This window comes from Meriones unguiculatus (genome assembly GCF_030254825.1).
Source record: "Meriones unguiculatus strain TT.TT164.6M chromosome Y unlocalized genomic scaffold, Bangor_MerUng_6.1 ChrY_unordered_Scaffold_25, whole genome shotgun sequence".
In the NCBI taxonomy this organism is placed as follows: domain Eukaryota; kingdom Metazoa; phylum Chordata; class Mammalia; order Rodentia; family Muridae; genus Meriones; species Meriones unguiculatus.
The window spans coordinates 25,993,628-26,137,806 of record NW_026843710.1 but is presented as its reverse complement, the minus strand read 5'-3'; positions in this window follow the sequence as shown (position 1 = coordinate 26,137,806).

Sequence of the window (144,179 nt, the reverse complement as noted above, 5' to 3'; positions counted from 1 at the left end):
TGTATTGGAGTCTGTGATCTTACTTGTGTTTCATTGCTTTTTTTCTTTCCATTTTTTGTTGGGATATTATCTGTATGCCATGTTTTCCTGGGTGAAGTTGTTTTCATTGGACTGGAGTTTTCCTTCTAGTATCTTCTGTAGGGCTGGTTTGCTGTTTAGATGTTGCATAAATTTAGTTTTGTCATGGAATATTTTGTTTTCTCCATCTATGATGATTGAAAGCTTTGCAAGGTTTAGTAGGGTTGACATTTGTGATCTCTTAGAGTCTCCATGATAGTTGCCCAGGCCCTTCTAGCTTTCATAGTTTCTGATGAAAATTCCAGTTTGATTCTGATAGGTCTACCTTCATATGTTACTTGGCCTTTTTCCCTTGCAGCTTTTAATATCTTTTCTTTGTTCTGTAAATTTAGTGTTTTGACTATGATGTGATGTGATATGTTTTTTTTTTTTTTTTTTCTAGTCTAGTCTATTTGGTGTTCTGTAGTCCTCTTATATATTTATGGACATCTCTATCTTTAATTGGAAAAATTTTCTTTTAAGATTTTCTTGAAAATGTTTTCTGGATCTTGGATCCTGGAGTCTTGTTTTTCATCAATTCCTATTATTCTTAGATTTTGTCTTTTCATGGCATCCTTGATTTCTTGGATATTTTGTGTTTGGGACTTTTCTGATTTTACTTTCGCTTTGAGAGAAGTATCAGTTTCTGTGAGTATATCTTTAGCTCCAGAGGTTCTCTCTTCCATCTCTTGTATTATATTGGTGATGCTTATCTTTGTGGTTCCTGATCTTTCCTCCAAGTTCTCCAGCTCAAGGGTTTTCTCAGTTTGTGTTTTCTTTATTGAGTCTAATTCTGTTTTCATGCCTTGCACCATTTCCTTCATGTGTTTGAATGTGGATTCCTGTCACTCTATGGTGGTCTCTATTTTTTTTTGTTCATTTCCTTTCTATATGCCACTAATTTTATCTCTACATGTGCCTCTATTTGTTTTGCTATGTTTGCCTGGGTTCCTTTAAGAATTTTGTCTATTTCTTTTTTCTTTATCTCCAATTAACTGGCCAAGTCTTTGAAAGATTTGTTCATTTCCTCTTTAACTGACTGAATTTGCATGGTTATTGTTCTGAGAGAGCTGTTTGTTTTCTCTTCATGAGCCTGGAATAGTTGGGTAACATAGTTTTAAAGTCATTTTCCTGTGCTTCTGTTGAATTGGAGTATCCGTCAATTTTGGGGGTTGCTGGTGAAGTCATGATGTCCTGATTTATGTTGGAAGTGTTCTTTCACCTACCGCTGGCCATTGGCTTATCTGAAACCTTCCCTGTTTGTTTTTGAGTTCTGCAGTTCAGGCTGGTATTGTCTCTCTCTGTCTGGAGAGTTCTTCAGGAAGCTGAGAGATGTCCTGTGTCCCCAACCTGTGCTGAGGACTAGATGTACCTGTGGGAGAAAAGTACGCAGGAGCAAACGGGGCAAATGTAGTTGTGTGTGCTTGCAGGCACATGCATGCACCATAAAGGTGTCTAGCAGACTCGGGCCCTGGGAGGATGGTGAAGCCGCCACGTGGATCTGGGACTCCAAGATGGGTACTGCTGGCATTTGCCGCTAAAGGGCTTGGAGCTCTGCCTCAATGGTTGTAGACCCCAGGCAGTTAGGTCTGTGCTGAGAATCTCAATGAGTCCACTGTGTCGAGGAGGAGGAAGGTCTGGGGGAGGGGACTGCTGGGAAATCAAAGGGTCATTTCTCTCCTTCTCCAAACAAGTCCCCTGGTGACCTGAGACCAAAGTTTTCACCTCCTGCGATGTTCCCTGTTGTTTAAAAAGACTCACAGTTGTTTTCCTGGATTCAGAGGTTCTTCCACTCACCAACTTAGACATTTAGCTCTTCCACAGCTCAGAAACTGTGTGTGCTAGTTGCCATCTTGGCTCCGTCCCTGTCCATTTATTTTTTATTAATTATTAGTATTTACTACAGTTTAGTCACTTTGTATCCCGGCTGTGGCCTCCCTTCCTTCTCTTTAGTTCTTTATAAATACTGGATATTAGCCCTCTCTCAGATGTAGGGTTAGTGAAGATCCTTTCCCTGTCTGTAGGCTGTCCTTTTCATTTGATGACAGTGTCTTTTCCTTTACAGAAGCTTTTCATTTACATGAGGTCACATTTATTTATTGTTGGTCTTAGAGCCTGTGCTGTTGGTTTTCTGTTCAGGAAGTACTCTCCTGTGCAAATGAATTTTATGGTCTTCCTTACTTTTTCTTCTAACAGATTTACTGTGTCTGGTGTTATGTTGAGGTCTTTGATCTGCTTGGATTTTAGTTTTGTACAGGGTGATAAATATCGAACTATTTCCATTTTTCTTCATATAGACATCCAGTTGGACCAGCACCATTTGTAGAAGATACTGTCTTTTTTTTTTCCATTGAATGGTTTTTGCTTACCTTGTCAAAAATCAAGTATTCATAGATGTGTGGGTTTTTTCTAGGACTTCTATTCGGTTCCATTGATCCTCGTTTCTGTTTCTATGCCAATATCATGTAGTTTTTATTACTATTGCTCTGTAGTACAGCTTAAGATCAGGGATGGAGATAACTCTAGATGATCTGTTGTTTTTCAGGATTGTTTTGGAAATTCCTCTGTTTGTTTTGTTTTGTTTTGTTTTTTTCTCCATATGAAGCTGAGGATTTTTCTTTCAAGGTATATAAAGAATTGCATTGGTATTTTGATGGGAATTACATTGAATCTGTAGATTTCTTTTGGCAGAATGGCCATTTACACAATGTTAATCCTACCAAACCATGAGCACAGGAGATCTTTCCAACTTCTGATATCCTCTTCAACTTCTTTCTTCAGAGATGAAGTTTTTCTCAAACAGTTCTTTCACTTGCTTGGTTAGAGTCACCCCAAGGTACTTTGTGTTATTAGTGGCTTTTGTGAAGAGTGTTGTTTCCCTAATTTCTTTCTCGGCCCATGTGTTGTTGGTATACAGGAGGGCTTCTGATTTTCTTAGTTAATTTTGTATCCAGCCATTCTGCTGGAAGTGTTCATCAATTGAAGGAGTTCTCTGGTTGAATTTTTGATGTTGCTCATGTATATTATCATATCATCTGCAAACAGTGATATTTTGACTTCTTCCTTTCTGATATGTATCCCCTTGATCTCCTTTAGTTGTTTTATTGCTCTAGCTCGGACTCCAAGTACTATGTTGAAAAGATATGGAAACAATGGGCAACTTTGCTTTGTCCCTCATTTCAGTGGGATTGATTTCAGTTTCTCTACATTGAGTTTGATGTTGGGTATGGGCTTGCAGTATATTGCCTTTACTATGTTTAGGTATGTGCCTTGTATCCCTCATCTCTGCAAGACTTTAAACATGAATGGGTGTTGGACTTTATCAAATGTTTTTTGGACATCTAAGAAGATGATCATGTGTTTTTTCTCCTTCAGTTTGTTTATATGGTGGATGACATTGATGGATTTCCATATGCTAAACCACCCTTGCTTATCTGAAATGAAAACTACTTGGTCATGGGGATGATACCTTTTATGTGTTCTTAGATTTGTTTTGCAAGTATTTTACTGAGTATTTTTGTGTCAATGTTCGTAAGAGAGAAATGTCTGAAGTTCTCTTTTTTTGTTGTGTTTTTGTGTGGTTTAGGTTTCAAGGTTGCTTCATAGAATGAGTTCAGTAATGTTCCTTCTGTTTCTATTTTGTGAAATAGTTTGAAGAGAATTGGAGTTAGCCCTTCTCTCAAAGTCTGGTAGACTTCTGCGCTGAAACCATCTGATGCTGGGTGTTTTCTGTAAGGGAGATTTTGATGACTGCTTCTATTTCTTTGGGGGATATGGGACTATTCAATATTTCTCCCTGATCTTGACTTACTTTAGGTAGATGGAATCTATCAAGAAAATTGTTCATTTTGTTCAGATTTTCAAAAGTTGTGGCATATAGTTTTTTCTGGTTAGACCTAATAATTGTTTGAATTTTCTCAGTGTCTGTAATTATGTCCCCCTTTTCATTTCTAACTTTGCCAATTTAGATAGTTTCTCTCTACGTTTTTATTAGTTTGCCTCTCTTATTGATTTTGGCAAAGAACCAGCTCTTGGTTTTATTGATTCTTTGAATAATTTTATTTGTTTCTAATTGATTGATTATTTCCAGCCATCTGCTCCTCCTGGCTGCATCTACTTCTCCCCCCCCCCCCAGGACTTTCAGTTGGTCCATTAAGTTGCTTGTATGAGATGTTTCAAATTTCTTCTTGAAGGCAATTAGTGCTACGAGCTTTTCTCATAGCATTGCCTTCTTTGTGTCCCATAAGTGTGGGTATGTTGTGCTTTCATTTTCATTCAATTCTAGGAAGTGTTTATTTCTTTATTTCTTCCCTAAACAAACTGTCATTGAGTCATGAATTGTTCAGTTTCCATGTATGTGCAAGCTTTTTGCTGTTTCTGTTGTTGTTGATGTCAACATAAGACCACGATGGTCAGGTAGGATACAAGGGATTATTTCAATCTTCTAGTATATGTTGAGGTTTTCTTTGTGACCAAATCTATGGTTTATATTGGAGAAGGTTCCATTCTGTGCTGAAAAGAAGGTATATTCTTTTGATTTTGGGTGTAAAGTTGTGTAGACATCTATTAGGTCCATTTGATCTGGTGCTTCTGTAATTGTTCTTTTTTCCCTGTTTTGCTTGTGACTGGATGACCTGTATTTTGGTGAGAGTGGAATGTTAAAGTGTTCCACTATTAAGGTGTTACAATGAATTTGTAATTAAAACTTTATTAATGTTTCATTTAAAAACAGGTGATCTTCTATTTGAGGCATAGATGTTCAAAATTGTGATGTCCTCCTGTTGGAATTTTCTTTTGATGATAAGGAAGTGCCCTTCATCTCTTTCAATTAATTTTGGTTGAAAGTCTATTTTATTAGATATTAGGATCACTACCCCCTCTTGTTTTCAGGGTCCATTTGCTTGAAAACATTTTTCTAGCCCTTTACTCTGAGGTAGTGTTTATTTTTTTGCATAGGTATGTTTCTGGATGCAGCAGAATGATGGATCCTGTTTCTGAAACCATTCTCTTAGTCTGTGTCTTTTTATTGGAGAGATGAGTCCATTTATGCTAATAGATAAAAGTGACCAGTGACAGTTCCTTTTATTGTCGAGTTGGTGGTCTTACTATGATTCATTGCTTATTTTTCTTTTATATTTGTTGGAAAATTAGCTGTATCCTATATTTTCTTCGGTGTAGTTGTTTTCATTGGATTGGAGTTTTCCTTCTAGTATCTTCTGTAGAGCTGGGTTGCTGTGTAGGTATTGCTTAAATTTAATTTTATCATGGAATATTTTGTTTTCTCTATCTATGTTCATTGAAAGCTTTGCTGGGTATACTAGTCAGGGTTGGTATCTGCATTCCCTTAAAGACTACATGACCTCTGCCCAGGCCCTTCTGACTTTCATGGTTTCTGATGAGAAGTCTGGTGTAATCCTATTTGGTCTACCTTCATATGTTACTTGAACTTTTTCCCTTGCTTCCTTTAATATTTTTTCTTTGTTCTGTAAGTTTTTGTATTCTTACTATGATGTGATGTGAAGTATTTCTTTTCTGGTCTAGTCTATTTGGTCTTCTGTAGGCTTCTTGTATGTTTACGGACATATATTTCTTTAATTTGGGAATTTTTCTTCTATGATTTTCTTAAAAATATTTTCTGGTCTTTCAAGCTTGGAGACTTCTTTTTCATCTTTTGCTATTATTCTTAAATTTTGTTTTTGCATGGTATCCTTGATTTCTTGTAAGTTTTGTGTTTGGAACTTTTCTGATTTTACTTTTTCTTTGAGAGAAATATCAATTTCAGCAAGTTTATCTTCAGCACCCAAGATTCTCTCTCCCATCTCTTGTATTCTATTGGTGATGCTTATCTTTGTGGTTCCTGATCTTTTCTCTAAGTTTTCCAGTTCCAGGGATTTCTCTGTTTATGCTTTCTTTATAGATTGTAATTTTATTTTAATGCTTTGCACCATTTCCTTCATCTGAGTAAATGTGGCTCTTATTTTTTTGTTTGTTTCTTCTCTATATGTCTGTAATTGTTCCTGTACATGGGTAGTTATAATCTTCTGTATTTCTTTGAGAGCTCTGTTCATTTCCTCATTTTGTTCCTCTAATAAATAACTGCATAAGCATAGCTTTAAAGTCATTTCTGTGTGTTTCTCCTGAATTATAATATCCATTGATCTTGTGGTTTGCTGGTGGTTCCATGGTGTCCTGATTTTTGTTGGGTGAGTTCTTAAGCCTACCTTTGGCCATTTGTTTATATGTGATCTTCATTGTTTTTTCCTTGAGTCTGAATTTTTCTGGTCTCTGGAATTTTCTTCAGGAAGATCAGGGAGGTCCAGGGGTTTGAGTGTGTTGCTGCCGAAGTTGTACCTGATGGAGGAAAAGACACTGGTGCAGATTGGTTATTTCTGAGTAAGCTTGTGCGTGTGTGTGTGTGTGTGTGTGTGTGTGCACATGCATGCATGCATCTGGAATGGGAGTGCTAGAGAGTGTAGGTGCTTGGGATATGGGGATTGGGAGAAAGCTCAGGAGGAGATATGGATGCTGGCATGGATAGGAAGCACAGATTGTAGGCACAAAGTGCCTGCACATGTTTCCAGAATACCCAGTGGTCTCTAATCTGTGGAGCGCGCTGCAGGCTGGATTCTGAGGTCTGTGCATGATGCTACAGGTGAGACAAGGACTCTGTTGTGGTCTCTGTGTGCCTATCCCTGTGCTTTGTTTTTGAAGCTGTGAGCACAGCAGGCTTTGCTCTGCTTTCTGATTTGGGAAGCCTTATATGCTTCTTCTGTTGCTTCTCCCTCAGGCAAGGCTGGGGATCTGAGGTTGTGTGGGATATGCCAGGGGTTTGAGTATTCTGAGCCTCAAATATCAAGGAGGGATATTTGTGCTTGGACCAGGCAGCACTGTGTGCAGGCAAGCTGTGTTAACTGCCAGGTGTCTCTTCTGCTTCAGATGCTAGTTGCAGTAACTCTGGTAACTTCGCTGCTGCCTCCCTGTTGGCTGCAGTACCTCTGCCTCCTCTGCTGCCTGGTTGGCTACCTACTGTTTCCACCCATTATCGGGAAGTGCCTGGGAATGGATTCCCCAGGAAAAGTCCACAGAAATGTCCACAGTTGACCTGCATCCAATTCAGAGATTCAACTCCTCTGAATAATGTGTGAGCTGTTCTCCGCCATCTTGTATTCCCCCTACTATGTTCTCTTAGTCTAGAAGTCTCTCCATCTTCTTCTACTTTCTGGTGATTTGAATTGCAGTGTCCCCTTGAAGCTCATGTATTTACATGATTAGTCGCCAGGGAGGAAATTAATGGGAAGGGTTGGAAGATATGGCCTTGTTAGATAACGTAATTCCTATTGGAGTTACATTATAGTAGGTTGTTCTTTGAGGTTGATATGCCAATGATAGTGACCAGACCAAATAAAGTCTCTGAGTCCAGGTGTATGTCACATTCTATTTTTGATTCTCTTGGTCTCAGTCTCTCTATTTCTCAATTTGTCTCTCAAGCTCTTTCTCTCTTTGACTTCCTCTCTCTGTCTGCCCCTTGTGTTTCAGTAATAAAAAGCTCTCAGTACTGCTAAAGGACTATAATAAGATGATTGCTTGATGATGTGATATTATGCATGGTCTATGTAAAAATATAGGTAAGATGACAATAAAAAAACTTTTTGTTCAAAGAGTTGCCATGGTCAGGGAGCATTTTCCCAGGTTGTAATTAAATATCTGAGGATATATCTGTGCATTTAACAAATAAACATGGAATCTCTTTTAACATGTCCATGTCAAGGACACGTTACTATTAATGACCACTTGAAAGAAATATGTGACACTTTTCTGAACTAAGAATCATGAACACAGGAACTGAAATCTCTGGATTTTGTGCTTTCAGCTGCCAACATTGTGGCATGTATGGATGCACAGATAGAGCTGCTTTCTCTCAAGCAGGCTGTGCACTTGGCCCTTTTAATAACTGGCTCCTCAAACTCTTACTAGCTTTCACCTGGTTCATGTCATTATTCTCACTCTCAGCCAAACAGCACCTGAAAGAATTTTGATGTTTCCATGGAGATGATTAAGCTAACTTTCATCAGTGTCCAGTATCTCTGATCCTATGAACATGTGACCTTTTCTTGTGAAACCCAACAAGCTTTTATCTCACCCCTTTATCCAGAACCCACACACTTATTCCTGTTTACCTCTGTGACAATGTCAGGAATGAAACTTTTGTCTTTATTGAATTGAACAGTTTCCTAAGTAGGGAATCTTCGAGGTGATGTGGGATCAAGGGGGATGTAACAAAAGACAACATGGTCTCCTACTCTGGTCTTGGATCTGAAACTTCCTAAGTTGTGACTGTGAATTGTGCAGTGTTCCTATAATCACTAAATGTACATTCACATTCTTATTAACATAATAGGTTGCAGGGTCTAGGGTTCTCTGGGATATTGAGACTTTAAGAGCAGGTAAAAGAGATCGAAAACAGACAATTCCTTGGACTGGATTTTGTGAAACAGAGAACTAAGGGGCAAGATACAATTTGACAGCTAGTGCTATTTCACACTAGGGTTGTCAATCCTCTATAAGCAGGATAGCCTTGGCTGACTTGGCTGGATTAGCAGCTATGTCCTACAGAGTGTTCAGTGAGCAGTATTCCTAGGTCTGGAATTTACAGTTAAAACCAGGCCTTCAGGACAGAGAAATAGGACAATGTTATGTGCCTAGGACACTAGAGAATCAGTGTTTCCTGCTATGGTCCACCAGATAAAACCTTAAAAGTAGTGTTAGTGCCAGGACTGCTTCCTCAGAGGTACTATCTGAGCCCATTGGGTCTGACAAAGCTTGGTAACCACTAGTTCATGGCTAGGATTCTCTGCTACATAATGAGTTCCCAGAAAGCATGCCTTATAAAGTCAAACTCTGCCCTCCTTTAATAGAATCTTTTCTCCATGTTAAAAGTCATTGTAAAAGTGGTCAGCATATTATTTTTATTGATTATGTGAGAATTTCATATAATACACATTACTCTCCTTTTCCATTGTTCCCAGGTTCAAATTCCTTCCCATGTGTCACACTAATTTATTTATTATTTTGTCTCAAAAATACAATTGAAGTATGTATAGTTTGTATAATCATTGGTACATGATCTGAGTCTCAGTACCAAGTCCCTTAAGGAAAACTGAGTTCATCCTGGACACACCCTGGCACCACCCTCAAGTAGAAGTCATCAATCCTGAAGAGCTCTATACTTCATCACCTTGATCAGGGGAGGTCCTCCTCACCCATCTGACCCTAGCCTATCAGGTGTCCTATCAGGTGGTGTCTCTCTGCCTTTTAGTTAGCTTGGCTAAAGGTTTGTCGATCTTGTTGATTTTCTCAAAGAACCAGCTCTTGATTTTCTTGATTCTTTGAATTGTTTTATTCGTTTCTACTTGATTGATTTCAGCCTTGAATTTGATTATTTCTAGCTGTCTACTCCTTTTTGGTGTGTTTGCTTTTTCTTTTTCTAGGGTTTTTAAGTGGGCCATTAAGTTGCTTGAATGAGCTGTCTCAAATTTCTTCTTGAAGGTACTTAGTGCTATGAGCTTTCCTCTTAGTACTGCTTTCATTGTGTCCTACAAGTTTGGGTATGTTGTGTCTTCAGTTTCATTGAGTTCTAGGAAGACTTTAATTTCTTTATTTCTTCCCTGACCCAGCTGCCATTTAGTAACAAGTTGTTCAATTTCCATGTGTATGTAGGCTTTTAGCTATTTCTGTTGTTGTTGAGGTCCAGCTTATTCTATGTGATCAGACAGGATAAAAGGGATTATTTCAGTTCTTGTATCTGTTGTAGATTGCTTTGTGACCAACTATATGGTCTATTTTAGAGAAGGTTCCATGAGGTGCTGAGAAGAAGGTATTTTTGGTGTGTGTGTGTTTGGGTGTAAGGTTCTGTAAATGTCTGTTAGGTCCATTTGATTCATGACCTCTGTTAAACACATTGTTTCTTTGTTTAATTTTTGTTTTGTTGACCTGTCCTTTGTTTAGAGTAGGCTGTTGAAGTCTCTCATTATTAATATGTGGGGATCTATATGTTGTTTAAGTTTTATCAATGTTTCTTTTACAAATGTGGGTGCTCTTGTATTTAGGGCATAGATGTTCAGGATTGTGATATCTTTGTGGTGGAATTTTCCCTTGATGAAGTGTCCTTGCCCATCTCTTTTTATTAATTTTGGTTGAAAGTCTATTTTATCAGATATGAGAATGGCTACTTCTGCTTGTTTCTTGGGTCCATTTGCTTGGAAAGTCGTGTTCCAACCCTTTATCCTCAGGTAATGTCTATCTTTGTGCCTTAGGTGTGTTTCTTGTATGCAACAGATTGCTGGGTTTTGTTTACGTATCCATTCTGTTAGTCTGTGTCTTTTCATTGTAGAGTTGAGTCCATTGATGTTGAGAGAGATTAATGGCTATTAAATCTAACAGTGGCTCTTAGATCCTTTGAGTTTGATGTTGGCTGTGGTCATGTTTTGTGTTTGGTTGCTTTTTGTTTTACTGTGGTAAGGTTAATTATTTCTTGTGTTTTCTTGAAAGTAGCTAATTTTCTTGGGTTGTATTTTCCCTTCCAGTGTCTTCTGTAATGCTGGATTTGTGTGTAGGTATTTTTGAAATTTGTCATTGAATTGAATTTTTTTTTTGTCATTGAATATCTATGAGGACTGAGAGTTTTATGGGGTATAGTAGCCTGGGCTGACAGCTCTGTTCTCTTAAGGTCTGCATGATATCTGTCCAGGCCCTTCTGGCTTTCATAGTCTCTGTTGAAAAGTCAGGTGTGATTCTTATAGGTTTGCCAGTATAAGTTACTTGGCCTTTTTCCCTTGCAGCTTTTAGTACTTTTTCTTTGTTCTGTGTACTTACTGTTCTGATTATTATATGGAGGGAGGATTTTCTTTTCTGGTCAAATTTCTTAGGTATTCTGTACGCCTCTTCTATTCTTATTGGCCTCTCTTTTATCTTGGGGAAATTTTCGTCAATGATTTTGTTGAAAATATTTTCTGGGCCTTAGAGAAGGGAATCTTCTTTTCCCTGTATTCCTATTATTCTTAGGTTTTGCTTTTCATATTGTCTTGGATTTCTTGGATGTTATGCATCAGGAATTTTTTGGGTTTAACATTTTCTTTGACAGATACATCAATTTCTTCCATTTTATCTTCTACACCTGAGATTATTTCTTCCATCTCTTGTAGTCTGTTGGTTATGCTTACCTCTGTTCCTGTTTTCTTCCCTAAATTCTTCCTCTCCATTATTTCCTCCATTTGTGTTTTCTTTAATTTTTCTAGTTCTATCTTCAGATTTTGAGTTGTTTTCTTTACTTTCTTCACCTGTCTGATTGTATTTTCCTCTTTTTCTTTTAGTTCCTTCAGCTCTGTTTCTTTTATTTCTTTTAGTGATTTAATTATTTCTTCTCTGAATGCTTCAAACTGTTTGGCTGCATCTTCCCGTATTTCTTCATGGATGGCCATAATCTGCTTGCCTTTAACTTCCTCTATTTCTTTATGGATAGCCATGATCTGTTTGGTTTTGTCTTCCTCTAATTCTTTATGTATTTCATCTGTTCCCTCTATTATCCTCTTCATCAGCATAGATGTAAGGTCATGTTATTAATTTTCTATTATGCTGTGTTGTCCAGGGCTGCTCGCCCCTTGATGGCTGGGTTCTGGAGATGCCATATTGCTGTCTTTTGTTGCTTGGGATTTTACGCTGACCTCTACACATTGGGCTGTTTTAGGTGTGGGCTGTTAGTTTCTGTGCTTCCTGGAGTCCTGAGGTAGGGAGAATCCCCTTAGACAGAAGATGATTTTTCCTGAAGGAGACCTCCTCTGCTTTTTGGGTATGGTCACTGTATGGCCAGTGTTTCTCAGGAATTGCCACTGCTCACCTCAGGTGTGTAGACCTGAGTAGTTGCTGTGTTAGTTAGGGGGGTTATCGTCTCACCCACAGAAGTGCTCAAGACAGTTGCCCTGATGCTGGGTTTCTTGTCCTGAATTTAGTGAGCTGTTGTTGTTGTTGCTCAGCCTTTTCTGGCCTTTGGGTGTCTGGGCGTCTGTCTAAACTGGGTAATTTTCCTGAGAGTTTTTCAGGGTGTGGATGTTGGCTGAATGCTCTGAGATCAGACCAGCCAATTCCCTCCTTGTGGGTTTGCCCCCAACAGTGAAACTCAGTGTCTGGTGCCCTGGGACCCACAGTTCTGTCTGAGGAAGGGTATCAGGCACACAGGCAGGGTTCTGTGCCAGAGCCTGGGTCCCCAGTTCTTGCTCTGGGCTGGCTCCTGGGATGCTGGCAGAACCCGAGTCTTTTCCAGGGGATGTCTGGGTGACCTAAGGTCGGTTCCAATCATTTCCTGCACTGTGGGGTTATCTCTCGACTGGAGATTCCAGTCTCTGATGTTGTGGTGAGCACAGTTTTAGTCTGGAACCATGACCAGAGCACACTGGCATGTGGCTCTGGGCTGGCAACCAAAGCACACTGGTGTGTGGCTCTGGGCTCGCGACCAAGCATCTGGCAGAACTGGGATCTCTTTCTCGGTTTAGCAGGGTGAATTAAAAGCTGATTGAATCCCCCACCGTGGGGTATCCTCTCACCTGGGAAACACAATCACTTGTGTTTTATGGCCTCGAATTCTGATTACTGGTCACTGTGCCAATCCTGCTGTGCTGCTGCTTAGAATGAGAGTCCTCCTTAAACCGCCATCTTGCCCTGCCAGTTTCTGTCATTTTATATCTTTTTCAATAAGTCTCAGTCTCTCTATTTCTAAATCTGTCTCTTTAGCTACTTCTCTGTCTGTCTCTCCTTGTCTCCATCTTTCTCCCTCCTTCTTATAGTTTAGTGTGAAAAGTCTTAGTTCTGCTGAAGGACTAGAACAAGATGACTCCTTGCTAAGCTGACATCTTGGATGGTCTCTTTAAAAATATAAGCAAATTCCCAGTTAAGCAATTTTGTTCAAATATTTGCCTTCGCCAAAGAACTTTTTCTAGTAAGTAATTCACTGACTGAGAACATATCTATGGATTTAACAAACAATAATGGAATCGGTAAAATGTAAAAGTCATATGTCAAGAAAACATGACTTTATTAATGACCACTTGAAAGAAGTATGTGACACTTAACCTGAACTAAGAGTCTTGTACATAGGCAATATCATCTTCCTGTTGTGTACTTTCAGCTATGCAGAATGAGGCATGTAGGGCTGCTCAGCCTTTCTCTCAGGCAGGCTGTCCACTTAGCCCTTTTAAGAACTGGCTCCTCTAACTTTAACTGACTTTCAACTGTTTCATGGCATCATTTTCTCTCTCAGCCAATCAGCAACTGAGAGATTCTTGAGGTTTCCATGGAGATGATTAAACAAACTTCCCTCAGTGTCCAGTATCTTTGATCCTGTACACACATGACTTTTTTCTTGTGAAACCCAACAAGATTTTATCTCATTCCTTTTACCTAGTTACTCCTGATTACCTCTGTGACAATATCACATAGGAAATAAAACTTTACTGTTTATTGAATTGGACAGCTTCCAAAGTATGGACAGCTTCTAAATGATGTGGGATTTAGGAGAATGTACCAAATAACAAGGTAGTCTGCTATTGGGATCTTTGGATCTGAAATTTACTAAGTTGTGACTTTGAACTAAGGTTTTAGTCATGTACTCATGTATGTACCTTTACATTCTTATTGATATAATAGGCTGACAGGGTTCCTGAAGGTATTGAGTCTTTAAGAGCAGGAATAAAGAAGGAAATTAGACAGCTCTTGTGATTGGTTTGGCTGAAACAGAGAAAGCTCAGTGTATGTATAATTACAAATGAGGGGCAATATACTCTTTGACAGCTGGTGCTATTCAAAACTATTGTTGCCAACCCTTTATGAGCAGTGATGCCTTGGCTGACCTGGGTGGAAACACAGCTGTGTCCTCCTCCAAGGTCAGTGAGAATTCCTCCTGATTCTAGAGTTTACAGTTAAAACTGGGTCTTCAGGACAGAGAAATGGGTCCCTGTTATATATCAAGGATACAAGAAAAGCTGTGTTTCCTGCTGAGGTCCTACAGATAAACCCTCAAAAAGTAGTATTAGTGCCAAGACTGCTTATTCAGAGATGTCACTGAGCTCATGGGGTCTGATGTGGCTAGGTAACCACTAGTTCATGCCTAAGATTCTCTGCTACATAATGTGTTCCTGGAAAGCATGCCACATAAAGTCAAACTCTCCCCTTATTTATCTGAATCTTTTCTCCATCTTAAAAGCCATTGTAAAAGTTGTCAACATATTATATCTAATGATTATGTGGCAATATAATATAACATACATTACACTCCTTTTCAATTGTCCCCAGGTTTAAATTTCTACCCATGTGTCACTCTATTTTTTTTTTCAATGCAGTTTATTCAGAAACCTTGAACAATCATCTGACCCTGGAGAAAGCCAGCCCACAGCTTAAATAGCCTCTGGGTAGCCAACGCCAGCGTGCCACATGGGCAATACAGAAAGGTCCACATACATGGAAGCAAGCCAGATCCTCAGCCTAGCAGAGTAGGTTCAGGAGACCATTGCCCCCAGGGGTGAGAAGTGCTCCATGCAACTTGACTAACTCCATGTTTTCCTCCAGTTTTAAGTCATTTAAGGTTCTTTAATTATTTTTTTCACTTTTTTTAAAATTTTTCATCAATTACACTTTATTCATTTTGTATCCCCCCGTAAGCCCCTTTTTTCTCCCCTTCCAATCCCACCCTCCCTCCTCCCTCTGCTTGCATGCCACTCCCCAAGTCCACTAATAGGGGAGGTTCTCCTCTCCTTTCTGATCTTAGTCTGTCAGTTCACCTCAAAAGTGGCTGCATTGTCCTCTACTATGGCCTGGTAAGGCTGCTCCCCCCCAGAGGGAGGTGATCAAAGAGCAGGCCAATCAGATTATGTCAGAGGCAGTCCCTCTTCACATTACTATGTAACCCAATTGGACTCTGAACTGCCCTGGGCTACATCTGTGCAGGTGTTCTGGGTTCTCTCCATGAATAGTCCTTGGTTGGAGTATGAGTCTCTGGGAAGTTCCCTGTGTTCAAATTTTCTTGTTCACTCTATTTTTTTTTATCTAAAAAACTTCATTTGAAGTATGTGTGGTTCATAGAATCATTGGAATGTGATCAGATTCTCAGTACCAAGGCCCTTAAAGAAAACTGAGTTCATCCTGACCACACCCTGGCAACACCCCTAAAATGTAGACATCAGTCCTGAAGAATTCTATACTTCAGCCCCTTAATCACAGTTTTTCTTATATATTTATTAAGTATGATTTGTTCACTTTGTATCCCTTCTGCAGCCCCCTCCCTCTTCTTTTTCCAGTCCCACCCACCCTCCTTCTTCTACCCATATGCCCTCTCTTTGGATTGCTGATAGGGGAGGCCCTCCTCATTCTTCTTTCTAACCCTAGATTATCAGGTCCCATCAAGGCTGGTGGCCTCAGCTTTCTCTTTGGTCTGATTCTTAGGGCATTGTTCTCCTTGTGTTCTCAATTCTCTCTACTTATGACACTCTTCCTGCCTCCTCTCCTGTAGGGTTCGCAGAGCTCTAAGGGGAGGGAGAATTTCATAGGGAAATCCCATTTAGAGTGGGTGTTTTAAGGTCTCTGTCTGAATAATATCAGACTGTGGGTCTCTGTATGCAACCTGATTTGATGCAGAAGAAAGCATCTCTGTGAATCCAAGAACCTTGCAGTGATCTATCAAGTGAGGGCAGAGAGCAATATATTTTAATAACAATAGCATGGGTGCTTGAAAATTTCTGTAGGATGCCTTGGGTCAAAAAAGTCAATTAATTGCCACCCAATACCCCTAGTAGAAGACTGGTTTGGTCACAGTAGTTGGCATATTGGAACTTTATCCCCCACTGTAAGGAGACCTCCTAATAAGTGATTACATAGCATATTTTAGTTGCTTCAAAAAGTATGATTTTTTTCTTGTTTCAACCATTTGCCTGAAAATACTATAATGCCATTTTCTTAGATGAAGAATGCTCTTTTATGGAATTATTTTACATTTTCTACAAAGGAGATGGTCAGTCCTATTCTTTAGTTCTTGGAAGTTGCTAGGACGTTAATCATTGCATTGAATGACAAACTTTCAGAATAACTATGTTCTTTTAGCCTAAAAGTACCTTCATTGTCTTTTACTTTGTGATTTGAAATATAAAGTCTCCTTGAAGCTCATCTATTTACAAGTGAGTCTCCAGTGAGACACACTTTTTCCATTGAAACCAGGTTCAAATTTCTACCCATGTGTCACACTAAATGTTTTTCTTTAAAACATATCAATTGAAGTAAGTGTTGTTCATATACTCATTGGAACATGATCAAAATCTCAGTGCCAAGGCTCTTAAAGAAAACAGTTCATAAATTGCTGCACACTAGCACCATCCCCAGGACGAAGCAATCAGTCCTGAAAACTTCTATGCTTCATCACCTTGATCACTGTTTTTCTTATGTATATATTTATTACGAATTTGTCACTTTGTATCCCTCTGCAGACCAGCCCCTCTTCTTTTTCTAGTCCCACCCACCCTTCTTCCTTTATCCCTATGCCCTTTTTTTTAGTTTCCTGATAAGGGAGATCCTCCTCACCCTTCTATCTGACCCTGTCTTCTCAGGACTCAGCAAGGCTGACTGCATCATCTTCTTCTGCAGCATGATTCTCTGGACATTAATCTCCTTGTGTCCTCAATTCCTTCTACTTGTGACACTCTTACTTCCTCTTCTCCTGGGGGCTTTTCAGAGCTCTAGGGGACAGAAAATTTCATAAAGAAATTGCATTTAGAGTTGGGTTTTTTAATGTCTCTCTCTACATATCGAACTGTGAGTCTCTGTATGCAATTACATTTGATGCAGAAGAATGCATCTGTTGGATACAATAATATGACACTTATCTATCAGTTAAGAGCAGAGAGCAGCATATTTTAGTAACAACAGCCTGGGTTGCTTGAAAATTTCCATAGGATGCCCTGGCCCAACAACTCAATTAACTGCCACCTGGTCTTCCTAGTGAAAGACTGGTGTAGTCACAAAAGATGGCCAAAAGAAAATTATTCCCCACTATTAGGAGACCTCCTAATAAGTGAATACATACCATATTTCTTTCTGCAATTTAGTTACTTCTCTCAAAACGTTTTTTCCTGGTTCCATCCATTTGACTGAAAATATCATGATGTCATTTCCTTAGCTGAATAATACTCCATTATGGAAATATTCCACATTTTCCCCAAAGAAGTTTGTCAGTCCTGTTTTTTAGAACTTGGAAGTCATTGGGCTTTTAAACATTGTATTGAATTACAAATATCAGGATAACTATGTTCTTTTAGCTTAGAAGTCCCTTCATCTTCTACTTCCTGGTGATTTGAATTGCAATGTCCCCTGGAAGCTCATCTATTTATGTGTTTAGTCCCAAGTAAAGAAATGTCTGGGAAGAGTTGTAGGTATGACAGTCTTAGATAATATCATGCCTTTAGGAGTGATAATACAGGAGAGTGTGCCTTAAGGTTGATATGCCAATGAAAGTGACCAGAGAGAATGGAGTTTCTGTCTCTTCCTCTCTGTCAATTTATATCTTTGTTTCTGTTGGTCTTGGTCTCTCTATTTCTGATTCTGTCTCTCTCTCAGTCTTCCTCTCTCTGCCTGTCGCTTGTGGATCAGTAAGAAAGCTCTCAGTTCTGCTGAAGGACACCAACAAGATGAATGCTTGCTGACATGACATCCTGCATGGTCTCTGTAAAAATATAAGCAAGGTCCCAATTAAAACATTTTTTGTTCAAAGAGTTGCCTTGGTCAGGTAACATTTTCCTAGTAAATATTTCCATGACAGAGGACATATCTGTGTATTTAACAAAATTATATTGGAATCTGTGATAATATGAAAGTCACATGTCATAATCACATGAGATTATTAAAGACCACTTGAAAAAAATTATGGGACACTATTACTGAACTAAGAGTCAGGGACACAGGAACTGTCATCTCTGTGTTGGGTGCTTTCAGGTGCCCAGATTGCAGCATATAAGGTTGCTCAGCCTTTCTCTCAAGCAGGCTGTCCATTTGGCCCATTTGATAACTGGTTCATAAATCTCTTACTGGCTTTCACCTGTTGAATGATATCATTTTCCCTCTCAGCCAGTCAACACCTAAGAGAATCTTGAGATTTCCAAGGAGATGAGTAAACAAGCTTTCCTCAGTGTCAAGTATCTTTGATCCTGTGCATATTTGACTTTTCTTGTAAAACCTAACAAGCTTTTATCACATCTCTTTATCCAGATCCCACATCTTTATTCCTTTTTAAGTCTATGACAATGTCAGGGAGGAAATGAAACTTTCTTGTTTATTAGACCGCTTCCTAAGTAGGGAAACTTCAAAGTAATGTGAGATTAATGGGAAAGTACCAAATGACAAAGTGTTCTCACACTGTGGTCTTGCATCTGAAATTTCCTAAGTTGCGACTTTGAACTGAGCAGTTGCTCGCATACTCAAAAATGGAACTTCACATTCTTACTCATATAATAAGCTGACAGGGACCCTGGTTTATTGATTCTTTAAGAACAGGGAGAAGAGAAGGAAAAAAAAAATACTGGTTCAGTTTTTGCTGAAACAGAGCAAGATTGGTATGTGTGAAAGGGGATTTGAGGGGCAGTAAACTCTTTGACAGCAGGTGCTATTCCACAGTAGTGTTGGCAACCCTCTATGAGCAGGGTTGCCTTGGCTGACCTTGCTGGATTGACAGCTGTGTCCTACTCAGTAGTCAGTGAGGAACCCGCCTACTCCTGGAGTTTACAGTTAAAACTGAGTATTCAGGACAGACATGGGTCCCTGTTATATGCCTAGGATATAAGAGGAACTGTGGTCCTTCTAAAAAAACACTCTGAACATAGTGTTAGTGCCAGGACTGTTTGTTCAGGGGTGCCACCTGAGTTCATGGGGTCTGACATAGCCTGGTAACCACCAATTTATGACTAAGATTCTCTGCTCATAATGTGTTCCTGGAAAGCATGTCTTACAAAGTCAAGAACTGCCCTCCTTTAGCAGTATCTTTTCTCCATGTCAAAAGTCATTGTAAAAGATGTCAATACAGTATTTTATTGATTATGTAGGAATTTCATATAATATACATCACACCTCTTTCTGATTGCTCCCTGGTTCAAATTCCTACCCATGTGCCACTCTAATTTTTTTCTTTAAAATATATCAACTGAAAGATGTGTTGTTCATATACTTATTGGAACATGGTCAGAGTCAAGTGCCAAATTTCTTAAAGAAAACTGAGTTCATCCTTGTTGCACTTAGGCACCACCCTCAAGAAAAAGACATCAGTCCTGAAGATCTTTATACTTCATCATCTTGATCACAGCCTTTCTTATTTATTTATTTATTTATTTATTTATTTACTTATTTATTTATTGTTCATGTTTGATCCCCACTGCTGCCCCTTACCCCTTCTCCTTCCAGTCTCACCCACCCTCTTTCTTCAATTCCTATGACCTTCTCTAGTTCCCTGATAGTTGTCCTCACACCTCTATCTGAACCTACCTTATCAGTATTCAGTAAGGCTGGCTGCATCATCTTCCTCTGAGGACTGATTCTCAGGGCAAAATAACCCTTGTGTTCTCAATTGCTGTACTGTGTCACTCTCCCTGCCTCCTCTCCTGTAGGCTCTCGAGAGCTCTGAGGGGAGGGAGAATTTCATAGGGAAATCTAATTTAGAGCTGGGTGTTTTGAGTTCTTACTCTTCAGAGTTTGGTACTTTGGGTCTCTTATTGCAATCATATTTGATGTAGAAGGAAGCATCCTTGTGGATCCAAGAACATGGTACTCATCTATCATTTGAGGGCATAGAGCAATATATTTTAATAACAACAGCCTGGGTTACTTGATAATTTCCAAAGGTGCCCTGGCCCAACAAGTCAATTAACTGCCACCAATCCCTTAGTGGAAGACTGGTTTGGTCACCAGAGATGGGCTGTTGAAATTTTATCCCCCACTATTAGGAGAACTCCTAATAAGTGAATCATACCATATTTGTCTTTCTGCATTACAGATACTTTACCCAGGATGATTTTTTTCTGGTTCCATCCATTTGCCTGAAAATATCATGAGGTCACTCTTTTAACAGAATAATACTCTGTTATGAATTAATCCACATTTTTCCCTAAAGGAGATGGTCAGTCCTGTTCTTTAGTCCTTGGAAATTGCTGGGACTTTAATCATTGTATTAAATGACAAAGTATTAGAATACCTATGTTGTTTTAGCCTAGAAGTACCTCCATCTTCCTCCACTTCCTGCTGATTTGAATTGAAATGTCCACTTGAAGCTCATGTATTTACATATTTAGTCTCCAATGTGGAAATGTCCGGGAAGGCCTAGGAAGTATGGTTTTGTTATATAATTATATTACAGAAGGGTGTGCTATGAGGTTGATATGCCAATTAAAGTAACCAGAAAAAATGGAGGTTTTGTCTCTAGGGCTCTTTCACATTTCATCATTGTTTTTGTCAGTCTTGGTCTCTCTATTTCTGAATCTGTGTCTGTAGCTCTTTCTTTCTGTCTCTGTTTCCATCTCTCTACCTGCCACTTGTGTTTCAGTATGCAAAGCTCTCAGTTTAGCTGAAGGAGTACAAGATGACTGCTTCATGACATGACATGATGGGTGGTCTCCGTAAAAACATAAGTAAGGTCCAAAACATGTTTTTTGTTCAAAGAATTGTCTTGGTCAGGGAGTGGTTAAACAATAAGTAATTCACTGACTGAGGATATATCTGTGCATTTAACAAATAATAATGGAATCTGTGATAATGTGAATATCACATGTCAAGGATACATGACTTTATTAATGACCAGTTGAAAGAAATATGTTACAATTTTCCTGAGGTAAGAATCTTGGACCCGATACTGATGTCTCTGGTTTGCCTGTTTTCAGCTGCCTAGATTGAGGTGTATAGGGATGATCATCTTTTCTCTCAAGCACACTGCCCAGTTGGCTCTTTTAATAACTAGCTCCTGAAACTCATAATGGCTCTCACCTGTTGAACAACATCATTCTCCCTCTCAGCTAATCAGCACCAGTGAGAATCTTAATGTTTCCATGCAGATGAGTAAACAAACTTTCCTCATTTTCTAGTGTCTCTGATCCTGTACACATGTGACTTTTTCTTGTGACACACATGTCTTTATCTAGATCCCACACATTTATTCCTGTTTATCTCTGTTACAATGTTAGGTAGAAAATGAAACTTTCATGTTTATTGGACAGCTTCCTAAATAGGGAAGCTTCAAAGTAATGTAGAATTAAGGGGAATGTACTGGATGACAAGGTAGTCTCCTTGGGCAGTCTTAGATCTGAAATTTCCTAAGTTGTGACTTTCAACTGTGCAGTTTCTTGCAAACTCACTAAGTGTACCTTCACATTCTTATTGATATAATAGGTTCTCATGGCCCAGGGTTACCTGGGGTATTGAGTCTTTAAAACAGGGAAAAGAGAAAGAAACCAGACAATTCCTGGGACTGGTTGCTTGAAAGATAGAAAGATCTGTTAGTGTAAAATGAGAACAGAGGGTCAGTTAACTCTTTGACAGCTGGTGCTATCCACATTAGTGTCATCAAACCTCTATGAGGCCTTGGCTGACCTGCCTTGATTGGCATCTGTGACATTCACAGTGGTGAATGAGCAATCCTCCTGAACCTGGGTATTACAGTTAGGACAGAGACATCAGTCCATGTTATTTGCCTAGGACACAAGAGCAGCTGTGTTTCCTACTGTGGTTCTTCAGAAAAGCCCTCGGCAAGTTGTGTTAGTTCCAAGCCTGATACTTTAGAGGTGCCACCTGAGCTCTTATGGTCTGAGGTAGCAGAGTAACCACTAGTTCATTGGTAGGATACTCTGCTATATAATGAGTTCATGGAAAGCATGCCTTACAAGTCAAACTCGGCCCTCCTTTTTTCTTCATGTTAAAAGTCATTGTAAAAGTTGTCAACTTATTATGTCAGGTAGGAAATGAAATTTTACTGTTTATTGAATTGGATTGCTTCCTAAGTAAAGAAGCTTCAAAGTGATTTTGGATTAAAAGGAATGTACCCAATGACAATGTGGTTACTTCTGTGATATTGGATCTGAAATATCCTTGGTTGTGACTTTGAACTGAGCAGTCCTCATTAAATGTACCTTCACATTCTTATTGATATAATAGGCTGGAAGTGTCTAGGGTTTCCTGGGGTATTGTGTCTTTAAAGCAGGGAAAAGGGAATTAAACCAGACAATTCCTGGGACTGGTTTGGCTGAAACAGAGAAAGATCAGTGAGTGTGAAAGGAGAACTGAATGGCAGTGAACTCTATGAAACCTTTGCTGCCCTGGCTTCATTTTCACTTCTGTCATACTCAAAAGCCAATAAGCAATACTGCTGATTCACGGAATTAAAGTTAAAATTGGGCCTTCAAGACAGAGAAATGTGTTCCTTTTATAATCCCAGGACACAAGAGCAGCTGTGTTTCCTGCTGTGGTCCTTCAGACAAACCCTCTAAACGTAGTAGTAGAGCCAGGACTGTTTGATCTGAGGTGCCACCTGAGCTGATAAGGTTTGAGGTAGCTGAGTAACCACTTGTTTATGGCTATGATTCTCTGCTACATAATGAGTTCCTGGAAAGCATGCCTTAGAAAGTCAAACTCTGCCCTCCATTTTAAAAGTCATTATAAAAGTTGCAATCCTTTTTTATTGCTGATGTGGAAATTTCATATAATATACTATTCTTTCATTTCTTCCAGGTTTAAATTCCTTTCCATGCATTAGAGTAAATAATTTTTTTTTTATAAATACATCAATTCAAGTATGTGTTTTTCATCTACTCATTGGAACACAACCAGATTCTCAGGGCAAAGTCCCTTAAAGAAAACTGAGTTCATCTTTGCCACAACATGGGACCACCCAAAAGAAGAAGCCATTAGTCCTTAGGAGCTATATACTTCATTCCCTTGATTACAGATTTTCTTATGTATTTATTTATTATGAATTGTTCACTTAATATTCCTACTGATGCCTCCTCCCTCTTCTCTTTCTAGTCTTACCAATCCTCCTTCCCTTATCCCTATGACCTTTTTCTAGTTCCCTGATAGGGGAGTGCCTATTCTGCCTTTTATCTTATCCTAGCTTATCAGGTCTCATCAAGGCGGGCTACATCATCTTCCTCTATAGCCTGATTCTCGGGGCATTGTTCTCATTGTGTCCTCAGTTCCCTCTATTTATGATATGCTTCCTGCCTCCTCAAATGCAGTCTTAGTAGAGAACTCAGAGAAAGTAGAATTTCACAAGGAAATCCCATTTAGAGCTCAGTGTTTTAAGGTCTCTCTGCACATAATATCGGACCATGGCTCTATTTATGCAATCTTATTTGATACAGAAGGAAGCATCTCTGTGGCTTCAAGATTATTAGACTGATCTATCATTATAGGGCATAAAGCATCATATTTGATAACAGCAGCCTGGGTTGCTTGAAAATTACTGTATGATGCCATGTCTCTAGTAAAACACTGGTTTAGATACAATTGATGGCCTATTGGAACTTTATCCACCACTATTAGTTTTAGTTACTTCATCCAGGATGACTTTTTCTGGTTTCAACCACTTGCCTGAAAATATCATGACGTCATTTTCTTAGCTAAATAATACTCTGTTATGGAAATATTCCAACTTTTTTTTCCCCAAAAGAGATTTTCAGTCCTGTTCACTGGGACTTGGAAGGTGCTTGAACTTCAATCATTGTATTGAATGACAAACTTTCAGGATAACTATGTTCTTATAGATTAGAAGTTCAAATTTCTACCCATGTGTCACACTAAAAATATTTTTTTCTTTTCTTTAAAATATATCAATTGAAGTATATGTTGGTGATATTCTTATTGGAATATGATGAGAATCTCAGTGCTGAGTCCCTTAAAGAAAACTGAGTTCATCCTTGCTGTACCCTTGCACTACCCCCAAGGAGAAGCCATCAGTTCTGCAGAGTTCTATAATTTATCACTTGATCACAGTTTTTCTTATGTATTTTTATTATGCTATGTTCATTTTTTCATGCACTCTCCTATCCCCTCCCTCTTTTCCATCCAGTCCCACCTACCCTATGCCTTTTCTACCCCTATGCCTTTTCTCTACTTCACTGAGAGGGGAGGGCCTATTCCCCATTCTATCTGACTCTAGCTTATCAGTTTTTATCAAGGCTGGCTGCATCATCTTTCTCTGCAGCCTGATTCTCAGGACACTGTTCTCCTTGTGCCCTCAGTTTGCTCTACTTATCACACTCTTAATGCCTCCTCTCCAGCAGGCTTCCCAGAGATCTGAGGGGACAAAGAATTTCATAGGGAAATCCTGTTCAGAGCAGGGTGTTTTAAGGTCTCTCTGCATAATATTGGTTCCTAAGTTTGCAGGGAGCTTGCCATCTACTTCTCAGGCTCAGAACATCAAGCTTTCAGATACCTCCAAGGACAGTCTCTGAGACATGATACTTATATAAGACCCACATTTTCCATGGCCAGGAGGAAGAATTCCAAGTACCAGACTCCTTCAGTTCTCCCTTTATTGTTTTATGGAGAGCCTGTCTTAGGTTGGTGAAATGTGCTTTTTTTTCTTACTATTCAGCAATGTCTAGAATGTGATTTTTATGAGCCTCTGTCTGAAGCTGGAAAAAAAACACATTGTACTACTACAAATCATTGACTTACTTCTATATCAAATGATTTGATGGATATCTTTAATTTAAATTCATGCAACTACACTTGCATGTGTTGAAGTTTTTATAGAAGAAACTAAAACACAAAGGGAAAACAGACATTGGCTAACAAACCCATACCTGCCATGCCAGCAAGTGTCATTCCCCACTTAAACTCAGAGTCAAAGGATGGAAAGTGCCTCCCGAGACTAGTAAATATATCCAAGGCTATATTGACCAATTCTAACCTGTTTCTTGGCAGATTCTATGTCATGGATCTTATTTCTCATCTTTAACATGTCCAATGAGAAGTTTTTGCTAGAACAAATACCAGCAAGGTGATTCTGAACTTGATTCCAATTAAATTCTGTTTTATCATATCAAGAATCACATACCCTAACAGGAATCATAACAAAAACATGTAGCTTAACAACTAATACTGAAAGAACATTATTATCAGCATTAGCACAATTAGTGAGGCTGTAATATTCACATTCAATTTAAAAGGTATCATTGTTCTTAAAATGTCTTAGTACAATGTTTCTGATCATCAGTAAATAAGGAGCATTAACACATGCCAAAACAAAAGTATACTTACTTAATTTAGCAATGCTACTTGCATTCCCAGAAAATAGGCCTATATATACACCAGCCCAGTCACCAATTTCTATACATAGGTTTGCCAAGTTTTATTTTAAATACTCCAAACTACAGCACAAACAGCTTTATCTAAAACAAGTGAATTTTTATTGCCTTTACCAGAAGCCAAGTCCTTAATACCCTTAACTATAGAACAGTCCATTCCACAAATATAAATGCACTGTCATTGTCCCAGGTGTTTATCTGATGCATCTTGTCCAAGGAACCATCATTTGAGTACAAGTGTGTTGATCCCCTTTATCACAGTGTGAGTAACTAATTTGGAGATTTAACACTATCATTTTTTAATTTAATTTAATTTAATTTTATTATTACTTGCATTTTATTAACTTTGTATCACAGCTGTATCCTATTTCCTCATTCCCTCCCAAACTTACCCTCCATCCCTCATCTCGTCCCAGCCCCTTTTCAATTCCACTAATTGGTGTGGACCTCCTCCCCTTTCATCTGTCCCTGTTTTATCATGTACGTTCAGGACTGCCTACAAGACTGTCATTCTTAACTCCCATAGGAAGAAACAAAAATATCCCTCCAATGTTTTACTTTGCCTGCTTGCAAAGGGAGGCGTAACCTGCCATGCCAACCTTATAGTAGTAGGCATTCATAACTATGACCTGGGTAGGGGAGTCTGCTAATAGTCCTGATGAATACTTTCTCTGGTAAAGCAAAGAGAATGATCTCTTCCTAGTCCTGAAAATTTAAGAGTCTGTTTTACTGGCTTTCCTTAAAAAGCAGAAAAACCCAAGCGTTTGTTGACATAAACAAGGACTTCTGGATCATCCCAGGAAACTGTATATAGTAGAGGTGGCTTATGAACATAAGCCCATTAAACAGTCATCTTGACCAGAGGTGTCTTCATTGACATCATTATCATTGTCAAGAGAACACTCCCCATCCACTAGTCACATCAGACGTTGTAATAGCCATTGAGCTACATCATTTTTTTCAGTGAAAAAAAACACAAACAGATCCTCATCCCCAAATGAGTACAGGGTCAGGTCCATGCCATTGGTTTGTTAAAGGATCCCTCCATTTTATTTTAGCAAAAAATTTCTTGGTTTCTGTATGCCAAAATCTGTCTGCTGCAGATTTACCATGCTTATCCAAATTTAAAAATTCAGAATTAAAAGAATGTGAGTAAGATGATTCTTAGGTGTCACCCTTTGTTTTTTATAAAATAAATCTTAATTGTTTAGTGGGCATGCTCTATCATGCCTTGTCCCCAAGAATTGTAAGGTATTTCAGTCATATGAGGAACTTGAAACAATTGACAACATCTTTTAAAACATTTGTTGGTATAATTGTTCCATTGTCAGTTTTAAATTGCTCAGAAACTCCTAAAACATGAAAAGCCTGTAGACAAAGAGCAATAAAATTCTTTGCAGTTTTTCCTGGTTGAGGAGTAGCAAAAATAAATCCAGAATAGGTATCTATGCAAACATTTACATATTTGAGTTGCTTAAATTCAGGAATATGAGTAATATCCATTTGCCAAATCTGATTTGGAGCCAATCTTTTAGGATTGACTCCATTTGATGAACAGGCTGAAACTGAGGACAAGTACTGCAAGCCTTGACTATACTAGGGGGCCTGTTTCTTAGTCAATCCACATTTAAGTCGAAATGCTTGACTAGTAAGATGAGGCATGTTAAGGGCATCCTGGGCTCTTTTTAACTGTGAACAATAAACTTTGGTGACTATATCTGCCAATGCATTTCCTTTAGACAGCGGTCCTGGCAAATTAGAATTAGCTCTCAAATGTCTTATAAAAAAGGGAAAGTTTTTTTGTATCAAATTTTGAATTTCTTAAAATAAAATTACAGCAGGAGAAAATGTCTAAATTTGACCTGCAGTCTCTAACCTAGGCAAAGACCGAGCTATGTATGCACTATCTGTAAAAATTTTCAAAGACTGCTTATTATAACTTTGAAACACAGCCAATATTGCAGATAACTCTGCTATATGCACAGATGTGTTAGATACTTGAAAAGATATTGTTTTTCTTTTATAAGCATAGGCAGTAACACCAGATAATGAACCATCAGTGAATACCATTAAAGTATCAAAATTTGGGCTAAGTTTTGTTTTTAATGGAAAAAATATAGCTTTCACCTATAAAAACTGTTTTAATTTGAATTTCTGTGCCTCAACAGGTTGGACTATGTCATAAGAAGCTTACATGTGTTAAAATGTAATATTTATCAGATCTCTGACAAGTGTGAGGGCCAGGATATTTGAATTAGTCTTCATCATCTGCTCTAACTTCATGCTAAAAAAAAAAAAAAAAAGAATGTTATAATGTCAATTTTAGCATATTTTCAAATGTATGTTTTACAATCAAATTTTAGGTAGATCTGCAAAGACAAATTTTATGGTAACTATTTTTAGATTTAACTAAACAAACAAACAAAACCAAGCTAATCAAAGAGACTAGATAAATTTCAATCTTATACTCAACTATAATCTTTAGCATGACCCTAAATCTGCTCTTTTTAAGGTGAAATCAATGCAAAACTTTTAATCAAACATAATTTATAAAGGGGCTAGCAAATCTCATCTTTCCTATCATATTGTATTAAAAATTAAGAGCAAAAAAAATTAAAGGACAAATGTTTATTTAACATTAAACAGAGAACTAAATTTAGATTTTAGCCCTCAGCAAAAATGGAATATTCTGGCCATATCAAATTTATAAGGTAGAAAGAAACAGCATTAAATCATTTATTTAGGTACTGGCAGCCAGGCATATATTTTCTATAATGGTTAACAATGATCTGAATATAACCGTTCATAAACCTGGGCTAACATGGAACTGTTGTCCTCTATTTTTTTTTCTGTAAAAGAGCATAAGGAAACATTTTGCATTGAAGAATCTCCAGCTTTTTAAATAAAGAACAAAATATTTTATAGGGTTTTTTTTATATGATATATTGTAATAACTGCAGTTTTTTTTTAAATGGCTTAAACAGCATGGCTTGGTTTTACTTTGTAAACTTAATAAAATAAATGTAAACATTTTTACTTTCCCCAAAGGGTTGAGAAACTGTTTTAAGTTTTTTGTTAGACTGTCTAAGGGTTACTATTTTAAAATACCTAATAATTTTTAAAATGTTTTATAGAACATAACTCCAATGGTCCAGGACCAAACTCAAAGGGGTTGATTAAGATTGTCTCATGTCTAAAATTATCTAATTCTACAGATAAACATACACCCATACAGAGATACATAAGGAACATAGAAATGTGACATTATCTCCTTGAATTAACCAGAATACCCAAATGCCAGGACTTGACCATCCCCTACCAGACACAAGTACCACGGATTCCAGAAGGATTGCACCCCCTCATGGATCTTCTCCACACACATAGATTCCAGAAGGGACAGAGCTCCACAGCACTTCCAGACTGAGAGCTGGCTCCAACAGCCTCTTATCACACAGAATAGGGTCCCAGCAACCCTCTCTCCTTGTCCCAAAAGGATTAGAACTTTTAGGAGACTCTTTCCTGGGAAAGATTCCCTTGACCATAATGGAAACTCTCGAGGTTTCCCAGACCTCCTGAGCAAACCAAACCTAGAAACCAAAACAGAAGCCAGCAGACAAACACAAAAACAGAGACAAAGTTAAAAAACAACCATGGTACCTGCTTTTTAAACATTTAAATATTTTTTTAAAACCTGTTTTTCTAATATTAAAACAAAGCATCCTCTTTAGGAGTGTAATCATGAAGTGCATTCATAATTTTAAAAGTCAAAACCAGACTTTAAAATTTACCAGTGCAAACAATCCAAATAAAATCCAAATTTTATTGTTATAATTTATCATTACTATTATAATTATTATTATTATTATTATTTTGTAATTTTAATTTATATAAATCTCTTAATAACGGAACTTGTTTTCTTTCTAATTGGACTTTCTCTTGGCGAACAGTAATATCCTCCTGCAATGGTCTCATATGTCCTGCAAGTGTGTCAGGAAAAGCCCCTAGGGCAGAGGCCACAGAAGGCCAGTCTGTATTATGAGACTTGGAGTTCCTTCAAGATAGTGAGTCCATTTCATCCTCACTATCTAGCTCTTAAATTATATTCTGCTCTCAAATTACACACATCTGTTTGAGCTCCTTTATGAACATTTGAAATAACTTTAGAAGTACATTTTTTCTGCCTGTTTGACTACTTAGATAACTCTTTAGCCTGTGAGATTCCTTTCCCAAGTTTTCAGATTGATGGTACCTTCAACTGGGAACCAGGGACAAACTTCATTTACAAACTAAAGGGGATAAGGACATTTCTCCCAATTTCCTGATTTTATTAGCATTGACTTTAAAGTCCTCATTAACATCTCCCTGCTATATTTCTGCCATATAATTTCCCTGCCTGTCTAGCTTGTCTTCCTCCTTGTGATGGGCTGTCATCAAGAAGCACATTTTTTTTAGGCATCTGGCACTCCAAAAAACAGCCCTTCTCATATTGCCCCTAATTCTCAAGGTCACTTGTTCAGGCACCATCTGACCTGTCCTGCAGGTTAGTTGAACAGCATCCAACAGAAATAGGAAGTGGAAATGGGGGGGGGGGCAGAGGCGAAAAGAATGGAAACAAGATAGATTCCTATTCAAGTCTCAGTTTACTGACCATACAAACAACACTTATAAAGCAAAGAGTACAAGCAAAATTTTTTTTCACAATAGTAACACATCTGTGCCCCCTGGCAAGGCATCCAGGAATTCATTCAAGGTTACACAAAGGTTGTGGTCTGGTTGCAGGGAGTTTGCTATCTACTCCTCAGGCTCAAAACAGCCAGCATGCAGAGACTGCCAAGGACAGTAGCTGAGCAATGAAACTTAGATAAGACACACATCTGCCATGGCCAGGAAGCAGAATTCCAATTACCAGACTCCTTCAGAAACCAGACAATTCCTGGGACTTGTTTGGCTGAAACAGAAAATCTGTGAGTGTAACAGGAGAAATGAGGGAAAATAAACTATTTGACAACTGTTTCTGTTCCACTCTACTGTTGCCAAACTCTGAGCAGGGTTGCTTTGGCTGTCCTGGCTGGATGTTCTGACTCAGGGTCAGTGAGGAACCTTTTTGGTCCTGGCGTTTACATTTAAAATTGTGCCTTCAGGACAGTGAAATGGGTTCTTGTTATACAGCTAGGACACAACAGCATCTTTGTTTCCACCTTTGGTTCTCCAGAAAAACCCTCTGAACATAGTGTTAGTGCAAAGACTGCTTGCTCAGAGGTGCCACCTGAGCTCATAGGGTCTGACGTAGTTGGGTAACTACTAGTTCATGGCTAGGATTCTCTGCTACATATTGAGTTCCTGGAAAGCATTCCTTACAAAGAAAAACTCTGCCCTCCTTTAGCAGAATCTTTTCTCCATGTTAAAAGTTTTTGTAAAAGTTGTCCCATTGGAATGCTTTATATTCAAGAGTTGCCTTGGTCAGGGAGCATTTTCCTAGTAAATATTTCCATAACAGAGGACATATCTGTGCATTTAACAAAATATAATGCATACTGTGATAATATGAAACACACATGTCAAGGACACTTGATTTTATTAATGACCACTTAAAAGAAATACATGACCGTTTTCCTGAACTAAGAGGCTTGGACTCAGGAATTGTCATCTCTAGGTTGTGTGCATTCAGCTGCCTAAGTTGAGGCATAGAGGGCTGCTGATCATTTCTCTCAAACACGCTGTTCACTTGGCCCTTTTAATAACTGGTTCCTGAAACTCTGACTGGATATATACTGTTTCATGACATCATTCTCCCTCTCAGCCAATCAGCCCCTCCGAGAATCTTGAGATTTTGATGGAGATGAATAAACAAACTTTCCTCAGTGTACTGTATCTCTGATCCTGTGCACAGGTGACTTTTTCATGTGAAGCACAACAAGCCTTTATCTTATGCCTTCTTCCATATCCCACACCTTTACTCCTGCTTACCTCTGTGACAATATCAGGAAGGAAATGAAAATTTAATATTATTTAACTGGACAATTTACTAAGTAGGGAAGCCTCAAAGTGATGTGGGATTAAGGGGAATGTACCAAACAATAATGAGGTCACCTACTGTAGTGTTGGATCTAACATTTCCTAGGTTGTGACTTTGAACTGAGAAGTTATTTATTGCCACGGACCAGCCCAGCTAGACTCCCTGCGTCCGTGGGAGAATCAGGGTTTGGATATCACAGTTTCAGGTGAGTTGACAGACAAAGACCACACCAAGATCACTTTGACTCTGCTGTAGTTTTACTGAAGTCAAGCTAACAATTTTATAGTGATTTCATAAGGAATCACCTTAAAGTTGGCATGCTTTCCAGAACATTCAAACTTTTACCAAGGATACAAAGTTTATGTTTTAACTCGAAAGTGTAGCCAAGCATAAAGCAGTGCCTAAAAGAAATTTCAGCCTAGAAACTTTCTGATCAAAGCAAACAAGAAACAAAACCTCAAACTGTGGTTTCATTATCACTGACTAGTGAAGGGGAAAGTCAGGAGCTGTAATAATACCACAAGCCATGTGAAATACCTGCCAAAGTATTTTTCTACATTAAAGTCTAAATACACCTTGGTCAACCAATCTCCCATATGTCTTGCTAAAGATTTGTAACCTTCCATAGTAACAAGATGCTAAAGGGAGGCATGCTCAAGACTGCTGTACTTGCTTATGCTATTTCTTCCTAAGAAGGAACCCATTATTTCTTTTTCTATTCTTATAATGCTTTCTAATACTAAATTTGATTCATTACTTATTTTTCTTTTTTCTTGCTAAAGCTTTTAATAATCTATCAAAAATATATTTTCTTGAATAGTTACTTGTGCTGGACCAGGAATCATAGAGAAAAATCAAAAGGCTCATTCAATCCTTCATCTGAAAAAGCAAGATTTTTTAGAGTACATCTTTTTGGCGTAGATGGCCAGGGGGAACATCCAGGGACTTCCAGGGAGCGGATCCCTGTAGGAAACGTGTCTGCTCGTCTTAGCAGCATAATTTTATGCTTATATAGCACATTTTTATGCTCACATAGACTCTGGAGTTAGTGTGGCAATTTATGTATTCACTAAATGGACCATTTACATTCTTATTGATATAATAGGCTGGCAGGGCCTAGGGTTTCCTGGGATATTGAATCTTTAAGAGTAGGGAAAAGAGAAGGAAGCCAGACAATTCCCAGGAGTGGTTTGGCTGAAAGAGAGAAAAAACAGAGAGGCAATAAACTATTTTACAGCTGATTCTCTTCCACACTAGTGTTGCTAACCCTAAATGAACAGGGTTGCCATGGCTGACTTGGCTGGATTGGCAGATGTGTCCTACTCAGAGGTCCATGAAGAACCCTCCTGGTCCTGGAGTTTTTAATTAAAACTGGGCCTTTAGGACAGAGTGATGGGTCCGTATTTTAGGCCTAGGACACAAGAGCAGCTGTGTTTCTTGCATTGGTCCTCCAGACAAACCTTGTAAATGTAGTGTTAGGGCCATGATTGCTAGTCCATAGGTGCAACCTGAGCTCCCTGGGTCTGTGGTAGCTGGGTAAACACTAGTTCATGGCTAGGATTCTGCTACATATTGAATACCTGGAAAACATACCTTACAAATAAAAACTCTACCCTCCTTTAGTGGAATCTTTTTTCCATGACAAAGTCATTGTAAAAGTTGTTAACATATTATTTTTATTGATTATGTGGGAATTTCATGTAATGTACATAGAATCCTTTTCCATTGCTCCCAGGTTTAAATTTATACCTATGTGTCACACTAATTTTTTTGTCTTTAAAATACATCAATTGAAGTATGCTTTGTTCATATAATCATTGAAACATGATCAGATTATCAGTGCCAACTCCCTTAAACAAAACTGAGTTCATCTTTGTTGCACACTGGTACCATCCAGAAGAAGAACCCATCAATCCTGAAGAGCTCTATAATTCATCACCTTGATCACAGTTTTTCTTATTCATTAATATTTGTTCATGTTGTATCCTCTCTGCTGCTCCCTCCCCTCTCCTCCAGTGCCAGCCAGCCTCCTTCTTTTACCCCTATGTCCTTTCTCTACTTCCCTGATAGAAGAGACCCTCCTTGTCCTTCTATCTGAAACTACCTTATCATGTCTTATCAAGGCTGGTGGCATCAGCTTCCTATGTAGTCTGATTCTCAGGGCAGTGTTCTCCTTGCACCCTCAATTCCTTCTACTTATGACACTCTTTCTGCCTCCTCTCCTGCAAGCTTCCCAGAGCTCTGAGAGAAGGGAAAATTTCATAGGGAAATTCCATTTCTAGCAGGGTATTTTAAGGTCCCCTCTCTCTCTCTCTCTCTCTTTCTCTCTCTCTCTCTCTCTCTGCATAATATCTGACAGTGGGTCTCTATATGCAATCAGATTTGATGCAGAAGGAAGCATCTCTGTGGATCCAAGAACATGGCAATGATCAATCTGTTGAGGGCAGAGAGCAGCATATTTTAATAACAACAGTCTGGTTTGCTTGAAAGTTATCACAGGATTACCTGCCCCATCAACTCAATTCAATGCACCCCAATCTCACTACTGGAATACCAGGCCCAGCCGCTCAATTTATTGTCACCCAATCCCCCTAGTGGAAGACTGGCCTATTGGAGCTTTATCCCCCACTATTAGGAGACCTCCTAATAAGAGAACACACATATCATATTTGTTCTTCTGCATATTAGTTACTTCACCCAGGATGATTTTTCTTGGTTCCATCAATTTACCTGAAAATATCATGATGTCATTTTCTTAGCTGAGTAATACTCCATTATGGATATATTCCACATTTTCCCCAAAGGAGATTGCCAGTCCTGTACTTTAGAACTTGGAAGTTGCTTGGACTTTAATCATTGTATTGAATAGGAAAGTATCAGGATAACTGTATTCTTTTTGCCTAGAAATCCCTCCATTTTCTTCCACTTCCTGGTGAATTGAATTGCAATGTCCCTTTAAAGCTCATCTATTTACATGTTTAGTCTCCAGTGAGGAAAAGTCTGGGAAGTGTTAGGTGATATGACCTTGTTAGATAATATAATCCCTATTAGAGTTATATATGGAAGTTGTGCTTTGAGGTTGATATGCCAATGAAAGTGACCAGACAGAATGGAGTCTCTGTCTAATGGTCTCTGTCATTTTATATCTCTATTTCTGTCTTTCTTGAACTCTCTCTTTCTGAATCTGTCTCTGTAGCTCTTTCTCTCTGTCTCTATCTCTCTGCCTCCCATTTGTTGTTCAGTATGAAATTCCATAAGCAAAGTCTCAAACACTTGTTGTTCAAAGAGTTGCCTTGGTCTGGGAGTATTTTCAGTTAGTAATTCACTGACTGAAGATATATCTGTGCATTTAACAATGAATAATGGAAACTGTGATAATGTGCAAGTCAGATGTCAAAGGCACATGACTTTATTAATGACTACTTGAAAGAAATATTAGTTATTATTAACTAATATTAATATTAATATTAAATCTTAGTTCCTGAACTAAGATTCTTGGAAACAGGAACAAATATCTTTGGGTTATGTGCTTTTAGCTGCCCAGATTAAGACATGTAGGGCTGCTCAGCCTTTCTCTCAAACAAGCTGTCCACTTGGCCCTTTTAATAACTGGCTCCTCAAACTCTTACTGGCTTTCACCTGTTTCATGCCATCATTCTGCCTCTCAGCCAATCAGTGCCTGAGAGAATCTTGAGGTTTCCATGGAGATGAGTAAACAAACTTTCCTCAGTGTCCAGTATCTCTGATCCTGAATACAAATGAATTTTTCTTGTGAAACCCAACAAGATTTTATCTCATCCCAATACCCATATCCCATACCTTTACTACTGTTTACGTCTTTGACAATGTCAGGTAGGAAATGATACTTTACTGTTTATTGAATTAGACAACTTCCTAGTAGGGAAGCTTCAAAGTCATGTGAGATTATGGGAATGTAACAAATGACAAGATGGTCTCATACTGTGGTCTTGGATATGAAATTTCCTAGATTGTGATTTTGAGCTCAGCAGGTACTCCTGTCCTCACTACCTGTACATTCACATTCTTATTGATATAATAGGCTGGCAGGGTCTTGGTTTCCATGGGGTATTGAGTCTTTAAATGCAGGAAAAAGAGAAGGAAACCAGGTAATTCCTGGGACTGGTTTGGAGTAAACTGAGAAAGAACAGTGAGTATAAAAGGAGAACTGAGGAGCAATAAACTATTTGACAGCTGGTGATGTTCCACATGAGTGTTGCCAACCAACTATGAGCGTGGTTGTCTTGGCTGACCAGGTTAGATTTGCAGCTGTGTCCTCCTCCGTGGTCAGTGATGATCCCCCTTGGTCCTGAAGTATACAGTTAATACTGGGCCTTTAAGAAAGAATAATGGGTTCATTTTATATGCCTAGGACACAAGAGCAGTTGTGTCCTTCAGCAAACCCTCTAAACATAGTGTTAATGCCAAGACTGCTTATTCAGGAGTACCAACTGAGCTCATGTGGTGTGAAGCAGCTGGGTAAACACTCCTTCATGGCTAGGATTCTCTGCTGCAAAATGAGTTTCTGGAAAGCATGCCTTACAAAGAAAAACTCTGAGCTCCTTTAGCACAAAGTTTTCTCAATGTTAAAACTCATTGTAAAAGTTTTCAGCATATTATTTTTATTGATGATGTGGGAATTTTATATAACATACATCACACTACTTTTCCATTGCCAAAATCCTATCCATGTGTCACACTAATTTTTTAAATGCATCAATTAATGTATTTGTTGTTCATTTACTCATTGGAATATGATCAGAGTCTCAGTGCAAATCCCTTAAAGAAAACTGAGTTCATCTTTGTTGCAACCTGGCTCCCCCACACGAATAAGCCACCAGTCCTGAAGAGCTCTATACTTCATCACCTTGATCACAGTTTTTTATGTATTTATTTATTATGGTTTCTTCACATTTTATCCCCTCTGCTGTAGCCTTTCATTCTCCCTCCAGTCCCATCAACCCTCCTTCTTATACCCCTATGCTTTTTCTCTAGTTCTCTGATAGGGCAGGTCCTCCTCTGTCTTCCATCATACCCTATTTTATAAGGTCTCATCAAGGCTTGCAGCATCATTTTTCTCTACAGGCTAATTCACAGGGAATTGTTGTCCTTGTGTCCTCAATTGATTCCACTTATGACACTCTTCCAGCCTCCTTTTCTACAGGCTTTACAGAGCTCTGAGGGGAGGGAAATCCCATTTAGACCTTGTCTTCACCTTGAGATGAAAAAAAGAAGAAGTTTTACCAAGTTTTTTAATAAATTTCTAAGTCCATTTTTTTTTTTTTTTGTGACCTTGGACCACCATATCTGTTACAGAGAAGTAATTTTAGAAAAAGATTTGGCAGTTTCAGAACTTCTTTTTGTATTAATGTAACCTATTTTTTTGTTACTTTTCTTTCTTTCTTTTTTTTTTTTTGGCTGATAAAAAGCAGATTATGGACACTGGGCTCCAGCAGGATCATGTCAGGATGAAAAGGATTTTGATGAGAGTTTTTAATGTTTTCTTAAAAGCAAGAGAGAGAGCAAGAGATATTAAAAGAAAGAGTAGCTTGTTTAAAGTAAGAATGTCTGGTTAAGCCAGAAGAATGAAGCTAGGAACCTGAAGATATATAGAATGTTGCAAAAGGTTAGTGTATGTATGTATAAAAGCCTGAGAGTTAATACAATTTGAGAAAGAACTGTATTTAAAATATGTTGTACTTCATTTAAAAAGCTGGTGATTCTTTATTGCAAAATGTTTTTTTATGCTTTTTAATGGTGAAAAACTGTGGCTGATAGTTTTGGTATGGCCAGAATAGAACCTTCTTCCCTTGCTAGTGGGGATATAAACATGTGCAATTACTCTGAAATCAATCTTGCACTTTATCGGACAACTAGGAATAGTGCTTACTCAAGATACAGCCATATCACTCCTAGGCATATATCCAAAATAGGTTCAAATACACAATAAGGACCGTTTCTCAACCATGTAGCAGCTTTATATGTAAGAGCCAGAACCTGGAAACCACCCAGATGCCCCGCAACTGAAGAATGGACACAGAAATTGTGGTACATCTACATAATGGAATATTACTCAGCAATGAAAAGCAAGGAAATAATGAAATTTGCATGTAAATGGAGGGAACTGGAAGTGCGCTATCCTAGAAGCAAAAAGACATACATGGTATGTGTATATATATATATATATTATAGGATAATAGAGTATACGATGTAGACATATAATATAGGATAAACCTGCTAAAATCTGTACACCTAAAGAAACTAATCAAGAGGGAGGACTCAGGTTAAAATGCTCAATCCCCATCCCCAAAGACAAAGAGGATGGACACCGGAAGAAAGACAAAACAGGGGAAAAGTAGGAGCCAGCAACAGAGGGCCTCTGAAAGGCTCTGCTCTGCAGACTATTAAATCAGATGCTGAGAATTATGGCTAACTGTTGAGCAGAGTGCATGGAATCTAAAAAAAAAAAGGGAAACTACTCTATAGAAGACAGGAGCTCCACAAGGAGAGCAACAGAACCAAAAAATCTGAGCACAAGTGTCTTTACAGAGACTCTTACTCCAACCAAGTACCATGCATGGGGATAACTTAGAACCCCTTCACAGATGTAGCCTGTTGCAGTTTAGTATCCAGTGGGGTTCCATAGTAATGGAAAGAGGGACTGCCTCTGACATGAACCGATTGGCCTATTCTTTGACCACCTTACTCTAATGGGGGAGCAGCCTTACCAGGCCACAGAGGTAGACAATGGAGCCACTCCTGATGAGATCTGATAGACTAGGATTAGAGCGGAGTCCTATCAGTGGACTTAGGGAGGGACATGAGTGGACAAGTGGGAGTGATGGTGGAATTATGAGGGGAGGAGGGAAGAATTTATAGGGTCAAACAAGGTGAGTAAAGTGTAATTAATGAAAATAAAATAAAAATATTAAAAATATATATTTCCTTTTGGTGTTATATTATACGAGGATGTGTTTGGAGGTTGAGATGGCAATAAAAGTGACCAGACAGAATGGAGTATCTATCTGTCAATTTATATCTTTGTTTTTGTCAGTCTCAGTCTGTCTATTTCTGAATGTTTCTCTCTCTTGCTCTCTCCGTCAGCCTCTCTCTGGCTGTCACTTGTGGTTGAGTACGAAAAGCTCTCAGTTCTGCTGAATGACTACCACAAGGTGACTCCTTGTTGATATGACATCTGAGATGGTCTTTGTGAAAATAGAAGCAAGTTCCCAATTAAACACTTTTTTGTTCAAAGATATGATGTTTTGGTCAGGGAGTATTTTAACAGTAAGTAATTCAATGACTGAGGACATATCTGTGCATTTGAAAAATAATAATTAAATCTGCGATAATGTGAAACTCACATGTCAAGGACAGGTGACTTTATTAATGTCTACTTGAAAAAAAAATATATGAAAGCTTCCCTGAACTAAGAGTCTTGAACAAAGGAACTGTCATCTCTGGATTGTATGATTTCAGCTGCCCAAATTAAGGCTTGTAGGGCTTCTCAGCCTTTCTCTCAAGCAGGCTTTACACTTGGCCCTTTTAATAACTCTTACTGGCTTTCACCTGTTTCATGATATTATTCTCCCTCTCAGCCAATCAGCACCTGAGAGAATCTTGAGATTTTCATCTAGATCAGAAAACAAACTTTCCTCAATATCCAATATTTCTGTTCCTGTGCATGCGTGACATTTTCTTATGAAACCCAACGAGCGTTTATCTCATCTCTTTATCCAGATCACACATCTTTAATACTGATTACCCCTGTCAAAATATCAGGTAGGAAATGAAACTTTAATGTTTATTTAACTGGGCAGCTTCCTAAGTAGGGAAGCCTCAAAGTGATGTGAGGTAAGGGGAACACACTGAATGACAAGGCGATCTTGAACTGTGGTCTTAGATCTGAAATTTCCTAGATTGTGACTTTGAACTGAGCAGTTACTCCTGTACTCAATAAATATACCTTCACATTTTTATTGATATAATAGGCAGGGTCTAGGGTTCCCCAGTATATTGAGTCTTTAAGAACAGGGAGAAGAGAAGAAAACCACACAATTCCTGAGACTGGTTTGGGTGAAACAGAGAAAGATGGGTGAGTGTAAAAAGAGAACTAAGGGGACAGTAAACAGTTTGACAGCTGGTGATTTTCCACAATAGTTTTGCCAACCTGCTATGAGCAGGGCTGCCTTGGGTGACTTGCCTGGATTGGCAGCTGTGTCTAGGGGTCAGTGAGAAACTATCCTGGTCTTTGGGTTTAGAGTTCAAACTGGTCCTTCAGAATACAGAAATGGTTCCCTGTTATACGTGATCAGAGCAGCTCTGTTTCTTGCTGTGTTCCTCAAGACAAAGCTTCTAAACATAATGTTAGTGCCAGGACTCCTTGTTCAGAAGTACCACCTGAGCTCATGGGGTCTAAAGTAGCTGTGTAAACACTAGTTCATGGCTATGATTCCCTGATACATAATGAGATCCTGGAAAGCATGGCTTACAATGTTAAATTCTGCACTCCATTAGCAGAATCTTTTCTCCATGTTAAAAGTCATTGTAAAAGTTGTCAACATATTATTTTTTTGATTATGTAGGAATTTCATATAATATACATTAAACTCCTTTTCCATTGCTCCCAGGTTCAAATTCCTACCAATATGTCACATTATTTTTCTTTAAAATACTCCAATTAAAGTATATGTTAATCCCACTGAAATCAGGGACAAGACAAGGCTGCCCCCTCTCTCCATATCTCTTCAACATAGTTCTGGAAGTCCTGGCTAGAGCAATAAGAACGTTGAAGGAGATCAAGGGAATAAAAATTGGAAAGGAAGAAGTCAAATTATCACTATTTGCAGATGATATGATAGCATACATGAGTGATCCCCAAAACTCTACCAGGAAACTCCTACAGCTGATAAACACCTTCAGCAAATTGGCCAGATAAAAAATTAACTCAAAAAATCAGTAGCCCTCCTGTACACAAAAGACAAAAGGGCTGAGAAAAAAAAAGTAGGGAAAGAACACCCTTCACAATAGCCACAAATGACATAAGGTACTTCAGAGTAACCCTAACCAAGGAAGTCAAAACCTTGTATGAAAAAAAAGTTCAAGTCTCTGAAGAAAGAATTAGAAGAAGATATGAAAAGATGTAAAGATCTCCCATGCTCATGGCTTGGCAGGATTAAAATAGTAAAAATGGCCATCTTACCAAAAGCAATCTACAGATTCAATGCAATTCCCATCATATTACCAACACAATTCTTTACACACCTGGAAAGAAAAATTCTCAACTTCATATGGAATAACAAGAAACTCAGAATTGCTAAAATAATCTTCTACAATAAAAGATATCTTCTGGAGGTATCTCCATCCCTGATCTTAAGTTGTACTATAGAGCAACAGTTCTAAAAACTGCAAGGTACTGGCATAGAAACAGAATGGTAGATCAATGGAACCAAACAGAGGACCCAGAAAAAACCCACACAATTATGGACACCTGATATTTGACAAAGATGCCAAAACCATACAATAGAAAAAAGATGGCAACTTCAACAAATGGTGCTGGTCCAACTGAATGTCTACAAGTAGAAAAATGAAAATAGATCCATACTTGTCACCCTGCACAAAACTGAAGTCCAAGTGGATCAAAGACCTCAACATAAAACCAGACACATGAAATCAGCTAGAAAAAAAAGTGGGGAATACCCTAGAACTCATTGGTACAAGACAGAACGTCCTGAACAGAACACCAATAGCACAGGCTTTAAGAGCAACAATCATTACAAATGGGACCTCATGAAACTGAAAAGCTTCTGTAAAGCAAAGGACACCGTCATCAAAACAAAGCAACTGCCTACAGATTGGGAAAGAATCTTCAGCAACCCTTTATCTGACAGAGGACTCCTATCCAGTATATATAAAGAACTAAAGAAGCTGAAAAGCAGCAAACCAAGTAATCCACTAAAAAATGGGAAACAGAGCTAAACAGAGAATTCTCTGTAGAGGAAAATCGAATGGCAGAGAAGCACTTAAAGAAATGCTCAACCTCATTACCATTAGGGAAATGCAAATCAAAACAACCCTGAGATTTCACCTTACACCTTACAGTTTTTCTTACGTATTTATTTATTACAATTTGTTCATTTTGTATCCCCTCTCCCGCCCACTCCCCTTCTCCTTTTGCCCCCCCCCAACCTCCTTCATCTGCCCCTATTTCTTTCTCTAGTTCCCTGTAGGAAAGGCCATCATTACCCTTCTATCTAAACCTAGCTTATCAGGTCTGATCAAGGCTAGCTTGATCTATGGCCTGAATCTCACAGCATTTTTCTCTATGTGTCCTCAATTCCCTTTACCTATGACACTCTTCCTGCCTCCTCTCCTGCAGGCTGCACAGAGCTTGAGGGGAGTAAGAATTTCATTTGGAAATCCCAGTTAGAGCTTTGTGTTTCAAGGTCTCCCTTTGCATTATATTGTACTCTAGGTGTCTGTTTGTAATCCCATTTGATGTAAAAAGTAGCATCTCTGTGGATACAAGAAAATGGCAATTATCTATCAGTTGACTGCAAAGAGCAGCATATTTTAATAAAAACAACCTGAGCTGCATGAAAATTTCAGTAGGATACCCTGGCCCATCAGCACAATTCACTGCCACCCAATATCTCTAGAATAAGACTGGTTTGGTCACAATTATATGGCATATTGGAATTTACCCCCCTGACACACACACTATTAGGAGACCTTCAAATCAGTGAATACATACCATTTTTGTCTTTCTGCATTTTAGTTATTTCTCCCAGGATGAGTTTTCCTGGTTCCACATATTTGCCTGAAAGTATCATGTTGTCATTTTCTTACCTGAATAATACTCCATTATGGAAATAATCCACATTTTCCCCAAAGGAGATTCTCAGTTCTATTCTTTAGTCCTTGGAAGTTTCTGGGACTTTAATCATTGTATTGAATGACAACCTATCAGCATAACTATTTTCTTTTAGCCTAGAAGTCCTTCCAGCTTTTTTTTTAACATTTATTATTATTAATTACACTTTATTCATTTTGTATCCCCCCAAAAGCCCCTTCCTCCTCCCCTTTCTGCATGCATGCTCCTCTCCACTTCCACTGATAGGGGAGGTCCTCCTCTCCTTCCTTCTGATCTTAGTCTATCAGATCACATCAGGAATGGCTGCATTATCTTCTTCTGAGGCCTGGCAAGGCTGCTCCCCCCCTCAGGGGGAGGTGATCAAAGAACAGGCCAATCAGTTTATGTCAGAGGCAGTCCCTCTTCCCATCACAATGTAAGCCACTTGGACACTAAACCGCCATGGGCTACATCTGTGCAGGGGTTCTAGGCTATCTCCATGAATAGTCCTTGGCTGGAGTATGAGTCTTCCCTGTGTTCAAATTTTCTTGTTGTGTTGCTCTCCTTGTGGAGTTCCTGTCCTCTCCAGCTCTTGTTATTTCCCAACTTTCTGCATAAAATTCCATTCACTTTGCCCGACAGTTGGCCCTCAGGCTCAGCATCTGTTTTGATAGTCTGCAGGGCAGAGGCTTTTAGATGCCCTCTGTGGCAGGTTCCTAGGTTATTTCCTATTTTCTTCTTCTGGCTTTCAGAAGCCCTCTGTAGAAGATTCCTAGGTTGTTTCCTGTTTTCTTTTTCTTCTGATGTCCATCCTCTTTGCCTTTCAGAATGGGGATTGAGCATTTTAGTTAGGGTCCTCTCTTTTGCTTAGTTTATTTAGATGTACCAATTTTAGTGGGTTTATCTTATATTGTATGTTTCTATGAGTGAGTATATACAGTGTTTTTCTTTTTGCTTCTGGGACAACTCACTCAGGATGATTCATTCCAGGTAACACCATTTACCTGAAAATTTCATGATTTCCTTATTTTTCATTGCTGAGTAATACTCCATTGTATACGTGTACCACAATTTATGCATCAATTCTTCAGTTGAGGGGCATCTGGGTTGATTCCAGCTTCTGGCTATTACAAATAAAGCAGCTACAAAAATGGTGGAGCAAATGCCCTTTTTGTGTACTTGAGCCTCTTTTGGATATATGCCTAGGAGTGGTATGGCTGGATCTTGAGGAAGCGCTATTCCTAGTTGTCTGAGAAAGCAACAGATTGATTTCCAGAGTGGTTGTATAAGTTTACATTCCCACCAGCAGTGGAGGAGGGTTCGCCTTTCTCCACAACCTCTCCAGCATGTGTTGTCAATTGAGTTTTTCATCTTGGCCATTCTGACGGGTGTAAGGTGAAATCTCAGGGTTGTTTTGATTTGCATTTCCCTAATGGCTAATGAGGTTGAGCATTTCTTTAAATGCTTTTCTGCCATTTGATATTCCTCTACAGAGAGTTCTCTGTTTAGCTCTGTTCCCATTTTTTAAGTGGATTACTTGGTTTGCTGCTTTTCAGCTTCTTTAGTTCTTTATATATACTGGATAGGAGTCCTCTGTCAGATAAAGGGTTGCTGAAGATTCTTTCCCAATCTGTAGGCAGTCGCTTTGTTTTGATGACAGTACCCTTTGCTTTAAGGAAGCTTTTCAGTTTCATGAGGTCCCATTTATAATGATTGCTGCTCTTAAAGCCTATGCTATTGGTGTTCTGTTCAGGACGTTCTCTCCTGTACCAATGAGTTCTAGGGTATTCCCCACTTTTTTTTTTTCTAGCCGATTTAATGTGTCTGGTTTTATGTTGAGGTCTTTGATCCACTTGGACTTCAGTTTTGTGCAGAGTGATAAGTATGGATCTATTTTCATTTTTCTACATGTAGACATCCAATTAGACCAGCACCATTTGTTGAAGATACTGTCTTTTTTCCATTGTATGGTTTTGGCACCTTTGTCAAAAATCAGGTGTCCATAAGTGTGTGGGTTTATTTCTGGGCCTTCTGTTAGGTTCCATTGATCTATCATTCTGTTTCTATGCCAGTACCATGCAGTTTTTATAACTGTTGCTCTAGAGTACAGCTTGAGATCACAATTTCTTCTTGAAGGCACTTCGTCCTATGAACTTTCTTCTTAGCACTGCTTTCATTGTGTCCCACAAGTTTGGGTATGTTGTGTCTTCATTTTCAATGAGTTCTACAAAGACTTTAATTTCTTTCTTTATTTCTTTCCTGACCCAGCTATTATTTAGTAACAAGTTGTTCAGTTTCCATGTGTGTGTAGGCTTTTTGCTATTTCTGTTATTGTTGAGGTCCAGCTTTATTCGATGGTGATCAGACAAGATACAGGGGATTATTTCAATCTTCTTGTATCTGTTGAGGCTTGCTTTGTGACCAACTATATGGTCTATTTTGGAGAAGGTTCCATGAGGTGCTGAGAAGAAGGTAAATTCTTTTGTGTTTGGGTGTAAAGTTCTGTATTAGGTCCATTTGATTCTTGACCTCTGTTAAACACATTGTTTCTTTGTTTAATTTCTGTCTTGTTGACCTGTCTTTTGTTGAGAGTGGGATGTTGAAGTCTCCTACTATTAATGTTTGGGCATCTATGTGTGGTTTAAATTGTATCAATGTTTCTTTTACAAATGTGGGTATCCTTGTATTTGGGGCATAGATGTTCATAATTGTGATGTCTTCTTGGTGGAATTTTCCCTTGATGAGTAGTATGAAGTGTCCTTCCCTATCTCTTTTTTATTAATTTTTGTTGAAAGTATATTTTATTATATATTAGAATGGCTACTCCTGCTTGCTTCTTGTGTCCATTTGCTTGGAAAGCCATCTTCCAACCCTTTACCCCCAGGTAATGTCTATCTTTGTGTCTTAGGTGTGTTTCTTGTATGCAACACATTGCTGGGTTTTGTTTACACATCCATTCTGTTAGTCTTTTCTTTTTACTGGAGAGTTGAGTCCATTGAGTTTGAGAGAGATTAATGAGCAGTGTTTGTTAGATCCTTTGATTTTGATGTTAGCTGCAGTCATAAGGTAGTGTGCTTGGTTGCTTTTTATTTCTTCATCCCAGATCAGTGATGGAAGCTTGTACCCGCTGGTCTGTGAGACCTTCCCCAGACAAAGCCTGGGTGTCTCAAGTCAGCACTGTTTCCTTCCTTTCCTGTTGAGCCCTCTCTGGCAGAGACTCCCAGATTCTGTTGCACTGGGGCGCACAGTTCTGTCTGTGTCTCTCCGAGAGCCGGGCTAGCAGTCACTCTCCATGCTGGTGGCGGGAGCTCATACCATTGTTCAGTCTTAATAACATTGTAATGTCATAACTCATTGTGATGTCATAAAACAATCATGTTCTAATAGCATTGTGAAGTCATCATAATATTGTGATGTCATTATAGTATTTTTTTTTCCAATGCAGTTTATTCAGGAACCTTGAACAATCCTCGGACCCTGGGGAAAGCCAGCCCACAGCTTAAATAGCCTCTGGGTAGCCAACCCAGGCGTGCCACTTGTGCAATGCAGATAGGTCCACATACATGGAAGCAAGCCAGATCCTCAGCCTTAGCCAAATGTGGAGTTGTTCGTGACAGAGAGCACTCACCATCGGGAAGGTGGAAGGCGGAAACCAGCTCGATCTTTAAGGCATAGCATTCCGCAGCTCTCTACAGTTTCCCCCTTTTTTTTAGACGCATCAGGCAAGAGTAGAGGTCTGATCTCTGATATTAGAAATAAATAGGGACTTTGTACTGATGTTCATTTAGGTGTCATCCACCCAAAGAGCATCAGACCCGTCCGATACCTTTTTCTCAGAGGCGGGACCTGGGGCTGATATCAACCCGCATGCAATCAGGCATGCTCTTCTCTGGGTCCAAAGTGGCTGACCCTGAGTGCAGTGCTTAGCCTCGCATCCTGAGCATATCATTTTAGCTTTTTATGGTATCCAACCATGCTTGGGGAGACTGTCCTGCTTCAATGGCTGTAAAGGCCTGAATGATCATGGCTGCATCACACTGTTATGAGACTCTAATCTTGCATATATACCACAGGCAAACCAAGGAGACCAACACCAGAAGGCCTGCTAACGCTCCCATGCCCGCCCATTCCTTCAGATGATTCATGGCTGCAGCAATCCATGTTGATAATCCTGTGGCTAGTCCTGCGTCCACTCTGGTAGAATTTACTGTGACAATGGCCACTCTCAGCTGCTCCATCGTAGTATCAAATTCTCCAGTCCAATTACCTAAAATATAGCTCGACAATTGTTTAGACAAATTTGCAGCACGGGGAAAATTCTCATGTTGTATGCTAGTGACACAAAGTCCAGCATACTTTCATTGACAGCCAGGTTGAGCGTTTTGCCAGAGGGTATCAATTTGCTCCTGCAAGAGGTCAATCCTCTGATTGACCACAATCAAGCTTCCTTTTAGTTGAGCATTAATTCCTTTATGTACAACTAAGGCATGAGCTACATTGGCTAAATGATTATTCAGGGTCTGAGCAGTCTGCTCAGTATGACTAATGGCTAATGCCCTGGTGGTAGCTCCAACAGCCGCCAATGAGATGGTAGTAACAATGGTGGCTGTAGTTCCAAGATCCCTTTTCTGTCTGAAGAGAGTCATAGCATGAGGGGCATCAACGGGCACAGGCACCCAGTGAGGCATGCGAGTAACCAGGGTATACCTAAATTTACTAGCATTCCAGCATTGGACATAAAAGCAAGTATCATTACCACAATTACTTGGCTCTATCTGGCTAATAATGAATAAAAATGGGGGATATAAACAAACAGGTGTGGGCTTATAGTAAATATTATGAGAAGCCTTAACCCCTCGTTGGAACATCCTGCGTCAGTTCTAGAACTAGCAGTGGTGGTGTCCGAGGTCTGAGTAGGTTCAGGAGACCATTGCCCCCAGGGGCGAGACGTGCTCCATGCCCATTGACTAACTCCATGTTTTCCTCCAATTTTGAAAGTCATTTCAGGTTCTTAAATTATTTTTTCCCTTTTTTTTTTTAATTTTTCATCAATTACACTTTATTCATTCTGCATCCCCCCATAAGTCCCTCCCTCCTCCCCTCCAAATTCCACCCTCCCTCCTCCCTCTGCTTGCATGCCACTCCCCAAGTCCACTAATAGGGGAGGTTCTCCTCCCCTTTCTGATCTTAGTCTCTCAGTTCACCTCAAAAGTGGCTGCATTGTCCTCTACTATGGCCTGGTAAGGCTGCTCCCCGCCAGAGGGAGGTGATCAAAGAGCAGGCCAATCAGATTATGTCTGAGGCAGTCCCTCTTCCCATTACTATGTAACCCAATTGGACTCTGAACTGCCCTGGGCTACATTTGTGCAGGGGTTCTGGGTTATCTCCATGAATAGTCCTTGGTTGGAGTATGAGTCTCTGGGAAGTTCCCTGTGTTCAAATTTTCTTGTTCTGCTGCTCTCCTTATGGAGACCCTGTCCTCTCCAGCTCTTACTATTTCCCAGTTCTTACCTAAAATTCCATTCACCTGCCCAACAGTTGCCCATCAGGCTCAGCATCTGCTTTGATAGCCTGAAGGGCAGAGGCTTTCAGAGGCCCTCTGTGGTAGGTTCCTAGGTTGTTTCCTGTTTTCTTCTTCTTCTGATGTGAAAGTACCTTTGTGATACCATAATAGCATTGTGATTCCATAACACATTTTTTGGTTATAACACCCTTGCGTAGTTATCTTAGCATTATGAACTCCTAGCAGCATTGTGATATCTTCATAGCATTTTGATATCATAATAGCATGGCGATATTATAACAGCATTGTGATTTCATCATAGCATTGTGATGTCATTATAGCATTGTGATGTCGTAATACCATTCTGATTTCATGACACCATTGAGATGTCATACCTTTGTGATGGCATAATTGAATTATTGTGTCATAATAGCATTGTGACTTCATAGTTCCATTGTTATGTCATGAAACTCTTATTATAATAGTATTGTGATGTTGTTATCACTTTGTGATGTCAAAATTGCATTTTGATGTCATACCACAATCATGTCATAATAGCATGACATTGTGGTGTCATACAATTGTGATGTTATAATATCATTATAATATGGTAACATTGGGTTGTCATCATAGCATTAAATGTCATACCTTTGCCAGACTATGCAAGGCTTGATAAGCAAATCCTAAATATTTTCTCTTTCACAGGTATGTCTGTCAAATATTCTCAGCCTAATGGCTAAAGATGTTGCTCCAACATTATAAAGGGTTATGGGTGACTGTTCAGGCAGCAAAGTGTCTCTGTCAATTTTTAATTTTGGAAGCTGCTAACATGCACTTCCTATTTACTAAAATAGCTAATTTTATTTCCTTCTCAAGTATTTAATAGGGTTGAAGACCAAGTAGTTATAGTGCCACAAATAAGCTTTAGTTGTTTAGAAGTTAAGGAATCCTTTCATTTAGGTAATACCAATAAGGATAAAAGTTAACTTAGATATAGAACTCTAAACATGTCAAAATAGATATAATAATTGGATACTTTCTCCTAAGTTGCTAAATACACCAGGATTGGACATTGCACATGTACATTTTACCAAATAGTTTTCATAATTATTATTGTATTGAAAGAAAAGGAGCCTTTTATTAGACCTAAAGCGGGAAATGTTGGTAAAATGTTCTTTTGAAACATATACTCCTTACCCTTGTTCATTCAAATGCTGATTTCTAATCCCCACTCCCTATTTTCAATCTGGATATTTCATTGTGATACTTATTCTATGCATCCTGTCTCAACTTGGTATAAACAGGCCAAATTAAAGTAACTAGCCAAAAAGTTGAGCAAGGACAGGAGAGGAGACAGAGGACAGGAAATGAGTAGTAGGAAAAAAGGGTAAGAGACCCCTCTGAACAAACAGTCCTGGCACTAACACTACTTTTAGAGAGTTAGTCTGGAGGACCACAGCAGTAAACAATGCTGCTCTTATTTCCTAGGCATATGACACCAAACCATTACTCTACCATTATTCTACCCTGAGGGCAGAATTTTAACTATAAACACCAGAACTAGGAGTATTGCTCATTGACCACTGAGTAGGACACAGCTGCCAATCCACCAAGATCAGCCAAGACAACCCTGCTCACAGATTTTTGGTAACACTACTGTGGAACAGCACCAGATCTGAAATAATATCTTGCTCTTAAGTTCTCTTACACTAATGGATCTTTCACTGTTTGAGGCAAATCTGTCCCAGGAAGTAGTTTCCTTTACTTTTACCTGATTAAATACTCAATAATTCAGGGAAACTTAGACCCTGACAGCCTATTATATCAATAGGAATGTGAAGGTATATTGAGTGAATACAGGAGTAATTGCTCAGTTTAGAGTCACAACCTAGGAAATTTCAGATCCTACACCACAGTATGAGTTCACTTTGTCATTCAGTATATTCTCCTTAATCCCACATCACTTTGAAGCTTCCCTACTTACAAAGATGTCCTATTCAGTAAATATTAAAGTTTCATTTCCTACCTGACATTGTCACAGAGATAAACAGGAATGAAGGTGTGGGATCTGGATAAAAGGACAAGGATAAAAGCTTGCTGGTTTTCATAAGAAAAAGTCACATGTGCATGGGATCAGAGATACTGGACACTGAGGAAAGTTTGTTTACCCATCTCCATCTTGGAAATCTCAAGATTCTCTCAGGCACTGATTGGCTGAGAGGCAGAAGGATGTCATGAAACAGTTGAAAGCCAGTAAGAGTTTCAGGAGCCAGTTATTAAAGGGGCCAACTGGACAGACTACTTGAGAGAAAGGCTGAGCAGCCCCACATACCTCAGTCTGAGAAAGTGATAGAATATAACCCAGAGAAGACAGTTCCTGTGTCCAAGACTCTTAGTTCAGGAAACGTGTCACATATTTCTTTCAAGTAGTCACTGATAAAGTCACTTGTCCTTGACATGAGTTCCCATGATCACAAATTGCATTAGTATTTGTTAAATACACAGATATGTCCTCAGTCAGTGAATTACTTACTGTGTAAATCTTTCCTGACCAAGGCAACTCTTTGAAAACAAAAAGCATTTAATTGGGACCTTGCTTATATTTTTAAAGAGACCATCCATGATGTCACGTCATCAAGCAATTTCCTTGCTGTAGTCCTTCAGCAGAACTGAGAGCTTTTCATACTTATTCACAAGCAGCAGTCAGAGAGAAGGAGACTGAGTGAGACAGAGAGAAAGTGCTAGGGTGACTGATTCAGAAATAGAGCACTTCAATGGGTCATTGCAATTCAAATCACCAGGAAGTGGAAGAAGATGGAGGGACTTCTAGACTAAAAAAGCATAGTTATCCAGAGGGTTTGTCATTCAATACAATGATTAAAGTCCCAGAAACTTCCAAATTCTAAAGAACAGGACTGACAATATCCTTTGAAAAAATGTGTAATATTTCCAGAACAGAGTAATTTTCAGCTAAGAAAATGACATCATGATACATATAAGCAAATGGATGGAACAAAGAAATCATCCTGGGTGAAGTAAATAAATATAGAAACACAGATATGGTATGTATTCATTTATTAGCATGTCTCCTTATAGTGGGATATAAAGTTCCAATAGGACATGTATTTTGATCAAACCATTCTGCCACTGTTGGGATTGATGGCAGTTAATTAAGTTGTTGGCATAGGCATCCTATGGAAATTTTCAAACAAAATATGCTGCTGTTAAAAAAATATGTTGCACACTGCCTTCTGTGTGCACACTGATAGTTCATTCACATGTTCTTTTTTTCTTTATTATTATTATTATTATTATTATTATTATTAATTACACTTTATTCATTTTGTATCCCCCCATAAGCCCCTCCATCCTCCCCTCCTGATCCCACCCTACCTCCCCTTTTTGCATGCATGCTCCTCCCCTCATCCACTGATAGGGGAGTTCCTCCTCTCCTTCCTTCTGATCTTAGTCTATCAGATCACATCAGGAATGGCTGCATTGTCGTCTTCTGTGACCTGGTAAGGCTGCTCCCACATCAGGGGAGGTGATCAAAGAGCAGAGCAATCAGTTTTTGTCAGCTCTTCCCATCACTATGTAACCCACTTGGACACTAAACTGCCATGGGCTACATCTGTGGAGGGGTTCTAGGTTATCTCCATGAGTAGTCCTTGGTTGGCGTATGAGTCTTTGGGAAGTTTCCTGTGTTCAAATTTTCTTGTTCTGTTGCTCTCCTTGTGGAGTTCCTTTACTCTCCAGCACATGTTCGTGAATCCACAGAGATGTTTCCTTCATCAATGGAATTATATACAGAAACACACAGTCTGATATTATGCAGAGAGAGATTTAAAACACCCAGCTCTAAATTGGATTATCCTATGAAATTCTCTCTCCCCTCAGAGCTCTTGGAAGCCTGCAGGAGAGGAGGCAGTAAGAGTGTCATAAATACAGGGAATTGAGGACACAAGAACGATGCCCTGAGAATCACCCGCAGAGGGACATGACACTGGCAGCCTTGATAAGACCTGATAAGCTAGGGTTAGATAGAATGAAGAGGAAGAACTCCTCTACCATGGAACTTGAGAAAAGGCTTAGGAGAAGAAAAAAACAGGCTGAGTTGGACTGGAAGGAGAATAGAGAGGGGACAGCAGAGGGGATACAAAGTGAACAAATCCTAAAAATAAATACATAAGAAAAAAGGAGATCAATGTGATGAAGTATAGAGCTCTTCAGGACTGAAAGCTTCTTCTTGGTGATGGTATCAGGCTGCAGCAAGTATGAACTCAATTTTATTTAAGGGACTGGGCACTGAGACTCTGATCTTTTTTCAATTATTATATGAACAACACATATTTTAATTGATGTATTTTAAAGAAAACAAATTAGTTTGACACATAGGTAGGAATTTAAACCTTGGAGCAATGGAAAAGTAGTGTAATATATTTTATATTAAATTTCCAAATAATCAGTAACACTGGTTTGTTGACAATAGGTGGCATATTGGAACTTTATCCCCATCATTAGGAGACCACCTAATAAGTGAACACATACCAAATTTGTCTTTCTGCAGTTTAGTTACTTCACCCAGGATGATATTTCCTGGTTCCATTCATTTGCCTGAAAAAATCAGGATGTCATTTTCTGGCTGAGTAATACTTTGTTATTACGTGAAATAGTCCACATTTTCCACAGAGGAGATTGTCAGTCCTCTTCTTTAACCCTTGCAAGTTGGGACTTTAATCATTGTATTGAATGACAAACTATCAGGATAACTATGTTCTTTTAGCCTAAAAGTCCCTCCATTTTTTTTCTAGTTCCTGTTGATTTGAATTGTAATGTCCCCTTGAAGCTCATCTATTTACAAGATTAGTCCACAATGAGGAAATATCTGGGAAAGTTTAGATGGCATGGCCTCGTCAAATAATGTAATTCCTATTGGAGTTATAATATAGGATGCTGTGCTTTGAGGTTGATAGGCCAATGAAAGTGACCAGACACAATGGAGTCTTCTGTCTCTTGGTCTCTTTCACTTTATGTCTTTGCTTCTGTCTGTCTCAGTCTCTCAATTTCTGAATATATCTGTCTATCTCTTTCTTAGTCTCCCTTTCTCTGCCTGCCACTTATAGTTCATTATGAAAAGCTATCAGTTTTGATGACTGCTTGCTGATGTGACATCCTGAATGGTTTCTGTAAAAATGTTAGCAAGGTCACAATTTAACGCATTTTGTTCAAAGAGTTGCCTTAGTCAGGGATAATTTTCACAGTAAGTAATTCACTGACTAAGGATCTGCATTTAAGAAATAATAATGTAATCTGTTGTAGGTTGGCAAAATATGCATTTTTCCTTCCTTGTCATCAAGGTCTTGGATGTGATATATACAAGCCTATGTCTTTGGTTTGATAAACCACAATTTTACTCTTACACATCATTGACTTACCTTCATATCAAATGGGGATGTTAGAGATAATTTAACTTAAATTTATGCAACTGCACTTGCATGTGTTGAAGTTGTTGAAGAAGGAACTGAAATACACTAGGAAGGCAGACACAGACCAACAAACCCATACCTGCCAGGCCCACAAGTGTCACTCCCCACTTAGGCACAGAGTAAAGGATGGAAAGTGCCTCCTGAGGCTAGTAAATTTATCCCAGGCTGTTCTAACCTAGAATTGGCCAATTCTAACCTAGGTTTCTTGGCAGGTTCTATGCCATGGATCTTATTTCTCATTGTTAACATGTCCAATGAGAAGTTTGTGCTAGAGCAAATATGAGGAAGTTGATTCTGAACCTGAGTCCAATTAAATGTTGTTACATCAAACCAAGAATCAGAAACCCTAACAGAAATCATAACAAAAGCAGGTTGCGTAACAACTAATACTGAAAGCTCATTATCTTAAGCACTAACACAATTAGTAAGATTGTAATATACACATTCAATTGAATAGGTAACATTGTTCTTAAAATGACTTACTACAATATTTCCAATTAGCAGTAAATAAGGAGGCTTAATTAACACATGTCAAAACAGAAGTATACTTGATTTAGCAAAGCTACTTGCATTCCCAGAGAGAATGCCTGTATATATCAACACAGCCCCCTATTTCCATACATAGGTTTGCCAATTATTTTAAGTCCTCCAAATTCCAGCCCTTAAAGCTTTTTTCTAAAACAAAGGAATTTTGAGTGCCTTAAGGGTCCTTAATACCCTTAATGATAGACAGTCCAGTCCATGACTGTAAATGCAGTATCATTGTCTCAGTAGTAAATGGAGGGCCTTTCTCCGATGCGTCTTGTCCAAAAAACCATCAGTCCAGGACAAATGCGTTGATACCCTTTCTCACAGGCTGGAAACACATAATAGCATAATAGCTTTGTGAAGTCATCATAGTATTGAGATTTCCTAATATAATTGTAAAGTCATACCATTGTGACTTCATAATAACATTGTAATGCTATAATTCCATTGTGATGTCATAACATAATCATTAATTATTGTAATAAATTATTGTGATGTCATCATAATATTGTGATGTCATAATAGCTTTGTGATGTCATAATAGATTTTGATGTCTTAATACCATTGTCATGTCATAATAGATTTGTGAGGTCAAAACAGCATTTTGATACCATAATAGCATTTTTATATCATCATAGCAATGTGATATCATCCTTGCATTATATAGTCATACAGTTGTGAGGTCATAATAGCATTGTTATGTCAAAATTACCATTGTGATGTCATATAATTATGATGTCATAAGAGACTATAGATGTCATGCCATTGTGATATCAAAATACTTTTTGAATTCATAATAAAATTGCAATGTCATAATATTTTTGAGATGTCATAATATAATTTTGAGGTCATGATTGCAGTGTGATGTCATAATAGCATTGTGATATCATAATAGCATTGTGATATCATAACATTTTGATGTCATAAAACAATTTTAAGTTCATAATTGCATTGTGATGTCATTATAAAATTGTTATGTCATACTACCATTGGGATGTCACCATAATATTATGAACTCATAACACCATTGTGATGTCAAATCATTGTGATGTCATAATATCATTTAGATGTCATACCATTATCCTGTAATGATAGGTTTGTGATGTCAAAATACAATTTGATGTCATAATACTAATGTGAGCTCATACTACCATTGTGATGTCATATCATTTTTATGCCATAATAGCATTCAGATGTCATACCATTGTGATGTCACAATAAGTTTTTGAAGTCATAATAGCCTTATGATACCATAATAACATTGTAATGTCATAAAACCATTTTGAGGTCATAAAAGCATTGTTATGTCATAATAGCATTGTGAATTAATAATACTATTGTGATGTCATAACAGCATTCTGGTATCATAATACCATTTTTGTGGTCATAATAGCATGATGATGTCATAATACCATTTTGATGTCATCACACTATCATGTCGTAATAGCCTTGTGATGTCATCATAATGTTATATAATAGCATTGTAATCTCATAATATTATTGAGATGTTAAAATTTCATTGTGATGTCATGCTACATTCAGGTTGTAATAGCATTGTGATGCCATAATATCAATGGGATGCCATGATAAATTTTAATGTCATGATGCCATTGTGATATCATAATATCACTGTGATGTCACCATAGGATTGTGATGTCCTAATATCATTGAGAAGTCTTACCATTATGAAGTCAGAGGAGTATTTTAATGTCAAAATTCCATTGTGATATTATACCACAATCATATCCTAATGCCATTAGGATGTAAAAGCATGGTGATATCAGAATACCATTGTGATGTCATAAATGCATTGTGATGTCAAATACCATTTTGCGATCATAATCCCATTGTGATATCCTAATATCATTGTGATTTCAAAATTCAATTGTGATGTCATGCCACAGTCATGTTGTAATATCATTGTGATATAATAACACTGTGATGTCATAATGCCATTATGAATTTATAATGCCATTGAGATGTTATAATAGAATTGTAATGTCATAATAGCATTGTGAAGTATTAACACCAATGAGATATCGTAATCACATTATGAAGTCATAATAGCATTGTGATGTCATATCATTGTGATGTCATAATTGCCTTAAGATGTCATATGATTGTGATTTCTCAATACCTTTTTAAATTCACATTACCATTTTGATGTCATAATAATATTTTGATGTCATGACATTATGATGTCATAATAGCCTTGTGAAGTCATAACACCATTGTATTTAAATGATATTGTGATGTAAAAATTCTATAGTAATATATCACAATCATTTCATAATACCATTGTGATGTCATAGTATCATGGTGATGTCATAATAGCTTTGTGATGTCATAATGGCAATGTGTAATCATAGTAACATTTTGATAGCATATTATTATGATGTCCTAATACCACTGTGAATCCATCCCATTATGAAGTCGTAATAGCAATGTGACATCTTAATATCATTCTGATGTCAAAATACCATTGTGATGTCATAAGACAATGTCAAAATTCCATTGTGATGTCATGCTGCAATCATGTTGTAATAGGGTTGTGATATAATACTACTGTGATGTCATAATACCATTATTTATTTATTTTTTCTTATCAATTACATTTTATTAACTGTATCCCAGTCGTCTCCCGATCCCTCATTCCCTCCCCGTCCCTCCCTCCCTCCCTCATCTCCACCTTGCCCCTTTCCAGGTCCACTGATAGGGGGGACCTTTTCCCCATTCATCTGATCCTGTTTTATCAGGTATCTTCAGGACTGGCTGCAAAGCCCTCCTTTGTGGCCTAAAAGGACTGCTCCTCCCTTCAGGGGTGGGGAGGCCAAAGAGCCAGTCATTGAGTTCCTGTTAGAAATAGTCCTTGTTCCCCTCACTTTGGGAAACCAATTGCTTACTGAGCTAACACAGGCTACATATGAGTGGAGATACTAGGTTATGTCCATACATGGTCCTTGGTTGAATGTCAGTCTCAGAAAAGACCCTGTGCCCAGATATATTTGGTCCTTGTGGAGCTCCTATCCTTTCACCATCAGACTAACTCACCTTCTTTCTTATGATTCCCTGTACTCTGTCAAAGCTTTGGTCATGAGTGTTTGCTTTGAAAACACTGCTAGTTAGTCTTTGAGATGCACTCAGTAGACTCCTGTCATATGTTCAATGCACATCACATCTGTCTTTCCAGACGAGGATTGATCATCTTACCCCATGTCTGCTCAATTGATTATCTTTTTTAGGTGTATAGATTTCATTATGTTTATCATATCTTATAGGTCTATATAAGTGAGTATATACTATGTTTGTCTTTCTCCTTCTGGGATATTACACTCAGAATGATCTTTTCTAGATCCCACCATTTGCCTGCAAATTTCATGATTTCCTCCTTTTTGATTGCTGAGTAGTATTCCATTGTGTAATAATACCACAATTTCTGTACCCATTCCTCCATTGATGGACATCTGGGTTGTTTCCAGGTTCTGGCTATTACAAATAAAGCTGCTATAAACATGGTTGAGCAAGTATCCCTTTTGTGTACTTGAGCGAACTTTGGGTATATACCTATCAGTGGAAAAGCTGGGTCTTGAGGAAGCACTATTCCTAATTGTCTTAGAAAGCACCGGATAGCTTTTCAGAGTGGTTGCACCAGTTTACATTCCAGCAGCAGTGGAGGAGGGTTCCCCTTTCTCCACAAGCTCTCCAACATGTGTTGTCAATTGAGTTTTTCATCTTGGCCATTCTCATGGGTGTAACGTGATACCTCAGGGTCATTTTGATTTGCATTTCCCTGATGGCTAATGAGGATGAGCATTTCTTTAAGTGTTTTTCTGCCATTCGATATTCCTCTGTGGAGAATTCTCTGTTTAGCTCTGTTCCCCATTTTTTAATTGGATTACTTCGATTGCTGCTTTTCAGCTTCTTTAGTTCTTTGTATATACTGGATATTAGTCCTCTGTCAGATAAAGGGTTAGTGAAGATTCTTTCCCAATCTGTAGGCAGTCGTTTTATTTTGATGATGGTGTCCTTTGCTTTACAGAAACTTTTCAGTTTCATGAGGTCCCATTTATTGATTGTTGCTCTTAGAGCCTGTGCTGTTGGTGTTCTGTTCAGGAAGTTGTCTATTGTGCCAATGAGTTCTAGGCTGTTCCCCACTTTTTTTTTTCCAATTGATTTAGAGTATCTGGTTTTATGTTGAGGTCCTTGATCCACTTTGACATTAGTTTTGTGCAGGGTGATAAATATGGATCTATTTTCATTTTTCTGCATGTAGACATCCAGTTGGTCCAGCACCATTTGTTGAAGATGCTGTCTTTTTTCCATTGAATGGATTTGGCTTCTTTGTCAAATATCGAGTATTCATAGGTGTGTGGGTTTATTTCTGGGTCTTATATGCGGTTCCATTGATTCTCCTTTCTGTTTCTATGCCAATACCATGTCGTTTTTATTACTGTTGCCCTGTAGTACAGCTTGAGATCAGGGATGGAGATACCTCCAGATGATTTGTTATTGTACAGGATCGTTTTGGAGATTCTGGGTTTTTTGTTTCTCCATATGAAGCTGAGAATCTTTTTCTCAAGGTCTGTAAAGAATTGACTTGGTATTTTGATGGGAATTGCATTAAATCTGTAGATTGCTGTTGGCAGTATGACCATTTTCACAATGTTAATCCTACCAATCCATGAGGACGGGAGATCTTTCCATTTTCTGAGATCTTCTTCAATTTCTTTCTTCAGAGACTTGAAGATTTTCTCAAACAGGTCTTTCACTTACTTGGTTAGATTCACACCAAGGTACTTTATGTTATTAGTGGCTATTGTGAAAGGTGTTGTTTCCCTATTTTCTTTCTCAGCCTTTTTGTCTTTGGTATATAGGAGGGCTTCTGATTTTTTTGAGTTGATTTTGTATCCTGCCACTTTGCTGAAGGTGTTTATCAGCTGAAGGAGTTCTCTGGTTGAATTTTTGGGGTCGCTCCTGTATACTATCATATCATCTGCAAATAGTGACACTTTGACCTCTTCCTTTCTGATTTGTATCACCTTGATCTCCTTTAGTTGTCTTATTGCTCTGGCTAGGACTTCAAGTACTATGTTGAAGAGATATGGGGACAATGGGCAGCCTTGTCTTGTCCCTGATTTCAGTGGGATTGATTTAAGTTTCTCTCGATTGAGTTTGATGTTAGCTATAGGCTTGCTGCATATTGCCTTTACTATGTTTAGGTATGTGCCTTGTATCCCTGATCTCTCCAAGGCTTTAAACATGAATGGGTGTTGGACTTTGTCAAATGCTTTTTTGGCATCTAAGGAGATGATCATGTGTTTTTTCTCCTTCAGTTTGTTTATGTAGTGGATTACATTGATGGATTTCCGTATGTTGAACCACCTTGCATGCCTGGGATGAAGCCTACTTGGTCATGGTGGATGATATCTTTGATATGTTCTTGGATTCGGTTTGCAAGTATTTTATTGAGTATTGTGTCAATGTTCATAAGAGAGATAGGCCTAAAGTTCTCTTTTTTTTGTTGGGTCTTTGTGTGGTTTAGGTATCAAGGTGACCGTGGCTTCATAGAATGAGATTGGTAGTGTTCCTTCTGTTTCTATTTTGTGGAATAGTTTGCAAAGATTTGGAGTTAGCTCTTCTTTGAAGGTGTGGTAGAATTCTGCGCTGAAGCCATCTGGTCCAGGGCTTTTTTTGGAGGGGAGACTGTTAATGACTGCTTCAATTTTGGGGGGATATATAGGGCTATTCAGTCTTTCTACCTGATCTTGACATAGTTTTGGTAGATGGAATCTTTCAAGAAAATTATCCATTTCATTTAGATTTTCAAATTTTGTGGCATATAGGCTTTTGTAGTATGACCAAATAATTGTTTGGATTTCCTCAGTGTCTGTGGTTATGTCCCCATTTTCATTTCTCATTTTGCTGATCTGGATGGTTTCTCTCTGTTTTTTGGTTAGTTTGGCTAAGGGTTTGTCTATCTTGTTGATTTTCTCAAAGAACCAGCTTTTTGTTTCATTGATTCTTTGGATAGTTTTACTTGTTTCTAATTGATTGATTTCAGCCCTTAGTTTGATTATTTCCAGCCGTCTGCTCCTCTTGGGTGTATCTGCTTCTTCTTTTTTTTTTTTTTTTTTTTTTTTTCTAGGTTTTTCAGTTGGGCCATTAAGTTGTTTTTAAGTGATGTTACGAATTTCTTCTTGCAGTCACTTAGTGTTTTAAATTTTCCTCTGAGCACATCTTTCAATGTGTCCCATAAATTTGGGTATGTTGTGTCTTCCTTTTCATTGAATTCTAGGAAGTCTTTAATTTCTTTCTTTATTTCTTCCTTAACCCAGCTGTCATTGAGTAGTAAGTTGTTCAGTTTCCATGTGCGTGTCGGCTTTTTGTTGTTCTGTTGTTGTTGATGTCTAGCTTTAGTCCATGGTGGTCAGATAGTATACAAGGGATTATTTCAACCCTTTTGTATCTGTTGAGGCTCGCTTTGTGACCCACTATATGGTCTATTTTGGAGAAGGTTCCATGCGGTGCTGAAAAGAAGGTGTACTCTTTTGAGTTTGGGTGAAATGGTCTGTCGACATTTATTAGGTCCATTTGATTTAGGGATTCTATGAGTGCTTTTATTTCCCTATTTGGTGTCTGTCTAGTTGATCTGTCCCTTGGTGAGAGTGGAGTGTTGAAGTCTCCCACTATTAAGGTATTAGGATCAATGTATGATTTAAGCTTTAGTAATGTTTCATTTACGAATGTCGGTGCTCTTGTATTTGGGGCATAGATATTCAAGATTGTAAAGTCCTCTTGGGGGATTTTTTCTTTGATAAGAATATAGTGGCCCTCCTTATCTTTTTTTATTAATTTTGGTTGAAAGTCTATTTTATTAGATATTAGGATGGCTACTCCAGCTTGTTTTCTGGAACCATATGCTTGAAAAACAGTTTTCCAGTCCTTTACTCTGAGGTAGTGTTTATCTTTGTTGCATAGGTGTGTTTCTTGGATGCAACAGAATGTTGGATCCTGTTTCCTTAACCATTCTGTTAGCCTGTGTCTTTTTATTGGTGAGTTGAGTCCATTGATATTAATAGATAATAGTGACCAATGCATGTTAGTTCCTTTTGTAATGGAGTCGGTGATCTAACCCTGTTTCATTGCTTGTTTTCTTTTCATTTTTTTGTTGGGATATTATCTGTATGCCATGTTTTCTTGGGTGAATTTGTTTTCATTGGATTGGAGTTTTCTTTCTAGTATCTTCTGTAGGGTTGGTTTGCTGTGTAGATATTGTGTAAATTTAGTTTTGTCATGGAATATTTTGTTTTCTCCATCTATGTTGATTGAAAGCTTTGCAGGGTATAGTAGCCTGGGTTGACATTTGTGTTCTCTTAGAGTCTCCATGATACTTGCCCAGGCCCTTCTGGCTTTCATAGTTTCTGATGAGAAGTCTGGTGTGATTCTGATAGGTCTACCTCCATATGTTACTTGGCCTTTTTCCCTTGCTGCTTTTAATATCTTTTCTTTGTTCTGTAGATTTAGTGTTTTGACTATGATGTGACATGATGTGTTTCTTTTCTGGTCTAGTCTATTTGGAGTTCTGTAGGCCTCTTGTATATTTATGGACATCTCTTTCTTTAAGTTGGGAAAGTTTACTTCTATGATTTTCTTGAAAATATTTTCTGGACCTTGGAGCCTGGAGTCTTCTTTTTCATGGATTCCTATTATTCTTAGATTTTGTCTTTTCATAGCATTCTTGATTTCTTGGATATTTTGTGTTTGGAACTTTTTTGATTTTACTTTTTCTTTGAGAGAAGTATCAATTTCTGCAAGTGTGTCTTCAGCTCCAGAGATTCTCTCTTCCATCTCTTGTATTCTGTTGGTGATGCTTACTTTTGTGGTTCCTGATCTTTTCTCCAAGTTCTCCAGCTCAAGGGTTTTCTCATTTTGTGTTTTCTTTATTGATTCTAATTCTGTTTTCATGCCTTGCACCATTTCTTTCATGTGTTTGAATTTGGATTCCTGTCTCTCTATGATGGCCTCTATTTCTCTTTTCATTTCCTTTTTATATGCCACTAATTTTTTCTCTACTTGTGTATCTATTTGTTTATGTTTGTCTGTGTTTCTTTAAGGATATTGTCTATTTCTTCTTTCTTTGTCTCCAATTGACTGGCCAGCTCTTTGAAAGACTTGTTCATTTCCTCCTTATAAGCCTCAAATAATTCGGCAAGCATGGCTTTAAAATCATTTTCCTGTGCTTCTGCTGAATTGGAGTATCCATCAATTTTGGGGTTTGCTGGTGAAGTCATGATGTCCTGATTTATGTTGGAAGTGTTCTTTCGCCTATCCCTGGCCTTTGGCTTATCTGAAACCTTCCCTGTTTGTTTTTGGATTCTGCAGATCAGACTGGTCCTGTCTCTTTCTTGCTTCTGGAGAGTTCTTCAGGAAGCTGAGAATTCTCAGCGTGTGCTGAGGATTACCTGTACCTGTGGGAGGAAAGTATGCAGGAGCAAATGGGGCAAATGCAAGTGTGTGCACATGTGTGTGTGTGTGTGTGTGTGTGTGTGTGTGTGTGTAAGTGTGCGTGGTTGTGTGTCTTGAGGGACAGAGTGATGGCTAATGTTGAATCCTTGAGTGTGTGGAAGGGGCTCTGCCCTATATATGTCGCAGGCACTAGTGATGATCGCAGCACAATTTCTGGCATTAACTGCCTTAACTCCTCAGTTAGACCCACAGAGCAGGAACTTCAATGTCCCTAGTGCCCCTCTGTTTCCCAAAGTGGGTATGTGGGTGGGAGGGGGTTCGATGCCTGGCTTCTGTTGTAGAAGACCCAGAATCTGGGGAACTGCAGATTCTCAAGGGTGCACTCACTTACAGGCAGGTCTCTTGGCAGAGATCTTGGTATCCGGGGCTCTCTGCTCTCTGGTTTGGCCCTGCTTCTTTGATGTGCTTCACCAGTTCTGTGCTGCTGTCACTGCCAGGTTCTGAAGTCTTGCTGCAGCTGGAGATTTCCGGGTGGTCACATCAGCAGGGATGGGGTAACCAGGCTCTCTGTTCTCTGGTTTGGCCCTGGTTAGTCTTAAACTGGAGGGCTCTTGTGCCCCGCCAGCTCAGTGCTGCTCCGCTGCCAAGTCCCGCTGTAACTTGAGACTGGGTCGCTAGTCCAGATGCTTTCTGGGAAGTCCTGGGGTCTCTTCACTGTGCTCTCCAAGCTTGAGAGGCCCAGCGCCTGGTGTGTCCAGGTTGTATGACGTTTCTGCGTGGTTTTGGTGAGTATATAGCGTATTCTCTGTGGGATTGGGTGGGCCGTATCATCAGTGATGGAGATCCTGTGGAGCTAGTATGGCGTCTAGCAGATTTGCGCCCTGGGAGGATGGTGCAGCCGCTGCACGAAGCTGGGCCTCCAGGACACGTACTGCTGGCTTTTGTCTGCCGCTGAAGGGCTTGGGGCTCCGCCTCAGTGGCTGTATACCCCAGGCAGTTAGGTCTGCGCTGAGAAAGATGAGTCCGCTGTGCCACTGTGCCAAGGAGGAAGGAGGTCGTTGTTTTCCTGGGTTAGAGGTCCTTCCATTCACCCACACAGAAGTTCAGGTATTCCACCGCTCAGAAACTGTGTGTGCTAGTCGCCATCTTGGCTCTGCCCCCCTCATAATACCATTCTGAAGTAGAAAACCATTGTGAAATCATAATTTGTTTGGGATATCATACAATTGTGATGTCATAAAAGCACTGTGATATAATTATAGCACTGTGATATCATAATACCATTGTGATATAATAATACTAATGTGATGTCAGGACAGCATTGCTATGTCATAATTGCATTGTTATGCTGTATTATTATTGTGATGTTATCATTTCATTTATGATATCATACTGTATAATGTCATAATAGCAGATGACCTAATGGCATTGTGATGTCATAATATCACTGAGATATCATGACACCATGGGAATGTCATAAAAAATTGTGATGTCATAATACAATAATAATATCATAATATAATTGAGATGTCATGAAAGTTTTGTGATGGCATATCATTGTGTTGTCATGATACCGTTGATATGTTGTACACTTTTCCTCCTCTTTGCCTCTGTGACAATGTCAGGTAGGAAATACAACTTTCATGTTTATTTAATTAAACAGCTTCCTAAGTAGGGAAGCTTCAATGTGATGTGGGATTAAGAATGCACTGAATGACAACTTTGTCTCATACTGTGGTCTTGGATCTGAATTATCCTTGGTTGTGACTTTTAACTAAGCATTTACTGGCAAACTCACTAAATGTACCTTCATATTCTTATTGACATAATAGGCTGTAAGGGTCTAGGCCTGGTGTATTGAGTCTTTAAGAGCAGGGAAAAGAGAAGGAAACCAGAGATTTTCTGGGAATTGTTAACTGAAACAGAGAAAGAGCAGTGTATACAAAAGGAGAAATTAGGGGCAATAAACTCTTTGACAGCTGGTGCTGTTCTACAGTAGTTTTGTCAACCCTCTACAAGCAGGGTTGCTTTGGCTTACCTGGCTGGTTCGGCAGCAGCTGTGTCATACTCGGTGATCAGTGAGGAACCCTTCTGGTCCTGGGGTTTACAGGAAAAACCTGGGCCTTCATGATGGCGAAATGGGTCTATGTTATATGCTTAGGACACAAGAGCAGCTGTGCTTCCTGCTGTGGTCCTCCAGACAAACTCTCTTAAACAGTGTTATTGCCAGGACTATAGCTAAGAGGTGCCATCTGATCTCATGGGGTCTGAGGTAGCTGGCTATTCATTAGTCCATGAGTGGGATTCTCTACTACATAATGAGTTCCTGGAAAGCATGAGTTACAAAGTCAAAATCTGCCTTCCTTAGCAGAATCTTTTCTCTATTTTCAAAGTATTGTAATAGTGGTCAACATATTTTTATTGCTTATGTGGGAATTTCATATAATATATATTATACTCTTTTTCCATTACTCCCAGGTTAAAATTCCTACCCATGTGCCACACTAAAATTTTTTTCTGCTTTAAAATACAACAATTCAAGTATGTGTAGTTCCTATACTCACTGGAACATGACCAGATTCTCAGTGCCAAGTTCTGTAATAAGAACTGAATTTATCTTTGCCAAACCCTAACACCAACCCTAGGAAAAAGCCATCAATCCTGATGAACTCTGTATTTCATCACCTTGATCACAGTTTTCCTTATGTATTAATTTATATTGATTTGTTTATTTCATATTCCCACGGCCACCTCCTCACTCATCTTTTTCCAGTCCCACCAAGCCTCCTTCTCCTATAGCTTTCCAATTTCTATACTTCCCCTGATAATAGAGGTCCTCCCTCTCCTTCTATATGACCCTAGCTTATCAGGTCTCATCAATTCTGACTGCATCATCTTCCTCTGTGGCCTAATTATCAGGGCATTGTTCTCCTTGTGTCCTAATTGCCTCTATTTATGACACTCATAGATGGACAAAACAAGATATTCATCAACAAAAACAAATTTCAACAGTACCTACACACAAATCCAGTATTACAGAAGATAATAGATGGGAAAATACAGCCCAATAAAACTAACTGCTTTCAAGAAAACACAGGAAATATATAAATAACCTCACTACAGCAAAACAAAAAGCAGCCAAGCACACAACCTTACTACCACAGCCAACATCAAAATCAAAGGATCTAACAGTCACTGGTCATTAATCTCCTTCAACATCAATGGACTCAATTATCCAATAAAAAACACAGATTAACAGAATGGATGCATAAACCAGACCCAACAATCTGTTGCATACAAGAAACACACCTAAGTCACAAAGATAAATATTACCTGAGGGTAAAGGGCTGAAAGATGGCTTTCCAAGCAAATGGACACAAGAAGCAAGCAGGAGTAGCCATTCTAATATCTGATAAAATAGACTTTCAATCCAAAATTAATCAAAAGAGATGGGGAAGGACACTTCATACTCCTCAAGGGAAAATTACACCAAAAAGACATCACAATCCTGAACATCTATGCTCCAAATACAAGGGCACCCACATTTGTGAAAGAAACATTGATAAAACTTAAACCACACACATAGATCCACACACACTAATAGTGGGAGACTTCTACAACAAAGGTCTCTCTCCCAACTCTCAACAAAGGACAGATCAAGTAAAGAGAAATTAAACAAAGAAACAATAACTCTAAGAGAGGTCAGGAATCAAATGGAGCTAACAGACATTTACAGAACCTTACACCCAAACAAAAAAGAATTTATCTTCTTCTCAGCACCTCATGGAACCTTCTCCAAAATAGACCACATAGTTGGTCAAAAAGCAAGCCTCAACAAATACAAGAAGATTGAAATAATCCTTTGTATCCTGTCTGATCACCATGGAATAAAGCTGGACCTCAACAACAACAGAAATAGCAAAAAGCCTATACATACATGGAAACTGAACAACGTGCTACTAAAAGACAGCTGGGTCAGATAAGAAAGAAAGAAAGAAAGAAAGAAAGAAAGAAAGAAAGAAAGAAAGAAAGAAAGAAAGAAAGAAAGAAAGAAAGAAAGAAAGAAAGAAAATAGAGACTTCCTAGAATTCCATGAAAATGAAGGCAGAATATACCCAAACTTATGGACTACATTGAAAGCAGTACTAAGAGGAAAGTTTATAGCACTGAGTGCCTGTGAGAAGAAATTCAAAACTTCTCATGCAAGCAACTTAATGGCTTACCTAAAAGCCCTGGGGGAGGGGGATAAAAAAGAAGTAGACACACTAAAGAGGAGTAGACAGGTAGAAATAATCAAGCTCACAGCTGAAATCAATCAATTAGAAACAAATAAAACAATTCAAAGAATCAATTAAACCGACAGCTGGTTCTTTGAGAAAATCAACAAGATAGAGAAACTCTTAGCCAAGCTAACTAAAATGCAGAAATACACCTTCCAGAACAACAAAATCAGAACTGAAAAGGTGGACATAACCACAGACACTGAAGAAATCCAAATAATCATTAGGACTTACCTCAAAATTCAAAAATCTAAATGAAATGGACAATTTTCTCAATTGCTTCCACATCCCAAAGCTAAATCAAGACAAGGTAAATCTATTAAATAGTCCTATATCCACTAAACAAACAAACAAAAAAAAAAAATAGAAGCTGTCATTAAAAGTATCCATGCAAAGAGCAGGCCAATCAGATTATGTCAGAGGCAGTCCCTCTTCACATTACTGCTCTGGGGGGAGGGGAGCAGCCTTACCAGGCCATAGTAGAGGACAATACAGCCACTTTTGATGTGAACTAACAGACTAAGATCAGAAAGGAGAGGAGAACCTCCCCTATTAGTGGACTTGGGGGGTGGCATGCAAGCAGATGGAGGAGGGAGGGTGGGATTGGGAGGGGAGGAGGGAGGGGCTTATGGGGGGATGCAGAATGAATAAAGTGTAATTGATGAAAAAAAAAAGTATCCATGCAAAAAAATGCCCAGGGCCAGGTGATTTCAGTGCAGAATTCGGCCAGGCCTTCAACAAGCTAACAGCAATACTCTTCAAACTATTCCACAAAACAGAAGCCACACTACCAAACTCATTCCATGAAGACACAATCACCACCATATCTAAACCTCACAAAGATCCAACAAAGAAAGATAATTCCAGGCCAATCTCCCGAATGAACATAGATGCAAAAATACTCAACAAAATACTTGCAAACCTAATCCAAGAACATGTCGAAGATATCTTCCACTATGACCAAGTAGGCTTCATCCCAGGCTTGCAGGGGTGTTTCAGTATTTGGGAATCCATCAATGTGATCCACTCTATAAACAAACTAAAGAGAAAAACTACATGATCATGTCCTCAGATCCTGAAAAGGCATGTCACAAAATCCAACATCCATTCATGTATAAAGACTTGGAGAGATCAGGGATACAATGCACACACCTTAACATAGTAAAGTCCATACACACCAAGCCTATAGTCAATATCAAACTCAGTGGAGAGAAACTTAAATCATTCCCACAGAAATCAGGGACAAGGCAAGGCTGCCCACCCCCTTCTTTTCTCTTCAATATTGTTCTTGAAGTCCTTGCTTAAGCAATAAGAATATTGAAGGATATGAAGTGGATCCAAATAATGACATCTGTGATAATGGGAAACTCACATGTCAAGGACACATTACTTTATTTGTGACCACTTAAAAAAATGTGACACTTTTCCTAAACTAAGAGGCTTGGACCCCGGAACTTGGGTTGTGTGCTTTCAGCTGCCCAGATTGAAGCATGTAGGGCTGTTCAGCCTTTCTGTCATGCACACTGTCCACTTGACCCTTTTAATAATTGGCTCCTGAAACTCTTACTGGCTTTCACCCTTTGCTTGGAATCATTCTCCCTCTCAGCCAATTAGCCCCTTAGGGAATCTTGAGTTTTCCATGTAGATGAGTAAACAAATGTTCTTCAGTATCCAGTATCTCTGATACTGTACATACCTGATTTTTTCTTGTGAAACCCAACAAGCCTTTATCTCATCCCTTTATCAAGATCTTATACCTTTATCCCTCTTTACCTGACAATGTCAGGTAGGAAATGAATCTTTAATGTTTATTTAATTGGACATCTTACTAAGTAGGGGAGCTTCAAAGTGATGCAGGATTAAGGGGAATATACGGAATGACAAGGTGGTCTCCTACTGTTGTCTTGGAACTGAAATTTCCTAGGTTGTGACTTTGAAATGAACAGTTACTGACATACTGACTAAAAATACCTTCACATTTTTATTGATATAATAGGGTGGGAGGGTCTAGTGTATTAGAGTCCTTAAGAACAGGGAAAAGAGAAGGTAACCTGACAGTCCTGTGGGCTAGTCCACCTGAAAGATGGAGTAAAAATGAAGGGACAGACACAGAAGGAATGGAGACAAAACAGATTCCTGTTCAAGTCTCAGTTTACTCAACCTGCAAACAACACTTATAAAGCAAAGGGTACAAGCAAAATTTTTTTCACAGTAGCAAAATATCTCTGCCACCTGGCAAGGAATCCAGAAATTCACTCAAGGTTAAACAAAGTTTGCTATCTGGTTCCCAATGTTGCAGGGAGCTTGCTATCTACTTCTCAGGTTTAGAACTTCCTGACTGTAGAAACTGACAAGACTGTCTCTGAGACATGGAACTCAGAAAAGACCCACATTTGACAAGGTCAGGAGGCATAATTCCAATTACTAGACTCCTTCAGTTCCCCCTTCTTTGTTTTAGCCTTAGGTTGACAAAATGTGCATTTTTCCTTACTTGTCATCAAGGCTGTGATTTTTAAAATCCACTGTCTTAGGTTGGAAAAAACCCCATTTTACTCTTACATGTCATTGACTGACCTCAATATCAAATGGCGTTGTGAGAGATATTTAATTGAAATTCATGCAACTGCACTTGCATTCATTGAAGCTGTTGAAGAAGGAACTGAAACACACTAGGAAGGCAGGCAGAGACCAACAAACCCCTATCTGCCATGTTCAAAAGTGTCAGTCCTCACTTAAGCACAGAGTAAAGGATGGAAAGCACCTCCTGAGTCTAGTAAATGTATTCCAGTCAGTATTGGCCAATTCTGTCAACGTTTCTTGGCAGATTGTATGCCATGAATCTTATTTCTCATCAATGAGAAAGTTTGTGCTAGACCAAATATGAGCAAGTTGATTCTGAACCTGAGTCCAATTAAATTATGTTTCATTACACCAAGAATCAGAAAACCTAACAGAAATCATAACAAAAGCAGGTTGCATAACTAATACTGAAAGCTCATTATCTTCAGCACTAACACAATTGGTAAGATTGTAATATACACATTCAATTGGATAAGTGTCATTGTTCTTAAAATGTCTTACTACAATGTTTCTGATTAGCAGTAAATAAGGAGGATTAACATATGTCAAAACAGAAATATACTTGATTAATTTAGCAAAGCTACTTGCATTCCCAGAGAGAATGCCTATATATACCAACTCAGCCCACAATTTCCATACGTAAGTTTGCCAGTTTTTATTTGAAGTCCTCCAAAGTCCAGCCCTTACAGCTCTTTCTAAACAAAGGAATGTTAACTGCCTTTACCAGAAGCCAAGTTCTTAATACCCTTAATGATAGACCAGTCTACTCCATGACTGTAAATGCAGGGTCATTGTCCCAGGAGTAGTGTTTCTTCGATGCATCTTGCCCAAGAAACCATCAGTCCAGGATTGGTGCATTGATCACCTTTCTCATAGGGTGGTTAATTCATTAGACATGTAATACTTTCATTCTTAACTCCCATAGGAAGGGACAATGATATTCCTCCAATGTTCCACTTTGCCTGGTTCCAAAGGGAGGCTTGAGTTGCCACTCCAACTTTACAGTTGTAGCATTCTGACCCATGACCTTGACAGGTGAGACTGGTAAGCAGTTCTGATGTATACTCTCTCTGATAAAACTAAGAGGATGAATTCTTCCTATTCCTCAAAATTTAAGATTATGTTTTACTTGTGTTCCTTCAAAAGCAGGAAAACCCAGAAAACAAGTGTTGTTGACCGAAACAAGGACTTCTGGATCATCCCAGTAAACTGTATGTAGTAGAGGTAGATTAGGAACATATGCCCAATAAACAGTCATCTTAACTGGTGTGTTCTTCATTGACATCATTATCACTGTCAGGAGAAAACTCCTCATCAGCTTGTCACACCAGACATTCCAGTAGCCATAGAGCTGCTTCATTTTCCTGAGGAAAAACACAGACAGATCCTCATCCCATATGAGTACTGTGTTGGGTTCCTGCCATTGATTTGTTAAAGGATCCCTCTATTTTACTTTAGCAATATTTTTCTTGGTTTCTCTATGCCAAAATCTAGCTGATGCCGATTTACCATGCTTATCCAAACTTAAAAATTCAGAATGAAAAGAACATGATTAAAAAGATTCTGAGGTGTCCAGGGAAGTAGCTCCCCTTTCTTTGTTTTTTGCAAATAAATCTTGATTGTTTAGTGGGTATGCTCTACCATGCCTTTTCCTTGAAGATTGTAAGGTATTTTAGTTATATGAGAAACTTGAACCTGTTGACAAAATCTTTTTTAATTTATTTATTTATTTATTTTTAATATTAATCAGGTTATTTACTTTGTTTCCTATCTGTAGCCCCCTCCCTCCTTCCCTGCCTATCTTAACTTCCCTCCCTCATCTTCTCCCTGCCCCTTTCCAAGTCCACTAGTAGGAGAGGACCTCTTCCCATTCCATCTGAGAGCTTATCAAGTCTCTTCAGGCCTGGCTGCAATGTCCTCTTCTGTGGCCTAGTAAGGCTGCTCCTCTGTTGAGCGGGGTATCTAAGAGCTTTCTGTTGAATTCATGTCAGAAATAGTCCCTGTTCCCCTTATTAAAGAACTCCTTTGGACACTGAGCTAATATGGGATATATCGGAGCAGGGGTTCAAGGTTATATCCATACCTGGTCCTTGATTGGAGAAACAGTCTCATGAAAGTCCCCTTTGCCCTGATATATTTGGTCCTGTGGAGTTCCTATACTCTCCAGATCTTATTAACCCCCCCCCCTTCTTTTATATGATTCCCTGCACTATTTTGAAGGTTTGGTTATGAGTCTTAATATCTGCTTTGATACACTGCTAGGTAGAGTCTTTCAAAGGTCCTCTACTGTAGGTTCCTGACCTGTTACTTGTTTTCTTCTATATCCAATGTCCATCCCATTTATCTTTTTAACTGAGGATTGTTGACAAAATCTTTTAAAAGATTTACTAGTATATCCTGTTCCATTGTCAGTTTTAAAATGCCTAGGAACTCCTAGAACATTAAAAGCCTGTCCACAAGGAGCAATAACATTTTTTTCCTGGTTGAGGAGTGACAAAAATAAATCCAAAATAGGTGTCTATGCAAACATATACATATTTTAATTGTTTACATTTAGGAATATGAGTAATAGCCATTTGCAAAATCTGTTTTGGAACGAATCCTTTAGGATTGACTCCTAAATGAGGAACAGGCTGAAACTGAGGACAAGTACTGCAAGCCTTGATTCTACTATGGGCCTGTTCCTTAGTCAATGCATATTTAAGTCTCAAGGTTTGACTATTAAGATGATGCATATTATCGGTGTCCTGGGTTATTTTTAACCACCAACAATAAATTTTGGTGAATTTATCTGTTAAAGCATGATCTTTAGACAGTGGTCCTTGCAAATTACAATGAACCCTCAAATGTCCTATAAATAAGGGAAAGTTTTTTTTAATCAAATTTTGAATTAGTAAGACTAAAATTCCAGCAGGAGAAGATGTCTGAATTTGACCTGCTGTCTCTAACCTAGGCAAAGACTGAGATACATATGCACTTTCTGTAAAAAATGTTCAAAGACTGCTTATTGAAACTTTGAAACACAGCCAATATTGCAGATAACTCTGCTATTTGCTTAGATGTGTTAGACACTTGAAAAAAATATTTTTTAATATTTTATAAGCATAACCAGCAACACCAGGTAATGAACCATCAGTTAATACCATTAAAGTATCAAAAATTGGGTTAACTTGTTTTAAATGGAAGAACTATAGGTTGCACCTATAAAAACTGAATTATTGTGTGTGTGTGTGTGTGTGAGTGTGTGTGTGCCTCAACAGATTGGACTGTCTTACTAAGCTTATATATGTGAAAATGCTATATTTATCAGAGCTCTGATAAGTCTGAGAGCCAGCAAATTTCAGTTACTCTTTGTCTACCTTTATCAAAAGGAAGATCTTATAATCACAATTTTGGCTTATTTTTCTTTTTTTTTAACAATGCAGTTACATTTTTTTTCATTTTTTATTAGTTACATTTTATTAACTCTGTATTCCAGCTGTACCCAGCTCCCTCATTCCCTCCCAAATATTCCCTCCATTCCTTATCTCCTCCCTGCCCCTTTCCAAGTCTATTGATTGGCAAGGACCTCTTCTCCTTTCATCTGACCTTGTTTTATCAGGTACCTTCAAGACTGGCTGCAAAGTCCTCTCTGTGTCCTAGCAGGACTGCTCCTCCCTTGGGGGTATGGGGTGGCCTGCCATTGAGTTCCTGTCAGAAATAGTCCCTGTTCCACTTACAATGGGAAACCAATTGGTTTCTGAATTACCACAGGCTTCATCTGAGCAGAGGTTGTAGATTATAGCCATACATTGTCCTTGGTGTTGTGTCAGGCTTAGAATTGTATGTTTTAGAATCAAATTTTAGGTAGATGTATATAGGCAAATATTATGGTTACCAATTTTAGATTTAACCTTTAAAAAAAATACAACCTAAACAAAGAGACTAGGTAAAACTCAATCTTGTACTCAAGCATAATCTTTAGCATAGCTTTAAATCTACTCTTTTTAAACTAAAATCAACGCAAAACTTTTAATTAAACATAATTTATAAGATTCCATGCACTCTGCCCAAAAGTTGGCTGTAAGTCTTAACATCTGCTTTGGTAGTCTGCAGGGCAGAGCCTTTCAGAGGTCCTCTGTCGCAGGTTTCTAGGTTGTTTCAAGTTTTCTTCTTCTTCTGTTGTCCATCCTCTTTGCCTTTTGGTATGGGGATTGAGCATTTTAGTCAGGGTCTTCTCTCTTAATTAGTTTCTTTAGATGTACAGATTTTAGTAGGTTTATATTATGTTATATGTCTATATGAGTAAGTATATATGGTGTGTGTCGTTCTGCTTCTGGGACAGCTCACTCAAGATTATCCTTTCTAGGTCTCACCATTTACCTCCAAATTTCATGATTTCCTTATTTTTCATTGCAGAGTAATACTCCATTGTGTAGATGGACCACAAAATGAATTTTATGTAAGAAGAGGGAAATAGTAAGATCTGGAAATGACAGGAACCCCATAAGGAGAGCAACAGAACCAGAAAATTTGAACACAGGGGTCTTCCCAGAGACTCATACTCCAACCAAGTACCAGGCATAAACATAACCTAGAACCTCTGCTCAGATGTAGCCTGTTGCAAGCCGCGTAATCGTCTCGCCAGCAAGAACACATGTGGACAACAGGATCCTTCTGCAGCAAGCTTTATTGCAGTCAAAGGATGAAAGGAGGAAGACCCCCGAGCCCCGAAGTGACGCTGTTTATATAAGCCCTGCTCGCACCAGAGTGATGTGAGATGACGTATCATCCCCTGATTGGCTGCTCACCCATCACCCCATATGACACCCCGGGCTGGGCTCGTGACGACAGTTGCCCAACGGTCATAACGGTCATAACGGTCATGCGCTCTAGGACTTGTTTACCAGTTTAGAAGGGTGGAAGCCAGCGCCATGGCAACCAAACCCCGGCTCTCCACAGTAGCCCATGGCAGTTTAGTGTCCAAGTGGTTTACATAGTAATGGGAAGAGGGACAGATTCTGACATAATCTGCTTAGCTTGCTCTTTAATCACCTCCCCCTGAAGGGGGAGCAGCCTTAACAGGCCACAGAAGATGACAATGCAGCTACTGCTGATGTGATCTGATAGACTAAGATCAGAAGAAATGAGAGGAGGATCTCCCTTATCAGTGGACTTGGGGAGGGCCATGTGTGAAGAAGGGGAATGGAAGGTGTGACTGGGAGGGGATTAGGGAGGAGATGAGGGGGGATACAAAATGAATAAGATGTAATTAAAAAAATAAAATTTAATTTAAAAAACATAATTTAAAGGGGTTAGCAAATCTTATTAATCCTATCATATTGTATTAAAATTTAACAGCAAAAAATAAAATGACAAAAGCTTTTTTTAACATTAAACAGAAAACGAAACATAGTTTGTAGCCTTCAATAAAAACAGAGTATTCTGGCCATACTAAATATATAGTTCAGAAAGAACAAGCATTAAATCATTTATTTAGGTACTGGCCGGCAGGCAGGCATTTATTTTATATGATGGCTAACAATGATATGAACATAACCTTGCATAACCCTGGGCTAACATGGAACTGTAGTTGTTTTACATATTTTATAGTTTTTTTTACATAATATATTGTAATAACTTCAGTTTTTGTTTAATTGGCTTAAACAGCTTGGCTTGGTTTTACTTTGAAAACTTAAAATAAATAACAAGGTTTTTTATTTCCCCAAAGGGTTGATAAACTGTTTTAAGTTCTTTGTTAGACTGCCCAAAGCTTACTATTTTATTCATTTTTTTATTATTAATTACACTTTATTCACTTTGTATCCCCCCATAAGTCCCTCCCTCCTCTTCTCCCGATTCCACCCTTCCTTCCCCTTTGTTTCTGTAATAGTAAAACAATGTACCCTCTTTAGGATTGAAATGATAAAGCACATTTATAATTTTAAAAGTCAATACCAGACTTTAAAATTTACCAGTGTGGGTTCCAAAATGGCAGCGAACAGAGCACACCGTTTTGTAGAGGCATAGGACATGAATCTCCAAAATTGGTGAGTGGAGAGACAACTGAAACTAGAATTTGGTCTTTTGGGCTTGCTAAGGTGGAGGTGACACCATAGAAGAGTGAAGTGCTTGTAGATTTAGATCAGGTATGGACTTCTCTGGGAACTGAGTGGGGCACCTCCTGCGCTAGGAAGCCTGCACACATCACTAGGTAGCTGAGTGCAAACCTCACAGCCTGGGGACTAAGACAGCAGAGAAAGTGCTCCAGGCCCCTTAGCACAGAGGGTGGCTGTAACTGCCTGCTGAACAACACCCCTGGGACACATGTCTGAGGAGGTCACACACCTACGGCCTTCTTGCAAAGCTCTGAACCCTCAGAGCATCCCCACCCTTCCGTCCTGTGGGATGTAATCCTGCCACAAGAAGCACAGCAGAGCTCACGTCCCCCTGAAATCCCGAGCAGCCGAAGCTCATACACCTCCAAAAATCCCACCCCGCCAGAGAACACCCAGCATAGGAAATCCCACTTTGCAGTAGAGCACACACCTCCGGAAACCCACCATACTGGAGGAGCACACCTACTGCCAGCACCAGAGCGAAGGCCCAACCACAGAGTGTGGACCACAGAGACTCAGCGCTTCAATACAATCATTCCTGGATCTCAAATCCACAAAGCTCAGTGCTTGGGGCCCAAGACATCAGAGGCAGGGCTTCAGGCTCCAAAACCACAGCCCAGAGCTGTAACTACCCACTGAATGCCACACCTCAGAGCACATGTCTGAGGAGCCCACACCCTACCTTTTGCCGAGCACTGGAACCTCAGAGCATACTCCCCACCACCATCACCACTGGGCACCGCATGAGTGCATCCACGTCCAGAAACTCCACCCCCCAAGAGTGAATACGCAAAGATTTCCAGTCACAGAGACTCAGATCTGCAGTACAATCCTTCCCAGATCCCAAATCTGCAAGTGGCAGTACTGACTACACAGTACTGCCCACCCAGTGATTGTATAGGCCATCCAACCCCTCAGTGGCAAATAATCACCTGGATAGCCACCAAAGCCTAGCAGACCTGCAAAAACAATACATGCCCACAAAATTCAACAGTACTTGCAAGCCCTTAAGCTCGTGCAGTGCAGCACCTTCAGTGCCTGGAAGGCACCCTTCTCACACACTGAAGGCCTCTTCATTCTTCAACACCCTGTCCCTTAGGACACACCTAAAAGCACACACTCAATCCCATGCTACCCATATTTGCCCTTCTGCACCTGCAAATTTTCTTCCTACAGGTATAGCTGTATCACCAACATGCAATCTGAAACCACTGGAACTCCCCAATTTTCCTGAAAAATTCTCCAGACACCAGAGAAAGACCAGTATGATCTGTAGAATCCAGGAACAAACAGTGATCACTATGGATAACCAAATGTCCAGGGGTTGGTGAAAGAACACAGCCAACGTAAATCAAGATAACATGGCTTCACAGGCAACCCCTAAAATTAATGCATACTCCAACCCATCAGAAACAAAAGAAAATGATTTTAAAGCTATGACTATCCAGTTATTTGAGAAACATAAAGAGGAAACCAACAAATTTCTCAGAGAAATAGCCAAACATATTCAAACAGTTAAAGAGGAAACAAATAAATCTCTCAAAGATTTAGCCTCCCAAATGGAAACAAAGGAAAAAGAAGTGAACAAAGCTCACTTACCTTAGCCATACTAACAAAAAGGCAAAGAGAAATTATCCAAATTAGCAAAATCAGAAATGAAAAAGGGGATATAACTACAGACAATGAGGAAATCCAAACAATCATTAGGTCATACTACAAAAGCCTATATGCCACAAAGTTCAAAAATCTAAAAGAAATGGACAATTTTCTTGACAGATTCCATCTACCAAAATTAAGTCAAGACCAGGTAGAAAGATTGAACAGCCCTACATCCCCCAAGGAAATTGAAGCAGCCATCAACAGCCTCCCTTCCAAAAAATGCCCAGTTCCAGATGGTTTCAGTGCAGAATTCTACCAGACCTTCAAAGAAGTGCTACCTCCAATTCTCTCCAAATTATTCCACAAAATAGAAACAAAAGGAACATTACCAAACTCATTCTATGAAGCCACATTCACCTTAATACCTTAACCACACAATGATCCAACAAAAAAAAAGAGAACTTCAGACCCATCACTTCTATAAACATGGATGCAAAGATACTCAATAAAATACTTGCAAACTGAATCCAAGAACACATAAAATGTATCATCCACCATGACCAAGTAGGCTTCACCCCAGGCATGCAAAGTTGGTTCAATATATGAAAATCCATCAATGTAATCCACAATATAAACAAACTGAAGGAGAAAAACCACATGGTCATCTCCCTAGATACCAAAAAAAGAATTTGACAAAATCGAATACCCATTCATGTTTAAAATCTTTAAGAGATCAGGGATTCAAAGAACATACCTAAACATAGTAAAGGCACTATACAGCAAGCCTATAGCTAACATCAAACTCAACAGAGAGAACATAGTACTTGAAGTCCTAGCTAGAGTAATAAGACAAGTAAGGGAGATCAAGGAAATACAAAATAGAAAGAAAGAAGTCAAAGTTTCATTATTCACAGATGATTTGATAGTATACCTGAGTGACCCCAAAAACTCAACTAGAGAACTCCTTCAGCTGATAAACATTTTCAGCAAAGTGGCAGGATACAAAATTAACTCAAAAAAATTAGAAGTCCTCTTGTATACCAAAGACAAAACGGCCGAGAAAGAAATCAGGGAAACAACACTCTTCACAATAGCCACTAATAACATAGAGTACCTTGGGGTGACTCTAAGCAAGCAAGTGAAAGACCTGTTTGAAAAAACAAAACAAAACAAAAATAAAATAAAGAAAAAACCCTTCAAGTCTCTGAAGAAAGAAATTGATGAAGACATCAGAAGATGGAAGGATCTCCCATGCTCATGGATTGGTAGGATTAACATAGTGAAAATGGCTATTCTGCCAAAAACAATCTACGGGTTCAATGCAATTCCCATCAAAATACCAACACAATTCTGTATAGAACTTGAAAGAAAAATTCTCAACTTCATTTGAGTCTTTCTCTGAACAGTGATGTTTTGATAGCGTTTGTTGGGACATAACCTTTACATCTACAGTTAAGGTTATTAAGCATTGTCCTCTCTGCTGTGGCTCCATATCATAGAGTATTTGATTTCAATTTGGTAGATTTGGTACAACTTCTCTTGACTAATAAATCCACAGCAATGCTGAACAAAGGCTTGCAAATTTCATCCCATCTGCTGGACTGTGCTCTAGGCAAAAATACTGTAGAATACTCACATGTACCTGTACATGGCCTTGATAGCAACACTGATGTCTGCCTGCCTATTTAATAGATGATAAATTCTTTTTTAATGAAAATCTCCACACTAGGTATGGGGCACCTCTCAACAAGTGTTTCTTCAGATGGAATTCACAGGAACTCCCAAAGTACTAACGGTTACTGACATGATTCTTGGCTTCCCATCATAATTAGATTGTAACTCCCTTTTGCTGAAGACACAGCAGCTCAGGAAAGCTTAAGAAGCAAGCTTAGGTTCACAGACTATAGCAGCCATGATATTTCTGGTGCCATGTATATTCTACTCACAGTCTACAGTAGTGGTTCTTAACCTTCCTATTGCTGTGCTCTTCAAAAGATTTCCTTCCATTATGCTGACAATGCCCAAAATTAAACATCATGTATGTTATTTTAAAAATGTAGTTTTGCTCCTGTTATGAATCATAATGTAAATATTTGATTTGCAGTACTCATGATAGGTGAACACTGTGAAATACTTACATGTCACCACCCAGAACAAAAGGATTAAAAAAACTCAGAGAAGGAGATCTGTTTGCCTATGGGAACATGTGAAGATAAAAGTAGTCACACACCTCCAGTCCACACTACTAAAAGATCTGAGTAAGTAGGAAAAATAAAACATGATGATACAGGGGAATGCAAATTAGTCATTTCCATTTCAGTCTTGCTTCAAATTTGGTTGAACTGGTATACAGCAAATAATCTTTTTAGTATGCACTTTATATTGTTCTTTTGGGAACCAATTTATTTTGCTATTTTCCCTTAGTTATCACAGTTATACAGAGAACCTAAAGATGTCAGCATAACTATCATAGTTCTTCCCAGGATGAGGTCAGATTCTATCTTCCAGTAAGTTATAATTCATTAGAAAAAGAGGAAAACCAAGGCTTTGAGGCAAGTATACCAGATATCTAAATAGAATATCCCAGCAGTCTACACATACTGCTTGGAAAATTGCAGTAGGCTGAAACTAGAACCTTTTCACCATGTGGCTTTCAGCAATTTTTTACAGATACAGTAATCCTAAATATTCAACTTCATGAAGGCAATGTCAGGTGTATTTCCACTTTTCACAAAATGATCCAAACATAATGACTCAAGTAATCTTCAATCTGGGAAGATATGGGTACTCCAATCTTTCTTTGAAATTTAATTGCTTAGAATTTGTAGTGCATATTCAAAACAGGTCACAGATCAATCTGTAATGCCAGAAACCAATTTAAACTACCTTGTCCTGTATACTTGTTTTGTGGTAATAAAGAAAAGAGTAGTGAAATTGAATTTTCATCCTGTATAGAGGGTAATTTCTTTTCAGTTTCATATATGATATAGTATTTAGATAATTTCATATCTCTTTCTCTTCCCTTCAATTATTTCTCTCATATTATCCATCAACCACCTCTTAAATTCATGACCTCTTATCCTCTAATTATAAGTAACATATTATAGTCATGAATATTTTTATATATACACATTTACAAATACAACCTGCAGAGTCTCTTTAGTATTATTCATATGAACACATATTTAGTGCTGACCACTTGGATTTAGATAACTTAAAATGCAGCTCCATCCAAGAGTGAGTTACCTTCTCCCAAAATGCCATTAATTTTCAGTAAATGTTTATTTAGGTTTACAACAGAGTGATATTTCACATATTTACTTTGGCATGTCCTCTGGGGTTGGCATTGGTCAGTCTTGGTTTAGGGAACATTGTTGTAATTCCATGTTTTCAGCTTTCTAGAAGACAGTCTCTCACAGCAGGCATGCTGTTTTTTCTCTGGCTTTTACAATCTTCTTTCCTTCTTTGAGAGGTTTCCTGAGTTGTCCTTGTAGGAGATGTAATTTTGATGTATCAATTGAGGATGAGAAGTGCATAGTTATGTGATTTCTATGTTATGACTAGTTCTCAATATCTGTTATATCCTCAATATGCTGCCAAGACAAGTGTCTTTGATGATTGATGAGACCTGCCTTTTCCTGTGGATAAAAGGGTGAGTTCTTAGAATGCACTTTTATGTTATTCTGGTTTCAGAATTGACAGGTATTCCTGTGTAGTCCATGACTTCAATAACTGAGATTATTGGGCTAGGTTTACAATACTGGTAAGGGAGTCCTTTTGTTTGGGAGTACAGTAACATCATTTTTGTAAGCCTACACAAAGTATCATGTAGGAACTCTAATATTCCCACCTAGTTACCACTGTGAAATTACCTATTAAAGCAGGCATTACCAGGCAAAGTGCTGGAAGACCCAAGTTGATTAATTCCATTTCTCTCCAATATAATTGCCATGATTTCTTCTCAGACAAATCATTTTAATTCCTAGGGTTAAGCAGAAAGCAACAAGATTTAAGATTGTCTTAGAAAAACAATCAATCATCCCTACCTGAAGACATAACAAGTTGAATTATTTAAACCCCAATTCTTATTTGTACAAAAACATCACTAATCAACAGCTTTTATATTGATAACTCGAAAGAACATATTTAACCCAATTAAGAAAAATTGAACTAAAGACTATTTGTCTAGTTATTCCTCACCTCAGAATACTTCTTCTAAGAAGCTTCTGATTTTTAGTTTCTCCTTTAGTTTTTCATTTTGCACACATACATATACATTTGCACATCTCTCTCTCTCTCTCTCTTTCTATATATATATATATTATTGATGTAGTGACCCTTAAGACTTCATTGATGGTAATATCAGTGTTGACAGAGATGAGACATAGAGGAATAACAATCCTCATTTGTAAAGTTGTATTTCAAGGTAGTGGAAATAACTCATGTTCTGATGATCAGATTTACCATGTAAGAAAGTCTTTCACTCTTTTAACTAAATTTAGCCAAATGATAAGAAGAAAATATAAGATTTGTCAATGGTGAGTTGCTAGAAGAATGATATATGAGGAATTTCAGTGCATTGTTCTTCCTGAATCTGGGTTATCCTTGCTGGAACCCATGAGTAATTACAATTGACTAATGATTAAATATTAATGATGAAAAGGTAAATTTTAAAGGTAAAATGAATTTCTTTAATGTTTATTCTCTGAAACAGTATGACTCAAATGGTTCTAAAGAAAAGATGACTAGTCAATATAATTTCTGGGAAAACTATATTTAAATTATTAAATGTCATATTTTACACTCATTTTCAATAAAACTTAGCTTTGAAGTTAAGGCTAAATTTAAGGTTAAGTAAAGAGCTGTGAAATCACTTCTCCAAGTTAACCAACCAGGCAAGCAATACTCAAATGAGTGAGGAACAGTGTACCCCGGGAAACCACAAACCCCACAGTAGGGGAAACCTCAGATCTTACTTCATGACACGCAGTTCCAGAAAAGTTTCTGGTTTGTGCAAGCTCCAGACTCCAGCTGCATGCATGAGCACTGTTCTCATCTGCAACTGATTACCACAAAGTCACTGGGACATAGCTCTAACCATAGACCTACAGAAGTCTGAGAGCCACTGTATCAGCCATAAGATACTGCTCTAAGTTACAACCAGTTCTCCCTAGCTAAACCATATTAAATGAGGGATTCTGTAGTGATTCAAGAGTGTTTCACCTGGCAGAAAAGTGTAAGAGCATAAGCAGCAGTTTACTAAATTCAAAGCAAGAAACCCAGAGGCAGGGTAACTGTCTCCAGGACGTATCCTGGTGACAAGAGTGACCCCTGATTACCAATGGGTAGAGTTAACACACAAGTCCATATGCTTGCAGTGAGCTATAGCAATTCTTAAGAAGCATCACCCTTTGGTTACCATATCCAAAAACCTGAGGACACCTCCTTCAGAATCCTGCCAGGAGGATCTCCCAATCCCAAGATAGCAGCAGGCCCCAAAACTAACAGATAAAACTTGAGACAGCCAGATAGGTAGAAGCCAGCATAAAAGCACAACTAACAAAATGCAAAGCAGTATGGCATCTTCAGAACACAGTCATCCAGGAGCATGTAGCCTGGACAACCAAACATAACTGAAATTAAAGAAAGAGATATAACAGCTATTCTTAAAGGAAGATTATGGAGGAAACAAAGGTTCACAGAAAGAATTGAAAGACTCAAAGTTAAAGCAGGAAAATAGAGTCATACAGTTAAAGGAAATCAACAAAACCTTTTAAGATCTGAAGATAGAAATGGAAAAATTAAAGAAACACAAATGGAGGAAATCATGGAGAATGGAGAGGAGGAACTTAGGGAAGAAAACAGTAAATACAGAGATAAGCATAAGCGACAAATTGCTAGAGATGGGAGAAAGATTCTCAGGTGTGGACTATACAATGGAATATTTCGATGTATCCATCAAAAAAAAAATCTAAAAATGCCTGACAGAAAACATCCAAGAAATCTAAGACATCATGAAAAGACAAAAACTAAGAAGAGTAGGAATAGAGGAAATGTAAGACTCCCATCCCCACAGCCCAAAAAATATTTTCAAAAAATTATAGAAGAAATTTCCCCCATTTAAAGGAGAGGCATGTACACATACAGGAGGCTAATGGAATACCTAATATATTGGACCAGGAAATAAATATATTAGACCAGAAAAGAAAATCATCCCACCACAAAATGATCAAAACAGTAAGTATTCAGAAAAAAAAAAAAATATATATATATATAAAAGCTGCAAGGAAAAATGGCCAAGTAACATATGATGGTAAACGTATCAGAATAACACCTGATTTCTCAACAGAGACTATGAAAGTCAGAAGGGCCTTGATAGATATCACGGACACCTTAAGATAATGCAGATGTCAGCCCAAATTACTATATCCAGCAAAACTCTTCATCCTCATAAATGAAGAAAACAAGATATTCAACACACACACACACACACACACACACACACACACACACACAATTTAAATAATAACTACCCTTGATATCCAGCATTAGAGAAGGTACTAGAAGGAAAAACACAACCCAAGAAAACTAACTAATTTTAGGAAAACAAATGAAATAAATAACCTCACTAGTTTAAAACTTAAAGTAGCCAAATGCATTACAATAACCAACATCAAAATCAAAGGATCTAAATGATAAAGGTGAGTAATTAGACTCAATTTCCCAATAAAAAACCTCACAGAATGGATATGTAAACAAGACACAACAATCTGTTGTAGAGAAGAAACACAACTAAGTCACAAAGATAGATATTACCTGAGAGTAATGTGCTCGAGGATGGTTTTCCAAGCTAATGGAAATAGACTTTCAACCAAAATTAATCAAAAGAAATGGTGAAGGACATGGCATACTCATCAAAGCAAAATTCCACCATAGAAATTATGGTGGAATTTTATATATATATATATCTATAGAAATTTCAACCAAACACAAAAAAGATTTTAACTTCTTCTCAGCACCTCCTGGAACCTTCTCCAAAATGGACTATATATATATATGGTCACAAAGAAAGCTTGAACGGATACAGGAAAATTGAAATAATCCCTTGTCTCCTATATGATCAATATGACCTAATGCTGGAACTCAACAACAAAAGAAAGAACAAAAAGCCTAAACACATAGGCACTGAACAGCTTGTTAACAATGACAGCTCTGTCAGGGAAGAAATGAAGAAAGAAATTAGACACTACCTATAATTCAATGAAAATGAAGGTACAACATACCTAAACTCATGGAACACAATGAAAAGCAGTGCTAAGAGAAATGTGCCCTAAATGTGTTCAAGAGAAAATTTGAAATATCTCATTCAACCTACTTTATGGCTCACCTGAAAGTGGTAATGAAAATAATAAAGAAGCAGACACACCCATGAGGTGTTCAGGGTGAAATCCATAAATTAGTAAAGAAATAGAACAATTCAAAGGATCATTGAAACCAAGTTCTGTTTCTTAGAGAAAATCAACAAGATAGACAATCCAGGATGAAACTAACTTAAAGACAGAAAAACACTCTCCTGATCAGTATATTCAGAAATAAATCTGGGAACATAACAACAGCCACTGAACAAATCCAAACAATCCTTAAGTCTTACTTCAAAATCCAAAAAAATTAAAAACTAAAATGAAATGGAGAATTTTCTTTTCTTTTTCTTTTTTTTGGTTATGTTAATATCTTTCTTTTTATTTTTTTATTAATTATACTTTATTCACTTTGTATCCCCCCATAAGCCCCTACCTCCTCCCCTCCCAATCTTACCCTCCCACCCCCTTCTTCAGGCATGCCCCTCCCTAAGTCCACTGATAGTGGAGGTCCTCCTTTCCTTTCTTCTGATCTTAGTCTATCAGATGTCATCAGGATTGGCTGCATTGCCATTTCTCTGGCCTGGTAAGGATGTTCCCCCCTCAGGGGGAGGTAATCAAAGAGCAGGCCAATCAAATTATGTCAGAAGTAGTCCCTCTTCCATTACTATGTAACCCACTTGGACCCTCAACTGACATGGGCTACATGTGTGCAGGGGTTGTAGGTTACTTCCATGCATGGTACTTGCTTGGAGTATGAGTCTCTGGGAAGACCCATGTGTTTAAATTTTCTGGTTCTGTTGCTCTCCTTGTAGAGTTCCTGTCCTCTCCAGATCTTACTATTTCCCACTTCTTACATAAGATTCCATGCACACTGCCCAGCAGTTGCCCATCAGGCTCATCATCTGCTTTGATAGCCTGCAGGGCAGAGCCTTTCAGAGGCCCTCTGTGGTAGGTTCCTAGCTTTTTTCCTGTTTTATTCTTCTTCTGATGTCCTTCCTCTTTGCCTTTCGGGATGGGGATTGAGCATTTTACTCAGGGTCCTCTGTCTTGATTAGTTTCTTTAGATACACAGATTTTCATATTTTTAACCTATATTACATGTCTATATGGGTAAGTATATACTGTGTGTGTCTTTCTGCCTCTGGGACAGTTCACTCAGGATGATCCTTTCCAGGTCCCACTATTTACCTGCAAATTTCCTGATTTCCTTATTTTTCATTGCTGAGTAATATTCCATTGTGTAGATGTACTCCGAGGGGCAACCAGTTATCCCTAACAAAACTGACCAAACCATGGGACACAGGTTCCAGCTGCAACTTGTTAATTTACAGCAATAAACCAAGAAGTAGGGTAGCTGTCTCCAGGACTTCTCCAGGTGAGAGGAGAGCCCTATTGTCTAACAAGGACCACAGTGACCACTCAGTTCTCTATGCCTGAGGTGAGCTGTGGCAACTCCTGAAAAACACCAGCCATGCAGTGACCATACCCAAAAAGCTGAGGAGGCTTCCTTCAGGAAAAAATGTCTTCCTGCCAAGGGGATTGTCTCCACCACAGAATTATAGGAACCAATAGAAACTAACTCCAAACGCCTAAGATAGCCCAATGGGTAGCAACCAGCATAAAAGCTTGACCAACAAAAGACAGAGCAACATGGCATCCACAGAACCCACTTATCCAGGGACAAGTATCCCTGGATATCCCAGAATAATTGAAATTCAAGAAGATGACCTGACATGTATGCTCATGAAGAAGATAACAGAGGAGGCAATTTTCTTTTACTTACAGCTTATTCACTTTATATCCCAGCTATAGCAACTTTCCTTAATCCCTCCCAATCCCAACCTGCCTCCCTCATCTTCTCCCATGACTCTCTCCAAATCCACCCATTGGCCAATGCCTCCTCCACATCCATCTGACCCTAGCCTATCATGTCTCATCAGACTGTCTTCATTGTCTTCCTCTGGGTCTTGGCAAGACTGCACCCCCAAAGGGGTAGGTGATCAAAGAGCCAGCACTGAGTTCATGTCAGAGACAGTCTCTATTCCCCTTAGTAGGGAACCCACTTGAGTACTCAGCTGCCATGCACTATGTTTGAGCAGGGGTTCTAGGTTATATCCATGAATTGACCTTGGTTGGAGCAAGCATCAATCTTTGAAACGACTACTGCACTTTTGTTACACTCATTGTGGACCTCCTGTTCTTGCCATATGTTACACTCTTCCCCATCTTTTAGAAGTTGCCTGCACTTTGTCCAAAACATTTTTATGAGTGTAATCATCTGCTTTCATACACTGCTGGTAGAGTCTTTCAGAGGCCCTCTGTGGTAAGATCCTGTCCTGCTTCCTATTTTATTGCTTCTTACAATGTCCATCCCATTCATCTTTCTGAGTGAGAACTTGTAATTTTATCCATAGTCCTACTTTTCATTTAGGTACTTTAGGTGTACAGATTTTAATATGTTCATCCTATATTTTATGTCAAATATCTACTTGAAGTAAGTATATACCATATGTGTCTTTCTACTTCTGGGATAGTTCCCTCAGGATTGATTCCACTTATCAATGCTGAATGAAGTCCAGGTAAATGAAATAAATAATCCTTTATTCCCTAGAGAAATAGAAACTGTCATCAAATATGTCCCATCATAAATAAATAAATAAATAAATAAATAAATAAATAAATACAGGACCAGATGGTTTCAGCACAAAATTCAACATTCAACTTTAGCTTCAAAGAAGAGCTAATACCAATATTCTTCAAACTATTCCACAAATTATAAATAGAAGCAACATTGCAAACTCATTCTGTGAATCTATGTCACCTTGGTAAATAAATCTCATTAAGACCTAACAATGAAAGATAATTTCAGGTCAATTTCTCTTATGAATATTGCTCCAAAAATACTCAACAAAATATGCAAAAAAAAAAAAAACAAATGCAAAAAACATCAATGGTATCATCATCCACTGTGACCAAGTAGGATTCATCCCATGTATGGAAACATTGTGCAAACATGGAAAGCCATCAATTTAACCTACCATATAAACAATTGAAAGGAAAAAAGAAGATAATCTCCTTAGAAGCTGAAAAAGCATGTAAAAAATCCAACACCTATTCAAATTTAAAGCCTTGTAGAGATCAGGGATACAAAGCACTTACCCGAACCTAGTAAAAGCAACCTAGAGCAAGGCTATAGACAACCTCAAGCACAACAGACAGAAACTTAAATCAATCCCACTTAAATCTGGGACAAGGCAAGGTTGTACACTCTCTCCCTATGCCTTCTACATAGCTCTTGAAGTCCTTTCTAGAGTGATAATAAAATTAAGGGAAATCTATAGAATACAATTTGGAAAGAAAGTCAAAGTGTCAGTATTTTATATGATATGATAGCATGTATGAGTGACTCCCTAAATTCTATTAGGGATCTCCTATAGATGATAAATAACTTCACTAAGTAGCTGTATACAAAATTAACTAAAAAATACCAGTATATCTCCTGTATACAAAAGACAAATGGGCTGAGAAAAGAAATAAGTAGAACAACACCATTCACAGTAACAATGAAGGACATAACATACTTTGGTGTGACTAACCAAGCAAGTCAAACATTGAAAACAAAACAAAACAATACAAAACAAAACAAAACAAAAAAAACTTAAAATGTCTGAGAAAAAGACAAAGAGAGAAAGAAAGAGAAGAAGAGACTAGAAAATGGAAAGCTAAGCCATGCTCATGATTTGGCATGTTTAAAACAGTAAAAAATGGCCACATTACCATAAGCAATCACCAGATCCAATGCAATTCCCATTCAAATTCCCAACAGAATTCTTTACAAACCTTGAAAGAAAAAAAATCTCAACTTCATATTTAATCCAGAATGAGTAAAACAGTTTTCTCCAAGAAAAGATCTTCTGGAGTTATCTTCATCCCTGATCTCAAGCTGTACTACAGAGCAACAGTAATCAAAACTGTGTCTTACTGGCATAGAAACAGGGTGTTTTTTCAATGGAATCAAATTGAAGCACCAGAAATAATCACTCACACTACTGAACACCTGATTTTTGAAAAAGATGGCAGAACTATACAATGGGAAAAAAAGAAATTATATTCAACAGATGGTGCTGGTTTATGTGGATATCTACATGTAGAAAATGCAAATAGATATATATTCATCACCCTGCACAAAACTAAAATCAAGTGGATCAAAGACCTCAACATAACACCAGACACATTAAACTTGCTTGAAGAAAAAGTGGGGAAGTCCTCAAAATCATTGTCACAGAAGACAAATTTCTGAAGGAAACATGGACAACACAGTTACTAAGATTAACAAACAGTAAATGGGACCTCATGAAACCGAAAACCTTATGTAAAGCAAAGAACTCTGTCATCATATCAAAACCGCAGCCTACATATTGAGAAATATCTACACCAAACATGTATCTAAGTGAGGCTAATATCCAGAATATGAAAAGAACTCAAGAAGTAAAAAACAACAAATTCAGGAATGCAATTATAATCTGCAGTACAGAGCTAAACAGAGAATTCTCTATAGAGGAATATTGAACATCAGAGAAACACTTCAAGAAAATACCAACTTTCTTAGCTGTCAGCGAAATGCAAATCAAGTCAACACTGAGAGTTCACCTTACACACATCACAATGTCTAAGATAAAAACCTAAAGTGACCATATATGCTGGAGAGGATGTGGAGAAAGTGAAACCCTCCTCCAAGGCTGGTACAAATGTAAACTTGTGCACCCACTTTGGAAAACAATCTGGCACTTTCTCAGACAATTGGGAATAGTGTTACCTCAAGTTCCAGCTATACCACTTCTAGGCATATATCACAAATATTTTCAAATATACAACCAGAAAATTTGTTTAACTGTATTTGTAGCAGTTTTATTTGTAATTGTCAGAAGTTAGCAAATATTCATATATGCCTCAGTTAAGGAATGGATACAGAAATTGGGGTTCATTTAATCAATGGAATTCTTCTCAGTTATTAAAAAATGGTTATTAGACATATAATATAAGATAATTATATTAAAATATCTAAACACCAAGAAGCTAATCAAGAAAAAGGAACCTGAGTAAGATGCTCAATCCTATTCAAAAAGGCAGGTGGGATACACATTGAAAGAGGGAGAAAACAGGGAAGAGGTCAAGAGCCTACCAAAAAAAGGCTCTGAAAGAATCTTGTATACAGGGCATCAATGCAGAGGCTGAGACTAATTGTTATACTTTGAGCAGAGGGCAGGGAACCTTATGAAAGTAGTGGGAGACAAAAGGCATGGAATCATCAGGAGGTCAACAAGGAAAGAAAAATATCTGGCCACAGGCATTTTCTCTGAGACTGATATTCCACCCAAGGAGTATTCATGAAGATAACCTAGAACCAACCCCTCTTCAGATTTGGCTGTATTCAATTGGGTTCAGATCAGCATTCAACTGGAATACCCTAGTAATGGGAACAGGGTCTGTTTCTGACATCAACTCAGTGGCCTGCTCTTTGAGCACCTTGCCTGGAAGAGGAAGATGCAGTCTCACCAGGTCACAGAGGAAAATAATGCCCACACTCCTGATGAGACCTGATATATTGGGATTAGATGGACTGTGGGAAGGGCAAGGGTGGAGAAGAGAGTGGATAAAGGAGAGGCTACAGGTGGGATATAAAATGAATAAACTGTAATAAATAAATACATACATAAATTAATTAATTGTTGGTATTTTTCAAGGAAATTGCATTGAGTCAGTAGATTGTTTTTGATAAGATGTCCATGTATATCATGTAAATCCAATTAATTCATGAGCATGGGAGTTGTTTTCATCTTTTGAAATCTTTTTCAGTTTTATTTTTTATTTATTTTTTATTCACAGTTGAAGTTCTTACCATATAGATTTTTTTAACTTGCTTGGTTAGAGATACAGCAAGAAATTAGACATATAATGTTTTGTTGTTATTGTCTGCCTTTAGCTATTTTGAAGGATGTTGTTTCCCTAAATTCTTCCTCACCCCAATTTTCTTTTCTGTAGAGAAGGGCTACTTTTTTTTTGAGTTAATTTTGTTTTCATCCATATTGCTCAAGATGTTTATCCGCTGTGGGTGTTGCCTGGTAGAATTATGGTGATCACTTATGAATGATCACTCATTATTTGTGAATGGTATACTATTATATCATTCACAAATAATGAGACTTTTACTTCCTCCTTTCCAATATGTATCCCCTCAATCTCCTTTATTTATAGTACTGCTTTACCTGAGACTTCAAATTCTATCTTGGAGACATGCTCCTAGAGTGTGTAGCCTTGTCCTGATTCTGATTTTAGTAAAATTGCTTTGAGTATCTCTTAATTACATTTGATGTTGGCAATAGACTTCTATCTGTTGTGTTGATTATTTTTAGGTATGTGCCTTGTACTCAAGATCGCTCCAAGTATTTTAACATGAATGTCTGTTAAATTTTGTGAAATGCCTGCCAACTCTCTCCATATCTCTTCAACATAGTACTTCAAGTCCTACCTAAAGCAATAAGACAACTAAAAGAGATCAAGTGGATACAAATCTGAAAGGAAGAGGTCAAACTGTCACTATTCACAGATGATATGATAGTATACATGGGCAAGCCCAGAAATTCAGACAGAGAACACCTTCAGCTGATAAACAACTTCAGCAAAGTGGCTAGATACAAAATCAACTCAAAAAAATCAGAAGCCCTCTTGTATATCAAAGACAAAATGTCAGAGAAAGAAATCAGGGAAAAAACACCCTTCACAATAGTCACTAATAATATAAGGTACATTGGTGTCTCTCTAATCAAGCAAGTGAAAGACCTGTTTGATAAATACATAAATAAATAAATAAATAAATAAGTCTTTGAAGAAAGAAATTGAAGAAGATATAAGAAGATGGAAAGATCTCCTGTGCATATGGAATGTTAGGATTAACAATGTGAAAATGGCCATCCTGCCAAAAGTAATCTAAAGAAAATGTAATCTAATGAAATTTCTAATCTAATGAAATTACTAATCTAATTACTAATTACTAATCTAATTACTAATTACTAATCTAATTAATAATCTAATTACAAATCTAATTTAATCTAATGAAATTACTAATCTAATGAAAAGTAATCTAATGAAAATGAAGACACAACATACCCAAACTTGTGGGACACAATGAAAGCAGTGCTAAGAGGAAAGTTCATAGCAGTAAGTGACTTCAAGAAGAAATTTGAGACAGCGCATTCAAGCAACTTAATGGCTCACTTAAAAACCCTAGAAAAAGAAGAAACAGACATACCAAGAAGGAGCAGACGGCTGGAAATAATCAAACTCAGGGCTGAAATCAATCAATTAGAAACAAATAAAACAATTCAAAGAATCAATGAAACCAAGAGCTGGTTCTTTGAGAAAATCAACAAGATAGACAAACCCTTAGCCAAACTAACTAAAAGGCAGTGAGACACCATCCAAATCAACAAAATCAGAAATGAAAAGGGGGACATAACTACAGATACTGAGGAAATCCAAGCAATCATTAGGACCTACTTCAAAAGTCTATACGAAACACAATTTGAAAATTTAAATGAAATGGACAATTTTCTTGATCGATTCCACTTACCAAAGCTAAATCAGGACCAGGTAAATCAATTAAATAGTCCTATATCCCCCAAGGAAATAGAAGCAGTCATCAAAAGTCTCCCATCCAAAAAAAGCCCAGGACCTGATGGTTTCAGTGCAGAATTCTACCAGACCTTCAAAGAAGAGCTAACACCAATTCTCTTCAAACTATTCCACAAAATAGAAACAGAAGGAACATTACCAAACTCCTTCTATGAAGCCACAGTCACCTTGGTACCTAAATCTCACAAACACTCAACAAAGAAAGAGAATTTCAGGCCAATCTCCCTCATGAACACTGATGCAAAAATACTCAACAAAATACTCGCAAACCGAATACAAGAAGACATCAAAGATATCATCCACCATGACCAAGTAGGCTTCATCCCAGGTATGCAGGGATGGTTCAATATATGGAAATCCATCAATGTGATCCACCATATTAACAAATTGAAAGAAAAAACCACATGATAATCTCCCTAGATGCTGAAAAAGCATTTGACAAAATCCAACATCCATTCATGTTTAAAGTATTGGAGAGATCAGGGATACAAGGCACATACCTAAATATAGTAAAGGCGATATACAGCAAACCTATAGCCAACATCAAACTGAACGGAGAGAAACTTAAACCAATCCCACTGAAATCAGGGACAAGACAAGGCTGCCCACTCTCTCCATATCTCTTCAACATAGTTCTGGAACTCCTTGCTAGAGCAATAAGACAGTTGAAGGAGATCAAAGGGATACTAATTGGAAAGGAAGAAGTCAAAGTGTCACTATTTGCAGATGATATGATAGTACACGTGAGTGACCCCAAAAACTCTACCAGGGAACTCCTACAGCTGATAAACACCTTCAGCAAAGTGGCCGGATACAAAATTAACTCAAAAAAATCAGTAGCCCTCCTTTATACAAAAGACAAAAGGGCTGAGAAAGAAATTAGGGAAACAACACCCTTCACAATAGCCACAAATGACATAAGGTATCTCGGAGTAACCCTAACCAAGGAAGTCAAAGACCTGTATGAAAAATTTCAAATCTCTGAAGTAAGAACTAGAAGAAGATATGAGAAGATGGAAAGATCTCCCATGCTCATGGCTTGGTAGGATTAACATAGTAAAAATGGCCATCTTACCAAAAGCAATCTACAGATTCAATGCAATGCCCATTAAATTACCAACACAATTCTTTACAGACCTGGAAAGAAAAATTCTCAACTTCATATGGAATAACCAGAAACCCAGAATTGCTAAAACAATCCTCTACAATAAAAGATCTTCTGGAGGCATCTCCATCCCTGATCTTAAGTTGTACTATAGAGCAACAGTTTTAGAAACTGCATGGTACTGGCATAGAAACAGAATGGTGGATCAATGGAACCGAACAGAGGACCCAGAAATAAACCCACACACTTATGGACACCTGATCTTTGACAAAGACACCAAAACCATACAATGGAAAAAAGATAGCATCTTCAACAAATGGTGCTGGTCCAACTGGATGTCTACATGTAGAAAAATGAAAATAGATCCATACTTATCACCCTGCACAAAACTGAAGTCCAAGTGGATCAAAGACCTCAACATAAAACCAGACACATTAAATTGGCTTGAAATAAAAGTGGGGAATACCCTAGAACTCATTGGTACAGGGGAAAACTTCCTGAACAGAACTCCAACAGCATAGGCTCTAAGAGCAACAATCATTATAAATGGGACCTCATGAAACTGAAAAGCTTCCTTAAAGCAAAGGATACTGTCATCAAAACAAAGCGACTGCCTACAGATTGGGAAAGAATCTTCTGCAACCCTTTATCTGACAGAGGACTCCTATCCAGTATATATAAAGAACTAAAGAAGCTCAAAAGCAGCAAACCAAGTAACCCACTTAAAAAATGGGGAACAGAGCTAAACAGAGAATTCTCTGTAGAGGAATACCGAATGGCAGAGAAGCACTTAAAGAAATGCTCAACCTCACTAGCCATTAGGGAAATGCAAATCAAAACAACCCTGAGATTTCACCTTATACCCATGAGAATGGCCAAGATCAAAAACTCAAGTGACAACACATGCTGGGGAGGTTGTGGAGAAAGAGGAACCCTTTTCCACTGCTGGTGGGAATGTAAACTGGTACAACCACTCTAGAAATCAATCTGGTGTTTTCTCAGACAACTAGGAATAGTGCTTCCCCAAGATCCAGCCATACCACTCCTAGGCATATATCCAAAAGAGGCTCAAGCACATAAAAAGGAAATTTGCTCAACCATGTTTGTAGCAGCTTTATTTGTAATAGCCAGAAGCTGGAAACAACCCAGATGCCCCCCAACTGAAGAATGGATGCAGAAATTGTGGTCCATCTACAATGGAATATTACTCAGCAATGAAAAATAAGGAAATCATGAAATTTGCAGTTAAATGGTGGGATCTGGAAAGGATCATCCTGAGTGAGTTGTCCCAGAAGCAAAAAGACACACATGTTATATACTCACTCATGTAGACATACAACATAGGACAAACCCACTAAAACCTGTGCATCTAAAGAAACTAAGCAAGAGAGAGGACCCTAAATAAAATGTCCAATCCCCATCCGGAAAGGCAAAAAGGATGGACATCAGACAAAGAAGAAAACAGGAAACAACCTAGGAACCTACCACAGAGGGCCTCTGAAAGCCTCTGCCCTACAGACTATCAAAGCAGATGCTAAGCCTGATGGGCAACTGTTGGGCAGAGTGAATGCTTCTCATAATATTTCCTATAAGCCCACATCTGTTTGTTTATATCCCCCATTTTTATTCATTATTAGCCAGATAGAGGCAAGTAATTATGGTAATGATACTGGCTTTTTTGCCCAATGCTGTAATGCTAGTAAATTTACTAGCTGGTTACTCGCATGCCTTGCTGGATGCCTGTGCCCGTTGATGCCCTCCCTCTATGACTCTCTTCAGACAGAAAAGGGATCTTGGAATTACAGCTGCCATTGTTACTGCCATCTCATTGGTGGCTGTTGGAGCTACTACCACGGCATTAGCCATGAGTCATACTGGGCAGACTGCTCAGACCTTGAATGACCTTTTAGCTACCACCATGTCATTAGCCATGAGTCATACTGGGCAGACTGCTCAGACCCTGAATAACCTTTTAGCCAATGTTCAATCAGAGGATTGACCTCGTGCAGGAGCAAATTGATACCCTATGGCAAATCGCTCAACTTGGCTGTCAATGAAAGTATGCTGGACTTTGAGTCACTAGCATACAACATGAGAATTTTCCCTGTGCTGCAAATCTGTCTAAACAATTGTCTAGCTATATTTTAGGTAATTGGACTGGAGAATTCGATACTATGATGGAGCATCTGAGAGTGGCCATTGTCACGGTAAATTCTACCAGAGTGGACGCAGGACTAGCCACAGGATTATCATCATGGATTGCTGCAGCCATGAATCATCTGAAGGAATGGGCGGGCATGGGAGCGTTAGCAGGCCTTCTGGTGTTGGTCACCTTGTTTTGCCTGTTGTATATATGCAAGATTAGAGTCTCACAACAGTGTGATGCAGCCATGACCATTCAGGCCTTTACAGCCATTGAAGTAGGACAGTCTCCCCAAGCATGGTTGGCTACCATAAAAAGCCAAAATGTTACGCTCAGGATGCGAGGCTAAGCACTGCACTCAGGGTCAGCCGCTTTGGACCCAGAGAAGAGCATGTCTGATTGCATGAGGGTTGATGCCCCAGGTCCCGCCTCTGAGAAAAAGGTATCAGAAGGGTCTGATGCTGTTTGGGTGGATGACACCTAAATGAACATCAGTAGAAAGTCCCAATTTATTTCTAATATCAGAGATCAGACCTCTACTCTTGCCTGATGCATCCAAAACAAAAAGGGGGAACTGTAGAGAGCTGCGTAATGCCATGCCTGAAAGATGGAGCTGGTTTCCGCCTTCCACCTTCCCGATGGTGAGTGCTCTCTGTCACAAACAACTCCACATTTGGCTAAGGCTGAGGATCTGGCTTGCTTCCATGTATGTGGACCTATCTGCATTGCCCACGTGGCATGCTGAGGTTGGCTACCCAGAGGCTATTTAAAGTGGGCTGGCTTTACCCAGGGTCAGATGATTGTTCAAGGTTCCTGAATAAACTACATTGAAAAAAAAAAAGAAATCAGGGAAAAAACACCCTTCACAATAGTCACTAATAATATAAGGTACATTGGTGTCTCTCTAACCAAGCAAGTGAAAGACCTGTTTGATAAATAAATAAATAAATAAATAAGTCTTTGAAGAAAGAAATTGAAGAAGATATAAGAAGATGGAAAGATCTCCTGTGCATATGGAATGTTAGGATTAACAATGTGAAAATGGCCATCCTGCCAAAAGCAATCTAAAGAATCAACAAATTCCCATAAAAATACCAACTCAATTCATTACAAAAATTGAATTAAAAATTGTCAACTTCATATGTAGAAACAAAAAACCCAGAACCTCCAAAATGATCCTGTAGAACAGATCATCACAAGTATTGTCATCCATAATCTCAAGCTGTACTACTGAGCAATAGTAATAAATCCTGCATGGTATTGTCATAGAAACAGAAAGGAGGATCAATAAAACTGAATAGAAAACCCAGAAATAAACACACACACCTATGAATACTTCATTTTTCACAAAGAAGCCAAAATCATACAATGAAAATAAAACAGCATCTTCAACAAATTTTACAGCCCCAACTTGAGGTCTACATGCAGAACAATGCAAATGAATCCATATTTATCACCCTGCACAAAACTAAAGCCCAAGTGGATCAAAGTCTTACTCTAAATAGACTAGAAGAAAAAGTGGTGAAGAGCCTAGAATTCATTGGCACAGGAGACAAGTTCCTGAACAGAACATGAACAGCACAGGCTCTAAGATCAACAATCAATAAATGTGACCTCATGAAATGGAAAAGCTTCTGTAAAGCAAATTAAAATGTTGTCAGAACAAATGACAGCCTACAGACTGGGAAAGGTTCTTCACTAACACTATATCTGACAGAGGGCTGATATCCAGCATATATAAAGAACTAAATAAATTAATAAACAATACATTAAGTAATCCAATTAAAAATGGAATACACAGCTAAACAGAGAATTCTCTGTAGAGTATAATAGAATAGCAGAGAAACAAAGAGATAACATCCTTAGCCATCACGAAGATGTAAATTAAAATGACCCTGAGATTTCACCTTACACCCATCAAAATGGGTAAAATCAAAAACTCAAATGACAACACATGCTGGAGAGGTTGTGGAGAAAGGGTAACCCTCCTTCATTGCTGGTGGGAATGTAAACTGATATGACCACTTTGGAAGTCAATCTGGCAATTTCTCAGACAATTAGGAATAGTGCTTCCTCACTTTCCCACTACACTACTAGTCATATACCCAATATTTGCTCAAGTATACAACAAGGACATTTGCTCAGCCATGTTTGTAGCAGCTTTATTTATAATAGCCAGAACCTGGAAACAACCTACGGAGGAATGGATACAGAATATGTGGCGTTTTTACCCAATGGAATACTACTCAGCAATCAAAATCGAGGAAATCATGGATTTTGTAGGCAAATGATGGGAGTTAGAAAAGATCATTCTGAGTGAGGTATCCCAGAAGGAGAAAGACACACATGGTATGTATTCACTCATATAGTCCTATAAGATATGATAAACATAACAAAATCTGTACACCTAAAGAAGATAAACAAGAAAGAGGACCCGGGATAAGATTATCAATCCTCACTTAGAAAGACAAATGGGAGGTGCATTGGATAGGAGGAGAAAACAGGAGCCTACTGCAGAGGGCCCTGAAAGCCTCTACCTAACAGCGTATCAAAGCAGATACTAAGACTCATAACCAAACCTTCAGTAGAGTGCAGGGAACCATATGAGAGAAGGGGGAGTTTGTATGATGTGGAAAGGATAGGAGCTCCACAAGGACCAAATGTATCTGGGCACAGGGGTCTTTTCTGAGACTGACACTCCACCAAATACCATGTATGGATATAAACTAGAACCTCTGCTCAGATGATGCCCATGGTAGCTCAGTAATAAATTGGTTTCTTATAGTAAGTGGAACAGGGACTATTTCTGACATGAACTCAATGGCAGGTTCTTTGACCTCCACACCCCACAAGGGAGGAGAAGTCCTGCTAGGCCTCAGAGAAGAACTTTGAAGCAATTCGTGAAGATACCCGATAAAACAGGGTCAGATGAAAGGGGAGGAGGTCCTCCCCAAGCAGTGGACTTGGAAAGGTACAGGAAGGAGATAAGGGAGGAAGAGTGGGACTGGGAGGAAATGAGAGAGCAGGATACCAATACAGCTGATATACAGAGTTAATAAATTGTAACTAATAATAAAAAATTAAAAATAAATGAAAATACAAACAATAAAAAAATAAAAGATCCAACTATACCACTCCTAGACATACATACAAAAATGCTCAATCATACAAAAACACTTGTCTGACCATTTTCATAGTAAGTTTATTTGAAAGAGCCAGAATCTGGAAACAACACAGATGTCCCTCAACTGAGGAACAGATACAGAAATTGTGTACTTTTACAAAATGCAATGTTACTCAGCCATTAAAAACAAATTGAAATTGGCAGGGAGAGTGAGAACTAGAAAAATCATCCTGTGTGAGGTCACCCAGAAGCAGAAAGACACACATGGTACATACTCACTTATACTGGATATTATACATATACTATAGGAAAAACTCACTAAAATTTGTACACCTAAAGTATCTAAGCAAGGAGGACAACCCTAGGCAAGATGCTCAATTCTCATTAGGAAAGGCAAATTTAATGGACATCTGAAGAACGAGACAAGGGGATATAGGACAGGAGCCTACCACAGAAAGCTTCTGAAAGACCATATTTAGCAGGTAGATGCAAAGACTCATAGGACATTTTCATTTTTCTCATCTGAATTCATATTTGGTAAGTGGACTCTATCAAGAATATTGTCCACTTCGTGTAGATATTTAAATTTTGTGGCATATCTGCATTTGAATTAGCATTACTGATTTTTTTTTATTTCCTCTGTGCCTGACATTATAACTTCTGATTTTGTTAATTTGGAAAGTGTCTGTCTGCCTTCTAGTTAGATTGTCTAAGGGTTTGGTTTATCTCATCTATTTTCTCAAAAAAGCACTTCTTGGTCTCATTGATAATTTGAATATTTCTGTTTCTGTTGCAGTGACGTAGAAAGGCAAATATTGGATGTTCTTATCAGAAGTTCCTAGCTTCAAATCATTCTATGTGAATACATTACCTGGAATAATTACAGAAATCAAAATGTTAAACATTTTAAATTAAAACCAAGAGCATAAATAGGGAACAAGCATACAGGTAAACTGAAAAGAGTAGTAAGCAAACAGTGGTCTTAGTTTGGGATGGAGTGTGAAATAAATAGGAGGAGAAGTTTAACATAATAAGTAAACATATTTGCTTCAGCTTTGAGGTTTTCTCTAGGTATCTATTCTCCTAGAAATTGTCTGCATCGTCTTTACCCCTTGGACCTCCATTTGTGCCATCCATTTGCTTGTAAGTGATGTCTCCAATATGAAGGCACTTAGTGCTATCAGCTTTCACTCATAACTGTTTTCACTGTGTTCCATAATTTTCAATACTTTGCGACTTCATTTTCACTGAATACTAGGAAATCTTTAATTTCTTTATTTGTTCCCTGTCCCACTTTTCATTGAGTAGAAAACTGTTTAGTTCCTAAGAGTCTGTAGGCTTTTTAAATTTCTGTTGTTGTGGTCTGGCTTTATTCCATGGTGGTCTGATAGGCTCCAAGGGATTATGTCCATCTTCTTGTATATGTTAAATCTTTCATTTTGCCTGACAACATGGTCGATTTTAGGAAGGATTCCATGTGGAGATGAAGAGAAGGGTAAATTATTTTGTTTTGTTTGAAAAGTTCTGTGCGTATCTGTTGATTCCATTTGATTCATAGCATATGATAGTGTTCTTTTTTCTTGCTTAATGTCTGTTGAGTTGAAGTGCCTCTTTTGAGAATGGGGTGTTGAGGTATCCCACTTTTAATAATTAGGGCACTATGAGTGGCTTAAGCTTTATTAATATTTATTTTACAGGTGTGGGTGTGTTTGTATATGTAGCATGAATGTTCAGAATTGAGATTTAGTCTTGATGGGATTTTTCTTTGATGTTTATGAAATGTCCTTTTTTACTTCTTTGGATTAATTTTGGTTGAAATTCTATTTCATTAGATATTAGGATGGCAACTAGAGCTTGCATTTTTTTCATCCTTTAGGTTGGAAAACCTTTTTTTATTTATTTTATTTTATTTTTCTTTTTTTATTTAACTTTTATTAATTACACTTTATTCATTTTGTATCCCCCATAAACCCCTCTCTCCTCCCCTCCCGGTCCTACCCTCCTCCCCCTTTCTGCATGCATGCCCCTTCCCATGTCCACTGATTGGGGAGGTCCTCCTCTCCTTCTTTCTGATCTTAGTCTATCAGTTCTCATCAGAAGTGGCTGCATTGTCAGGGTTCTAGGTTATCTCCATGAAGAGTCCTTGGTTGGAGTATGAGTCTCTGGGAAGTTCCCTGTGTTCAAATTTTCTTGTTCTGTTGCTCTCCTTGTGGAGTTCCTGTCCTCTCCAGCTCTTACTATTTTCCACTTCTTACTTAAAATTCTATTCACTCTGCCCATCAGTTGGCCATCAGGCTCAGCATCTGCTTTATTAATTACACTTTACTCATTTTGTATCCCCCCCCCCGTGGATCCCTCCCTCCTGCTGTTCCAATCCCTCCCTTCCTCCACCCTCTGCATGCATGCCCCTGCCCAAGTCCACTGATAGGGGAGGGCATCTTTTCCTTCCTTCTGATCCTAGTCAATTAGGTCTCATCAGGAGTGGCTGCCTTGTCCTCTTCTGTGGCCTGGTAATGCTGCTTCCCCCTCAGGGGGAGGTAATCAAAGAGCAGGCCAATCAGTTCATGTCAGAGACAGTCCCTGTTCCTATCACAATGGAACCCACTTGGATACTGAACTGCCATGGGCTACATTTGTGCAGGGGTCTTAGGTTATCTCCATGCATAGTCCTTGGTTGGAATAGCAGTCTCAGGAAAGACCCCTGTGCTCACATTTTTTGGTTCTGTTGCTCTCCTTATGGAGTTCCTGTCCTCTCCAGATCTTACTTTCCCACTTCTTTCCTAAGATTCTCTGAACTCTGCCCAAAGGTTGTCCATAAGTCTCAGTATCTACATTGATAGTCTGCAGGGCAGAGCTTTTCAGAGGTCCTCTGTGTTAGGCTCCTGACTGTTCCCTCTTTTCTCCTTCTTCTAATAACCTTTTTGAAAATTGCATTTTAATTCAGGAAACATGTGTCATTGTGACTGAGGTGTGCTTCTTTCATACGGAAGAAAGATGGGTCCTGTTTGCAAGTCCATTCTTTTAGCCTTTTTCTTTTTATGATAGTTGTTGTCACTGAAATTGAGGGAAATATAAATGATAAGTGACAGATATTTTATTTAATTTTTAATGTTGTTGTGAAAGTGTGTTTGTTTGCATATTTATTTTTTGTTTTGTTTTGTTGCAGTTTTATATATACTGTGTTTTTTGGGGTAGGGAAGATAAGGGGAATAATGTTAACTTCCTTGTGTGCAAGATTTCCTTCTAGTATCTTCTGGTAGGGCTGGGTTAGTTTTTCAATATTGCATAAAATTGTCTCTTTCATGGAATATCGTGTTGTCTGCATGGATGGTGATTGAAAGTTTTTCTGTGTAAAGTTGTGGGACTGGCATCTTTAGTCTCCTTTCATTGTCTTTTGCCTGGCACAATGATAAACACCCATCAAAATGTTAACCCCTGTCTTGGACTCTGAGTGGATTTTATATTTTTTTTGTTCATTTATTGGGTGCAAACTTTCTTTTTATATATTCACCTGTGTGCTCTTCAGAAGCCTATGCTTTACAATCCCAACTTTTGCAATGGAAATCTCTGTTTCTGCCAACTAGTATGTGAAACCAAAAGGCATGAACTTAACTGTATAGTTTAGATTCCTATCTCAAAAGAAAAATTCCCTCATATATCCATTTTCCAGTATACAAAAACATTTAAAGTGTGTATCAGTGAGCAAAGATGACTGTGGATTTCAGTACCCAGATACCAGGTGAATGTTAGTTTCCTATTGTCCTACTAGTTGTTTCTGGAAGAATGATCCTTCCCATCTGGTGTCCTCTACTTACCTGTAGTTTCAAGGTATCCATGTAATTTTTACCATGGAGTCTTAGGCAGTATAGGGTTGGGTATATCAGGACAACATCAATTGATGCCAATCATAAAAGTCATGGATGAGCACCTGTGGGCCATTAAGAGGGTAGCAGGATTTATGTTAGTGGGTTTCTGGAACTGGACTTCAGGGGAGCCTGGTACTGGGTCATACACTCTTTAAACAGTAAGCAATCTGTATTTATTTACTCTGAGATAACTTCTTTCTTTCCTTATACTAGAAGTAGCTACCACTGCAATAAGGAAGGCAGAAACATCTGGGACAATAGGGTTCACTCATTTCGATAGGTATGCATACACAGACCATTTCCATGGCCTCAAAATTTGGGAGTGCTGAATGAATGTGGTAAAGGGAGATATTCAATAACGGGAGACCTTGCTCACTATTGTTGGGATTGCAAACTAGTGGAGCCACTGTGAAACCCAGTGCAGAGCAAAAAACAGTCTTACCAGAGGATCCAGCTCTGCTACTTTTAGCATATACCAAAAGGGCTTGAAATCCTTCTTTACTGACAGGTACTTAGTCATGTTCATTGCAGTTCTATTCACAATGACTCAGAACTCTAAAGAACATAAATATTCTCCATGTGACAAAGTGGTAGTGGTAATGTGGTACATAGACACTATGAAATCCTCTTTCCTAATAAAGAATAATTATGAAATTTCCCAGTTGATGCAATGAAGTGGAAAAGATCAAATTGACTGTGGTTCAATGACTCAGAAAGGCAAATGATGCATGTTCTTCTGTGAGGTTCATAGAGTCAGATCATTCCAAGTGAATATATAAACTACAATAATTACAGAAAACAAAATATTAAAAGTTTTATATTAAATTAAAACCAACAAGATAAACAGTGAAAAGAGGGAGAGGGATATAAATAGGAAGAGAAGTTAAACATAAATAAGGACATCTGAAATGATAAAAGGTGTCATACCACTCAAGTGAGGGAGAACTGCCCTTGTCCATAATCTAAGTAGCATGGTAGAACTGTCCCTGAGGTCCTGAGAGTGGGAGATCTACCCATGCCCCCTCACTGGCTCCAGCACTTCAGTGAGCTGGCCCCACCCCTTGCAGGGGAAGGGCAGGTGTGTTGGCTCTAGTGGCAACAGCAGACCAAATCTGCTATGACACAGGCCCAGATCCAGGATATGAGTTAACTCATCTGTGAACTGCAATAGAGTGTGAAAGGGCCATTCCTGCAGACATTTGCACGAAAAGTTCTTTTGGACAAAGGTGAATATTATGTGACAAAGGGAGACACATTACAGCTTCCAAAGAGAAAGGTTTTGCTTTGTTTTGTGTGGGAGAATGCTATGGCAGAGGGGGAAGAGTTAAATAGGACTGGGGTGCATGATGTGAAACTAGCAAAGAATCAGTTTCTAAAAAACTGTTGAAATATCATTAAGTGTCTACTTTAAAACACATTAAATCATGGTGTGTGTGTGTGTGAATGTGTGTGTGCGCGCACGCACATGTGTGTGCATTTTATTAAATGAAACTGTCTGGGGGGGGTAAGAATGCTCAACAGAAGCACCATAGACCATCTAAAAAAAACCACCAACACCCTAGGTGGTTATATCAACTGATATTTATTAATATAAATATTACACATGGAATGGCACTAGAGTTGGAACTATTAAAGTGGTGTATATGGGAATGTTTGGAGGGACAGAATGGAAGAGGGCACTTATATAATTGTATTACAGATTCAAAAAATTACAGCAGATGAGCCAACATTGTATACAGCACATTTCCAATCATAAGACACAGGGTTCGTTTTCTCAGTAAGGGATATAACAGAAAGCTTGCTGAAGGTGATTATTCATGAAATGTTACCAGTCTGGCTGCCTTAAACAAGGCCTGAATAAGGACAAAATCAAGAAAGAAGGCAACAGGAGAGTGGAAAAGCTCACTAGGTCTGAACAGAAAGAACTACAGGAAACTAAGGGAGAAGTAATCTACCCCAGGGGTGAACACAGCAATTTTTTTCTCAACACCAAAGGCAAAACTCTGGAAATGTATATATGTAGTAACATATGGACTTATCTAGTTGTATTTAACATGTGTGTAATATACAATATTGCAAAGATATGTTTACAAAGGAAAGTATTATATATATATATATATACATATATATAAAGGAATAAAAGTTTTTCTATATAAAAAGCGTATACATAGAACATACATATTTTCAAAATCAAGCAGCTTTTGAACTTATTTATTTTTACAATCAACAGGTAGCCTTCCTCTTCTTACTGACTGAGGCTCAAGAGTCATCAATGAACCTAACTCATTGTTTAGACCTACTCAAAATATAAAAACAGAACAGAATTGTCCAAAAAGGAGGAAGACTTTCTCACTTTGGCCAAGAAACAACACTGTGATTGCTTTCAACTCTCCCCATCTTGAAGAATCCCTTTGATGGTGGCTCCCCAGAATTGTCTGGCTGTAGCATATCATCATCACATGACAGGTCAAAACATTTATGCAACTTTTCTTAGTCTAGTGTGTTCCTAACAAATTGTTCATGGCCACCTTGCTATAGTCTTTGTCAATATTCTCCTGGGACCAGATGTTGCTTTTGTAATTCTGGATAAACCTGGTTTCTGCTAAGCGTCTGGTACTTCCTGCGATCAACCTTTACCTTAACTATAATCGTGGGAGAATTCAGCTGTGCCTCCTTGCAAAAGATGATCCTAGATTACAGCTTAAGATCCTCACCCAAAATAAAATAGGCATCTTATGTAGATAGAGGGAGGAAGCTGGATGGGGGAGGGGGAAGAAAGGGAGATGTAGTTCGGGATTAAGGATCAGGTATTGGGAGAGGAAGGGGGCTGCAATAGAATGAAAATCTGTAGGTGTGTAAGTCCGGGACAAGGTAGGCTCCTGGGGGTCTAAGAAGGTGACCCAGCTGAAACACCTAGCAGCAGGGATAAGGAGCCTGAAGTGGCTACCTCCTCTACCAGGTGAGCCTTCCAATGGAGGGATGGAGACAACAACCCACCCACAAACTTCAACCCAAAATTTGTCCAACCTAGAAGAAATGTAAGGACAAAGATGAAGCAGATTATGGGAATGGATAACCCATAACTAGCCCAACATGAGACCTACCTCATGTGAAATAGCCAATATTGGCACTCTTAATGATGCTCTGCTATGCTCTCAGACAGGAGACTGGAAAAAAAAATGTCTTCTTAGGGGTTTTCCCAAACAAATAATGGAAAGGGATGGTGAGACCAGGAGAGTCAAGGATTCTATACAAAGTTCTACAGTCAAATGGCCTGGGCCTATGGGCACTCACAGAAACTGAACCACCAACCAAAGAGTATTTGTGGACTGGTCCTAGGCCCCATGTACAATTTATCAGAAATGTAGCTTATTCTTCATATGGTTCCCCCAACAACTAGATCAAAGACCCTCTCTAACACTGGTGCCTCCTTTTGGATCCTCTTCCCCTAACCGGGCAGCCTTGTCTAACCTCTATGGGAGAGGATGAGCTTAGTTCTGCTGAGAATTAATGTGCCAGAGCATGGTGGTACATATGGGGTACCTCCTTCTTCATGAGCATAAGGAGAGGGGACAAGAGGGAAGAGGAGTATGAGGGGTGACTGGGAGGAGAGGAGAGGAAGGCTGCAATCAGGTTTTAAAATAAATAACTGAATAAAAAAATTTAAAAGAAACAATAATATTAGAAGAGTTTAATAAAAGCACAACAAAGGAACAATAAACAGTAATAGAAATAAGAATAACAAGGCTTACAGAGATTGGTACAACAAAAATGGAGCCAATATGGTTTTGAGCTAGCTTGTCTAAATCTATGACACCAGTGTGTAGCTAGGCATTCTTTGGAGACTCCAAAGAGTGGGGGTGGGGTGTATCTGACCCTTTTACCTGGTTTTGGTACCCCTTTCCACCTACTGTGTTGCTTGTTCATCTTTGGTATGAGCTTATTTGGAGTAGTCTCTTATAACTTGTTATACCTTATTTGGTTGAAATCACTGGAAGTCTGCCCCTCTCTGAAGGGAAACTTTGGAGGATTGGATCTGGGGGAATGGAGAGGAGGATAGGAGAGTACCAAAGCAGTGGAGGTAGGGGAAACTGAAATCACAATGGAATGTATGAAATAATAATAATGGTAATAATAACACAAACCAAAACATAGAAATGAAAACAGGGTCCATCCTTCTGCCGAATACATGAAACAAATCTCAACAGCAAAGATAACCTAATCTCAGAGTAAAGGTTTATCAAAGAATTTCCAAGAAAATTTACTTAAGTAGCAAACTGCTTTAGCTATTCTGATTTGCAACAATATATCTTTCAATTAAACTTATTTATAAGAGAAAGAAAAGGGCAGTTAATGCACAAAAAGGAAATAAAATGTATAAAGATGTTTCAGTGAATAACATCTGTAGCCCAAATGCAAGGAAACCCACTTTTGTAAAATCTTGAATTACACATTTTTCCTTATACATTGTGATTGAAAGATTTAAATACGCCACCCTCACCAATGAACAGTTCTTCTGGGCAAAAATTAAAGACAAAAACTGGAACTAACATGCTTATTAAACAGACCAAACAAATATCAATAGAAGGTTTCACACAAACACACAATAATATAGCACCTCAGTACATTTTGGAACGCTTTCTAAAATTGATCACATACTCAATCACACAACAAGTCATAATAGACAAAAGAAAATTGAATTAACATCCTATGTCCTATCACACTACTATAGATTAAAACTGGATTTCATCAAGAGGAACAGCAGAAAGCCTATGAAGTCATGGAAATGCTCTCTATTGAAAGATTGCAGAAATAAATACAGGATTTTCTATAATTCAGTGAAAACAAATATACAACATAATCAAACTTTTGAGATCCAATGAAGGGGATACTTAAAGGAAAGTGAGTAACACTAAGTTAATTTTTACATTAAATAAATTAGAAGATCTCATATCAACAATTTAGCAGCACACCTGTCAGCTCTAAAACAAAAAGGAGTAAAAGTCAAGAGGGATAGATGGCAAGAAAGAATCAAACTGAAGACTGAAATCAATAAAAAAGAAACAAGGAACAACATCAAGAGTCAATGACACAAAAAGTTGTTTCTTTGGGAAAATCAACAATATAGAGAAACAAGTAGCCAAAGTCACTAAAAGATAGAGAGGGAAGCCTGCATTGTGATACAGGCCTGCAATCCCAGGACTCTGGCAGGCAAAGACCCGTGCATTATGGATCACTACCAGGGATCCTCCACTGCACTAGGCACAAGTTCAGTTGCTCAAAGCCTTATGAAGACCAGAGATTCAAAAGACCCAGCTCTTTTATTGCATAGAGCCTGCGATACCTCGTTGCTCCTATAAAAACTTCAGTCAGTTATAAGACCCCGGATCCCATGAAGGAACTGAAAGAGACCAAAGAAAAAGAAGCTCCATTTCCTTTCATGGTTCCAGAGTGCAGGAGTAAGCTACTGACTGAGTAGGGAAACCTGTCCATTTGCCTTAGAGCCAACCACTGAAAAGAGACTGGCCTTATATTTTTCATGCTTGAGAAGGTGAAAAAATGACTGACTTTTTCTTCTGAGCTTGAGGACATCCTGGTCTTCAAACCATGTCTCGCACAGCCAAGGCAACATAAAGAAAACATGTCTCAAAGAAACAAACAACAAACAAACAAACAAAAATCAAGCAAGTGAGTGAGTAAAGAAATAAGATATATTTATTAAAATCAAGACACAGAGAGAATGTCCAAATGAATATAGCGTCCTTGTATGTAACCCTTCTGGCCTTGGAGGCTACAGATACAAAAGTTTAGTCCCATGCTCTGTCCATATGATCCCACTGCAAAAAAATGAGCTAGAGTTCTAAACTCTCATATAAAGAATTTATCAAATATTTTCCATCTGACTAGTGTATGCTCACATTTTTTTATTCTCACCAAAGTAACATCCAGCAAACAAAACTGTTGAAAGAAACCTGGCAAAGTGTGAAACAAGCAAACCAAATGTGTTAATAAAATAATATCTCCATCATTATCCTTAATTTTACACTGTGGATGACATCCAAGATGGAGGCAACCAGCAGGCAGAGTTACCGAGAGGCAGTAGCTTTGAAACTTCGAAATTGGTGAATGGAGGGGCAATTGAAGACAGAAAATCGACATTGTGGCTTCCTGAAAGAGAGGGGCCATCACAGGAGCAGAGGACGTTTAGATTCAGGTCAGTTGTGGACTTCACTGGAAAGAGAGAGGGGGATTTCCATTGTTCCTAACTTCCATCTCCTTGAGGGGAGAGTACTCACAGGGCCAGTGAAGCTGAGCACACAATTCATTTCCTAGAGACCAAGGCAGCAGCTGCAGGGCTCCTGGTTCCTCTGTGGCAGCTGCCAGCTCTACCCCGCTGTTGGGTCCCATATCCACAGTACAATCCTGCCAGATCCCATGTCTGAGAGTGGCCATATGGACTCCTCAAGGACTCCCAGCCAGCGAATGTATACTGGCAATTTCTCATGGCAAATAGCCAGATGTATAGTCACCAAAGTCCAGCACACCTGCAAAAACACACAGGTACACCAGTTGCCAGGCCACCTAGGTGGACTACTTTTGTGGCTCCCCAGGGCTTCAACAACAGTCTCCTAGACACTCCAGTTCTGTAGCTGCAGCTGTACTTCCTAGTTCAGTGGCTGCAGCACCACAGAGGTGACTGAGTTCATCCTGCCACATTTGACTCAGCAGGTCCAAACTGGCCAGTAGAAGAAAGGAGGAGCCCTGTCCCTTACTATTTGACCTGCTGGAGAGTGAATACATCCTCAAGTACCCACAGAGCCCAAGATGCTGGGTGCTTCCAAGCTAGCAGGCAGTCATCAGATCCTTCCTACCTATGGGAAACAGAGGTTTCCTTGGGACATTGAAGTCCCTGTTTTGTGGATCTACCATTGGAGTTTAGGAAGATAACTCCTGAAGCTCAGTTAGAGATGATTACCAGTAGTCAGTAGGCAACTGGCTACTGACATACTCAAGGAATTTGCATCTGTTATCCCACCAGCATTTGCAATAACTTTAGTGCCCACTACCACTTCAGTTCCTATAAGGAGCCCCTCCCTCACACTGAAGTCCTCAAAGTTCTCAGCACCATGTCCCTCAGGGCTCACTTCCACTCAAAAGCTTGCCTTCTGTGCCCATGAACATTCCACCCAGTGGTACAGCTGATACAGGAACACACATGCAGAAATCACTGGACCTCTCTCATCTTCCTAAAAAATTCTCCAGGAACCAGAGAAAGAAGGCACCACTCTGAATTGCAGAATCCAAGAATAGACAGTGAAGTTTACAGGTAAGCAAATAGCCAGTGGTCAGTGAAAGAACACATCCAAAAAAAATCAGGACATATGGCTTCACCAGCAAACCCACCAAATCAATGGATACTCCAACTCATAGGAAACACAGGAAACTAAGTGTTAATATATCCTTATCTATTTATTAGAGACACATAATGAGAAAACAAAATATTCAAAAGAAATTGCATACAGATGGAAACAAATAAAGAGGAAATGAAAGAAAGACAGGCAAATACAGCCAAACTAATAGACACAAAAGTAGAAGCACAATTAGTGGCATATAGAGAAGAAACAGACAAAAATAAATAGTCCATCATGAAAATCCTGGAAGCCACATTCAAACAGATGAAGGAAATGGTCCCAGGCATGAAAATAGAATTAGAATCAATAAAGAAAACACAAACAGAAAATCCTGGAGCTGGAGAACTTACAGAAAAGATCAGACCACAAGGTAAGCATCACTAACAGAAAATAAGAGATGGAAGATAGAATCTCTCATGACGAAGATACATTTGTAGAAATTGATATTTCCCTCAAAGAAAAAGGAAGACTGGAAAAGTCCCAAACACAAAACATCCAAGAAATCAAAGACACAATGAACAGGCAATAATAATCTATGAATGATAGGAATTGACAAAAAAGAAGATTCCAGGTTCCATGGTCCAGAAAATATCTTCAAGAAAATCATAGAAGACAATTTTCCCAACTTGAAGAAACAGATGTCCATAAACATACAAGAGGCATATAAAACACTCAATAGACTAGACCATAATAGAAATTCTTCACCTCACATCATAGTCAAAACACTAAATCCACAGAAAAGCTTTCAATAAGCACAGATGCAGGAAATAAAATATTCCATGACAAAAATTAAATTTAAGTAATTTTTTACACAGTAAACTTGTCCTACAGGAGATTCTAGAAGTAAAACTCCAATCTAACGAAAACAATTATACCTAAGAAAAGATAGGACACAGATAATTTCCTACCAAAAAAATAATAAAAATAAAAGAAAACAATGAATCACAATGAAACAAACATTCATTGGTCACTATTATCTATCAACATCAATGGAATCAATTCTCCAAAAGAAAAAATAAAAAAAGACACAGACTAACAGAATGGGTAAGCAAACTGCATTCAACATTCTGCTACATCCAAGAAACACAGCTCTTCAAGTAACATAAACACTACATCAGCGTAAAGGGCTGGAAAAAATGTTTTCCAAGAAAATGGTACCCAGAAAACAACTGGGTGCAGCTCTGATAATATCTAATAAAATAGACTTACAACCAAAATTAATCAAAAAAGATGAAGAGAGGCACTGTATTCTCATCAAAGTAAAAGTCCATCATGAGGACATCACAATTCTGCACACATATGCTCCGAACACGAGAGTGCCTACAGGGGTAAATAAAACATTATCAAAGCTTAAATCACACATCCATCCCAACTCTTTAATAATGGGAGACTTCAACACCCCCCCTCTAACCAAGGGACAGATCATCTAGACAGTAGGTAAATAAGGAAATATAGGCACTTAAAGAAACCCTAATTCAAATGGAACTAACAGATGTCTGCAGAACTTTTCACCCAAACTCAAAAGAGAATATCTTCTTTTCCACACTTCATGGAACCTTCTTCAAAACAGACCATATAGTTGGTCACAAGCAAGTCTCAACAAAGGCACAAAGATTGAAATATTCCCCTGTATTCTATCTGATCACTGTGGACTACAGCTGTACCTTAACAATAATGGAAATAGGAAAAAGCCTACATGTACATAGAAAATGAACAACTTACTACTCAATGACACCTGGGTTAAGGAAGAAATAAAGAAATTAAAGACTTCCTAGAATTCAAAGGAAATAAAGGGAATACATACCCAAATGTATGCAACACAAGGAAAGCAGTGTTCAGAAAAAAATTCACAGCATTATGTGCCTTCAAGGAGAAATTTGTACCATCTCATACAAGCAACTTGATGGCACAAATGAATGCCTAGGGAGAAAAAACAAAACAAAACAAAACAAAAACAAACAAACAAACAAAAACAGGTACACCCAAGAGGAGCAGATGGCTGGAAATAATCAAACCCAGAGCTGAAGTCAATCTATTAGAAACAGATAAACAAAAAATTAGAAACAAATAAAATCAAAGAATCAGTGAAACAAAGAGCTGTTCCTTGTCTATCAACAAGATAGACAAATCCTTAGACAAACTAAGTGGTAGAGAGGAACTATGGATGTGAGCAAAATCAAAAATGAGAAGGGGGCATAACTACAGGCATGGAAGAAATCCCAACAATCATTAGGTCATACTACTAAAGCCTATATGCCACAAAATTTGAACATCTAAATAAATGGACAATTTTCTTGATAGATTCCATATACCAACATAAAGTCAAGATCAGGTAGAACGATTTAATAACCCTATATCCCTCAAATAAATTGAACCATTAAACAACAGTCTCCCATCCAAAAAAAAAAAAAAATCTCTCAACCAGATAGTTTCAGGACAGGATTCTACCAGACCTTCAAAGAAGTGCTAACTCCAATTCCCTTCAAACTATTCCACAAAATAGAAACAAAAGGAACATTACCAAACGTTTTCTATGAAGCCACAGTCACCTTGATAGCTAAAGCACACAAAGACTGAATAAAAAAAATAGAATTTCAGACCTATCTGTCTTATGAACATTGATGCAAAAATACTCAATAAAATTCTAGCAAACTGAATCCAAAAACACATAAAAGATATCCTCCACCATGACCAAGTAGGCTTTATCCCAGACATTCAAGGGTGGTTCAATATGTGGAAATCCATCAATTAATCCACCATATAAACAAATGGAAAGAGAAAAACCACATGATCACCTCCATAGAGGCCAAAAAAGCATTTGATAAAATCAAACATCCATTCATTCTAGGAGAGCTCAGGGATACAAAACACATACATATAGTAAAGGTAATATACAGCAAGCCTATAGCCAACATCAAATTCAATGGAGAGAAACTTCAATCAATCCCACTGAAATCATAGAAAAGGACAGGCTGCCCACTCTCTCCATCTCTTCAACATAGTACTTGTAGTCTTATCAAGGGCAATAAACAAATAAAGAAATAAGATAAAGGGGATATGATTCAGAAAGGAATACATTAAAGGTTCACTATTCCCATATGATAGGATAATATACATGACTGACCCCAAAAATTCAGCCAGAGAACTCGTTCAGCTGCTAAACACCTTCAGCAAAGGGGTTGAATACAGAATTAATTCAAAATAATAAGAAGCTCTCTTGTACACTCAAGACAAAAGGGCAGAGTAAGAAATGATAGAAACATCATACTTCATCATAGCCACTGATGACATAAAGTACCTTGGGGTGACTCTAATCAAGCATATGAAAGTCCTCTTTGAAAAAAAAAAGAAATCAAGTCCCTGAAGAAAGAAATCAAAGGAGATTGCAGAAGATGGAAAGATCTCTCGTGATCATGGATTCATAGAGAAAATGGCCATTCTGCCAACTACAGATTCAATGTAATTCCCATCAAAATACTAACAGAATTCTTTACAGACCTTGAAAGAAAAATTATCAACTTCATATGGAGAAACAAAAAGGAAAGAATTTCCAAATTGATCCTGTTCAACAAAAGGTCATCTGGAGGTATCTCCAGTCCTTATCTCAAGATGTATTACAGAGCAACAGTAATATAAACTGCTTGGTATTGGCCTACAAGCATAAGGGTTGATCAATAGAACTGAATAGAAGACCCATGAATAAATCCAGATGCCTATGAATACTTGATTTTTGACAAAGAAGCCAAAGCCATTCAACAGAAAAAAGACAATATCTTCAACAAATTGTGCAGCTACAACTGGATGTCTATATACAGAAAATGAAAATAGATCAATATTTATCACCTGAATGAAACTAAAGTCCAAGTGGATCAAAGACCTCAACATAAAACCAGATACACTAAATCAGTTAGAAGAAAATATCAGGAAGAGCCTAGAGCTCATTGACACAGGAGACAATTTCCTGAACAGAACATGAAAGGCACAACCTCTAAGAGCAATAATTAGTAAATGGGACCTCATGGAACAGAAAAGCTTCTGTAAAGCAAAGCACACTGTTGTCAAAACAAAACAAGAGCGTACAGACTGAGAAAGGATCTTCACCAAAACTATATTTGACAGAGGGCTGATATTCAGAATATATAAAGAACTAAAGAAGTAAAAAACAAATAAATCAAGCAATCATATTAAAAAATAGATGTTCACCATCGGGAAGGTGGAAGGCGGAAACCAGCTCCATCTTTAAGGCATAGCATTCCGCAGCTCTCTACAGTTCCCCCTTTTTGTTTTTGGTGAGTGCTCTCTGTCACGAACAACTCCACATTTGGCTAAGGCCGAGGATCTGGCTTGCTTCCATGTATGTGGACCTATCTGCATTGCCCCCGTGGCACGCCTGGGTTGGCTACCCAGAGGCTATTTAAGCTGTGGGCTGGCTTTCCCCGGGGTCAGAGGATTGTTCAATGTTCTTGAATAAACTGCATTGAAAAAAAAAAATAGATGTTCAAGCTAAACAGAGAATTCTCTGTATAGGAATATAGAATGGCAGAGAAAGACTTAAAGAGATGCTCCTAAGCCACTAGAGAGATGCAAATCAAAACGAACCTGAGATTTACCCCAAGCAAAATTGCTAAAAGCAAAAACTCAAGTGATATCACATGCTGGAGAGGTTGTGGAAAAAAAGGAACCCTACTACATTGCTAGTGGGAATGTAAAGTTGTACAACCACTTTGGAAATCAATCTGGCACATTCTCCAACAATTATGAGTACTGCTTCCTCAAGATCCATCTATCCCACTCCTAGGCATATATCCAAAAGCTGTTCAAGTAAACAACAAGAACATTTGCTCAACCATATTTGTAGCATCTTAATTTATAATAGCCAGAACCTGGAAACAACCCAGATGCCCCCCAACTAAAAATGGACAGAGAAATTTTGGTACATTTATACAATGGAATATTGCTCAGCAAAGAAAAACAAGGAAATCATGAAATTTGCAGGTAAATGCTGGGAACTGGAAGTGAGCTATCCCAGAAACAGAAAAATACACACATTGTGTACTCACTCATATACATATAAAATATAGGATAAACCTGCTAAAATTTGAAAACCTAAAAAAAACTAACCAAGAAGGAGGACTCTGGCTAAAATGTTCAATCCCCATCCAGAAAGGGAATGAGAACTGACATTTGAAGAAGGAAAAAAAAAACATGGAACATATTAGGAGCCTGAAACAAAGGGCCTTTGAAAGGCTCTGCACTGCAGACTGTCAAAGCAGATGCTGAGACTTATGGCCAATTATTGGGCAGAGTGCATGATCTAATGAAAGAAATAGATATAAGAGTGATTTAAATCTAACCCCTTAATATCATGGGCTTCACACATTCCCTAGTGTTGAACAGGACATACACAAATCGTTCCTTTGAAAACCAGGGAACCTCAGACAGTCACTCACTGCCCAAGTGGACCTCAAACATATACTACATAACAAGTTTACCACAGCCATCCTCAGTGACAGAAGTTCTCCTCAGACAAGGGGCCTCAGACTTCACCAATGTCCTAAGAACATCACAAATATAAGTTGATTGGAATCAATGAGCAGTAGAATTTCTACAAAGTCATAACAAGGCTTGAGACATATCTTCTAGAGCAAGGACTGTTTACATCCCCAAGCTTATAACTCCATTAATATTTAGGTATACCCCTTAGAACTAATCTAACCCACTACTAGCAGAGGACTGACACCTTTCTGGAACAATTTTAGAAGACATATTTAGACTTATTTTCTCTAACCACATTGGCCTTTGACTACTGTCAAGCAGGACATCCATGCTGGTGCTGGTGCTGTATTGCACTGTCTTTGAACTAAAGGTTTTAGTCTTCCTCTCTCTTGACTGGAGTTGTCTGATCCATGGTTCAATGATTTATCTAGACAGAAATGAGCATGTGACTGAGGTGGTGTGTCTCAGACATTGAATGTGAAGTGTCCTTTGAGACTGACTCCCTGTTGCCGAAGAAACATAGGAGCTTCTGTTTCTTTTTATGGCCAACTCAGAATTACCATTCAAGTAAGAGAGATCAGAGCTTCTCCCTCACACATTATTGGCTAAGAAATTCACTTTTGTCAACCAAAGAATCCTCAGAGAACTCTAGATTCATGTCCTGTTTGTCAATGAAGACAAACCTCAGGCTACTTCCAAGGCCATTTGTCTTTGAGCTGCTCACCAGAAATGTACCTATTCTCCATGCCAACTCATGTCTTGCTTATACTAAGTTAGTGTAGGGAACATATCCTGGGACTATGATCCAATTAGTCAGAAGAATACAAAGATTGCTACCAAGCTTGTAGTGGACTAATAATGGATAGGGATTTTCTCAAGTTTTTTTGCAGACATGGAGACATGGAGTACCGGAACCTCCCCTCTCTACAAAGGTAAACTGGGATATTTCCCTTCTGCCCAATTGTGCCATGGATCCTTCCTCTTTGAAAATCTTGATATTTTTCATCCCTGGATGAGTGAGCCCTTAAAATGTAGTCTTTGACACAATGGACTCTTGGAACATTCCCCTCTGGGCAAGGGAACAGGGGCTGCCTCACCCCTGAAAAAACAGTACCAGCCCATTATATAGACTTCACAGAATTATAAAAAAGGAGCAAATTCTAAAAACACATGCCAATGTGGACTTAAACATTACCCACCTGAACAAGAGGGAATCTGAAGCACTATCTTTGACCACAGGAAAGTCACTACTCTTACTTCCAAGGTAATATTAGACATGCTCTCTTGAATACTACTGTGCCATTCCTTGTAGTCTAAATTCATGAACTCTAAAGCATCCTGTTTTTGAATTACCTACAACCAATGAATACACTCTAAAGAATAAATATTCAAGCCTTGGTCCCTTCCCATTGCACTACAATGGTTTCAGTCTGCAGGTACGATGAGGAATACTTACAGGCATGATCTTGTATAATGTTCATACATCTTATGACTAGGAATCAAGTGACTCTATAGTTGCTGCCCATATATGGACACATAAAGACAAACTGAAGACGCTAACCTAGCCATGGGCAACCACCTAAGCTGTTTGAAATGGCTCAGGGTGTTTCCTGAACTCTTCCAGAATCAGCACAAGATATAAAACTTCACCCTATAGAAGAGGTGGGAGCTAAAGAACAGTGATGGGACATTCCTTCACTGACTAAGATAGCAGAGAGACTCATGTTCAAACAGAATGTTGAATGGCACTTTCCACCTTTGTCCCATACCTTTGGAAAACCCACACCTTTGCCCTACCAGCTTTCAAAATTTTCTTTCTCATATGGGACCCAGTTCTTCTTCTATTCCTAAGTTACCTCACTTCTTTTACTTCACTGAATTGAATGCCAGACCTCAGTACTTGAAAAAGGCCTACTACTTTGTCTCAAATATTCATTTTACAGAAAGACCCTCAAAATTTATGTTCCTTTGAATAGCAGATTAACTCATTTTCCTCCTTATGAATGTGGCCTCAGAACAAGTAAGCCATTTACCACTCCTTCTGCAGAACTAAGAATTAGTTCCATTCACATGTAGTCCAGTGTAGTGCAAAAGGAAACTATGATTACCTCCTTCAAGCACAAGTGCTACAGAGATTTTATTCCTGCCTAAGAGTTGTTGGCACATGCCAAAGTGATGAACAAAGAACCTCTTTGTCCAACAGATTCTCATTATTGCAATGTATTCTCATAAGTTGTTACAAATGTAGCCTCTGGCTAAGAAAGCAGGAAGAGTATCCATTTTTTTCCAAGGACAATTTATATTTGAATTTCAAATGCATTTCAGGTTAGTACCATTCCATCTGACCAGATTTCTAGGCAAACAGCATTGCAATCAATGTTACCTCACAGAATTTAGGGTTTAGGTCAGAAGACACAATATCAAAATCTAAAAGTAGCCAATGCATAGCAGGTGGTTGTCAGAAAAACAATGTTCTCATCATTACCTTATACAATTGCACAGATGAATATAACCTTGAAGAATCATAACAATTCAGACAACTGCTTGTTTTCTGAGAAGAGTGTTCTGATTGTTTCTTAGTCTGTCACCTGAGTCTATACAATATTTGGATAGTGGGGATTGGTGAGAAGAGTTTGAAGCAAATAATGCAATGCCATACCATCCTCCTACTATCCATGTTAGATAGGTCATTCCCCCTTGCACCATGGAGGGGGGAGCTAGATATTGTTCTTGTATTAAACATAGCCAGGAACTTTCTTTCGAAGCAAGGAAGTTGATGATGCCCCCCAATATTTTCAGCTCGGAATGTAGTTATGTTTTATTAACTCTGTAGCCCAGCTGCATTCCACTCACTCATTCGCTCACAAACCCTCCATTCCTCCCTCATCTCCTCCTTGCCCCCTTCCAACTCCACTAGTTGGGGAGCACATCCTCCACTTTCTTCTGACCCTGTTTTATCCGGAATCTTCAGGACTGGCTGCAAAGTCCTCCTCTGTGGCCTAGCAGGACTTCTCCTCCCTGTGGGGTGGGGAGGTCAAAGAGCCTGCCATTGAGTTCATGTCAGAAATAGTCCCTGTTCCCCTTACTATGAGAAACCATTTCATTACTGAGCTTCCACAGGCATCATCTGAACAAAGATTCTAGGTTATATTCATGCATGGTCTTTGGTGGAGTGTCAGTCTCAGAAAAGACACCTGTGCCCAGATACATTTGGTCCTTATGGAGCTCCTATCATTTCCACATCATACAAACTCCCCCTTCTTTCATATGGCTCCCTGCACTCTGCCGAAGGTTTGGTTATGAGTCTTAGTATCTGCTTTGATATACTGTTAGGTAGAGGCTTTCAGGGCCCTCTGCAGTAGGCTCCTGTCCTGTTACTTATTTTCTCCTCCTATGTCCAATGCACCTCCCATTTGTCTTTCTAAGTAAGGATTGATAATCTTATCCCGGGTCCTCTTTCTTGTTTATCTTCTTTAGGTGTATAGATTTCATTATGTTTATCATATCTTATAGGAGTATATGAGTGAATACATACCATGTGTGTCTTTCTCCTTCTGGGATACCTCACTCAGAATGATCTTTTCTAGATCCCATCATTCACCTGCAAATTTCATGACTTCTTTGTTTTTGATTGCTGAGTTGTATTCCACTGTGTAAAAATACCACAATTTCTGTATCCATTCCTCTGTTGACAGACATCAGGATTGTTTCCAGGTTCTGGCTATTACAAAAAAAAGCTGCCACAAACATGGTTGAGCAAATGTTCTTGTTGTGTACTTGAGCAAATTTTGGGTTATATGCCTAGGAGTGGGATAGGTGGATCTTGGGAAAACACTATTCCTAATTGTCTGAGAATGTGCCAGAATGACTCCCAAAATGATTGTACCAGTTTACATTCCCACCAGCAGTGGAGGAGGGTTCCCCTTTCTCCACAACCTCTCTTGCATATAATGTCATTTACTCAATTGAATTACTCAATTCATCTTAGCCCTTCTGATGGGTGTAAGGTGAAATCTCAGGTTCGTTTTTGACTTGTATCTTTGTGATGGATAAGGATGTTGAGCATCTCTTTAAGTGTTTTTCTGCCATTCTATATTCCTCTACAAAAAATGCTCTTTGCTCCATACCCCATTTTTTAATCGTATTACTTGGTTTATTGCTTTTAAAATTCTTTATTTCTTTATATATGCTGGATATCAGCCCTCTGTCAGATATAAGGTTGGTGAAGGTCCTTTCACAATCTGTAGGCTGTCATTTTGTTCTAATGACAATGTCTGTCTTAGTAGTAATATATAGTCCAAACCTTCTTTCTGTGTGTATGATGAATCTTGAGAATGGCTGACTTTTCCTAAAGCAATCTCAGAATTTTTATTTTAATCCAGGAGACCAGTATCAATAGTCCCACAGATCATTCCACACATTCATATTGTCTTTTAGTATATCCATCTGATTGTGAGCCTCCTTCTTTCCCTCCACCCACGGACCCTAGGAAAATACAAGTATAACCCACAGGGATTTTGGATCACTATGCTCTGATTTCAAAGAGCCTGAAACTTACGTTGTCTATCCTTTGTTCTAGTCACCAAAATGAAGAGATAACATCCTGCATGCATGTAGCCATGTATCTGATGATAAGCTTCAGGAGCCCTTGGAGGCTGACAGTCCTGACTCATGAATAATAATAGAATTGCCATTAGGTTTACCAAGGTATACTGAAGCTATAAACTGTGACATAGTCCTTTTTCTACTACAAAAAGTAGGCTGGGATGTTCTGTAATCCTTAAGGTTAAGGGTTTTGTGACTTTGTGAATTTGCTACTCTAAGTCTGCTTCAGTCTTCTACTCCAGAGCACCATTGCTTTAGACCATCTCTTTTTCTATATGATATTTCAAATGTACCCTCTGTAACCAAGTAAGAAGAATATCTCATCAATAGGACAGAGTAAGCCTGTGATCATCACTACCTGCCAAGGTCCCAAAATCCCATTCCAGTTATAAAAAGACCCCCACAAAAATTACTCTTTGTGGATCTTGGAACTACAGCCACCATTGTTACTACCATCTCATTGACGGCTGTTGGAGCTACCACCAGGGCATTAGCCATGAGCCATACTGGGCAGACTGCTCAAACCCTGAATAATCATTTAGCCAATGTAGCTCATGCCTTAGTTGTACATAAAGGAATTAATGCTCAACTAAAAGGAAGCTTGATGGTGTTCAATCAGAGGATTGACCTCTTGCAGGAGCAAATTGATACCCTATGGCAAATCGCTCAACCTGGCTGTCAATGAAAGTATGCTGGACTTTGTGTCACTAGCATACAACATGAGAATTTTTCCTGCGCTGCAAATCTGTCTAAACAATTGTCGAGCTATATTTTAGGTAATTGGACTGGAGAATTCGATACTACGATGGAGCAGCTGAGAGTGGCCATTGTTACAGTAAATTCTACCGGAGTGGACGCAGGACTAGCCACAGGATTATCAACATGGATTGCTGCAGCCATGAATCATCTGAAGGAATGGGCGGGCATGGGAGAGTTAGCAGGCCGTCTGGTGTTGGTCTCCTTGGTTTGCCTGTGGTATATATGCAAGATTAGAGTCTCACAACAGTGTGATGCAGCCATGATCATTCAGGCCTTTACAGCCATTGAAGCAGGACATTCTCCCCAAGCATGGTTGGATACCATAAAAAGCTAAAATGATACGCTCAGGATGCGAGGCTAAGCACTGCACTCAGGGTCAGCCGCTTTGGACCCAGAGAAGAGCATGTCTGATTGCATGCGGGTTGATGCCCCAGGTCCCGCCTCTGAGAAAAAGGTATCGGACGGTCTGATGCTCTTTGGGTGGATGACACCTAAATGAACATCTGTACAAAGTCCCAATTTATTTCTAATATCAGAGATCAGACCTCTACTCTTGCCTGAATCGTCTAAAACAAAAAGGGGGAACTGTAGAGAGCTGCGGAATGCTATGCCTTAAAGATGGAGCTGGTTTCCGCCTTCCACCTTCCCGATGGTGAGTGCTCTCTGTCACGAACAACTCCACATTTGGCTAAGGCCGAGGATCTGGCTTGCTTTCATGTATGTGGACCTATCTGCATTGCCCCCGTGGCACGCCTGGGTTGGCTACCCAGAGGCTATTTAAGCTGTGGGCTGGCTTTCCCCGGGGTCCGAGGATTGTTCAAGGTTCCTGAATAAACTGCATTGAAAAAAAAAAAAATTACTCTTTGTGATTAAGGAGGCTCACACCTCACACTGCTACATAACAGTTTTTCACATCCACCCCTCATATGAAAGGGAAATACTCCTTTGTTTCAGTGGTCCTTAAATATTCACCGTATGGCCATAGGTCTGAAAATGTCATCTTTCTTAGAGTTTCTTCCATGACTCTCTCTAAGCCTATGGGTGCCTCACACACTACACTTCACTTCTATTCAGAAGACTTATTCTTTCTCCCTCTGTATAGAGGGCTGGAAAATCTACTCCCCAAATAGACCTTTAAATGTTCTGCTTTTCCCAAGAGAAACTCAGGCCTACTGTCTCTTGTTGAGGCTTCTATAGATCTTTTGCTACTATGTATGCCTGCTCTATTCCCAAGTGTATGGCATTCATTCCAACCTACTTCCTGCTTCATACAGTGTAAGCCACTACCAGTCTGAAGAAATGGGTGTTGGGCTTATTTAATCTGACCAAAGGCTTTTTGGACCAGAGGTAATCATTCAACGTGTTGAAAAATGCAGCAATTGTTCCCAGGCCTTCTACAAAGCCTATAGAATATATGGATACTCAAAAATGAAAGAGCATTGGAAGGTGATCAGGCATTATCATAACTTCCTCTGTTCCACAAGGTTTTTACATTGTGTTCATATGAAAATGTTTTTTTTTTCTTGTTTCATTGAATGTAGCCAACGGTTTTAAACCTTTACCAAAGAGATGTAGATCGTCAACCTTGCACAAAAGATCTCATAATTTTGATTATGACATTCTTGCTTCATCCTTTCCCAATATTCATATGGATACTGCCATATTACTTCTTTGAAGAAGGGCATACCCGTTCTTTTACTTCTGTCCAAATATTCCCAGGCCCTTTCCCAATGTCCCAAAAATAGATATAGACATTTACAATCAAGAGGGCTCCAGACTTGCCCTGTGTTAGCAAGGAAATCCTACTTATTTTCCATATGCCCAGGTGATTTTTTACTTACCACTTCTAATTAGAGTCTCCAGAAAAGTATTGTTTTGTGCAAAGTGGTGTCAGAACATACAGGAATCAGACCTAAAACTACAGAGTACCAGGGTCAGGGAAAATTTTGTCTTCAATCTGGTACCTTAGACAGATACCTTCCTTCCTACATGCAGAAGAATGTGTGGATGGACATATATTGGAGGAAGACATAGATCCAGAGACTCCTGTATTGCAGACTCTCAGAAGATTTATAAGATGACTGCCATGCCTGTCACACATATTCAGAATATGTGTGGTGTAGATTGTGATTTTGATTTTGGAGCTAATGAAGCAGTGAGTGCCATGACCACTATATATTCTCAATCTAACAATCAAACTTCAGCTTTTGCTCACTAGGTCTGCAGGTATATGACATAGAGAGGCTAAGGCTAATTCATCAAATTCTGGGAAGTTACTATCTCATCCATCTGCTTTAGAGTTTCTTATATCTATTACATATCCCCAGAGAAAGAATTCTTCTTCTCCCTAAAGAGAATTTGGGTTTAAAACAAATACCCAAAGAAGTCTGATACCCAAAAGTATCCTCTTTTATGAAGCAGGTTTTAGACTATTCCCCAAGAATTCCTCTTTTGAGATTTCTAATCTGCCTGTGGTAAAAGATACTTTCTGTTCTCAATATCCAAAGTTTCTCAGACCTTCTAAATATGCCTCCATTGTAATAGAATTACTAGAATGATATAATTGTGGTTCAGATTCTTCTGTTGTGAACCATGGTCTACCAAATTACTGTCCCTGCTTTTCCAAGATAACACAATCTCCTCATTTCATCCAGGTTGTCTTCCAGGATGGGTCATTGACCAAGGAGGGACTCCACACACTGAATTCCTCTGTTTCAGGGTGCTCATATATTTTCCACCCAAACTTGAGGTCCTAAAATATTTTTCTTCACCTAAAGGGACCTCCCGAAACTCAGGCTTAAAGTACCAAAGTCCAAGAGTAGCAAGGAGAATTCATAAACACAGATCTCTGCTTTAAGACAAAAGGCAAAATTATGTGGTCCCCATTATTCAAAACTATTCCAGAGCAGCTGAATATATGTTTGAGAAGGAAAACCAGCACTGGGCTCTCATCCAGACTTTTTGACACATACTCAGAGTTCTGCTTGACCTGGTACCACATTCACTACAGCGGAGAGACATTCTAGTTTCTGATGAGGAGCTGGAATTTGATATGACAGTACTGCAATGACATCTACGGCATGAGGTAGATTGGGACACTGATATCATGAGAAGGAGACAGCTTGCAATTTCCAATTCTACCCAACAAAACAGGCTAGTTTACGTCTTATATGTTTACCTCCATTCAGCAAAGGGATTTCAAATATTCCTCCTCTAACCCTGAGAGCCTTGTGCTTTATCCATGGCTCTTGGAGTCTCCTATCTTCACCATGTCCATTGGCAAGCCTGAGACTTCTCACATCTGACCCACTAATCTAGTCTCTCCCTAAGTCTGTGAGTAGTTTTGGGGACATCCATCTTCTCACTTCAAGTCCTCTATTATACCCACATTCAACAAGAGTTCATACAAATATTCTGACTACTGGGTTCTTCAAACACCACTACTTCTAATCAAGGGAGATTCATCTTCCTTTTTCATTTTGTGGTGTCTCCCGAGTAACAGCATTAAAGAAATTGAGCCTATTTTAACTTCTAACATAGCAAGTATCCCCACTATGCTGAAAGAGAACCCATATTTACACAATGTGGCCAAAGACCTGGGCATTTTCCTGATTAAAAATATGATATTCATTCCTTAAGGTTTAGGTCAACCAAGAGCAGCAAGAAGAGCCTGGAAGAACAGTTATCATCTTCATAGCATTCATCATCAATGGAGTTGTCCCAACTTTAGTGAACAGACCTTCATGTTTGAATGCAAAAGTGCTGACATGATCAGTCCAGCATATCCCACCACACTCTCGGAATGGTGTTTAGATTGAATATATATATATGTATATATATATATATATATAAATATTTTATATTTTAAATATATATTATATATTTATAATATATTTATAATGTAATATATTTATGTAATATGTAATAGTATGTATTTATTTAATATATTTTGTATATTATATATTTATTATATATTATATATCATATATTACATATAATAACTCTACTGGCATTCAAACAAGCAACCAAATGCTTAAGTATTTCACATTTTTGGCTTTATTTGGCAATCACATTGAATGCCTATCTTCTGCCCTTTTGTTTCAAAGACATACTGCTATGTAATTCTAGTTTACAAATGTAAATATTTCTTGAAATGCTTCTCTGCCATTCAATATTCCTCTACAGAGAGTTTTCTGTTTAGCTCTGTTCCCCATTTTTAAGTGGATTACTTGGTTTGTTGCTTTTCAGCTTCTTTAGTTCTTTATATATACTGGACATGAGTCCTCTGTCAGATAAAGGGTTGGTGAAGATTCTTTCCCAATCTGTAGGTAGTCACTTTGTTTTGATGACAGTATCCTTTGCTTTACAAAAACATTTCAGTTTCAGGAGGTCCCATTTATTGATTGTTGCTCTTAGAGCCTGTGCTGTTGGTGTTCTGTTCAGGAAGTTCTGTCCTGTAGCAATGAGTTCTAGGGTATTCCCCACTTTTTTTTTCTAGGCAAATTAATGTGTCTGGTTTTATGTTGAGGTCTTTGATCCACTTGGACTTCAGTTTTGTGCAGGGTGATAAGTATAGATCTATTTTCATTTTTCTACATGTATACCTCCAGTTAGACCAGCACCATTTGTTGAAGATGCTATCTTTTTTCCATTGTATGGTTTTGGCATCTTTTTCAAAAATCAGGTGTCCATAAGTGAGTGGGTTTATTTCTGGGTCTTCTGTTCAGTTCCATTGATCCAGCTGAAAGAGTACCATGTCAGTATCATGCAGTTTTTATAACTGTTGCTCTATAGTACTGCATGAGATCAGGGATGGAGATGCCTCCCGAAAATCTTTTATTTTAGAGAATTATTTTAGTAATTCTGGGTTTCTTGTTATTCCATAGGAAGTTGAGAATATTAATTAGCCATTAGGGAAATGAAAATCAAAACAACCCTGAGATTTCACCTTACACCCATCAGAATGGCCAAGATTAAAAACTCAAGTGACAACACATGCTGGAGAGGTTGTGGAGAAAGGCGAACCCTTCTCCACTGCTGGTGGGAATGTAAACTTGTACAACCACTCTGGAAATCAATCTGATGTTTTCTAAGACAACCAGGAATAGCATTGCCTCAAATTTCAGTTATACTACTCCTAGGAATATATCTAAAAGAGGCTCAAGTACACAGTAAGGACATTTGCTCAACCATGTTTGTAGCAGCTTTAGTTGTAATAGCCAGAAAATGGAAACAGCCCAGATGCCCCTCAACTGAAAAATGGATGCAGAAATTGTGGTACATCTATACAATGGAGTATTACTCAGCAATGAAAAATAAGGAAATCATGAAATTTACAGGTAAATGTTGGGACCTGGAAAGGATCATCCAGAGTGAGTTGTTCCAGAAGCAAAACGGCACACATGGTATATACTCACTCATAAAAACATATAGCATAGGATAAACCAACTAAAATCGGTATATCTAAACAAAGTAAGCAAAAGAGAGTACCCTAACTAAAACACTCAATACCCATCCTGAAAGGCAAAGAGGGTGGACATCAGAAGAAGAAGAAAACAGGAAACAACCTAGGAATCTGCTACAGAGGGCCTTTGAAAGCCAGAAGAAGAAAACAGGAAACAACATAGGAACCTGCCACAGAGGGCATCTGAAAACCTCTGCCCTGCAGACTATCAAAGCAGATGCTGAGCCTGATGGCCAACTGGCAGGTAGAGTGAATGGAATTTTATGTAAGAAGTGGGAAATAGCAAGAGCTGGAGAGGACAGGAACTCCACAAGGAGAGCAACAGAACAAGAAAATTTGAACACAGGGAACTTCCCATAGACTCATACTCCAACCAAGGACTATTCAGAGATAACCTAGAACCCCTGCACAGATGTAGCCCATGGCAGTTCAGTGTCCAAGTGGGTTACATAGTAATGGGAAGAGGGACTGCCTCTGACATAAACTGATTGACCTGCTCTTTGATCACCTCCCCCTGAGGGGGGAGCAGCCTTACCAGGCCACAGAAGAAGACAATGCAGCCATTCCTGATGAGATCTGATAGACTAAGATCAGAAGGAAGGAGAGGAGGACCTCCCCTATCAGTGGACTTGGGGAGGAGCATGCATGCAGAAAGGGAGGAAAGGTAGGATCAGGAGGGGAGGAGGGAGGGGCTTATGGGGGGATACAAAATGAATAAAGTGTGATTAATAATAAAAAAAAATCATGAAAAAATGGGAAAAAATGTAAATATTTTAACCAATATTCACATGATAACTAGTATTCACATGAATACAGTTTCCTGTGCTGTGTTCAGTTTCTTCTCTTGCTGACACTTTCATTGATCTTATTTACGTAGTTGTGTTTTTAAATGCTGTATTCTAGAGCTGCGATTGTGTGGCTAATATCTTCAGTGTCACAAGTCCCTTCAGTAGCAATGATATCTAGTGGAATTTAAGTATCAGTTGGTACACAGTAATGACTGAAACAGTTACAAAGAGTGAAGTAGAGTTTCAGAATGTAATTCCTGAATATAGCCAGCAATAATGGACAGGCTTTTTACTAAAGAAACCTTTGAGTATCAATTGGAGATTGTGGTTGTTTCTTTTTATTTTTTAATTTATTTTTTTATGTGTGTTTGTGTTTGTGGAAAACTTTGAAGTTTGAATGTCCAATCATGTGTCTTCATTAGGGGTAGTAATGAATGCTAAGTGTTTATGTTTATGAAGAAAAAGGCACTGTGTTTTTAGTATCTAGATACTCATTACATCTATTATAAATGTACATAGGTATGTATTCATTTTGCAACTATCTCTATATCATTAGTCTGTATGTGCATCTCTCTATCTGTTGATCTATCTATACTCTATGAATATATGTATGATTGTGGCTAGGTAGACATTCAACTATCTATTTTTTCTCTATCATCAAAGTACCTATCAATTAACCTATCTATCTATCTATCTATCTATCCACCTAGCTATCTGAAGTGTTGTGTTGAGTGTATAGTATGCATACAGGAGTCAGAAGTACATGTTGTGACATCTGTATTTCTTTCTTTTTTTATATAAGTATATATTTATTATATATACATAGTGTATATAAGCATTCATGTAAATCAGATAATTCCATTTTATGTTTGAAGCAGTTACTTTTATGTATAAATTCAATTTGTGTGTCCTAAAATGTTTGAATTTTTCTTAAGAATGCACGCACTGATAAAATTCATCTTACCCAAATTTATTTGACTTTAATTTTCTCAACTCAAGCATTGGGGAAGCCACAATGTGTGGTATTCTGGAGAAAAACAAACAAACAAAGCTTTCTTTCTATCATGTTCATCTTAAGGATTAAACAGAAATCAGATAAAATTACTACTCACTTATCTAACCAGTCCTAAGGCTATATAGTAAAACTTAACTTAAAAGATTACATAAACTCTTTTTCCTAAGTGCAAATGATACCATTATAAACCCTATTACTCAATTAATATTTACAATTTTATTTTTATGTGGTTCACCTCACCAAGAATCCATCATAATCCAATAATTCAGAGGTAAAATGTGAGACACCCAGAGAATCTCATCTAGGAATTTATTTTTTTCATCCTTAGGCTTCCAAACTATGGCCCTGATTGGTTTGGTGTCTCTCTAAGTGTGCTTTTGCATGCATGTCTGTGTCTGTGTGCATTCTTAGGCATTTTTGTGATTTCATGTGTCCATGTTTGTCTAATATAAGCTCTGTGTCAGTTGTAGATGAAAGTTTGACCCAGAGAGTCAAGAGGCAAGGACACAGTGGGCATAGACTGTGTAATTTAGGGGACACATCTCAGAGTAGACACAGAGAAGGACAATTGGTTCTGTAGGAAAAGACAAGTAGGTTTCAAGATTGAAACCTAAATCAGCAAATGTAGGTGCACGGTCTGTATTTCTTCAGGCATGTGCGTGCGCGCACGCGTGTGTGTGTGTGTGTGTGTGTGTGTGTGGCTTAATCAATCCAACAAATTGTATTGTATCTCTATGAATTGTGGCATATCCCAGCCTAGGCTGTTGCTTCTATGAAACATTTTTGAATTTATATCAGGCACAACCCAAGGAAGCTCTGTTTCATGCAGCAGAGTGGTAGCTTCTAGGATGCTTGTTAGAGAGAGAGAATAGGCTTGCAGTGGTGGTAGTGGCTCCAAGCAACAATGAGAGTGGTCTTCTTCTAGGTTACAGCACAGAAATGCTGGGCAATATAATGGTGGGATTAGGAAGGCTTGGTTCTCAAGGGAATGAATGCTTCCTGTGGGTTGAGAAATCTTTGCCCATGTATACATGACAGATTGTCTGGTAACCAGACCAAAAAAAAAAAAAAAAAAAAAAAAAACAACAATCAAACAAACAAATAAGACTCTCATTCTGGAAACACTGACTAGACTTAAGTATGCCACCTAGTGTAATTGATAACCAGTTACAAATGACTTTCTATCAGCTTTAACCCGTGTACAATTTGTTTTCTTTGGTGAATACCCCATAGTGAAATGGCTTTTCTGAAAAAGACCAGATATAACCCCAAATTAGTGCTGACATGTGGGACTTCATGAAAGTATCTTAGTTTATATACATTTAAAAAAAGATCCAACTGGGAGAAATGAAATCCCATAGAATATGGAAGATTCTCTGCTAGGTATTTATAGGACAGAGGATTAATATCCAGAATATACACTGAACTTTAAAAAACTGCAAAATACCTAAATGGCATATTAGAAAATCTCAAATGACAATACGTGCTAGGAGTATATGGAGAAAAGAAAACCCTCCTCCATTGCTGGTTGGAATGTCATCTTGTCAAACCACTTTTGAAAGCAATCTGGTGATTTCTTAGACAATTATTAATAGCACTTCTTCAAGATCCAGCTAAACCACTCCTAGGCATATATCCATTATATGCTCAAATACACAACACGGACACTTGCTCAAGAATGTTCATAGCAGCTTTATTCATAGATAGCCAGACCAGGAAACAAACAAATAAACAAACAAAAAAACAAACACATGACTCTTATTGGAGAAAAGGATACAGAAACAGCTGTACATTTTCACAGTAGGATATTACTCAGAATTTTAAAAAAACTATGAACATTTCAGGCAAATGGTGGGATCTAGAAAAGATCATCCTTAGTGAGGTATCCGAGAATCAGAAATACACACACAATATATACTCACTCATAAGAGGAAACTAGACATATAATGTAGGAAAAACATACTAAAATCAGTACACGTAAAGATTCTGAGGAAGAAGGACGACTCTGGTTAAGATGATCAATCAACACTCAAAAGAGTAATGGGATGGTCATATGAAGAAGGAGAAAAGAGAAAATAGGAAAGGAGCGTAGCACAGAGGGCCTCTGAAAGATTCTACCCAGGGCTGTACAAAAGAAGATGCTGAGACCCATAACCAATCTTTGGGCAGATTACAGAAAACCTATAGTAACACATGTAATGGAGAGGAGTTCCACAAGAGGAGCAACAGAACCAAAATATCTGTGTACAGAGAGGTCTTTTCTGAAACTGATACTCCAACCAATGACCATTCATGGGTATCACCTATAACCCCTGCTCTGATGTAGCCCATCTCAGCTCACAATCCAAGTTGGTGCCCTACTAATAGGAACACTGACTGATTCTGACAAGAACACTGTTGCTAACACTGTGGCCACCCACTGTGAAGACAGAACATTTCTGTTAGACTACAGAAGAGGACAATGCAGCCTGTCCTGATGAGACCTGATATTTTAGGATCAGATGGATGGTGAGGAGCACCTCCCCCATAAGTGGACATGAAGAGGGAAATGGAAGAAGAGGGAGGGACTTTGGGATGGAGAGAGAATGATGGAGGGAGTGACAGCTGTCATACAAATTGAATAATATGTAATGAATATAAAAATTGATAATATAATTAAAAAGTTGTGCCTATGAATTTGAAGGAGGTTCGGTAGTGATATATAGGAGGTTTGTCAAGAGAAATGCAAGGTATAAATATTGCAAATCTGATCTAAAAAGACAAATAAATATGAGCCAGGAATATGAAGAAAGATGTCAAATGATGAAAAAATACCTAAGATTAACTGAAAATATGTTCCTTGTCCTCAGTAAATAGGGGAATTCAATTCAAGACAACCTTGACATTTCATCTGTCTTACCTCAGCTTAGAGTGGTGAAGATCATCATCATCATCAACAACAAGAAAATGGAGTACTAGAGGAAAGATGTTGAATAAGATGACTACTGCAGTTTTGGGAGTCCTTTTACACTCCCCCCTTGATGAGGCATTCGTGGAATCATGATGCTCTAAAGAGGTATGTGTTTGGCTAACAGGACTCTGTTGACTATTCTTCAATCAAATTAACCTTCATTGAATTTCCTCTACAAGCCACAGTGGAGAAGAGGATATATTCAGTCTTGATGTGTCTTGATGTGCTGATGGGAGTACACAGGGTGGATTCTTCTTACTGTGGAGTAGGGGAGAAGGAATATGGGAAAGAAGAAAGTAGGAATCAGGGGGAGAGGAGGGAAGTGCCTGCCATCAAGATGTAAAGTGAAATAAGTAGATAAGTAAATAAGTAAGTAATAAAATAAATAAATAAATAAATAAATAAATAAATGGATGTGTGGTTGATTCTATGGATCACTATTTAAGTGAATCATCATACAATTGGACAAAGCATTTAAATTGCAGGACCTGATCAGTAATTTCATCAGATTTGAATTAAAGTCTCAAGTAGTATGACAGCAAAGTAGTTAGTCAGGGGACCAAAAGAATAGAGACTGCTAATCATATAAAAGAAGGGGACTTAGTATGATATGGGAAGGATAAGAGCTCTACAAGGACCTAATATATCTGGGCACAGGGTCTTTTCTGAGACTGACACTCAACCAAGGACCATCTATGCATATAACCTAGAACTTCAGCTCAGATGTGGCCCGTGGTAGCTTAGTAACCAAGCAGTTTTCCAAAATAAGGGGAACAAGGACTATTTCTAACAGGATCTCAAGGGCAGGCTCTTTGACCTTAACAGGATCTCAAGGGCAGGCTCTTTGACCTCCCCCCCCCAGGGGAGGAGCAGTCCTGTTAGGTCACAGAGTAGGACTTTACAGCCAGCCCTGAAGATACCTGATAAAACAGGGTCAAATGAAAGGGGAGGAGGTCCTCCCCTATCAGTGGACTTAAAAGGGGCAGGGAGGAGACCAGGGAGGGAGTGTGGGTTTGGGGAGGAAATGAGAGAGCAGGATACAGCTGGGACACAGCGTTAACAAAATGTAACTAATAAGAAAAATAAAATTAAATATATATATATATATATATATATATATATATATGAAAAGACTGTTCTGATTATATAATAATGCCTTTCTCTTACTCCCTTGGAGTCTGTTGTTGTTTGTTTCCTTGCGTGTCAAGATATATTATTTTTATCATCATTATCATTGTTATTATTATTAATATTTTCCTTGGATAAACATAGAAACAACAGGTTTTTCCTACACCAAGACATAAATTACTTTATTTCAAGACTAGTATGTCTAAGCAGCTTCAGTTTTGGAGAATATAACCCATATTTTTTATTGAGCCCTGGACCACCCTGGCTATGCAGTTTGGTAAATGTAAGACACACATGTTTAGTCAAAGCATTAGCACATGCCCACAAAGAAGTCTAGGAGCTGGGTAATATTGCTGTTATCCTCTTGAATTAATCCATAAGGCAGAAGAGCTGGGTTATAGGTTTTGGATATTCACCAAGTTTTATCCACTTATCAATCTTTTTCATCCCATCATAAATCCTCCAGTTTTCATCAATTATAAATTATTCAGTTTTGGGCTGTCCTCAGTGAAAGTGAATGTGGTCTTTGGCTGACAGTCTGGTTAGTTAGTACATAAATTGCAGGTTCATATATTCATTTTTGTGTTTTTAGGAAGCCTCTGCTTAAAAAACCCCAAGTTTTACAAAGAAAAAGTTCATTTCTGGCAATTAGGAATGGCAGCCAAGGGCATGCACATAACAGTTAACTCTATATTCCTATCTCAAAAGATAAATTCCCACATATATCATTTAAAAATACAACAAGACCTTGGAAGTATGTATGAGTGAGCAAATGTCAGGATGACTATGGGTTTCTGGATCCAGATGCCTGGTGAAGGTTAGTTTCATACTGCCCTACCAGCTGTTACTGGGAGAAAGTCCTTGTTCTCTTGTGTCCTGCCTCCACCTGTGTGTTTGAGCACAGCATCTTTGGCATCCCCCTTGGGTATATCAAGTAATATCAATAGGCCCCATTGGCATCAAGTGACACTCATCAATGAACACCAGCAGGTCATCATCAGTCCAGAAGAGAGAAGGATTGATGGCAGTGGGTTTTTGAAATTGGACATCAGGGTGGTGTGATAGGTGGTACTGGTACTGGTCATATAATCCTTAGAGAGTAAGTGGCCTTGTGTTCCCAGATAAATGTTTGAAATAAATTGTGGGATGTTGTGTGTAACATCTCAACCAAGGTTTCACATGATTGTTTGTTTTTGTTTTTTAGACTGGAAGTAGCCACCAAAACATTAATAAATGAAGACAAACATTTGGCAACAGGGTTCAAAAATTTGGATAATTATGCCTTAGAGTTTTAGCTTGGTCCCAATATTAGGGACTATGGAAGTCTGTAGAGGGGGGATGTTCAGTAAAAGGAACCTTTGCTCACTGTTGTTGGGAAGGAAAACTCATGGAGCCACTCTGGAAATCAGTGCACAGTGTTCTGAAAAGTTAAAATCAAATCTAACAGATGACCCAGTGATACTCTTCCTTGGCATATACACAAAGGGCTTACCAACCTTCTCCACAGGGAGTTGTTTAGCTATTTTCATTGCAGGTCTATACATATTGGCTATAAAATCAAAACTCTATAAATGTAACATGAGTGTAAATTTGGTACATATATACTGTCAAATAATAATTATCTGCAAAGAAAAATGAAATTTGTCTGTAAATACATTGAACTAGAAAAGATCAAATTGAACGTGGTTCACTGACCCAGAAAGGCTAATGAGGAATGTACTTACGTGAAGTTCCTATCTCCAAACCATTCTACCTGAATACATAACCTGGAAGAATTACAGACACTAAGAAATTGAAAGATTTAAAGTTAAAAGAAAACTAAGAAATTAAAGAGAGAACAAACAAGACACAAGTGATCTGAAGAAGTTTCTAGGAAAATGGGAATTTTAATTTGAGAGGGAGAAGGATATAAAAGGATGGTCCAAATCTACCTAAACCAAATTGAAAGAGTCCCCCTCTGACCAAGAAGACTTTCAAGCTTTCAATTCAGAACCAAAAGGGGATAACACCTCTCAACTCTAGAGAAGAAGGTGTGGGACTACTCATTAAGAGAACCTCAGACATTCCACATCTCCCCTTGGGACAGCCAGGCATACTACTACCACCAGGGAGAAAAAAAAAAGAACAGGCATGGCTCTTATACCCAAGGAACCACCCAAACTTCTCCTGCGGACCAAGAAGAGTTCAAGCCCTCTCCAGCTGGAGACAGATGCCTTGGGTGTGTCACAAGTTGCTCATCACCTCAATTGAAAGAAAGACACTGGATTTTAATAAAGAGGACTTAAAACCTCCACTTTCTGTCTGAGAGAGTGATAGCATGTACCAAACTGGGCCCAGGCCTCTGCTTCCTGTCAGGTGGGAATTCACGTATGCACCAATTCCAAAAGAAATGACCACATCATTCCCTGCTATCCAAGGAATAGTCAGCAATAGTAATATCTCCAGCTGACCTGAGATATTTCCTTTCTTACCAAGGGAGAGGCACAGCCTTCCAGTATGTATAGGGGCCATGTCCTCTGTAATCCTTCTGCCCTTGGAGGTCATGGATATTCACATTTAGCTCCATGAAATCTGCAAAGGAGCTCAGTGCAAAAGGGAGCTGGAGTTATAACCTCTTCCCTAAAGAAGTTATCAGAACTTCTCAATCTGAACAACATGGACTCACACTTTCATATTCTCACCAAAGGGAAAACATCAATGCCCCCAGTTTTCAAGGCAGAATCAGAAAGTTACAATGTGAAAGAGAGGGTCTCTTACAAAACCCATCTAACAACCTGGGCTGCAGAAGTGTTCCTTGTGACCAAAAGTATTCAGAAAGTTGTCCTGAAAGAAAGAGCACAACAGACCTCTGAATTCTGCCTTAGGAAACCTCACTCAAGCATACCACTTAAGCCCAAGGAGTCATCAGAGCTTCTGGGACAGTCAAATAGAACCTCTAAAGCAGCCCATCTCAAGAAGGGAGCACGGTTACTGCTTTCTTTTACCATGGCATCTTTAGATCTTGTAATCCATAATCTAGCCTCCCATCTCCCCTGCCCCCGCTCATGTGAACAGCAGAGTTTAGAAAGTTACCTTTTCATCAAGCATCTGCCAATCCTTCCACTTGACCATATAGCTGCCTAAGATGCAAACTGAGGCATCAGGTAGGCTCTCTGAGGAAAAGCAAGGCAGGTGTTCCTTCTGATTAAGAGCAGCTAATTATTACTACCTAGAAGAACATGCTCTACAATTTATTCCTCTTAAAGGACACTCAGAGGGAGGGGGAATGAAATATGGCAGTTACCCGCTTGTACCTTATATGAGAGGTAGAGGATCCCAAACTCTGACATTGATGAGCGGAGGGGCAGCTGAAGCCATAACATTGACATTGAGGCTTCCTGAACAAGAGGGGGCATCACATTAGCAGATACTATTTAGATGCAGGTCACCAGCGGACTTCACTGGGAACAGGGAGTAGCGAACATTCAAACTCCTTTCACTTACTCATTTCTTTTTTTTTCAATTACGCTTTATTCATTCTGCATCCCCCCATAAGCCCCTCCCTCCTCCCCTCCAAATCCCACCCTCCCTCCTCCCTCTGCTTGCATGCCACTCCCCAAGTCCACTAATAGGAGAGGTTCTCCTCTCCTTTCTGATCTTAGTCTGTCAGTTCACATCAAAAGTGGCTGCATTGTCCTCTACTATGGCCTGGTAAGGCTGCTCCCCCCCAGAGGGAGGTGATTAAAGAGCAGGCCAATAAGATTATGTCAGAGGCAGTCCCTCTTCACATTACTATGTAACCCAATTGGACTCTGAACTGCCCTGGGCTACATCTGTACAGGGGTTCTGGGTTATCTCCATGAATAGTCCTTGGTTGGAGTATGAGTCTCTTCTATCAAAGCAGATGCTGAGCCTGATGGGCAACTGTTGGGCAGAGTGAATGGAATTTTAGGTAAGAACTGGGAAATAGTAAGAGCTGGAGAGGACAGGGTCTCCACAAGGAGAGCAACAGAACAAGAAAATTTGAACACTTACTCATTTCTTGTCTTGCTCCTCCTCAGTGCAGCCAGCCCACAGTGCCAGAGACTTAGCAAAGAGCAATGCATTGGGATGAGATAGCAGCGCAAGGCTCCTAGTTCTTCAGCAGTGGCATCCAGCTGTCCTTGATCTGTGGTACCAGCCTTTTGGGAACTGGATCTGTGTTACCAGCCTTCTGAGTCCAGAGTCTATGGTTCCAAACCCCTGAGTCCCATGTCCAGGAGCATTTGTAAATACCACAGGGCCTCCCAGACAGTGACTGTAAGAGCCACATAACTGCTCAGTAGTGTTCAGGCCGCAGTCCAGAGACCAAAGGCTGACAAACCCCTCAAACAACACAGGTACACCAGGCAAGCCAGAGATCCTATGTCCATGGACTGCTGTTGTGGTTGCCTAGAACTTGGTAGAAGGCACCTGTGCCAGCTTACCAGCTCCTCTTCTGTGACTGGACTCCCAAGTTTGGCAGGAGCTGCAGCACCACTGAGTTGACAGAGCTCTTCCAATAGCATTTGACCCAGCAGGCCCAAAACTGAGAGTAGAGAACAGGGGTACCCCTGTGCTTTCCCATTTGATCAAACAGAGATCACTGAGGGTTCATTCAAGTGTCTGCAGAGCCCCAGATCCATATCCTCCTAAGCTTGCATGCAGACATCAGATCCTTTTTACCCTTGCACCCACTGTGAAAAACGGAGGAAAAGTGTCCCCCACATTGCAGCCCTGTTCTCTCTGTCTGCCATTGTAGTTCAGGGAAATAACTACTTCAGTTCAGACAGAGCTGAATACCACTCTCCTATACTATTCAGGGAATCTGCATAATGGATTGCACCTGCAAAAACCTCAAGCACTTGCAATCCCTTTGGTGTTTGCACAATGTCCCTGCCATACACTTCAGGCATCTACATCCTCTAACACCCTGTTCTTCAATGCACACTTCCATGCACACTCACATGCTCAACTGCATTTGCCCTTCTGGGCCCATGAATCTTTTTTTCCCTTAGGGACAGCTGAATCACCAATGCACACTCTCAAACCACTGGAACTCTTTCATCTTCCTGAAGAATTCTCAGACAAGAGAAGAAGAGAAGATGGTACCAGTCAGAACTGCAGAATCCAGGAACAAACAGTGAAGGTTAAAGATAAGCAAATGGCCAGAAGTAGGCATAAGAACACATCCAAAAAATTTAGGACATCATTTGTTCACCAGCAACCCCCCAAATCAATGGATATTCCAATTCATCAGAAACATAGGAAAATAACTTGAAATCTGTGCTTATCTAGTTATTTGAGGCACACAATTTAGGAACAATCAAAGAAATAGCCTCACAAATGAAAGCAAATGAAGAGGAAATGAGGAAATCTCTTAAGGAAATATCGACAAAATATAGTCAAACTAGTAGAGACATGATAGATGCACAATTAGTGCCATAAAGAGAGGAACCAACCAAACAAACAAAAATAACACCATTTTAGAGAGACAGAAATCCACATTCAAACAGAGGAAGGAAATAGGTGCAAGGCATGAAAGCAGAATTAAACTCAAGTAAGAAAACCCAAACAGAGAAAACTCTGGAGCTGGAGAACCAAAGGAAAGATCAGGACCAACAAAGGTAAGCTTCACCAAAGGAATACTAGAGATAAAAGGCAGAATCTTTGTTGCTGAACACACACTTGTAAATTGATACTTCTCACAAAGAAAAAGTAAATTCGGAAAGGTCTCAAACACAAAACATCAGAGAAATCAAGGAGGCCCTGTAAAAGTAAAATTGAAGAATAAGAGGGATTTATGAAAAAGAAGATTCCAGGCTCTAAAATCCAGTAAATATTTTCTAGGAAATCATAGAAGAAAATTTCCCCAACTTAAAGAAACAGATGTCTATAAATATACAGGAGGCCTACACAACCTCAAATATACTATGTCAGAAAAGAAACTTCTAATGTCACATCTTAGGCAAAACACTAAATCTACAAAACTAAGAAAAAAAAAACATTAAAAGCAGCAAGGAAAAAAGGTCAAGTGACATATGGAGATAGGCCAATCAGAATCACACCAGTCTTCTTATCAGAAAGTGTGACAGTGACAAGGGCCTGTGCAGATATCATGTAGACTTTCAGGGAACACAGATGCCAACCCAGACTACTATGCCCATCAAAACTTTCAATCAACATAGCTGGAGAAAACACTCTATTCCATGACAAAATTAAAGGTAAGAAATATCTGCATAGCAAACCAGCCCTACAGAAGACACTAGAAGAAAAACTCCAATCCATAGGAAACAACTACACCCAAGAAAACACAGGATACAGATAATAGCTCAAAAAAATTAATAGGAAACATCCAAAGAATCATGGTAACACCACTGACTCCATAATAAAAGGAAATGTCATTGGTCACTATTATCTATCAACATCAATGGACTCAACTCTACAATAAAAAAAAAAAAAAAAAACAAAGACTATCAGAATGGTTGAAGAAACAGGATTCAACATTCTGCTGCAATCAGGAAACATACCTCTGCAACAAGGATTAATACCACCTCACAGTATATGGCTCAAAACGGTCTTTCAAACAAATGGACCCAGAAAACAAGCTGGTTGAGCTATCCTAATATTGAATATAGATATCCTAATATCCTAAATTAGACTTTCAAACAAAGTTAATCAAAAACATGAGAAAGGGCACTGGATTCTCACCAAAGGAAAAATCAACCAAGATGAATTTACATTTATGAACATCTATGTCCCAAATACAAGAGCACCTATATTTGTAAATGAAACATTATTAAAGCTAAAATCACATACAGATAATAACAACCTTATCAATGGGGGAATTCAAACTCCACACAATCCAAGGGACAGATCACTCATAGAGAAGCTAAACAGGGAATTAAAAACACTTAGAGAGGCACTGAAACAAATGGGACTAATAGATGTCTTCAGAATTTTTCACCCCAATTCCAAAGAGTATACCTTCTTTCATCACCCCATGGAATTTTCTCCAAATTAAACCATACTGTTGGTCACAAAGCAAGGCTCGGCAGAAACAAGACAATTCAATAATCCATTGTATCCTATCTGAACACCATGGACTAAATCTTGACTTCAAGAACAACAGAAAGAGCAAAGAGTCTCCACATACATGGAAACTGAACAACTTGCTATTCAATGACAGCTGGGTTAGGGAAGAAAAAAAGAAAGGAAGAAATTAAAGACTTTCTAGAATTCAATGAAAATGAAGGCACAACTACCCAAACTTACGGGACACAATGAAAGCAGGGCAAAGGGTAAAGTTCCTAGCACCTAAAAGAACAAATTTGAAACAATGCATACAAGCAACTTAAAAACTCACTTGATAGCTCTAGGGGAAAAAAAAAAGGAAGCAAGAACACCCAAAAGGAGTAGATGTCTGTAAATACTCAAGCACAGGGAAGAAAGCAATGAATTAGAAACAGATAAACAATTCATAGAATCAATGAAACCAAGAGCTGGTTCTTTGAGAATATCAACAAGATAGACAATTCCTTAGCCAAAATAACTAAAAGGCAGAGAGAAACTGTCCAAATCAGCTACATCAGCTGATGAATCCTATGCTGCAGGGTTCTCCAAAAGTGTGATGTTTGAATCCATCTATCCTGTAGGCAGCAACAACTGAACAAAGCAGAGACTCTTAAAGCTAGCAGTAGACTTCTACACTGATCTCCACCATGTGAACAAGTCACATCTTCCTTAATTTTTCTCTGGGTATTGGGTCAAATTTCCTGAAGTGGTGTCCAGTAAGTCTAAGCTCTATCTCTAGGCCTCTGTGTGGTCCACATTTTCAACAGAAGATAAAAAGACTATGGTTGTGCAGCATGATGTTATGGTGTGGTAATCAAAAACAGTTGAATGTGTACAGTGACTAAGTGTCTGAAAACTAATCTCTGTTCTTTAGCAGGATTGAATAATATTGGCCTCTGTCATTAGCTTTTCCATTTAATGGAATGCAAGGCTAGAAGGCAACTGCTTCAGTGTCTTCTTGGAATGAGTGTGAGTGCAAGAAAGGATTTGAGGAAACAGAAATGACTCTGAAACTGTCATTTCATGCTTGGAATAAACAGAGAAATTTCAGCCCTGGTAAGTCACTTGAAGCTTCCTTCTATACCAAACACAAGCAAAACCCTTGACAAATAACCAAATAATCAGGTTGTGCAATCACTTCTTATGGAAATCATGAAAATACATACAGAAACAACTTGAGGAATAAGTGTTTCTCTTGGGGTTGGTTTGGTTTTCTGAGACAGGGTTTCTCTGTGTAACAAGCCTAGTCAGGCATTGAACTCATAGAGGGTAGCCTACCTCAGTATGGATTAAGAGAGTGTTCCACTATGCCCAGAAAGGTATTTTGGGTGCCTTGTTTTAAATATTTCATTGTCTCTTCATCTGGATGGAAGGTCTCTAGGCTGTATATGGTAAGGCAGACCATCTAGGCAAGGAGCATAGCATGATCAAACTGCTTGACTTCCTGGACAGGCTCCAGAGTGGAAATAGTTGAAAAAAAAAAGAATGACCCAATGGGTGTCTGTCCAGTGACGTACTTCTTCAAACTATGTCCAACCTCTAGAATTTTTGGCCACCTCTCAGTAGCATCATGAAATTTGGATCCGATCAATAGAGTCATGTTGAATAAAATCAGAATGTTCATGACTCAGTCATTTCAGCAAGCCACCTCTTATTGCCCTTAATTGGTGAGCAAGCCATTAACACAGTGTTTGTTTGGGAAGATATTTCATATACTAGTCCTGACAGCTCTACTTTGTGCCTAAAGAATCCTTCACTTCCAAAGAGAGTCAAATTGAAAGAGCAGAATTCAAGCAGGCTGTGCAATCGCCACCCACTTTCAAAGATTAGAAAAATGAAACACATAGAGCCACTTTTGGAAAACTGGCAATGTACCATTTGAGTGGGAGGGTCTTGAGCATTGGCTGCTACTCTTTGTCTTCACTTTATAACCATTGACCACCTCACCCCTGTAGAGTCTGATTTAATAAATCAGCATGGCTTGGGCTGGTCACCAGTGCTAAAATGTATAGCCCACGGTGAAAATTGATGATCCGGAAAAGGCAGGATAGCTGAGTTCCAAGCAATCCAATAAAAAAAAAAGAATAATGGCTATTGAAAATATTGTGTGTTGGTAGATGCCAATAAGATAAAGATGTGATTTTCAGAGAGACTACAGTGAAGCCAAGAACACACAGCAAGCAAAAAGAAAAGCTCAGAATAAAGATTAGAAAGTCATGTAGAGTAACAGCTAAGAACATCTGTCTTGGAATACATGGGTTTGAGGACAGAATCCAGTAACCTTTGGTAAGTTCCATGACTTCTCAATGTTTCCTTTTTGTATAAATTAAGCTAGGAATTCTCAATAAAATTTAGAAAAACACACAGATTCAAATAGAGGTGGATCTAAGTATTCGGTGTGGAGTAAGTCCCTGTGAAGAATTATTATTACATATTATAATACCAAGAATAAGGGCTGTGAGAAAGCAGGAAAGCATATTGTTAGCCTGTAGGAAACCATCATTTTATTTGTCAGCAATCGCACACAATGGCTAAGTTTCTACAAAGACACTTAAGTGTCCTCAGGATTGTGGAAAAGGCTCAGTTACTACAATGCTTGCTGAATACTTAAGAGGACTTGAATTCATATCCACAGAACTCACATAAAAATCAAGAAGTAAAAGCTGCTGCCTGTAATCCCAACATTAGGGGGATCCCAAAGATATGATAAACACCCAGTAAGTTGTTTCAAGATTTAGAGACATCTAGTTTCAAACATAATATAGCAGACAGGTGAGAACACCCACATCAACCTCTTTCCTACATGAACACACACACAGACACCCCCACCCACACACCTCACTCATTGAAAGTTAAGCTCATCCTCAGACTACCTCATACTACCTAGCTGAGGTAGTATGGAGTTAGATATTGCCTCCCTCCAGCCAGCCACAAGCAATCATTCCTGTTGTAAACAGCTCCAAGGGTAAGAAATTGTGTTCAATGCAACTGTTCTGCCCCACTCTCTTCACTTTTGGCCTATCTTGAAAATGCCATTCTTTTAAGTTAAAAAAAATAATAATCAGTCTACCAAAGAACTACAGGGTACCTTATCACTGTATATGGCCCTTACCATTCTATATCAGACAGAAAAAGAAATTTAAGATCACCAAAAAGAATCTAAGACAAAGATAGAGGGACAAAAATGATGAAAATGCACATGAAGAAGGATATATACAAAAGAGTAAGGGAAGAGAACAGGGTGAGTGACTGTTCATAAGTATTTACCCAAAAGCTGGTGATGATTGGATTGGAATATACAGCAAACACAGGAGATTAAAAGTTTGAAGTGCTACAGTTTTATGGACACTGGTTACTGCTCATGTCTAGCTAAAGACTAGGCACAAAGTCTGAAGAGAATCTGTTGATACTGATGTGAGAATCAGACCCCTGCGGACTGCTTCCTTCTCCCACTTCTGTCATCCCAGAGCAGAGGAGTTGTCTGTTCCATCTGGTGCCCAAGCCATGTATTGTTCTAAACACTGTAAATTCCATTTTTACTTGGGTTTTACCAAGACCCTTTAATAGGCAGGCACTGGACACTAGCTGACCAACACCAGTATAAGAAGACAGCAATTGAACAATTGCACATATCTCTCCCTCTAGGGTGTGAAGCAAAAGTGGGTCTACAACCCACCACCTTACAAGTGGAACCTGGAAGGCTATCAGCAGCTGTGCATCCTGGTGATCCAGACCCAGAAGTGCTCCAAGGTTCCCTTCCCATCAGACTGTCAGGATGAGGGTGCCACTTCATCTTGCTTTTCTAAAGGAGTGTGGGCTGGCAGTGCTCTTAAAACAAATTAAGTTTTTTTTTGTTTTTTTAATATTCTTTTTATTTTTCAATGCAGTTTATTCAGGAATCTTGAACAATCATCTGACCCTGGGCAACACCAGCCCACAGCTTAAATAGCCTCTGGGTAGCCAACCCAGGCATGCCACGTGGGCAATGCAGATAGGTCCACATACATGGAAGCAAGCCAGATCCTTAGCCTTAGCCAAATATGGAGTTGTTTGTGACAGAGATCACTCACCATCGGGAAGGTGGAAGGTGGAAACCAGCTCCATCTTTAAGGCTCAGCATTATGCAGCTCTCTATAGTTCCCCCTTTTTGTTTTAGACACATCAGGCAAGAGTAGAGGTCTGATCTCTGATATTAGAAATAAATTTGGACTTTGTACCGATGTTCATTTAGGTGTTATCCACCACAAACTAAGTTTTAAGGAGGTAGGAAAACACATACTCATGACTCTCAGGCCCCATTCTAGCTTGCTGAACATTTGTGTGGTGGTTTCTGCCACCATCCGTATTGCTTATTTTTTACTAAGCTCCTACTGTACATCTTGCTTCTTCAATTGTTAAATCCGATCACAATTGGGCTGGAAAAACAGGTATATAATCCGATCTAGGTAGGAGGCAGAAGCAGGAAGCCAACAAGTTCAAGGTTTACCGGATCTATATAGTACGGATATATGCAAGGACAGCCTGGGCAACTTACACCATTTTTCAAATTAAAACAAAACAACAACAACAAAAAATCTGGGATACAGTTCCTTAGTTGAGCATGTATAATGTCCTGGGAAGAAATACTAATATACATGTAATAATATTAATCAAATTAGAACAAGGGCATTTCCACTTTTGCTTTAAAATGCAGTCTGTGTTATGTATTCTTGCTTCTATTCAATATCTATATTCTATATAATGTTATATAAGCACTTTCGTGTAAATCTTTCTTTGAATGGTGATGTTTGGATAGTATTTGTTGAGACATGACCTCCTTTACATCCACAGTTAAAGGATATAAAGCATTGTTCTCTCTGCTAATGCTCCATATCATAGTGTGTTTGATTTCAATTTGATAACTTTGGTACAACTTCTACTGACTAATAAATCAACAGCAATGCTGAACAAAGGCTTGCAAATTTCACCCCATCTGCTGGACTGTGCTCTAGGCAGAAATACTGTAGAATACTCACATATATGTATACACAGCCTTGATAGCATCACTGATGCATGCCTGCCCTTTTAATAAATGAGAAACTCTTGTATTAATGAAGAACCCCACTCTAAGTATGGGGCACCTCTTCAATTTTATAATCAGAGGGAGTCTCCAGGAACTCCAGAATTAGTACAGTCACCATTCTTCTTGTCTGCCCATAATAACTATATTTTAAGTCCCATTTGCTGAAGACACGGCAGCTCAGGAAAGCTTAAGAAGCAATCTCAGGGGTCATGGACTATAACAACCATGATGTTTCCCCTGCCATGTATACTCACAGTCTAGAGTAGTGGTTCTCAACTATCCTAA